This window comes from Sylvia atricapilla, chromosome 9 (genome assembly GCF_009819655.1).
Source record: "Sylvia atricapilla isolate bSylAtr1 chromosome 9, bSylAtr1.pri, whole genome shotgun sequence".
NCBI lineage: Eukaryota > Metazoa > Chordata > Aves > Passeriformes > Sylviidae > Sylvia > Sylvia atricapilla.
In genome coordinates, this window is record NC_089148.1 from 25,116,839 (window position 1) to 25,260,312 (window position 143,474).

General features: G+C 49.3%; 1 protein-coding gene and 1 long non-coding RNA gene across 2 annotated transcripts; both read right to left on the reverse strand.

The window, feature by feature from the left end:
• Positions 1-359: 359 nt before the first annotated feature.
• On the reverse strand, positions 360-89,453 carry PDE4B (phosphodiesterase 4B). Its single transcript, XM_066325332.1, is given in 16 exon segments — positions 360-2,451; positions 5,292-5,474; positions 6,988-7,110; positions 7,212-7,366; positions 8,023-8,122; positions 8,341-8,505; positions 9,301-9,399; positions 9,756-9,934; positions 13,447-13,540; positions 29,076-29,188; positions 57,305-57,354; positions 61,925-61,995; positions 62,085-62,121; positions 64,017-64,089; positions 64,092-64,210; positions 89,379-89,453. Coding segments are annotated over 16 exon segments (1,974 nt in total). The 5' UTR covers positions 89,426-89,453; the 3' UTR covers positions 360-2,085.
• Positions 26,919-28,981, reverse strand: LOC136365061 (uncharacterized). Its single transcript, XR_010744266.1, has 2 exons — positions 28,823-28,981; positions 26,919-28,727 (listed from the first exon to the last, which is right to left on the reverse strand). It is a non-coding gene; the product is annotated as an uncharacterized lncRNA (long non-coding RNA).
• Positions 89,454-143,474: the final 54,021 nt, after the last annotated feature.

A 143,474-nucleotide genomic window follows, 5' to 3' on the forward strand; every position in this document is an offset into this window, starting at 1 on the left:
GGCCACAGGAGTGTTCTGGGTTCTGGCTGTAGGAGGGTCCTGGGCTTTGGCCAAAGGAAGGTTCTGGATTTCAGCTGTGAGATGTTCTGGATTTCAGCTCTGAGAGGTCTTGGATTTTGGATGTGGGAGGTTTTGGATTTTGGCCAAAGGAAAGTTCTGGATTTCAGCCATCAGAGGGGTTTGTGTTTTGGCCACACCAGGGTTCTGGGGTTTGGCCTCAGGAGGGTTTTGGGATTGGGCCATGGGATGGTTTTGGGATTGGGCCGTGGGAGGGTTCTGGGTTTGGAGGGTCCCATTTTCTGTCTGTGGTGACACAGCCCACACCGCCTTGTTGACAAAATCCTCCCAAGAGCCACAGGCTGGGTCATGCTTTCATTTATTCACTTCATATAAAAATCTCTTAAGAATGCGTCTGAACACAATATAGAATACTATAACATACATAGTGTGAAACTTTGGGGAACAATAAAATAACCACCTGGAACAATGCAGTGTTCAACAGACAAACAAACCCATTGATCATGCACAACTGTGCTATTGTCATGAACTAATTAGTCACGAGTTGGACCAAAAAGCTTGAAACATATTTTACAAACTGAGATTGACACCGCTCACGATGCCAGACAAGCTTTGTGTCAGAGGAAGTTTCACAGCACAATTATTACATCAGTTCACTTGTCGTTGTTTTGTATTTTTTTTCCTGGTTTTCGTCATAGAAATTCACATTGGGTTGTTCAGAAATTGGAACATTGTGACATTGAAAAGCCGGCCCGGGAGTGGGGAGGTCTTTGTTCTGTTCCCCTCTCTCTGTGTTTCCTGGCAAATTCCCAAATTTGCTGCCCTGGGATGCGGTGTCCCCTCCCCACGGGCGGCTGCCACCCGAATGCCCTTCCTGGGTTGTGTCTGTCTCTTCAGCTATGTTCAGGTTCTTGGACTTTTATGCAATACAAAAGGTTACAAGAAAAAAAAAGGCAACTCTTATTCCGAGTTTTCTACCCCATTAACATCGCCGCCGACAGGCGATGCTAATTCATATAAATTAATAACTTACAAAAACATTACAGTATGTACAGTAGGTAATAAATACACTGTTATAAACAGTAATGGAGGTGGTAGAGCTCGAGGCAGTGCAGGAGGAGGATGGTGGACCTAAACCTAGGGAACGTGGACGAGAGGCCAGAGAAACACAAATATCCGAGCGTGCAAATTCCAGGGAGCTGCCGAGGGGGAAGGCGTGTCACACGCTGCCTTGCCACGCTTACTCAGGGATGGACTGAGCTGTGCCAGGGGAAAGAAAAATAAAAACAAACCAAAAAAACCCCTGCCCTCTGTCCTGCTCACCACAAACCCAAGCCCCAGGGAGGAAAAAAATCCCGCTGTTCCCAGCGAGGGAACGGTGCGCGGCGGCACCGAGTGACTCCCGACGGGGATTAAGAACACATTGAAGGTGCAGTAATGCAAAGCAGAGGGTTTCCCCTTCTGTTGAGTCTGTCAAAGTGATTAACTGCAATAAAGTGACAGGTATTGCCCCATGAAAACAAAAAAAATAAAAAACAAAAAAGGAAGACTGCTTCTGGTAACAGGAAGAATCCGAAAAAGCCGCCGTCAATTCCGAAACACCTCGTGTGGCTTTTGGACTGCCAAGCTCCGTGTGTTAAGAGACTCTCAGAAAGACATGGAAGTGTTTACAAAGAAGGCACACAGGTCTGCAGACAGGTGGTCGGGTGGACAGGTCGGATATGAGTTATTGATCAGTAGTTTCTATCGGTCTAACTGGTATAAACTCCAAAACTAACGGTATAAAATCTCTCAGTTGTGTGTCAGCGCCGCCGCGGGCCCGACCCCAGCCAGCTCCGGGACCAGGCGGTGCTCTGGGCTGACCAGGCTCAAACCACAACGCAAAATCACCCGTGCATTTCCTGAGCAATCGTTCCCTACCCCATCTGTAACCCTGACTCCAATCTCAAGCAGCTGGAGGATCCGTCCCCCCGTGGCAGAGGCCTCAGCCCCGGCTGCAGAGGCTGTCGGAGGCCGCTCCAAAGCTCCGCAAAAGTGTTTAAAAGCCACTCCCGCGGGGCCGGGCCATTATGTGTCCACAGGGGATGTGTCTTCTGTCACAATCTCGATGGTGGCCTCCCTCTGGGGCTCCTGGTCGCCCTGCTGGGCCACGCAGAGCGTCTCTGTATTGCTGAAGTAGCCGAGGCTCTCGGCGTCCTTCTCGGGCCCGTCCGAGTCCTCCTCCTCCAGCGTCAGTTCGAACTGGAATTTCTCCATCAGGCCCTGGCAGTCCTGGCCCCGCTCCTCCAGAGGAGGGGATGGGCTCTGAGGTATCATGCTCTGGTACCAGTTCCTGTTGTCCTCCAGAGTGTCCAGGATGTCCTGGGCATCGGGCTGCACCAGGTCAGCCCACGTCTCCCAGAGCGGATGGACGATGTAGTCAATGAATCCCACCTGGAAAACAAAGGGACAAACACGCTCAGGGCCAAGGCAATAACCAGGGAGAGGTGGAGGTCTGAAAAGTTTGTGTTAAATCCATTTTACAAGCAAAGAAAATCAAACCAGCACAGCCCAATGCAGACACAATTATCTGATACTGTTGGGTTGGGCTGATGTCCTGTCCAAAATCAAACCCTGCAGGAAGTTTCACTAAAAGCCAGCAGGGAATTCAGGGGACAGAGCCCTGGGCTGATCCCCCGGTGTGGGCAGCAGGAAAGGGGAATTCTTCCCCTCTGCCCCGCTCAGGTGAGGCCCCACCTGCAGAGCTGCCCCAGCCCTGGGTCCAACAGCAGCAGGACCTGGAGCTGCTGGAGAGATCCCAGAGGGATCCCCGGAGCTGCTGCAGGGCTGGAGCCCCTCTGGAGCCAGGCTGGGAGAGCTGGGGGTGCTCACCTGGAGAGGAGCAGCTCCAGGGAGAGCTCCGAGCGCCTGGCAGGGCCTGAAGGGGCTCCAGGAGAGCTGCAGAGGGACTGGGGACAAGGGATGGAGGGACTGGGGACAAGGGATGGAGGGACAGGACACAGGGAATGGCTAGATGGATATGGGGATGGAATTGTCCCCTGTGAGGGTGCAGAACAGAATTCCCAGGTTTGCTGTGGCTGCCCCTGGATCCCTGGCAGTGTCCCAGGCCAGGCTGGATGGTTTTGAGCACCCTGGGATAGTGGAAGGTGTCCCTGCCATGGAGCTGGGCTGGATGGGACTCTCAGCACCGAGAGTCTGCTCTTCTCAGACAGAATTCCCAGGTGCCTGGGCATAAGGCTGCTGCATTCATGGCCTTATCCCAGAGTTCCCACATGACTGACAGCTGGGAATACCCCAGTGCTCCCAAGGGGAACAGCCTTTATGGCCTGAACCTCAAACTCTGGCTTCATTTCCCCGTGGGCTGCAGCTCGTGCCTGTTCCAAACCCTTCCACCATTCCCCTGTGCCAAAGCCACCTCAGATGAGCTTTTCCTCGGGAAGAAATCATCCCGGGAATGCTGCCGGGAGTGACGTGCCAGCCGTGGAAAGAGTGAGGGCTGAGCTGCCCCGTCAGCCCTTCCGCTGAGCTCAGCCCTGCCGCCGTGACTCAGGGAGGAACCGCGTCCAGGATGGAGCCCGTGGAGAGCACTGGGATTGCAATTCTTCCTTCTTGGCAGAGCCCCTGCCTGCTCCGCGGCTGTGTGTGTGCGGCAGGGAAATGGCTCTCCCAGGAGCTGGGCTGGAGCTGGGCTCAAGATGTTTGCTTTGGAAATGGCTCCCGGCTCGCTCAGACACAACAGGATGTCAATAGCACCGGGAAAAGCCCATTGGAAAGGGGTGAGGAGGCAAAAAGGCTCTGAGCTCCCAGCAAAAAAAGAGGTGGTGAAGAGTTCCTGCTGCACGAGGGGGAAAAAAAGAGCTTGGGATGGTTGGAAGCCAAAATGCCCCAGGGGCTCCACCAGTGGGTAAAAATCAGCACCCGTTAATCACTGTTGCTTTAAAACCATTGTTTCAGGTCATTGTTGCTTTAAAACCATTGTTTCAGGTCATCGTTCCTTTAAAACCATCCCAAATACTGGAATAATTTGCCACATGGATCACCACTGATCCTAAACTATTGAGAGGGCATCTCAAGCTTTGAAATATTTGCATTTGATTTTCCAATCCGCTCTTTGTTTCCCTCCAGCATGGACACACCACTTCCCTTTCTCCTTTGCCATTCCATGCTGGACATTTTGTGCAATTCCTGTCTTTTCTGCACACCAAAAAATGCCATTTGGAAAGCTCCAGCATGGACACACCACTTCCCTTTCTCCTTTGCCATTCCATGCTGGACATTTTGTGCAATGCCTGTGTTTTTTGCATGGCAGAGATGCCATTTGGAAGCTTCTGAGGAGAGCAGATGTGAAGCAAGGGATGAATTGGAGCTCACACGTGGAGCACATGGGCCAGCCTGGCTGAAGGATTCATTTCTTATTAGGTTAAGAAATCCGACAGATTTTTCCAAGCAAATCACCACGCGGTTGAGTGAATAATTTTGAAAGCACTTGGCTGAGCCCAAGAGGACATTTGGAAATAATTATCATCAATTTTGTTACTTATTCAAGCTGAAAAACCTCAGTGATGACTTGCTGGAGTCATTCAAAAACAACAACCAAGACAGCATTATATAAAAGGCTGGAATCTGTTTGGACAAACATGAATTCTGGTTTCATTCCAGATTATCCAGGCGAAATTTTATGGCCTGTGCTACACAGGTCAGAACAAAATCTGACCTTGAAACCATTTTATGATTCAGAACTAGGGATGAGCGAGTTCATCCTAAAAAACAAAGGAGGTAAATCCATCTCCTTTGGAGTTCTGCAGGGGCAGAAACGAACGTTTCTGGGATTCACCCTGCACGGGGCAGCTCCAAAAGCCCCGTATTCAGCTGGACACGTGCACTGCAGGGCTGCCCCGGATAACCAGAGCCAGGCAGGGCTTTGCAGGGTGCTGAGGAGGATCCCAGTCCTGCAGATCAGTGGGGCTGGCACTGGGGTACAACACCAGTGGGGTCAGGAGAGGGTGAGGGGCAGAACTGCCCTTCCCAGCCTGGGCAACAAAAGGACCCAACTGCCTCTGGAAACTGGGACACGAGCAGGGAGTGAGGAGATGCCCAGGGGGATGGAGAGGAGCTGGAGGAGCCTCTGCAGCCTGAGAGAGCCCCAGGCACAGCTGGATGTCAGGCTGGATCAGAACACACGCTCTGAAGCCTCTCCTGACTGCAGAAGCAGCTGAATTCCCTCTCTGCTGTGAAAGGCCAGGCTCGGAAAGGAGAAGCTGCAGCTCAGTTACCTGGGATTTCTCCACGGAGGCCGTGTGTTTGTCACACATGGGGCTGATCTCCATGCCTCTCTCCCTCTCCTTGTCTCCCTGCTGGAAGAACTCCTCCATGATCCTGTCCGTCCACTGCCGGTACAGCTCCAGAGACTTGGTGGGGTTGCTCAGGTCTGCACAATGCACCATGTTCCGGAGAACCTGCAATCACACCCGGCAGGAAACTCAGAAAACCAGCTGGGAAATAGAGGAGGGCTCTGAGCTGGGTCTGCAGAGCGTTGCACCACGAGATTCTCTGATTATGAAACGGACCGGAAAAAAACATCAGAAAGGTTGTGCTGGAGCAGGTTAAAGCAGTGGAGCTGCTGGAGAGATCCCAGAGGGATCCCCGGAGCTGCTGCAGGGCTGGAGCCCCTCTGGAGCCAGGCTGGGAGAGCTGGGGGTGCTCACCTGGAGAGGAGCAGCTCCAGGGAGAGCTCAGAGCCCCTGGCAGGGCCTGAAGGGCTCCAGGAGAGCTGCAGAGGGACTGGGGACAAGGGATGGAGGGACAGGACACAGGGAATGGCTTTAAGCTGAAAGTGGGGAGATTTAGATGGGATTTTGGGAAGGAATTCCTGGCTGGGAGGGTGGGGAGGCCCTGGAATAGAATTCCCAGAGCAGCTGTGGCCACCCCTGGATCCCTGGAAGTCTCCAAGGCCAGGCTGGACATTGAGACTTGGAGCACCCTGGGACAGTGGGAGGTGTTTGGGTGGGATGGGGTGAATTTAAAGTCCCTCCCAACCCAAACCAAGTCTGGAATTCTGTGATTCCATCCCCGTGGATGGGCTCAGCTGCCCCAAAGCCAGACGTGCTCTCTGGTGCTCACACAGCTCCAGCCTCACACCTGGGGCAGCTGTGGAAGTGTCAGTGACATCACACAGGTTTGTCTGGGGATCCAGCTGCTTCCCACCATTCAAAATCCACTTCCAAGCTCTCAGGGAAAGAGGTGAAATGCTCCCACTTTATGGAATGAGTAATATCCCTTCCACACACGCACAAAACCAGCCTGACTAAGTGGCCACAAGGATTTAGGCAGCGCCAGAGCGTTGGAAATAAAAATTTATAGAGTTTTCCCAGGAGCCTGTTCTTAAGGAGTTGGTCATCAAAGTGGAGAGCAGAGCAGAATGTATCCTGTCCTGCTCACTGAGCAGCCCTGTTCCAGCCTTTCCTGGTCACTTCTGGAAATCAAGGATTGAATTATTGAGGGAACAGACTGTTCAGCAGTAAGTAATTCCAGCTCACTCTGAGCCGTTTTAGATACAAAGTTCCAAATGAAATTTTTGTTCCAGTTTTGAATTTTTTGAAAGTGTTGCAACAGGAGAAACAAATGGGGGAAAGCAGCAAGGAAACTTAGGAGCCCTCAAAAATCAACCTCAGAATGCACCACATTTGCAGTTCCATGTGTTAGGGAAAAAACCCACAAACAATCTAATTCTGGTCACCTAAAAACTATGGGACCACCTTGAGTTTCCTTTTAGTGCAGGAGAAAATGACTGCTGAGAATTCAGCTTCTCTAGATATCAATTTCAAAGCCACGGTAAAAACAGGAGGGTGGCTTCTTCATCCTGACCAAAACACCCCCAAATCAATCCAGGGAATTTAGGGGAGTGTGGCTTCTTCACCCCGACCAAAATCCAGGGAATCCACCCCAAATCCAGGGAGTTTGGTGCCTCACCTGTATTCTGTCCGTGTAGTTGTCCAGAAGGAGAACTCCTGAACTGGTCACCTTCTTCGTTTCCACCATAGTCTTCAGATCAGCCAACAGACTCATGTGCTTGGACATATCAGTGGCCAACACCTTCCCAGAAAGCGGGAAAAAACACCAGGATTTTAGGAGGGGAAGCCACAAAAAACCCCCACCCATTTTTGGTGAAGAAGAGGAGGAGGGAGTGGCCATACCATGTCAATCACCATCTTCCTGAGGGTCTGGCGCTGCTTCTTGGTCAGGTTCTGGAAGATGTCACAGTGCTCCTCCTGGAGCAGTTTGAAGCCCACGGCCAGGTGGTGGTTCTCCAGCACGGACTCGTCGTTGTACATCAGGGCCAGCTCGGAATCTGAGCAAGGAACACCAAATGTGAGGTTTCCAACAGCCAACAGCAGCTTGTCCTGGGCACTGAGATGTTTTAATGGGGGAAAGTTTCCTTTCCTCATCCCTGGGTGGGGTTTGGAGCAGTCTGGTCTGGGGGAAGGTTTCCCTGTCCCATGGATTTTAGGATTTCTGGGGTTCTTTTGAGCTCCACGAGTGCCAGCCCCAAGACTCAACCAGATTTGCTCAGTCCCAGTGACAAAATAATGCTCAGCTGACTCAGTTACAAATCACTGGCAACAGAATCCTGAAAAACCCTCCCCAAAACACAACAACCTCTGGATTCTGGAACCCAGATCTGTGCTTGGCCTGTGGCAGAACACAACACAAAGCCCAATATTAGATTTTCAATAGCAATAGGATTATTTATCTGATCTTAATGATAAAGTTTGCACTCAGGGCTGGCAGAATTATTGTGTGTTAGCAAGTAGTAAATATTGACTTCACAAATTGTGCCACAATGGTCCCCTTTGTCAGGGATTGCATTTTAATTCCTGATGGATTCCAAAACGTCTCACTCCTTTACTGCACCAGACTTTGAGAAGGCAGCACAGCCTGCGAATTGTGGCATGCAAAAAGCATTCCCACTGGAGGAAATGCTGAGAGATTCAGAACAAAACTCACTTGTGTTAATGAGGAACTGGTTGGAGACCCCGGGGTGATCCACGTCGTGGATTGCAGCGGCAAAAATGGCAGCGAGGATTTCCAGATCCGTGAACACAGCCTAGGATGGAGCAACAGGAACCTGTCAGCAGAGGTTTTACCTCCCAACAGATGGCTGAGGGGAACAAATTCTGCTTTTCTGGGACGGGGCACTGCCTCAGCAGAAAGGTGAAGGTGAAGCAGAGATCCCACATGCTGAGATTTCCTAAGGAAGGGAGCGCCGGGAAGAGCCACCAGTGCCCAGCCCAGGTCCAAAGCCAAGCCAAGCAAGACACTCACATCCAGGGCAGGCGTGGAGAGCAGCACATGGGTGGACTGGGCCACGTCAGCAGCGTGCAGGCTGTTGTGGTAGGCCACGTCTGAGTGGTAGTGGTCCTCCAGGGTCATCATGTACGTCACGAACGTGTCCGACGAGATCTTGAAGGTTTTCAGCAGATCCCGCTCCTGAGGGGATCAGAGCACAGACAACCAGGCTGAGTGTGGCATCAGGCTGGGCCCAGGCAGCAGAGCAGAGGAGTCAGACATTGTAGGTGAATCCACGGATGGCTGGGACAAGGAATTCTGCCCACCTGGGTATTCTAGAACATGTGGGGTTATTGCAGGGCCGTGGGTAAAAGGGCCTTGCCTTCAGCCACCAGCCTGGGCTGGAGGGAATCCCAAAGAGAGAGGGAGAGAGAACAGCAGGGGAGAGCTGAGAGAGAAGGGAGAGAGAGAGCAAAGGGCAGGGGGAGAGAGCAGGAGAGAGCGAGAGCAGGGGGAAGAGGAAGGGTGAGAGAGTGAGGTCCTTGTTACAACACATTATATCTCCTTTTGTGATGAATATTCTAATTTACAGTGACCAACCAACACAAGACACAAAATCCTATAGAATCTACATACAGCCTATAAGAACTACTACATCACCATACTGTGTTATATTTTAAACTCTAAAAACTACTCTTTAGACTTCTGTGTTGCTGCATTGACCTTTGGGTCCCTCAGCCAGCAGAAAGGGATTGTTCAATCCAAAGGGATTCTCCTTCAGCTAGACCATTGTTTTCAGGTTCTATAGGAACTGAGACTCAGTATCCTACAACTCAAAGTCAGCTCTCATTTCTATTTCCGTTATAGGTTTCATATTTTCAGAATCTTTGCTAAGCAATCATATTGATAAGGTTTCCCTGGTTCATCTTCCCCAACAAGACATGAAACCAGGAGTCAGGAATTAAATGAGGAATTCTGCAGCCCAGGAATACACACCTGGAATATGGCGTACATGATGCAGGTCAGTGGGCGGTTGTGGGAGTACCTGGCCACGTTGAAGATGTTCAGGCCCCACTTGTTGAGGTCTTCCAGTTCCTTTTGGAGAGCACAAAAAAAAAAGGAGAAGGGGTTGAAGGGTTTTTCCAGGCAATTCTGCATTTCCCAAAAGCTCACAAATATGCAAATTTAATGGTTATTGTAATCAGGTAATGAACAGAGAGTAACTGTGAAGGGCAGATTTTGTGTTTCATAATTGCTCTCCTCAGCTTTCCTCACCCTTTTTTCTTTTCATTTTAGGCTTATTTTCACATATTTTTAAATATAAAATATGCTCTTAAGGCTACCATTAATTACAGCATGCCTAATGGCCCTATCATTTCAGGGACACTAATTCCAAGGGGGAAAAAAAATCCACTTCCAGATTCTCCCAGGAGTGCAGGAATCCCTCCCACCTTGGCCAGGTGATCCTCCTTTTCTGTCTTCACCCCGAACCGTGAGATGCTGGTGTTGTTTAAGCTGGAGCTGTGCATTAATTTCTTCACCCCGCTGATCTGTGTCATGAGCTGCTGTTTTTTCTTCTTCTCCCTGTCCTTCTGGGTGGGAGAAGGGATCTCCACGTCGTTCTGCTTGTCTGGAACAGAGCAGGGGAAAATGAGTCAGCACAACCTGAGCTCCCAGAATATCTCCCCCAAAATCAGTCCTTGAGCTGCTGCCCACACCAAACCCAGGGGTCTTCTCATTTTGGGATCCAAAAATATTTAAAAAAATCCAGTTATAAAAGCTCTGGTTGCTCCCTTTGCAGCCACTGTGTGGTTTGGGGGCACTGGGCATGTCCAGGAATGTTTCTTTGTGCATGGATGTGGCACTTGGGGACATGGATTGGTGTTGGACCCCATGATCTCCAACCTAAGTGATTCTGTGATTTTTCCGTGCCTGAAAGGTTCTCCTCAGGGATAAATCCCAATTAATTTTATTCCCTATTTTCAGGAAAATGTTCAAACCATCCATTTTTTTTTCTGAATAAGGCAAAACCACATCTATTTTCCCTGTTTTCACATTCTAGGGTCAACATCCCCTGCTCTTAAAACCAGTAACTAATGGGTGTCACTGATTTATAAAAGATTTTAGTTTTTACAAATATGTATGGAATAACATCCAAAGCACAGGCTAAATTCCCATTGCCACTCTCAGGGTCAATCACAGTTTTACTGCACACGAAGAGGGCCCAAGCTTGGCTGTGGGGATGTGTTAGTAAATCAATAAATCTTAACTCCCTGTGTTATTTATTGCCCTACAGCTGATTTATTAAAGCACAGATCCAGTGGCTCGTTACTCCCACCCAAAACATTTTTCACGGATTTTCCTCCAGCCTCTGCACACCTTGAGCACCCCCAGAGGAGTTACTTTTGCCTGGGCTTAATGAAACCCCTCTGAAATCCCAATTAGGAGAGGAGTCATTATTCACAGCACAGCCCGGCTGACATCAGCGGGTGTTCCCTGGATTTTGCTCAACCACTGAAGGACTTCCCTCCTCCATAATCTCCTTAGCAGTGACTAAGGCAGCATCAAATGGCCATTCTGGAGCAGAAATCCCTTTGGATTGTTGGCTCAGTGTCCCCACGGGGGGTGGCAGTGGCAGGGCCCAGCCCTGGGGGCACGCGTGTGACCGTCCCTGTGACGTGGGGTGAAGCCACTGCTGCTCATGTCCCACCCTCCCATGCTGGGAATGCAGGGCAGGACCCTCTGCTCCTCCTTGGAGCCTTCCCAGCTCGTTTAGGCACGGAGTTACAGGAGAAGTTGGGATGGAGGGAGTTTAAAGGTGGTCTGGTTCCATCCCCTGCCTTCCACCACCCCAGGGTGCTCCAAGCTGGCCTGGGACACTGCCAGGGGTGTTGGGCACCCTGGGCCAGGGCCTCCCCACTCTCCCAGGGAACAATTCCTGCCCAATCTCCCATCCATCCCTGCCCTCTGGCACTGGGATCCATTCCCTGTGTCCTGTCCCTCCTTGCCCTGATGAAATCAAAAGGCTGAATGAGGTCCCATGATCTGGGTTTAAAATCTCTGAGTTATCCCCAGCCTGGGAGATAAAGGAGTGTCCCACCCACACATTTCTTTTTGTTTGTTTGTCCAAACGCCTCACCTGCACACTCCTGTTATTTTGGGTGCTCATTTAATTTAATTAACTTTTAGGGGAGGAAAGAACTAATTCATAAACCAGCACATAAACCATTCGTACCAGCAGGACTTCCTGAAACAACTGATGACCTTTTTAAAAGCTTCCCTCTTTTTTTTTTTTTTTATTTATTTTTTTTTATTTTAAGATGAGCAATCAGGCTGCAGTCTGGCCCAATCTGGAGAGCCTGGCCCTCCTCAGCAGTGCCAGGCCCTGAGTGGCCTCACACAGAGATGTCACTGTCACTGTCACCAGACATGAGAGAAGCAGCAGGATGGGAATGAACATTGTCCAGCCCTGCCCAGGGAAATGGAGCTGCCTGAGACTGGGGAACAGCAGGAATTCAGCCATGGAGCTGCTGGAATGAGTCCATGGAGCTGCTGCAGGGCTGGAGCCCCTCTGGAGCCAGGCTGGGAGAGCTGGGGGTGCTCACCTGGAGAGGAGCAGCTCCAGGGAGAGCTCCGAGCGCCTGGCAGGGCCTGAAGGGGCTCCAGGAGAGCTGCAGAGGGACTGGGGACAAGGGATGGAGGGACAGGACACAGGGAATGGCTTTAAGTTGGAATTGGGTAGATTTAGATGGGATTTTGGGCAGGAATTCCTGGCTGGGATGGTGGGGAGGGGCTGAGATGGAATTCCCAGGTTTGCTGTGGCTGCCCCTGGATCCCTGGCAGTGCCCAAGGCCAGGCTGGAGCAGCCTGGGACAGTGGAAGTGTCCCTGCCATGGCAGGGGTGGCACTGGATGACCCTTATGGTCCCTCCCAACCCAAACCAGTCTGGAATTCTGTGAATAAAACACCCCAGCAGCACCAGCAGCAGCTCTGGCTCATCAGCCCCTGCTGGGATTCAGCTCCATGAACCTGAGCGTTTGTGGGGTTTATTTTTGGTGGCAACCTTGGCAATTCCTGCTCCACGCTCCCGTGGCTGCTGGGAAGAGCTGACCACCAACCAGCCAAATCCCTGGATTTGCCCCTTTATACATCCCTATCCCAATTCCCTGCCTGAATTCACGCTCTGGATTCAGCTGAGCAATAAAATCAATACATTCCCACACAGCAGCTCCAAACTTCCATGGATTATTATTCATGCTGTCGAGTGTCCTAAATGCAGTTGCAGCTGGACATTGGAATCACTTTAAAATCCTTGATGGGAATAATTATGTGTCAGACAGGGAACAAATTCCAGGCTGTTCCAACCTCAGGGCATGAATCCCCAGCATCCACAGACACGCAGCCTCTGGAGCTCTTGGATTCAGGGATGTCTCTGAATATGAGACTCCTCATTTTAGAGGCAAATAGTCACAAACCCTGAAGCTGCTTCCGGAGAAAATCCTGTTTCTCCTCAACAAACGTTGACACAGAGGATTCATTCACGCCCGTGGAGCTGTGAGCTCCTACAGAATGAATGAAATGCAAAATATTCCCTTCATTCTCTGGCCTCTGGTGCAAAAGGAGCAAATCTGCACAGAGCAACGAGTAAAATTTTGGGGATGGTTTAGCGTGAGCCTCAAAGGGAGGGTGCAGCTGGACGAGGCAGCGGCTGCAGCCAGCTCTGTGTGACTTTGTCCTTTCCATAAGGTCACCACAAAAACCCCAGCATTGCATAAGGCAGCCACTAGCAGCCCCAAGGAATCCTCCCAAAAAACATCCCAGCGCTGGGGAAGGAATTCCTCAGTGGGTACACTCACCCCAACCCCATTCTCCTCCTGCCCGCAGCCCTTTGAAAGTGAAAACCCAAAGAGGGAAGCTGTGAATGAGGGTGATCAGGCTGTCCTTAACCCTTCCCTGATTCCCCCAAAAAAACCCCAAAAACCCAAAGCTGGGGCTGCATTCCTTACCCAGGAAAGTGTTGGGAATGTGCTCGGAGAAAACCCAAAGAGGGAAGCTGTGAATGGGAGCGATCAGGCTGTCCTTAACCCTTCCTTGATCCCAAAAAAAGAGAGAAAAACCCAAAGCTGGGGCTGCATTCCTTACCCAGGAAAGTGTTGGAAATGTACTCGGACACTTGGTTGCCGGATCGGCTCATCTCGGACAGATGTGTGAGCTCCCGGTTCAGCATCCTCTTGAACTGCCAGGGGGAGAGCACAGCAAAATGGCATTTTTTCAATGGAATCCTTTCCCAAATCCCACACAGCCTTAGCACAGGAGGATCCCGGGGATGTCGGGGATGGAGCCGGCGACAGATGGTTTCATTTCCATCCTGCTCGGCATCACCGTGACTGGATATTTCTTTTCAGCCCACGGAATTAATTTCCCCTAAAGATGCTCATTAATTGTTCCCGTCACAAACGAGCAGAGAACGAGTCAGATAAATTTCTCTGAGAGCTCAGGTTTTTATCTCACGTTGAGATTCCCCATCCCTAAACCTTCTTTTGTTCTGCATTTTCTATGATTTGCTCCATTTGTATCAAACAAACGCATAATTAAACTGCTTATGTAAAGGAGAGATACGCCCTAAATCTTAAGATCATACAGCAAAATGTGAGATTCAGGCATTATTCCCTTAGATATTCACGCTGGGATCCTTCAGATCTGAAGGATCTGCTGATTTTATAATCCAACATTTTCACTGCTGCATCATTTCATCCTGCAACTCCGAAGTCCCCCCCTTCCAAAAATGACATCCACGGGCTCTGCATGCACACTACACACACGATTAGCCCAAACACACAGAAATCAGCATTTTTAAAGCATATTTTCCTCACAGTGGCTTTTTCCCAGCAACACAGCACCAAAATTTAAAAAAAAAAAAAAAAATCATCCCTTAATAATCCGGCAATTAATAATCCTTCAGCAATTAAACCCACCTTGATGTAACCCCAAGACACAGATAACAAATAGTTGGCTTCAGGCATTTTGGAAAGCTCCGCACAAAAATCCTCCGGGAGAAATCGCCGCTCCGAAGGCAGAGGAACCTTTTTCTCAATCTCTCCCCCCACCAAAAAAAAAAAAAAAAATATCCGGCGTTCATCCGAGGCAGAGATCCCGCAAAAGACGGGCGGGTGTTAATCCCAGCCTAAAGGCAGGCTGGCAGCGCATCCTCCCTAAAGCCAGGCTGGATGCGGGTGGATGAGGGCTGAGATCCGGGGATGCACAAAGGGATGCGGATGGAGCCTCCGGATCCGGCTGTGAGCGCCGGGGATTCGGGCTCGTGCTGCTGGCTCAGCTCCTGAAGGGGCTCCCCGCTCCACGGGAGTCAGCTGAGCCGGGAAATGAGGCTGCTTTGGTCGGCTCCGCCAACACAGCCATGTTTGATGGGGAAATTAAAATGGAGGAAGCTCCTGGAATATTTAAATCAGGGGGAAAGGAGGTAGCAGGCTCCTCTCCGTTCACTGCTTTGCTTTAATCTGAGTCCTTACAGAGATTTTTTTTTTTTTCAAAATATTCCCAGCTGGATTTTTTTTTTTTTTAAATAGTTTTCACATTTTTGGTGTGATCGGGTTTTTTTTCCTCCTCCGTGGTAAAGGGCAAATGCAGCAACGCAGCAAAATGTCCTTTACAAGCTGAAATATCTTCAGATGAGAGGTTTAAAAAACAATCCCCTTCAATCTGTAACTGCAATTCATAAATTCATGTATTCATTCTTAAAAGAACGCATCTGTAATGTCCCTGCCCAAGGCAGGGGGTGGAACTGAGCTTTAAGGTCCTTCCCAACCCCAGCCATTCTGTGATTCACATCCCAAATCTCAATATTTAATCAGTTCTGCAGTTCTGGTTTCAAACAAGCGATCCCTGCATGAGGAAGCTGGAGCTGTCCTTGACATGGAATCCAAAGAAAATCCCCTGGTGCCGTGCTCCCAGCACGGGATCACTGGGATGTGCAGCTCTCCCACTGCTCAGGACGTCCTTGGTGATTGTGCTGGGAACACAGCACGTGCCAGAGGCCAGAATTCCCAAAATAAAAGGGCCATCTTTGCTGTGAATGCCTCTGGTGTCTCCAGCTGCCTTCCCAGCCTCTCCCGGGATGATGGCACGAGGCTGTCCCACGTGCTGGGGGACACGTGAGGGGTGGGCACAGCCCAAAATCCCTGTCCCTGCTCCCTTCTGACAGCCCAGGCTGCACAGGGAACAGCTCCAGATGGGATTCCAGCCCAACCTTTGGCCACGTGGAGCAAAGGGAGTTGTGACCCATCTTCTCCTTGAACTCAAGGTTGCAGAGGTGGGAGCTGATGGCAGCTCCCTCTCACCTGTGCAGCCCAAAGGTGACCCGCTGGGACAATGCCACCTCTGTCCCTGCTGTCCCCTCCCACAGCAGCCTGCCAGTGTCACACAAACAGGGAATGCTGGAATGGTTTGGGTTGGAGAGAACTTTAAAGCCCATCCCATTCCACCCCTGCCATGGCAGGGACACCTCCCACTGTCCCAGGCTGCTCCAAACCCTGTCCAACCTGCATCCCTGGCACTTCCAGGGATCCAGGGGCAGCCACAGCTGCTCTGGGAATTCCATCCCAGCCAGGAATTCCTTCCCAACATCCCATCCAATCCTACTCTCACCATCACCCAGTGAGACCTCACATTCCAGCTAAGTCAAGCAGCTTAAATCCTGTCTCATGGGATACAGGAAGGATTGGGATGTGAAGGTTGGGATCCCAGGGGACACAGGAAGGATTGGGATGTGAAGGTTGGGATCCCAAGGGATACAGGAAGGATTGGGATGTGAAGGTTGGGATCCCAAGGGATACAGGAAGGATTGGGATGTGAAGGTTGGGATCCCAAGGGATACAGGAAGGATTGGGATGTGAAGGTTGGCGTCCCAAGGGACACAGGAAGGATTGGGATGTGAAGGTGGGATCCCAGGGGACACAGGAAGGATTGGGATGTGAAGGATTCTGGCTGCCTGGGAACACATCTCACATCTCTGGGCCATGGATTTTGCCCCCCAGGTTCTCCACTCCACCTCCTGCCAACCACGAGGGACAAAACCCCTTTTGGAACCGCCAAGACAGCGCTCCGGGAAGGAGCAGGAGGGGCGGAACCCGGGGCAGAGCCGGCAGCGAGCGCAGCCCTGACCCCACGTCCCTCCCGGTGATGTCCCACGGCGGTCACCAGCAGCAGCCGGGACACCTGAGCCCTCTGACGTGTGCCGCAACATTTCCCCGCATGCCGGCCTTTATCCTCCGGCAGCAGTGATCACAACCCACCGCCTTCCATCGGGGTTTCCTCACAACGGCCCTTTCACATCGCTGCTCGCCGAGTGCCCGTGGACAAACAGCCCATGAAAACCTCTTTACCTCACAGGGCACCAGGGCCGGCCGCTGCCTTGCCACACAGGCACTGAGCAATTAAGTGGCCGCCACAAGGTCACCCGAGGCATCTGCAGCGGAGGGGAAAAAAAAAAAAAAATCCTCGGGATTCTCGTGTCCCATCTGGAAGCAGGAATCTGCCCCCACGGCTTTAAGCTCCCTCGTTTTTCCAGCCCTTTAATCAGCAGCCTTTTATAAACGCGGGCAGCAGAATATCCTAGCGCTGCTAAAAGGACTGAGCTTCCCGGAGCCGTGGGAATTCCCGCAGGATTTGCAAAGTTTATTGGGATTTGTCATCCCAAGGATGCTGGCACCTAAGCAGGATTTACTTTATCACGCATCCCCCGTTTCCAAACCACCGAGGCATCCCGGATGTTCCACCGGCTCCTGGCAGGCTTTTTGGGATTTTTTTTCCCTTGCTGTCAGGATGCTCTGGAGCGCCGCTGCTTCCCGGGAATTGCTCTGCAGGGAGCGAGCAGGCTGCTGCCTCCGCAGGGATAGATGGCTCATGTCATGTGCAATCCTCCCCTTCCCCTTGTAGCGATCCTGACCTTAAATCCATGCGACAGCGACGGGGGAAAACAAACAGATTGCGGGGAGAGAGGAGAAAATTCCGACTGGAGCAAATCCAGGGACTGGGGATTTGGAGAGCGCCGCGTGCAATTACGGTAAGGGCCGGCAGCCACGCGGGTAATTACGGTAATGCCCATCTGCAGCACGGGCCCCCCGCGCTGTTCTTTTCATTAATTTTCGTAATTAATGATCATCCCGCGCCTTTTCTAAAGGAAATTAGCACCGATAAGCTCACCAAGAGATGGGAATTAGGAGAGTGTGGATGAGGAGGGGATGCTGACCCCGAATCCAGGGGGAGTTTCCCTTAAAAGAGGGAAATCAGGGAATGGGCTCAGCGCTCCCTTCCCTTTACCCCAAATTCCGAGCACGGGACCGTGCGAGGAACCCCTTTAACTGATGGGAGGGGTGCAGATGACACTAAGGAGATGAAGGCCAGGTGCCATTTTCCATTTCCAAAGGCACAGGAAGGTTCCCAGCGAGTCTGGAGGCATCTGGAGCCTCGTGTGAGGAGCAGCCCCGGCACCGTGCAGAGCTTTTCTGCTCTGAAGGGAGGGCAACACTCATCTGCACCGAATTAAGCCTCCCAGAACTGAACCATTCCTGGATTACCAGCAGTGACCCTACTCCATCCATCCTCTGCTCCAGGGAATCACATTCCAGCTCCTCTCTGGGTGGGAATTTCCTTGATTAGCGGTGGAAAAGTTCTCTCCCAGCTCTCCTCCTGCCCACACCGAACCCTCGCTGCTCAGGCCATCTCCTCACCTTTACTCCTTGCTGAGCTCTGGTTTCAAACAGGGAAATCCTTGGAGAGGGGCCCTGGGAGGGTGGGGACGTTGGCACCAAGGGCATGGCTGCCCTGTCACCCCATCCCAACCAAACTGCTTCGTGTCCATGCAGAGGAGGAAAATTCGGCCTCATTTATGATATAAATGGACAGATTTAGGAGCCCAACCATGTTGGGGTGGTCCAGAGTGACCTCACCACAACCTTCCAGGGCCTGAGGGGGCTCCAGGAGAGCTGGAGAGGGGCTGGGGACAAGGGATGGAGGGACAGGACACGGAATGGTATTAAACCGATAAAAGCCCAGGGATAGATGGGATTTGGGCAGGAATCTATCCCAGTGAGGGTGAGGAGCGGCTGGGATGGAATTCCAGAACCTGGATCCCTGGCAGTGCCCAAGGACAGGCTGGACCTCGGGACTTGGAGCAGCCTGGGATGGTTGGGATGAGATGAGCTTTGAGATCCAACCAAACCGATCCGGGATTCCATGACATGATTGGAAAAAGCCCCTCTGATGATTTAGTGTGGAAATTCCCACTTTTCTGGCTCTTTATGGAAAGAACAACTCCATTCCTCTCCCAAGGAGGAGCAGCCACAGCCCCTCGGCCTTTCCAGTCTCCCACTGACTCCAGTGAGGAATCCTGCTGTTATTCCTGTTCCCTCTGGAGTTTGGAGAGCTGCTCCTGGCGCATCACAGGGAGAAGAAAGACGGGAGCAGGGATCTGGAAACCTTTGAAGTCGCTGTAGCCCAGCTGGGGTCCCCGAGGCCAGGAGCCTTCATGCAAAGAGGCAGCTCCGAGTCATCAGCAGGAGCTGAGGGCGATTTGGAGATAAAGAGCTCTGGAGCAGAGAGGAAGAAGGCTCCTACCCCGCGCTTTGATGGAGGAATCTCGCTGCACATCTCCCGTGTTTATAAACTCTGTTCCCGACCCACCCTTCTGACGCAGAGCTCCCATCCCATCCCCGGCTCTCCTAGAAATCCCCAGAACAAAACAAAACAAGAAAAAAAGGATTTGTGTGCCCAGAGTTACTTTCGCTGAGGCCGGCCGCGCTGAATCCTTCTCGCTTAATTACCCCGGTAATTAACGCAGGTCCAGAGGGGCAATTAAAGCCTCGGTGGGATTGCATGGAGCAGTTCTTTTCCTGGGATTTGAGGCTCCGGGGAGAGGCGCCCCTCACCTGCCCGAGGTCGGAAATGAGTTACACACAGGAGGGAAATTGCTCATCCGAGCAGACAGGAGTGTGGAATGGTTGTTTGGGATGGGGATGGATGTCACACTCTACTCCAGCTTCAAAACAAAACAAACAAAAGAAAAGTAAAAAATGGATTCGTGCCGCCCCACTGAAGGAATATTTGTGATGCCCAACCCTCTCTTCCTGACGTCTCATCCGAACCAAACTCCTGGATTTTGGAATTGGGGAGCGTTTCTTGGAAAGTCTGGGAGTGAAGAGTTAAAATCCCTGCTTTTGGAGCAGCAGTAACCCCGCTTATCTCCGTGCTCCTGCTCTACATCACTGACAGAAAGGACCGCGGCAAACAAATTCGCAGCTGTCCTTGTTACTTCTTAATTTCCATCGATTTTCCTCCCGAGGTACTCCACGGGAGGATGACGGGAGGTGCATTTAATGCTTAAATAAAAAAACAACAAAAAAACCCAAGAACCACGAGCCTGTTTCACACTGAGCAGCACTAAAGGAGAAAGTTTTCAGCCATATTTCAGTGCCTGGAGAAAAGTGGGATAGTTGCAGTCAACTATCAGCCATTAAAAAAAAAAATCAAATTTCTTTTGCAGCTCTTTCTAGTTCTTATTTCCTAAAACAATATCGCGTTTAATGCGCTAGAAACTCTTTTTAATGAGATACAAAGTACTATTGTTTTTTAGGTTTTTTTTTTTTTTCTTTTTGTTTTCCCTTCAGCTGATTTTGGAAAGCCAAAAGTAAACACGGGCTTATGAAATCTCCAATTTCACATCAAAGCAGCCTTGATTTATAGAGATGTTCAAAGGAAGACTTTAAAGGAGCAACATCATGACCAACTTGTTGGCCTGATGTTATTAGAATAATTTAGAAATCCACAATGTAAATGTTGATAAATAAATAGCAGGTTGCCGTAAATCAGCATGTGGCTGCTCATGAAAGCGAGAGAACATCTATCTGATGTAGACAGAACAATATTCAGATTTTCCTCCCCCCTCCCCGTGAAGTTTAGCATTTCTGAGAGCAGCAGAACCTCCCTTGGGTGGGACGGGTTTTTACGCAACACGGGGCTTTAAAAAGTGATGAATTGGAAGCTGGAGCTGAGTGTTCGCAGCACTGGGGCATTTCCAGCTCATTTCCAGCCAAATGAACTCGAAATATGCAAATTGCTCCGAATGCCGGAAAGGAAGAACTCCCTGCAGGAGCCTGCCCAAGGAAGCGCCGGGGATTCGTGCAGCTCCGCGGCGAGACGGGATTGCTCATTCCCGAGAATTCCGGGTGTTACTCAGCGCCGAGGGAGGAAAATCCCCCTGGGCCGCCGCGGGGAAGGGCTCCGGGTCTATGGGGAAAGCAGCGCCGTGATTCCCTGAAAATCCGTGTGTCATGCGTGGGCAAGGCGTGCCCGGCGGCCCGGGATGGGGCTGGACCTGGAGAAATCCCCGAGTGCCCCGCGGGGCTGGATCTGCTCCTGCCTGCTCCTCTGGGGGCTGGAGTGCAGTCCTGGGGTGTGCAACAGCCCTGCTCCTGATCCCGTATCCAACAGCCTGATCCTGGTATCCACAGCCTGATCCCGGTATCCAACAACCCTGATCCCAGTATCCAACACCCTGATCCCGGTATCCAACAACCCTGATCCCGGTATCCAACAACCCTGATCTCAGTATCCAACAGCCTGATCCCGGTATCCAACACCCTGATCTCAGTATCCAACAACCCTGATCCCGGTATCCAACACCCTGATCCCAGTATCCAACAGCCTGATCCCGGTATCCAACACCCTGATCCCAGTATCCAACACCCTGATCTCAGTATCCAACAACCCTGATCCCGGTATCCAACACCCTGATCCCAGTATCCAACAGCCTGATCCCGGTATCCAACAACCCTGATCCCGGTATCCAACACCCTGATCCCAGTATCCAACAGCCTGATCCCGGTATCCAACACCCTGATCCCAGTATCCAACACCCTGATCACAGTATCCAACAGCCTGATCCCGGTATCCAACAACCCTGATCCCAGTATCCAACACCCTGATCCCGGTATCCAACAACCCTGACCCCAGCATCCAACAGCCAGATCCCGGTATCCAACACCCTGATCCCAGTATCCAACACCCTGATCACAGTATCCAACAGCCTTGATCCCGGTATCCAACAACCCTGACCCCAGCATCCAACAGCCAGATCCCGGTATCCAACACCCTGATCCCAGTATCCAACACCCTGATCACAGTATCCAACAGCCTGATCCCGGTATCCAACAACCCTGATCCCAGTATCCAACACCCTGATCACAGTATCCAACAGCCTGATCCCGGTATCCAACAACCCTGACCCCAGCATCAACAGCCAGATCCGGTATCCAACAGCCAGATCCCGGTATCCAATATCCTGATCCCAGTATCCAACACCCCTGCCCCTGGACCCCTGTCTCAATATTCCAACATCACTGCCCATGGATCCCTGTCTCCAACACCAAACCCTTGGGCTGGGTTTCCATTTGTCTGGATGGGTGTCAAACACCAGGAGTGGCAGAGTTCAAGATTTCAGAGAAGCCCACACTGGTTTGGGGTGGAAGGCACCTCGAAAACCATCTCATTCCACCCTTCCACCATCCAGGCTGCTCCAAGCCCTGCCCAGCCTGGCCTTGGACAGTTATTTCTGGCTGTGTGATGGGACAAAGGACAGATTTTTGGTCTCCTTGGGTGGAAAAAGCCCAGCAGGGAGGTTTGGCCCCCTCTGAAGCTTTGGGATCCTTTGGAGGAAGCTCTGGTTGGTTTCTGCTCCATCCAAATGCTTTTTCCAATATCCAGAACAGATCTCTCCTACTCAGTTCCTCTTGGCAGCAACATCTGGAGTCTACAGCTCATCTGGTTGGGTTTTGTATGGATTTCCTCTCTCCCCCCACTGAAAGGTGCATTCTATAACACAAATTGCACTGTGGGAGGAAGAAGCACACAAAGGCACATCCCAGGCCAGGGATAACTCCCCAGATCAGCTCCCAGAGCACCATGGTCGGTGTCCACACCGATTCTCATCCCAGAGCTGCTGTTATTCTGCCCTCTGAGGAGAGGCGAGCAAACAAAAGCACAAACAGGCCAGAACATTCGTCCTGCAATGTCATTTTTAGAATTTTTACCCGCTGGATGAATGCTGGATGTGCTGAGAGCAAAAAGGACACTGAGGCAGGGGAGCTGCTGAGAGGCAGCAGCACGAAATGCAAACCTCCAGCAGCTCGTTTTGTTGACACGAAGCCGATTAAAAGAAAGCCCTGACAACATCTGTGGCCCCGAGAGCAGAGAGTGCTGCAGGAGCTGCAGATCTCAGCCCCAAATCTTGTGCCAGTCACACCCTTGCAAACCACAGCCTCGGTGCCAGAGGAAGCCGAGCCACTGCGTCAGGAGAGCCCACAAACCCCAGAGCCTCCCTTGTGCTCACACAGCCTCTGGGGAGCCAGGAGATGCCGGGAATTTGGGCTGGAATAACCTGGATTAGATCCTCGATCAGAAAAAAAAAACAAAAAAAAAACCAACCCAAAATAACAACTAAACGGAGCATTTGTCATTTAACAAGAGAGCAATGCAATTAAACACGGGGTTTTGTTAATCGTATGAAGCAGCAATTTAAATCTAATTTAAATTAGAATCAAGCTCTGCAGTCATCATTTAGGCAAATCCAGCTGGGGTTTACCTGAGTAGGAGAACAGGCTTCAGAAAATTCAAATAACTTTGTGCCCTGAGAAGACTTTTCCAAGATGCCCGTGTCGGAAAAAAAATTTTAAAAAATCTGGCAACTTTGAATCAACAGAAGTTTGTTTTCTTCAGAAAACACGGGATAAAGAGGGAATCCTGGGAAGAGGGCAGTGAAAATCCAGGGAAGAAGTTGGCGTGGCCCAGCATCCCCCCAAAAACACGGCAGCTGGTGGTGCCAAAATGAAAATGAGCCTAATGCAAGCATCAAACCCATAGAGAAGGCACTAATTAATGGAGATAAAATTAAATGAAAACTCCTTCTCACACAGAGATAGGCAAATGCTCCTCAGAATCCTCCTGCTGCCGTTGGCCCAGCTGTGCTTAAACCAGCAGCAAGGTGAGAGGCACTTCTGGTTTGTTTGCTTTAAGCCGGGCTTTAATCGGGGGAATCTCTCCCTCTCACAGCTCCGAGGGTGAATCTCCAGCCCAAACCATCTCCACAACCTTCCCTGCCTTTGATAACTCAACATCTTTTCAATTCATTTCGCTCCATGCAAATATTTGGCTCAGCCCCGCGGAACACAAGCGGGGGACAAACGAGGAGTTTGGAGTCAGGCTGTCCCCAAAATCACTCCTTCAAACCAGGAGGAGGATCAGGATTGCCCTGAAATCCTCCTCAGCTCCTTCATCCCAGGTGATGCTGCTCCTCTGGGATGTCACCAGTTTTCCCTCACTCCAGAGAGGTCCCTGCTGCCCACGTTTAGTCACTCTCCAGTGCTGCCCTCAGCTCATGATTCATTTTGAACCTGCCTTTGAGCTATTATTTATTTAAGCCCCACCCTGACGTGTTATAACGTAAAAGTCTGAGAATGCAGAACTTTTAAAACCCATCACATCCCAGGAAAACCAGAATTGGTTAAAGGACACGCTGGAAGGTCCTGGGCAGCGTTGTGGCCTGGAGGATGGGTGACAGCTCCTGGGGAGAAGGACTTGAACCAAAATTCCACCACCAAAGCCTTGATCTCTGCACCAGAAATGGCCAGGGGATCCTCTTTGGATGGGTTTTTCCTACACACTTTCCACAACATCCCAGAAGACAGGAGAGCATCCAGCACCCCAAATCCCTTTGCTCCAGGAGGGTATTCCCAGATGGTGACACCGCCTCCTAATCCTGTCCCCGCACATCCCACAGCCAATGCTTGCAGCTTTCCAGCATTTCAATTTTTAAAACATCTGAGGCACTTTAACCAAGATATCGGACCTGACGGCCCAGAGGGCTCTCAAGGACAAACATTACATTATTAAATACGCCTGGCCCAATATTCCACCCCGCTTTTAGGGCATATTTGACATCCACCAGAATGACTGACTCGAGAGGGGAACAAGCACGGGAGACGGACACAGAGACAGCCACCCTAAAGTCCGTTTAGATGGTGATCAGACTGATCAGACGCCGGAGCTGAACGGGACCCGAGCTCCCCAAATCCCGAGGGGTTTGCACCCGGAGCTGTTCCCTCCTGACCCAGCGGCTTTCTCGGGGAGCTCCTGCTCACCCCTCCGGGCGCCTCTGGTGCAAACCCCGCTCCGCAGCGCCGGAGGAACGCAGTGCCCTGTCCTTTTAGCACAAGGACATCCCCGACACGGCACATCCCAACCCGCCTGCGGGGAATATCCCCCAAAACCGAGGCAGAAAACACCTCCTACCTCCTGCAGCATGCCGACGGCGCGGGGTCCTGCTCGGCAGCGGCGGCCTGCGCGGCCAGGGAATGGTTAAAGATCGACGTCAAAGCGGCTCCGATGTGCCGCGATGTGCTGCGGGGAGCGGCGCTGCGGGAGCGCCCGGAGCTGCCCCGAGCCTCTCCCGGCCCTGCCGGGGGCTCTCCGAGCGCCGCTTTTCCCCCTCCCCAAGGCAAATCCTCGGGAATACCCGGCCCCGTGCGCGGAGCTCAGTGATTCATCCCGCCTTGGAAAAAACAGGAGACGTGGAAGTGTCTTTGTTCCGCCGGCTGCCGCAGCGAACAAACCTCTTCTTTGTGCGGCGATTAAACAAAGGAAGTGCCAGCGCAAAGGCAGGGGAAGACTAAACAGGCTCGGCACCACTTAAGGGAAACATCACGTAGGAGAGGGGACAGGGCCGGGGGCTGCCGGGCTGGCCCCAGGGACGGACGGGACCTTGTGCCGCCCGGCACATCCACGGCTGGCACTTGGCCGCGACCTCCAGCGCGGCCCCGGCAGTTTACATTTGGTGGCCAGATGTTTATTGAACCACCCTCTCCCCCCAAAGCGAGGTGCGGCCTCGCTCCGCCTCTTCTGACCGAAATGCCCTTTGAATCCGAGCAAAAATGAAATCGGGTGTGTTTATCTTTGCGGCTCGCAAGAGAGAGAGAGGAACACGGAGAGGTTTGTGCTGCTGTCCCGGGCCGCTGGCTGGGCAAGGCTTGAGTTATCCAGCACTTGGGAATGACAGAAACGTCTTTAAGAGTTGTCATAAGAGAGTTTACGGATTTTGCAAGGAAGAGTCCTCCAAGGGACAGGTTGGGTAGAGATAAGAGAGTTTGCAAAGTCGTGAGAGGACACCACTCACACCCCTTGTCTATTTAAACTTTGAATATCCCCAGAGACCACAAATTCTGTTCTCTGCCACTCCACGGGCTGCAGAAAGCTCTGAATTAGCCTGCTCTCAGCTAAGGAGAGGCCAAGGTGCTGCTGCAGGTGCAGGCAGCTCTGCAGGAAACAATGCATCTTTCTCCATCCCTCCATTTTATCATGTGATGGCCCCATAACAAACCTGGAGCTTGCAATTTCCCAGCATTTCAGCTGGGAAAAGACCTGCTCCTTCTTCTGATACAGGGGATGCGCTGAGCACATCCTGCCCCAGATCCCAAATTAGGGACTAGAGCAGGTCCCATCTGCAGCGAAGTGAGGCTAAGGACAGCTGCCTAATGCCAAGACAGAAATTCCCCCCTCCTTTATCATCACTGACTCACAGAGCCTTCTGACACAGCAGCTGCCTGAGCTGGAAGCTGGACAGGGTGATAAATGCAGGAAAAATAAGATTATATATATACGTGAGTACAATAATGTAATAAGTGTGGTTTGCTCCCTCAGGCAGCACCCAGTGCCTGCAGAGCTCCTTCCAGGTTATTTGTTGCGTGCAAAGCCGCAGGGCCCTGTCAGCTCCCAGCAGAAGTGTTAAAGAAATTCAGGGTTAGGAAACCAACTCCCTGCACGGCAGCTGCAAACAGGTATTTTCGCAGGTTTTGAGTTTTTACTCTAAATCAGGACAGGATAAGGGCGCTGTGCACGGTTAGTTCTGCAGACAGCCTTGCGCAGGGAATGATTTCAGGACGGCTGCCAGCATCAGGGGGAGCACATCCCCTCTCGGGGGTGGCACTGCGGGCTCCCCGGGTGGCCGAGGGCAGCACAGCCCCGCAGGCTCCCTTCCCTGGCTCTCCTGCCCTCAGCTCCCGCCCTTAACGAGAAATACGCACATGTTTTTAAGCGCTGCCTTCCGAACCCCCATCAGCTCAAAGCCCGGCTGCGTCCCGCAATGGCTCTTCTCCCCTCCTTTGCCTCCTTTTATTTTTGGGGTTTTTTTTTATAGGTGTTTTTTTTTTTTTGTTTTTTTTTTTTTGCTGCAGCGCTCTGAGAATCCCGCAGCGCTCAGGGATGCCGAGAGCCTCCCTCTCTCTCTCTGCCTCTCTCCGCGCTGTTGTTGCAACTCTGGGTTTTCTAAACTACGTCTGTCAGGAAGGAGACAGGAAATTCGAGTCACACTTGCAACAGCTGTGCCATGCCTACTATCAGGCTCAAATGACGTAGTTTGGCTTGGGTGGCGCGGGGCCAGGAACTGGCGAGAGCCGAGGTCAGGAAGATAGGTCAGTGTTTATTCTGCTGCTGCGCTTGGGAGCATGCCGAGCCGATTTGCTTTCTTCCTATCTAGACTGTTTCTCTTTCCGTTTTTCTTTTTTTTTGGTCTTTAATAACGCGCAGCCCCGAGCATCCTGTTTTCAAAACATCTGCCGGCTTTGCTGTTTGGCCGGTGACAAATGGAGCAGCCTCGGAGCGGAGCTGGAGCTTGGGATGGGGATGCTCGGAGCGGCTGCAGCCTCCTCCTGAAGGCACAGGAGAGACCCAGCGCTGCCGGACCCGCTCTCTGAAAATCATCCGCCACCAAAACACCCCCCCAAAAAAATCCCCCGTATCGTCAGGCATGGCAGGTGAACTTTCCGACCCAAACCGTGCCGTGATTTGTGGCAATAGTTACAGCCCAGGGCAAAGGCGAGCGAGGTGTGAGGCCATTTCACGCTTCTCTTTCGCAGCTGAAAACTGTGAAACTGGAAGTTGACCAAAAAAAGCGCAGACGTTTCAGAAAGGGGTTATGAAAGAACAAAGTTTCAGGAAGTTTTTGCTCGAGCCAGCTGCAAGCCATCTGCACCCCCGAGTAATCGCAGCTTTAAAGTGCTACAAAAGCAATTTAGTTTCACCTTCACGAGGCCGGATTTGTCATTCAGAAGGGAAAAAAAAAAAAAAAAAAAAAAAAAAAAGAAGGAAAAAAGTTAACCTCAAACTGAAGGCGTCGTGCTCACGCTGGAGGTGCAGCCTGAATCCTTCTCAACTTTCATCCAGGGTTCTCTCAAAGCAAACTCAAACGAAAAAAATATTATTTCTTTCTGTAAAGCTCGGTCTATAAAACTTTTACTGCTTCCTTTGCCCCTGCACACCGTGGTAATGGCTACCAGAAGAGGAAGCTGAAACAACACGGGATTGCTTTGCTCAACTCCTTTCCCATAAATTCAGTTTCTGATTCAGCATCTCTTGACTGCAGTCATTTCCAATTAGGGGGAAAAAAATCCCGAAACAACCAAAAACCAAGTAACAACAACATCGGGGTGGTGCAGAACTGGGTTTTAAACCATCACAACTGGGCAAGGACGTGGATGCGACGGGCACCGTGTTGGGAATCGGTGACAATTCTAGAGGGCACGGCGGGGCTGGAAGCGCTGTCTGCGGGCCCTGGAAGGTGCAGGGGCGGGTTGGGAGCTGCCAGGCTGTGCCCGGGGCTGTGCCCGGAGCTGTGCCAGGGCTGTGCCGAGCTCAGCACCTGGAGCAGCACCTCAACTCCCAAAAGTTGCACCCAAGCGCTCAGAACTCGAGTTCTGCTCTCTGCTGCCTGTCAGGATACCTGGCACCCTGCTTTCCTCCTGCCCCTGACTTTAAACGCCACGGACTTTTCCTGCTTTATTTCAGCGCTGCTTTTTTTTTTTTTTTTCCTGTGCAGAGAAACTCAGAAGTCCCCTTTCGCTGCCAGGGAAAGCTCGGCAGAGCAGCAGCCCCGGAGCTGATTCCTGTCACCATCCCTGCCTGCCCACACCACGTGCTGCCGGCCCAGCGCCTTCAACCCAAACGCAAACGTCACCGAAAAGCCAAAACAGCCGTAAAATACCGGCCTCACGGTGTTTACACTTCGCCGTTATTATTATTAAGCAATGAAGTTAATTGACTTCTGGCGTGATGATTTGCTACACGCGGGCGTTTGCACAGTGTTCCTGCTCAAATCGGCTCGAAGGGACCAGCGCTAATTGAAGCCTCTTTAATTCTCGGGAAATGAGCCTGTGGCAGCGACCGGGGGCTCCACGACACTCCCTGATGGTGCTACCCAAACTATCCCGGATCACTCCCCGCTCCATCCCGGATCATCCCCGCTCCATCCTGGATCACTCCCCGATCCATCCCGGATCACTCTCCCCGATCCATCCCGGATCGCTCTCCCCGCTCCATCCCGGATCGCTCTCCCCGCTCCATCCCGGATCGCGCTCCCCGCTCCATCCCGGATCGCGCTCCCCGCTCCATCCCGGATCACTCCCGATCCATCCCGGATCACTCTCCCCACATCACCCGCCGCGAGTTCTCCCTGGACGCGTCTCCGCGGGAAAAGCCGCCGCGCCTTCGCCGAACTAACTTGGAGCTGCTGTCGTGGAGAGCCGCGGGGACGGGTCGGGATCAGGCTCCGAGCCCCGCGCCTCCCGTCCCGTCCGCATCCCGGTCCCGCATCCCGGTCCCGCATCCCGGTCCCGCATCCCCGTCCCGCATCCCGGTGCCGCACGTGGGCTCACCTTGTTGGATGCCATCTCGCTGACGGAGCGGTAGGTTTGGATGGTCTCCAGCTGATCCAGGCACCAGTCGAGCTCCTCCAGCGTCTCCATGGCCAGTTTCTGGTAGGGCTCCTCTGCGAAGAGGCACACGGACATGTAGTCGGGCTGGCGCTGCGGCCGCCTCTCCATGGCGGGGCCGCCGCCAGCGCTGCCGGAGGTGCCGCTCCGCTCCCTCATCACGCGGCCGCCGCTGCGCTGCCCCGGCCGCCGCCAGCGAGTCCCCGCCCGCCGCCGGCCCCGGCCCGGCCCCGCTGCCGCCCCCGCCCCGGCCCGCCCCGGCCCTGCCCCCGCCGCTCGGGGCGAACCGAGCGCCCCCGGCCAGGGCAGGGCAGGGCTGCGGCTCGGGGAGCGTCATCGCGGCCCCCCGCCCCATCGGCCTCCCCCGCCGCCCGCGGGATGCTGCTCCTGCTCCTGTGCCAGCCCCGCTCCCTGCAGCAGCCAGAGACTGCTCCCCAACTGCCCTGAACCCCAACAGCCCTGAACCCCAATGCCCTGAACCCCAACAGCCCTGAACCCCAACAGCCCTGAACCCCAACAGCCCTGAACCCCCAATGCCCTGAACCCCAACTGCCTGAACCCCAACTGCCCTGCTCCCAACAGCCTGAATCCCAACTGCCCTGAACACAAACAGCCCTGAACCCCAATGCCCTGAACCCCAACTGCCCTGAACCCCAACTGCCCTGAACCCCAACAGCCCTAAACCCCAACTGCCCTGAACCCCAACAGCCTGAACCCCAATGCCCTTAACCCCAACAGCCCTGAACCCCAACAGTCCTAAACCAAACAGCCCTGAACCTCAATGCCCTGAACCCCCACTGCCCTGAACCCCAACAGCCCTAAACCCCAACTGCCCTGAACCCCAACAGCCCTGAACCCCAATGCCCTTAACCCCAACAGCCCTGAACCCAAACAGCCCTGAACACAAACTGTCCTGAACCCCAATGCTCTGAACCCAAATAGTCCTAAACCAAAACAGCCCTGAACCCCAACAGCCCTGAACCCAAATGCCCTGAGCCCAAACAGCCCTGAACCCCAATAGTCCTAAACCCAAACTGCCCTGAACCCCAACAGCCCTGAACCTCAGTCCGCTCCCCAACAGCCCTGAAGCCAAAAACTCTTCCCCTTACCAGCCCTGCAGCCCAGCAGCCCTGTTCCCCAAGAGCTGCTCCCCAACAACCCTGCTCCCAACATCCTGCTCCCCAACCCTGCCTGCTTCTGCTCCCCAACACTTCTGCTCTCCACATCCACCAGCTCAGCTCCCCAGCCCTGCCTGCTCCCATTCCCCACTCCAACAGCTCTGCTCCCCACTCCTGGCCCTGCTCCCCACTCCAACAGCTCTGCTCCCCACTCCTGGCCCTGCTCCCCACTCCAACAGCTCTGCTCCCCAATCCTGACCCTGCTCCCCACTCCTGGCCCTGCTCCCCACTCCTGACCCTGCTCCCCACTCCAACAGTTCTGCTCCCCACTCCTGGCCCTTCTCCCCAGTCCTGGCCCTGCTCCCCAATCCTGACCCTGCTCCCCACTCCAACAGCTCTGCTCCCCACTCCTGACCCTTCTCCCCACTCCTGACCCTTCTCCCCTGTCCTGGCCTCCTCCCCAATCCCATCTCTGCTCCCCACTCCTGACCCTTCTCCCTGTCACTCCTGACCCTTCTCCCTGTCACTCCAGGCTCCCCAGCTCTCCTGGCTTTGTCCCCCCAGCCCCACACCCAGTGCCCCCCAGCAGGCCCTACACCCCAACCCACCATCCTGCTCCCACCGAGCTCAGCTCCCCAGCAGGACACGGCGCTCACTCCCCAGCAGCTCCGGTGACAAAGTTAAGGTTTCCACAAGCGGATACAGTGAATCAAAATCCCCATGAATGTAACTGCTTCTCATAATCCCGGTGACATATGCTCATCCCATAAATCTGTCAGAGCTAATGGATTCAGCATTTCTAGTGGCAGGTAAGCAGTGACATCACCAGGGCAGGATTGCTCAGACACTCAGGAGCTCCAGACGTGTCCCCCTGCCCTCCCCACCTCGTGTCCCTCGTGTCCCCAGGGGAAGGAGCTGCACCCTGTGCTGGTGCCTCTTTCCTCTCTGTCATTCACCACATCAATAAAGCAGCACTGGATAGGGGCCTTCCACTAAATGATGGAGAGTAAACAGAAATAAACCCTGCCAAAGGTAATTCAAGCAATCAATCCCTGGCATAGCTGTGTTTGAAAGATTTGGTGAGTCCCAATCTTTGTGGCACTGGAAGTTAATGGGGTGGTTTTTTTTTTCTGTGCTCACAGAGCCTCCCAAACATTGAAAGTTCTCTCACTCCAAACATTGAAAGTTCTCTCATTCCTGCATACTCAAAAAGCAGGCTGAAATAGCCCAAACACACCAGTACTCAGTGTATTTTCCCTTCTACCATGAAGTATTCCCTCTCAACCACTTCATCATGTAAATTAGGTTGGAACCAGAAGCCCTCAATCCACTTCTTGCAGAAAATGTTTGGATTGATAAACCAGCACAGGTAAAATAAATATAACTGAGAACAGGTAAAACTCATCTCAGTCAGACTAAACCCCATCTGTTTGAAATCAAACCCTGTTCTTGTCCTGTGTTCTCCAGCTCTGAGAGTCCCTCAGGAAGCACAGCCACGGCATGTGTGCATTCCTGGAGGAGGAGAAGGAACAGGTCACAGGGACTCTGACACCAGACCCTAATTTTAGCCTTTTGGGGGATTTCCAGCCTTGCCCAGGTCTGCAGGACCCGCTGCCACTGTCACTTCACTTCCAATCTTCACCTCGCAAAGAGCCATCAGGGAATGCAGGACCAAGAACAGAAATCTGCTCCTTGATTCGAAGGGCTCACGTTCCCCACAGCTGATATGCACGATATTCCTTGGCTCTGTAATCTGAGTTTTATGTAATAAAAGGAGATAAAAAAAGCCCAAACAAGCAAAGCTCTCACATATTAAGGATATGGAGGTGAATTAGGAAACTCGAGGGTTTAGAGGGTTTGGCTGTAAGTATTTGATATTTATTTTGGGGTTTCAGAAGATGAGCTAAATAAAGAGTGAATATTTTACACATTCGCAGTGTTCTCAGGAATTTTTAGCAGGGTGCATCAGGACCCTCCTTCCCTCTGTTTCTGCCTCGCTGCTTCATTCCGGGAGGTTTCCTGAGGGAATCCTGAGGAGCGAGGGATCCCTCCATGATTTTACTCATGTAAAACTCGAGCATTGTCACTGCCTAAACCTTCACACCAAAACCACTGAGGCGCCAAGGGATTCACGATCTAAACTCGGGTATTTGAAAACGGCCACTGAGGACAACTCAAATCATTTCATGGCAAAAAACACAATAAAGTGAGAGCAAACAGCTCATGCTAAGGATCATTTTAAGGGGAAAACGGTGAGTTCTGCTGTTGTCCCAGTGCAGAAGTGGATTTTCAAAAGCACCGTTCACATTTTCTTTAAGATTTTGCTTTTCTCCTGACTCTGGCCAGCCTGCCCACAGCTCCCTCTGGTCTTGGCACCCAGCGAGATGCAGCACCTGCATCCCTGTGCAGCTCTTCTTGGTGCTTTGGGGTTTGACTCATCTAAACCTTGTTTTATCACTCATTTTCTCAAGCCTGGTGAAACGATGCCTGATGGGCGTGTGCCTTGCAGCTCCTCCTGCCTGCCCTGCGTGGTCACCGGGCAGTCATTTCTGAACGTGCTGCTGAGCTGGGCTCCCTTTTCTCGGCCACCAGGGATGTCACAGACGCCACATTCCCGCTCATTTCACAGAATCACACACAAGAGTCACTGGCCTTGCCCACAGCAGGAAGAGAGCCCAGTTCAACCCCTTCTTAGAAACTCAAAACTGTCCCTGAGTGACGCAGTCTGAGCCCATCATCCCGGAAACCCCAACCCTTATCAAACCAGCCTCCCGGGCTCTGTGCAGCTGCACCAGCTCTCTCTGATCAGCTTGGGGCTATTGACAAATAAATTGGGAAAGCAGAGGCTACAGTCCCACTCCTAAAGCTAAATTTTTTTAAAGCCAGCATGTGGAATTAAAATACACGCTCCAAGTCCCCCGTGAAATATTTTCAGATCTGCAGCCACCCCAAAATAACAGCCAGATATAGAATCCATTAGGAGTTGCTCTTCTACCAATCTAAAAGCTTCGTGTGTGGGAATGATCTTAAAATAACAAATATTTTCTGGCTTTCTTCATATTTAATATTCTTGGATACCAAAGAATGGTTTGGGTTGGAAGAGACCTTAAATGCCATCCAGTTCCACCCATGGACAGGGATATCTCCCACTGTCCCAGGCTGCTCCAAACCCATCCCACCTGGCCTTGGACACTTCCAGGGATCCAGGGCAGCCACAGCTCCTCTGGGAATTCCATCCCAGGGCCTCCCCACCTCACAGGGAACAATTCCTTCCCAATCTCCCACCTAATTCCATTCTCTGGCAGTGGGAAGCCATTCCCTGTGCCCTTGTCCCAAATCCCTCTCCAGCTCCCTCAGAGCCACTTCAGGCATTGGAAGAGGCTCTCAAGAGGCTTATCTAATCCAGGCTGGCCACCCCCAGCTCTCCAGCCTGGCTCCAGAGCAGAGGACAGGGATGAAGTGCCCTGGGATTCTCTCCCTGAGTGCTATCTGCTGTTGCTACAGCGACTCCCACAAACAGTAAACACAAGTTTAGATGCTCCATGGGTTGTTCTTTCCCTGAACCCAACGTGAGCGTCCCACTGACATCAGCAGAGCAACTCCCCCTGCCAGAAACTCTCCTAAAGCCAGGCCATGGCTGACTTCCATCACCTTCCTGGTACAGCCCAGGCACATGGACACTTACAGAAACACTCCCGCAATTTCGGGAGCTGGGCTCCTGGAACACTTCAAGGAGGGATCTTCAACCATCTCACATTTCAGTTTATATTTGGGGGTTGCATAAGCCAAACCCGTAAGTTGCAGCGGTGCTTTGGTGCTGTTTGCAGGGCTGAAGTCATTGCTGACACAGAATAGGGAAGTGAGGAACAAGAGGAGTTTCAGTTTTTCAATCCCAGTGTTTGTGCAGGAGGGTTGGTGCTGGTGGCACTCCAGCAGGAGCTGAGGTGACATTTCCTCAGGGAGCTGCTGCCAGTCGCTCCTGAAGCCTTGGGAAGGCTGAGCAGGTACTGAGACTGCACAGAGCTGGAGAATAAAGTAATATTTATTAAAAGGCCTCCAGGATTCACCTTGGGCAGGACAAGAGCCTGGCCAGGTGCCACCCAAGGTGGACACAAAATGACCCAAAATGGGCTCAAAAATGGACCCAAAATGGGCACAAAATGGGCACAAAAAAGGCTGACCAGTCACGAGGTCTCACACTTTTATAAGTTTTGGTCCATTTGTCCATTGGGGTTGAATTGTCCCATTCCAGCCCCAGGCTGTGAGGTCCATCCTTCTTGTCCCTCCCTCCAGCTCACCCTTGTTTGTGCTTTGGGGCTGAAAGTTGTCCTTGGTGTGCAGCAGGAGAAGGATTTGTTTTGTGTCCCTGCTGTGTGCAGAGCTGAGTGACACTGACTGTGAGCTCAGAGCTGAGCCCTGGGCACCACAGAACCTGGGATACAGGAGAGATAAAACTTAAAGCATCACCGAGGACAGAGCCCTTGTCTCGTGTTTCTCTACAGCAATGCCCTGAAATGCAGCCCCTTTCCAGTGCTGGGATTTGCAACAACTGCATTTTTGGTAAGTTTTGCCATCTGCTCCTTTTCCAGCTCTGTATGGTGATGGAACACATGGACTCTCACTGCAGAGGTGACTTAACAGCCCCCTTTTTAGAGGCTTTTTCCCACTTACTGACATTCTGTGCTCTCATTTTCTCACACAATTGTTTAGGTTGGAAAATCTCTCTCAGACCATCCAGCCCAACCACTCCCAGCACTGCCAATGCCAAGGCCACCACTACCCAAAGTCCCCAAGTGCTACATACACTTTTAAATCCTGCCAAGAAGGGGACTCAGCACTGCCCTGGGCAGCTGTGCCAGGCCTGGACAACCCTTCCAGGAAGAAATTTTCCAAAAATATCCAATCTAAACCTCCCTGGCCCAGCCTGAGGCCATTCCCTCTCCTCTGTCCCTGTTCCCTGGGAGCAGATCCCAAATCCCCCCGGCTGTCCCCTCCTGGCAGGGAGTTGTGCAGAGCCACAGGGTCCCCCTGAGCTCATTTTCTCCTTCTGAGCCCCTTTCCAGCTCCCTCAGCCTTCCTGGGGCTCCAGACCCTTCCCAGCTCATTCCCTGCCCTGGACATCCTCCAGCCCCTCCATGTCCTTTGTCATGAGGGGCCCAAAAGTGACCCCAGGATTTGAGGTGTGGCCTCACCAGTGCTGGGTACAGGGGGAAAGTGAGAGCTGCTCATCAGTATGGACTTGAGGCCTTTTTCACTCTTGAATGCTTGGAAAGTGGACGGTTTGGGGAACATCCTCTTTTCTGGGAGTAGGTCCATGTAAGGACGAGCTCACACTTCATCAGGAGAAGATGTCAAGATGGGAAGGGAACAGGAGTAACTCTCACCCTTGGCTCCCCCCAAATCCCATCTGTGCCATCCTTCCCCCTTCAGGGATCTGAGCACCAGGCCAGCGTTATCTGCAGCTGCAGAGTTCCCCTCTTAACCCACAAACTGTCCCCATCACGTCCCCAAGGGCCACAGCAAGGCAGGAGGGTGGCAGAGTGTCCCCAGCCTGCAGGACGGATTGGTGGCCTTGCCCTGCACTGACACAGGAGATGAACCGAGTTAGGAAACGTTTGGAAATGAGATCCAAATGCCAAAATTTCAAGTGGGGTTTATCTTCTCCCTCTTGATTCCCTCATGATTCTCTCTTGTCACCCCTGGTCCTGATAAATAAAAACATTAGAGGACTTCTTCTGGAGGAAGTGGCCATAAGGCCACAAGAGTTTTAAGGCCAGAACACCACATCCCAACCAGGTGAATTAAAGACCTTGGGGAGCAGTTGAAGTTCCCTTTCCAGCTGCCAAGAAACTCAGCTGTCCATAATGTAGGAGGAATACTCCCAGGGGGATTGAGTTGTGAACAGATTGTCCAATCTGGTGGACAAGAAATGTTGAAGACAAATATTTGCCAACATCTTTTCCAGTTCAGATCTCCTTAATTGTCAGAGATCAAATTTTGGGCTCACTGTACTGGTAAAAGTCTTCATTTCTGCTTCTGCAAGGAAAAAGAAGAATTTTCTATTGGATCACAGCTTTCCTTGTAAATCTTGGGCATGTAGAGCTTAAGACTTAAAAAACAAACCCTGAGAGACTCTGCCAAAAATTCCAAGAGAAACTTTCACATGGAAGGTTCAAACCAGCTTCAAAAGTTTTCCTGACTTTACTCAGTCAACCCATCCTATTCCACATGTTTACAGTGCCATAAGACATCTTCTGAGTTATTTACTCTTCGTTGCATCCTGGCTGCAAGAAATTGGGACTATTTATAAAGTTCTTCAGTGTTTGGGGCTGTCCTTCCCAGCCCAAGCTCCAGCTGCCTTTGAAGTAACAACAGCTGAAACTCGAGGTCACCAAAGTAATTTTCCAGTGATTCCAGCTGATTTCATAAAATATTATCACTCTATCTAAACCTTGCCTCAACAATTTAGACCCAGGATAAAATCTGCTCCTCTAAAGGAAAATGAACAAGAGCAGTTGCTCCCTTTTGCCTCAGAAAGGTTTTGATGCTGGATTTATTCCCAAATCCAGCATGTACAGTGTGGCACTGAAATATTCCCTCAGTATTGGACAAGCTGATAAAATTCAACAAAACTTAAAGGAGACAAACACTCACAAACCCCCAAAGATTAAAATCCAAGTGGATTTTGTTTTTACAGAGAAAATGGTTCCTTGCCTCCGGGAGTGACGGGGAATTGGGTGAAGAGGGAGCAGATTTGGGAACCTGAGCTGCACCACAGCTCTTGGTGAGATGAGGATTTTGGAGTCCTCGTGTACATGTGTTGGAAAGTGGAAATGTTTATCCAGGTGCATGAAAACTCTGCTTTAGGAAATGTCTTAGGACAGCACAGCCCCGACTCCCAACTGGAAAATCCATTAAGGACACAAATGTAGAATGTCCCTAATTCCCAGGTGAAGCCACAGGACACAGCCCAGAGTTTGCATTCATCAGAGGACCTTAAACCAGCCCACTTTTAATGATTCTCTATTTATTACAGATTACCCCAATTGTTGTCATTATTGCAGATGACACAGAAGATTCAGAAGAGCAGATGCTGGAGCAGATCACATGAATGGCAGATGATTATTTGGGAGCTGATAGAGCTCATTAATGCCACTGCAGGCTCATTTGCATTCCTCACTCCTTGGCTGCTCATGACTAAGAGCTCCTGTGGGGGGAAGGTGGGAGAGTCCACCCCAAGTGACCCAGCAGCTGATCCCACCTGGGCTTGGCTTAACTCCTGGGGCAGGAGAGAGGACAGGGAAAGGGAGAGAGAAAAGGGGAAGAGAAAGGGAAGGAGAAAGAAAAAAGAAAGAGAAAAAAAGAGGAAGGAGGAGGAGATGAAGAATAGATGGGGGAAGGGGAAAGAAGGAGGAGGAGGAGGAGAGGAGGAGAAGGAGAAGGAGAAGGAGAAGGAGAGAAGGAGAAGGAGAAGGAGAAGGAGAAGGAGAAGGAGAAGGAGAGGAGAAGGAGAAGGAGAAGGAGAAGGAGAAGGAGAAGGAGAAGGAGAAGGAGAAGGAGAAGAAGGAGAAGGAGGGTGCTCAGAGTGGTTTACCAAGGCACCAAGGCCATGGCTCAGATAAAAGTCCCACAGATCCAGATGACCAAAGGCCCTCCCATTCCCCAAAAGAAAATGGCTCTTTCACCTCCCCAACACGAGGTTCATTAGCAGGAATATCACCCCACATTAATTACTAACCAGTGTCAGAAAATGGCTATTTCACCTCCATAACACCAGGTTCATCAGCAGGAATATTGCCCCATGTCAGTTAATTACTACCAGTGCCTAGCATCACTCTAAAACCCCGGAGCACGTTGAGTAAAACAGGTTTATCAACAAAGGACGTGCCAGAACTTGATGGAAAAGGGCCTTGTGCAGGCTGGGAGCCATTCACCCTTTGCCTGCCCTAATGGAGCTGTGGTTGCTCACGGATCGTGTGGACATGTTTACATATTTATCCCTCACAATGCCGAGGGAATAACTGACACCCGGTGTTTATTTGTTTAATGTATCCTGTTTGGTGCGTTCTGAGAGCTATTTCCTTGAATTAAAGCATTGTTCTACCAGATCCACAGAATATTCCTGTGGAAATCCTTCCGTCGGACAGATTTGGAAATTCGCACGGAAAACAATCAAAGGCACAGAGCACAAGCCCCAGGAATCGCTTCAAACCTGCAATGAAATGCCCAAATCTCACAGCACCACCTCCCAAACTGCAAGCACTGAAAAAACCCTGCCATTACAAGTTCTTTCCAATATCCAGGGAATCTATGGAGCAGACTCCCAACCTTTTCTTTTTTTTTTGTCCTGAGCACAAAATCCACAGGAGCACAGGACAAAGGTGTGATTGAACAGCAGCACCAGCAGCACCACCCAGCCCCACATCCCAACGTGTTCCCCCGGGACACTCGCCATCCGCCGCACCGGGAACCAGGAGACACCAAACACCATGGGAACCACCACGGAGCCTTCAGCCGCACTTCCCCCTCCTCCTCCTCATCCCACCGTGTGCCACGCAGCCTAATTATATCTTTGGCAGAGATAAGTGCAGATGTGCTCAGGAAGGCGCAGAGCCCCAGCGCCCGCGGAACAGGTGGAGCCGCCGCGCTCTTGAGCAACTCCCCAACAAATGGACGAGCCTGCCCTTCTCCCCTCGTCGTATTTTTGGGACTCCAGTCGACCAGTCACTCGAGCTGTCCCCCCGTCTCGGGTTTCTCACACCTGCAGCCTCGCTCTGGCGTGCAGGGGAGGTGGCAGGCACAGGAAGGGCTCTTTGTGGAGCTGGGAATGCCGCAGCCAGAGCGGGCACGGGCGCTGCATGCGAATCACAGCAGAGTTGTCTCCCAGTTATTCTTTCAACAACAACAAAAAAAGGACTTTGGAAATGTAGATTTTGCTCTGTTAATAGATGAGATGTGGCAGGAAAGGCCTGGGAAGTGAAATCCCTGCGGAGAGAGGAAGGGATGAACTGGCAGAGCTGTTGGCAGGGGGTCACTGAGGAGGTGGCACTGGAGGACATCCAGCTGTGGGGGAACGAGGGTGAAATCCTAACAGGAGCTCCAAAGCCAAAGGAACAATGGGGCCTGTATTCAGGCTGGGCTCAGAGATGTGAGGAGAAGATAGAGACAAAAAAAAAAAAATGAAGTGAAAGCTTTCTAGTGCTAATTGCGAAAAATGCCAGGAAATGAGCGAGCTGGAGCTGCCAGGAATAATGTGGAGACTGAAATTGGGGATGAGAGTTTGACATCAGCTACAGTCTCTGGCAGAATACAGCCAAGGTTTTCGGGGGCATTTTTATTTTCTTTTCTCTTTTCCAAACAACAGGGAGCAGCAAAAATGAATTATTTTTTGTTGTGTTGTTGGATTGTGGAGGAGCCTGGCATTCTAAGCTCCCTAATTAAAGACAGGTCCTTTCTGGGACACACCATTCCAGCTGCTGGGAAAAGTCAGCCCCAAGAAAAACGGCTCCAGAGCTGCTGAAGACGTCACGGCAGTGATTAAACAGCACTCGCCAAGAACATCCAGGACACAACCAGGTTCAAACTGGAAGATTCTGGGAAGCAGGAGGAGATGCCTCACCAAGAGAAGGCACAAGGAACGAAAAGGAGAAGGAAAAACCTCCTGGATACAGAGAATGCAGCAAAAATGGTTACAAGAAGGAAGAAGCCCCAGCTTCTGTCACCACAGGGAATGAAAAGGAGAATCTGTCAGTGGGGAATGCCACAAAACCCAAGGGCTGCAGCATCCCAAGAAGGAAGAAGGCCCAGCTGGGAAGCAGAGGCTCCCAGCGAGGGGAGGAATTCCTGCAGTGTGACTCGGCTGGGCCAGCAGAGCCCGGGAAGTCCCTCAGTGCCATAGTAGCAGTGATGTTTCTGAGTCAACAGCCACCCTGAGCCCTGAGCTCTGAGCCCCGGGCCAGCTGCGGGGTAATCCGAGCAGGAATCTCAGCCTGCAGAAATGTCACTGCCCTGGGGGGCCCAGCTGGGCTATCTTTAGCCAGCCCAAAGTTAATCACCTAAGCTCCCCGCACAGCAGTGGAAAGTGGCTGGGAGCTCCAAGGGGTGATCCTGGTCTATTCTCAGTCCTCTGGGATGGGCTGAATCACCCTCCGGAGGTGCTGTCACTCCGCTCTCTCTGCCCCAGCCACAGGAAGGGACCCCCAGAGGTCACCTGCTCCAGCCTCCCACCCACAGCGGGACCAGCCAGCTGAGCACTGATCCCTTCAGTTTTATCTGTGCTGTATTTCACATTCTGTGGTGCCCAGGGGACAGCTCTGAGCTCACAGTCAGTGTCACTCAGCTCTGCACACAGCAGGGACACAAAACAAATCCTTCTCCTGCTGCACACCAAGGACAACTTTCAGCCCCAAAGCACAACAAGGGTGGGCTGGAGGGAGGAATAAGGATGGGACCTCACAGCCTGGAGCTGGAATGGGACAATTCAACCCCAAGTGCAAATGGACCGAAACTTATAAAAAGTGCGAGACCTCGTGACCGTTTGTCTATTTTGGGTCCATTTGTGCCATTTTGTGCCCACCTTAGGTGTAGCCCTGGCCAGGCTCTTGTCCTGCCCAAGGTTTATCCTTAAATGCCTTTTAATAACTATCCACTTTAGCTCTGTCCAGTCTCTGTTCCAGCTCAGCCTCCCAAGGCATCATCAGCAGCCTGATGCTCCAGCAGCTGCAGGGCACCCCACAGCTCCCTGTCATCAGCCACCCACTGGACACGCAGAATTCACCCCAGCCTGGTGGCCAGCCCTGTCAGCAGCTGCCATGTGGGAATGCTGTGGGAAATGGTGCCAAAGTGCTCCTTGCACAGCCACCCACGGCCCTCCACGTCCCCAGGGCCACCCTCCAGCCCTTCCCAACACAGTTTGCTTTGCCAAGTCTGCATCCACCACTCGCAGTTTTTTCTTGTCTGTCACGGGTTTGGAAATAGACTCCAGAGGACACCCTCAGTGACCTCTGGGTGATGAGAAGAGTCTGACCAGTCCACAGTTCCCCTAAGCTGCTCCACCCTTCTCAAAGGTGCATTTTTCCTGTTGGCACCTTTTTCCTGTTGTCACCTTTTTCCTGCTGTCACCTTCCTAAGCACCACAATTTTTCATGAGTGACTCACGTTGACCTCACACCTTTTCCAGGCTGACCCTTGTCCAATGATGTGGACCTGGACACCTCCACCTCCTCTAGGTTGTCCCCAGCCTGCTGCTCCCTCACTGTCCTCCATCCCTTATCTTCCCAAGCAGGCTGGGGGATGAAGACTGAGACAAAAAAACCCACTGACTATTTTGGTCTTTCCTACACCGTTATCATGAGGTTGTTTCACCCATGGATCAACCCTTTTTTCTGTATTTTCTTTCCCTACTCCATACCCCCACTGGAGTCCCCTCACCTCATCAGCTTTTGGTCAGCTCAACACCCCCCACATTCCCAAAGTTTTCCATGCCTCCCTTGTTCCAATTTTCTCACTCTTTGCCTGCTCTTTTGTTGCATTTTCACTCTCCTTGCTTCACCGAGTTGGCTTCCACTGGAATTCCTGATCTTCCTGCACAACAGGACGGTTTGCTCCCGAGCTTTTCTTCAAAAAGCAGCCACCACTTAAGACTGGTCTATAATTTTTAGGGGCTGAAGTGGGGTGAAATGAATCCCATGACAATGACAGAGTCTTGAGAGCAAGCAGGAGTGCAAGGCCTGGGCAGCAACCAGAGGAGCTCTTGCAGAGCCCTGGTGCTGGCCAGCCCCAGTTTGATCCCAGCTCCTGTAAGCCAGCCCAGGGTGAGCAGCAGGACATCGGGCTGCTGCTTGGGAGCAGAGAGATGAAGCATTTCCAGGGAGCTCATCCCAAGAGGTCAGCCTGCAGCAGGAGCCAAGCCTGAGGGAGCCGGTTAGGGCAGAACTGGCCAAACCTGCAGAGTCCTGCCAGGACCCACCAGTCCTGGCTGGGGTGGAGAATCACCACCCAGGTCATGAGAATCAGGTCACCGAGGCCACCAGCACGGGCTGGCAGCTCCCTGACAGCCCAGTGACTGTTAGAGGAACCAGAATTGCCCAGCAATTAGTGCACAGGGCGCTGATTGCGGTTCATTATCTCCGGGGCTGCAGAAGCCGCTCGGTTTGGCCAGGCTTGGTGGGGATGGAGCTTCCCACTGCGGCCACTCCTCAGTGGCATCAGCCAGGATCGGAACTCTGGGCACTGGGAATTCCATCCTTTCTGTGCTCACAGGCACTGACCCCCAGCAAACACTGCACTGACCTGAGGCCGTGGAAAAGGCTCCAAAATTGAGTGACAGCCCTGGGACTGTGGGTGTGGGGTTAAATAGAAGTGTGTGACAGCACAGGGTGGGAAACTCAGAGTTTAAGGGTTTGGAATATAGTAATATTGATATAAAGTAAGATGGAGGTTTTAGGTGAGGCTGAGTCCTTCTGGTTGGGTTTTGTAATTGCATAAAAATCCACATTGTGGGCCAGGGGTGGTTGGTTATTGGGTTAAAAAATCAAAATTAGGTGTCATTTTGTAATTGGACAGTTAGTCCTTAAAAGGCCTTGTAGAGAGAGAGAGATGGGGCTCCATTTTCACTCCGTTAGCTCCAAGTGCTGTAGAACTCACGGTGTGTGAGACTGTAATGTAGATAAGGATTAATAAACTTCTGAGTCCGAACAAGAAATTCCATCCTGAGCATTTAATCCCGACTTTGGCAGAAAAGAAGATAAAATGCAACAGCCAGGGTGCCCAGGGTGGGCAGCAGGGCACACAGAGTGCCAACAGCATCAGCCCTTGCAGGAGAGGATGGGGATGAGGCAACCAGGAGCTGGGACACCACCTTGGATAAGCCTGGCTTGGATAGTGCCTGGCTGAGCAGCAGAAAATGAAGCTCTGAACTGACACGGGAGTCCATCGGGGCTCCAGCTGTAGTTTTTCAGGAAGACCTCGGGATATCCCCCACAGACACCTTAAAACCAGACTGAGAAATGCAGAGATGGGGCTACTCAAGTATTGTCTTTCCAAGACCCCAAATGTTACTGGAGTGAAGGACCTGAGCTTCAACGGGCATTGCAGAAGATGTTTCACCAGGAACCTTCGTTCCCACACAACAAACAACACCACACATCTCCAACAGAACACTGGGAACACTTGGAAAGGGCAGCAAATAAAAAGCCTTGCTCCTGAATGAGACTCAAAAAGCACTATTGTATCAATTTTGCGCGTTTTGATGTGTCTGACTGTACATCAGCTGTGTAAAGCTCAGCTTTGAAGACGCTACAGGAAGAGATGAAAGCTCCAGATTCCCAAAGCCAAGCTCCACTGCAGCTTTCGCATGACAATGAGGTGCAAAAAACGAGGCGTGAACACCAAGAACACCTAAAGGTGGCTGATAGAAGCTGCTGAAAGCTTCCCAGAGAGGTAATTTCTGATGTGGAGATAAGCCTAAAGGTTTAATCTGAAATGCTAACGAGGAAGGAAAACTGGAGACTTTCTGAGGACGGATTTCGACGGCAGATAGCATCTCCCGTAGGGTGGGATGGTTTTGCCACAAGGCAATCCCGTTTCCCACTGTCCTTCCCCCTGCAGGGAACAATGCGGCCGAGGTGCCACAAATCAAGGGGGGTAAGTGACAGTGCTTTTATGGTGCCAAATGGAAGTCACAAAATGCAGGAAGCATGTCAGATGTCACTTAGCAGCGCTATCACTGGGGAATCTGGGAACGGGATTTGCCTGCATAGTAGGAATTCCTCGGTCCACCCAGAGGGAGAAGCCGAAATGGCAAGAGAGGCGGAATCTAATCTTGGCCTGTGGAACGAACAGGGAAAAGATTCCTCAGTTCCAACTTGATCTCGGGGTTTGGCACATTATCCTTTCACTGACCACGCTGATTCCTCCTTGCCCCGGAGGATTCTTGCCTTAATCACAAGACAGGAGGAAAAATAGGAAGCAAGAGAGGAATTCTCCTGCTCAGGGTCTATCGAAGAGTGCAGAAGGTGGACAGTGCACACAAGAGGGGAGCTGCAAGGAGAACGCTGGGAACGGTTTTGTAGGGAATTTAACACACTTTGAGCACATTGCTGAAGACAGAATTTCCGAGGTCATGATGGATTTTTAAATGAAGTGAAGCCCTTTCACAGCTGCACTCCTCACAGCCCCCAGAGCAGTGAAAAGAGCCCAGAGAGCTGCAGGCTCGAATGGAGATGGGTTTGGATGGGATGGGAGCCTCCAGCCCAGCCCAGAGCTGAGCCTGAGGATTTCAAACCCGGATCGCAACTTCCTGCAAATAACAGCGTGTCCACACTGTGTTTTTGTTTCTCTAACTAAACGAGGCCAGGCTGGGTCACAGCAAGAACATTTTACTGTGCGAGCAGAAGTGTTTTCTTGCCGAGCACACGTGAGTGCAGGAGTGTGAGAAAGGCCTGGAAAACTCAGGATATGATGATGCAATGACCTGGGTACCCACCTAGGATTTACCTGGGCACTGCATTATCTCATGTGCTCCATGTGGGAGAGCGCTGGGGAGCTCACACGTGCTGGAAAACCAACTTGGATCCTGGAAGCAACATCCTTGTGCTAACGAGGTGCTCCACCTAAACTAATTAGCCCTGCCTTTCAACAGCCTTAATTAGGTGGGGCACCATCCTGGGCTGTTGTGGCTGGACGGTTTCCGGTTCTGGAGCTGGCTCAGCCACAGCCTGGCCGAGGATTCTCACCAGGAGCTGGGCGTGCTGGAGAGGGGCTCTGCTTGTGCCAGCCCCCGGGGGCTCTCCCTGTCCCAAACTCCTCCAGCCCGAGCTCCCTCCATCCTCACCTCTGTGCAAAAACACCTCCTGCCCCCTGCAGGAGCCCCAAAACCTCCTCCTCCTTTGAAAGCTCGAGATGACTTTCACAAGAGGCCCATGGCACGGAAGGAACTCCTCACAGACCACACAGCAACGATCTGAGCCCAACCAGAGGAAAAAACAACCCCGAAGTCTGAGAGAGGCAGAGGATTAACTGTGCTCTGTGTCACCCTTTCACAAGAGTTTGGCAAACCACGAGCAGAAAGGTCCTCGCTTGGATCTGCCTCCAAATCCAGGTGTTGCTTTCATCCCCAGACCCATCTGGAGCCATTAAATCAGGTTTTAACATGGAGATAATAAAACTGCTGGTCTAAAGAGTCTGTCAAGAGTGAAAGTCCTTTGTGGTGAAATAAATGCTGGAGTAGGAAATGGAGGAGGAACCTCGGGGATGAATCCTGGAAGTTCAAAGCACAATCCTGGATCTACCTGAAAAGCTCCACTTGGCCACCGGCACTGGATGCAAAGACAAAGTTATTAATAATCCTTAGCTCTTATGAGGAAAATTATTCCGAATGTTAAACAAGGAGCAGCAAAGCTGCTCACGCCGCCTGAGCCACGTAGAACAGGCCACTGGTAAAATGTTAGACCTGTTTAAATCAGGTTCCTTGGCTCCTGGGAAGGTGAAAAGGTCACAATTTAACACTAAATTTGCCTCTACTTCCTCTCACTTTAATTTCCTGAAGTTTCTCAATATGAAAATCGAGAATGTGGCTTCGGGAAGCATCTCAGTTATAATCCACAGGAATTCTTTAAGACACATAGCACCCTTTGTGTCCCCATGCCTTGCTCGAGCCATGGCAAGGACACAAAGTCACCCCTTACATTCTGAATAATCATTTCAATGATAATTACTATAACAAAATGGTGTTGTTTTTTTTTTTTTAATGGCTAAATGTACTTCAAAGCATTATTTTTAGGATGGCAGCTTAAGAACCTGCTTTAGTTTGGAATTTCAATCTGTTTTTCCTCCAATAGGTATTTTACGTACCCAAGGGGGAAATGTCGAGCTCGCTGATTCACCTCAGCTGAACTTTGTGCCCTCGGTTTGCCTCTCCCCGAAATGCCAGGGACTGTCATCCAGCTGAAATCCAGGGGATATCTGCAGGCAGCAGGTCACCCAAGAATGCAGAATGTTGCAAAAATGGCCTGTTTGGACCGCTGGGGCCGTGAAACGAGCCGTGAGTCAGCGCTATCGGCGGATCTGGGATTGCAGCGCGGGACACGGCGCCAGCTCGGGGAGCAGAACCAGCACTGAGCAGACAATCTCATTCCCTAACCCACAATCCTCCAGCTCTTAAAAATGCAGATTATTGTGCATGCGAGCTGGGTGGTGGCTCCTCAAACACACAGTCCACTCCCACAGCGTAACTCTGATTTCGGGGTGAGCCTCAAGCCCCGAACTCAAACTCCTCAGTGGTGACAGCAGAGCTCAAACATCCCCGTGCTAATCCTGGGTATTCATCTCCCTCAGTGCACAGCTTGTGACTCACTGGCCTTTTGTTTCCCCAGTGCAGTAGAGCTTCGGAATAATCTGCTGAAATCACGGAGTGAGTCCCACGGGGAACGGGGTGGGGAGGAAGAGGGAGATGGCAGGAGCCTGCAAAGCAGCAGCATCTTTGTTTTGACAGCTTTTAATGTTCCATATTAAACCCTGCACGTGCTGATCTCCACCTGTGAGCTGAGGCCAGCACACCCTGGCTGTTTAAAAGGTGTGTTGGGACATGGCACCAGATCTGCCCTGAAATTACCAGCGAAACAACTCGACTCATTCCCTGCTGATGGTTATCCCTAATCTGCATTTGATATTATAGAACACCAGATACTAATTTATCTGTAGGTTTTTTTGGTTTTGTTTTTTTTTTTTTTTTCCTAGATCTGGATACTTTAGCCAAATGTGAGGATTCTGAGTCCTGTATGACACATTCCTCAAAACCGGGGTCAGTCCCGACCCAAATCAGGATTTTGCACCAGAGATGCCTGGAAGGGGCAGATGGGGACAAACGTGGCCAGTAATGACAGGCAGGCTCGAAGTGTAACCACTCCCCAAATGGCTGCAGCCAGCAGGGCTGAGAACAGCCTTTTACTCTCAAAACCCATTGATTAAAGCCCTCAAATACATTTATTTAAGCACCTCAATCTAGTTCAAGGAAATCAAAATGTCAGCATTAAAAGCACCTCTTATTAACAATTCCAGTTCAAATATCAGATTGAACGGACATGGAAATGGAAATGTTCCCTCTGAAGGTCAGCTGTGGCTCAGCCTGCGGGGATTGTTCCAGGGGTTACTTTTCCAGCTCCAAGTTTTATACTCTGGGGCATTTTCCAGAACTTCTTCCATTTAGCAGCAGACGAGGCCCTGGTGTCAGCCTTGGCCAGGTCTCTGCGCTGTCACTCACACTGTCACGAATTCTGTGCAGGAAGTTCAGCACAATTCCACAATTTGGGTGGTTTTCAGGCTGATTTCAGCACATGACTCCCCACTGCAGGCAATGTGCACCAGGAGCTGTTCTAGCAGCGCTCGGAGCCACATTTGGAAGTGTTACAAAAGAGAGGAGCAGCTGCTGCTGGAAAATGTGTGTGAGCAGCATCTCAGCTGGGGTCCCTCCTCCTGACCTAGAGAGGGAGAGGAGCAGCTTCTTGGCTTTTACCTGGTGGGATTTGAAAAGTTCTGTGCAATAGAGTTGAAACTCAGGAAGCTGCCAGGAATTGTGGGGAATTGGGGGAAATTGGGGAAATCCCTGCCTGAAGAGCTGGAATTCGATGGAGGCCCAGCAGGGTTTGAGGAGGGCTGGATGGGGATCCTGCCCCATAGTCTAACCAGGAACACTCCAGTTCAACTGGAACTCCTCCCTGGAGCTCTCTCTTCTTCAAGAGGATCTTGGGGAAGAAAAGGGAGGAAAAGATTTCACAGCTTCACGCCAGCAAAGTCCTTTCCAATAAAACCCTGCACTTGTGTGTGTTTATTCTTTTTTTCTTGGAATTTTCTGAGCAGGGACTGGCCCACGCTGTGCTCAGTGACAATCCCCACGGCACAGACGTTACCCCACATCCTTTGGGCTGTCCCAGACCAGCACAAATGCTCCCAGCATGGATCTTAACGTCCTGTTCTCGAGTCTGCAACAGCAGGGACACGATTTTGGGTCATTTTTTGTGAAATTTATACAGGGAATGAGGCAGGCAGGGCGGGAAGAGGCCAGGAAAACTAGGCTGCCTTTCCACTTTCCAGAATTCTCCCCTGGTTTTTCAGAGAACACAAAGATGCTCTGACCAAGTCCTGCTTTTGTCAGCCTAATATCTGGTATTTAAAGGGGAAAAAAAAAAAAAAAAAAAAAAAAAAAAAAAAAAAAAAAAAAAAAAAAAAAACATTGCTTGTAAAATGTGACATTCAGAAGCACTTGCTATGAAGTGCTAGCCTGACAAACCTCCCAACACACGCTTGAGGCACCAAAGGTCTGACTGGAGTGGACCCATTGGAATGGAAAATTCGGGGTGTCTGGAATCTGCTCCAAGGGAGGGCAAACTGCAGCCAAAAGCCTCTCTCCAAATGCTGGGAACCTGGAGGCTTTGAGGTCCAGGGAAAAAGTCTGTTTCAGAAAGCTTTTGAAGAGTGTGAGGTGTGGTGGGGGGAGTTTAGCAATGCACGATGATTAATTTGCTCCTGGAAAAGGGAGATTTCTGACGCAGGGTATTTATACTGCAATATCTACATTAAAATGCACAGATCCTTTAAAATTCAATTTAACCATGGAGTTCCTGAGCACTGAATAATGGGTCTTGGATCCCAGCTAACCTTGGGTCCCAGCTCCTGGCTGATGTTTGCCACTTCCAGAGGCAGAGCCCTGATTACAAAATCAAAAGATATTAATTGTCAAATCAACACCCTGAAGGATTTTGGAAGGATTCTTTTTTTAATTTTTTTTTTTTTTTATTCTGAGTTCTTAAAATGATTCTGTGCTTGAATGCACAGCAAAGCCAATCGATGCTACCTTTACATGTGAGAATATATCCCACAGAGAGAGGTGTATTTAAATAGCTTCTAAAGGCTACTTCTTAAAACATTTAAACGTTGGTAATCATACATATTTACAGTGAGCTGAATGAATTTAGAATGAACTGACAGGTTTGATTAATAACCACCAATAATTAGCAGCTGTTTCCTTTCTGTCAGAAAAAGGTATGGTGATTATAGCATCCTTAAGGCTGTCATTTACACAGGCACTTCTTGGAGCAAATATTACAGTGAAATGTTTCATTAACTCTCAGGGTAACATTCCTCCCCGCTTGCACAATGACGGTTACATTAATCAGCACACCTTGCTGGGCTGCAGAAATCATTTTTAGTTCATCGGGAGATGAAACTGGTGATAAAAGCAGAACATTTCTGGGTGATTGGAACATCGAAACGATCAATATGTTCATTGTTCAGTGCCTGTGTTTGGCAACTGCTGAGCGTGAATCAGAATGGATGCAATTCCACAGGGAATAGAGGGAAAAGTTCCAGAGCAGCCCTTTGCTTCCTCTTTCAATTCTACCTTGATTTTTAAAGCTCTGAAAGTTTTAATCTTCGCAACTGTTATTTTGTAATCGCAGAGTTTAGTTTGGTGAGCGGAATGTCCCTGCCGAGGACAGCAAATTCCAATTCTGTCCTTCAGGAGCAGCACTTTCCCCTCTCTATATTCCCCTCCAACCTGGAACCAACCCCTGCTCCCACCAAGACAAAATATATATAAAAAAATATTTGGGAATTCCTGCCCAACTACGAACCAAACGATTTGGTTGCTGAGTATCAAACCACAAGGTTAGAACCCCTTTTTAAAACAGCAGAAGAAAGCGGCTCCCACTGGGAATCAGATCCTGCAGATGGACAAAGGGCTGGCCTTTGGGGCTGCCCGTGGGATTTGGGCACCGCGTTTCCCTGGGAATGTCTCCACAGGTTGGATTTTGGATGCAGCCTCTGCAGAGCTGTGGGGCCGAGCTGCTGCTGAGGGCTTTGAGGATTCACTGCAATTCCCGGGGCCTGGAAATGCTGTGACATGGAAGCTGAAAGGACTCAACCAGCGGGACAACGTTCACCCCTAAGGCACACACACGCTGTGCCCTGCGTCCTAAAAAATAAAAATAAAATAAAAATAACCCGGCCTGCCAGAGGTTTGGTTCGGGTGGTTTGGGTTGTTTTTATCCCCCTCTGATCCAGGACACATCTCCGGTTCTCATCTGGAAGTGATTCAGGCCGGCGCTGTGCAAATCTCCCCGCAGCAGCTCGGGTGGCAGTGCGCAGCGAACAAAAGGAGACACAGATTTTATCAGCGCTGATATCAGCCCAATTGTCTCCGCAGGGCCCTTGCGAAACGCAGCGCGATGGGAACGGAGCCGCCAGCGCCTGACCCGGCCCCAAGGAGCACAGCGGAGTCGGGGACTCCCACATCTGAATTAGGAGGCAGCCAAAGGATTGGTATTTCTCTTATTCTGCACCGGTCGGGTTGTGAGAACTAGATCTGTGGTATGAGATCTTAGTGTATTCCACGCACAAGCTTTCAAATTGGCTTTGGTGTATAAATGTCCCCAAAAAGGTCATGCTGTGTTCTGTACATTATGAGGCTGAAATTGTGAATGTGTGACTGAAATCAGCCGAAAAGAAATAAAAATTCTGCACTGAATTTCAGTAGGATTTGTATATAACTTTGGGTGTTTTTTTTGTTTGGTTGGTTTGTTTTTTTTTTTTTTTTTTTTTTTTTTAATCAAAGTAAAAATGAAAAAGGCAAAATCCAATAAGCCCTCAGTCAATGGATAGGGGATTTTTAAAAGCATTGTAATAAATACAATACAATCTACAAATGCATTTTAGAAGCCTTTCAGAGGCCTTGGTGATGATAATACACATCACAAATACACAAACAACGGGACCGTGCCACTCCCAAGGTCCCTTCACCACCACTGCGGGCTGCAGCCGCCTGGGTCACTCCCAAAGAAGTGATTTCTAACGTTATTTAAGTGATAATTACTTAATAACAAGGTAATACTTCTATTATTTACACTTTTGACTTAATTACTTAAGGCTGCAATGAGACTTCTTTACTTAATTACAAAAACTACTTAAACTTCTGAAAGAAAAGAAAGTAAAAAAAAAAAAGATTTAGACAACACCTAAAACTCTTTATCTCACGTGGATTACTATACACTGAAATCTTAAATCTGAGTTTTTTCGACCTATAAAATCACACAATGCTATTTAAACTACACATTACAACCCCTATACTATTAGTTAATCTTAATATCCTAATCTAAAGTCTTAAATCAGAGCTAATACTTAAAAGTTAGCACTTTTTAACACAAAAAGCTTAAAATTTTTGACCTCTAGAGTTCCAGCAAAGAAGCCACCCATTAGATAAAGCCTTTCAGTAACCCAGGCTGGATTGATGGTTTATCAGTGAAATGAGAGGGTTTTTTCAGGAAAAAAAGGGTCTGTGACCTCTCCAAAACTCATCTCTGCTGATGTAACAACAGCCCTGCTCCTCCTGGCAGGGCAGAGCTGCTCCCTCACCTGCCTGAGGATGCCACCTGCGTGTCCTCAGCTCCCAGCAATGCCTCAGGAGTAGCTTTTGTGTTTTCCAGATCCTGCTGAAAAATATACACTGCTTTTTTTATACACGGCTTTTTTACACTGCTTTTTCATACACTGCTTTAGCTGCTTTAGTGTGTAGCTTTAAAACTCCATGGCCTGTCTGCTGCTGTTCTCCCATTTTATTCAGACAAAACAATTCCTCTCTAGGCCTGAAACTCAAGGACACCTCACTGTTACAGGCCCTGAGAGATGTGAAAAACAGCGAATTGGAGGGGGAGCAAACTGAGAGTAAATGATTTCATCACCTGAAGCTGTAACTGGAGGATTAACCCCTGATACGTAAATGGATCAAATTTATAACTGTAATAAAAACTGGTGACCATCATCCATTTCGGTGTAGCCCCTCGGAGGCTTTTGACTGCCCAAGGTGTATTTATTGAAAGCTTTAAATAATCCTGAAGGCAAATAACACCTTAATTTTCCTAGCCTGTTTTAGGTAGGCACTCCAAGGCACCAGCAGCCCCTGTCCAGAGCCATTCCCAGCCGGGAAAAGGGAGCCCGGGTATCTCCCAGGGCAGATGAGCCTCGGGAATGCAGCAGGACACAGGGAATGCTCAGGGACTCCCGCACACCCACGGCTGCAGGAGGCAGCTGGCCCCGGGGAGTGACAAGCTCCTGATGGCAGCAGCACGTGGAGCATCTTCATGTGACATCCACAGGTGGGGAGGAGGGGAAAAAAGTTTTTATCCGTTGCTATGGAGTCGTGATTAGCTTGTGTGTCTTCAGAGCCTGCCGAGGAGAAATGAAGGCTATTTTCTTATATAGATGTCATGAAATCAATCCTGGCAGAATTTCGAGAGTCAAAGGCTAAGCAGGTTTGCCTGAATGCCTCCTGTCACTCGATACACAAATAAATCTAGCCAGGGGACCTGAAACAAGTGTCACTTGTCAGCCAGAGCCGGTCCCCAAAATGACTTTTTAGTCTCGTTCGGAGCTGTTTATGCACACAGCAACGGCAACAAACGCGTGTTCAATAAAACACAGCGATTACCTGCACCGAAAATGAGCCTTAGAAAACGAAGCAAAAAAACCCACCCTTATTGCAAAGGGTGACTTCAGAAGAAACTTTTTCCCTCATTCTCTCCAAATGCTAAAAGCAAACCTGATGTTCTTCTTTTAAAATGTGTCTGCCTCTAGCTCTTTTGGCACAGGTTGGCTGCTGGGAGGGCCGGCAATCTATTTAATGACTGCATTGACGTCAATAGCATAACTGAAATACTTACTAAGATGCATGAGTCCAACTTTCGGGGGGTGTGTTCGAGGCAGGCGGGCGCAACACGCGGAACGGATTCCCCGCAGGAATGAACTCCCCCCGGAGAGCCGGGAAAGAGCCTCGGGATGGCCCGGTGCTGCCCTGGAGCTGCCTCAGCCCCGCTCGGAAATTCGCTTTGAAACGCTCTTTTTATTCTGACCAGAGGCGAGAGTCGCTCCCGCGCTCAGCAGCCCTCGTTCAGGCGCGTCATTAAGCTCATTATCTACCTGATTTCTTACACGGGTTTGGTTAGTTCCTGAATAATCTGCATCGTGTCTGCGCTGCATCCCTTAAAAATAATATCTGTAGGTGCTACGAGGCTCCATTTGTGCAGCAGTGACTCTGCGGCTCAGCTGCTCAGGAACTCGTGGTTCCTGCGCACTCCTGTAAAAGCCCAAGCACCCACAACCATTTGACTTTTACAGTCGCTATCCAAATCAAAAGGTCAAATCTTCAGCCGAACTCCCGGCTAAAAAACCCAGAATTTCAAAATGAATCCTCTGTGTGTGTGTGCCCAGAGCCGTCCTGCACGTGCCAGGCAGAGGAGGATGGAGCAAGAGCAGCAGCTCCGTGCTAATTACTCGGGATTCAGAGAGATTGTAACCCAGAGCTCGCTTTGGGTGCACAAGGCTCCTGAGCTCCTGCAAAAACTCGGGGCTCTCAGCAGCACGAGAGTTCCCCAGTCTTTGTTTATGCTCTCCACAAAGGTGCGTGCACGAGTCTGTGTACGTCCTACACCCACAGCAAAAATGAAAGAGTACGAGTTCGGAGGTCGTGTAAAGGCATGTGAGAAGTGCAGGCAAACGTGCCGAGGTACAGGAAAGCAGAGCTGAGGCACAAAAGCAAGAAAAACACCGACCCTTCCCTCCCATCCCCAGAGAGGAATCTGAACAAAGCTTTAATGCCCTGAGCCCTGAAATGCTGTGGGTGACATCTCCTAAAGGGCTGCACGCCCCGAGCCTGGGGCTGCGGCACATCAGCGACATTGTGTCACTAATGGTGAGAACTGTCATTAGCGAGCGCTGAGAGCATCCAAGGGGATCTTGAGAAGAGTCCCTGCAAACCCCGCAGGTTTTTTTCGGGGAAAAACTCGGTGCTGTTTGATCCATAACCGTGTGCTTTGCTCCTGTCACCGCTGGTGACATTAAATGTGGCAGTGGATCAAACAGAATGAGAAAACACTGTCCAGCCCAGGATTGATGGTGTGGGAACAAAACAGTTGGGAAAAGTTCACACCAAATTTGTGGCTTTGACTGACGGTGGCAACTAGTGAAATGTGATTTAATTCAGAGGGAATAAGGGTCACCGAGGGAATAAATATGGAAGAAGGGACAAAACCAAGCAGGAACAGCCAGGCTTGTTGCTGGTTGAAGGTGTTATTGGTTGAATCATTGGGTAGGAACTGCAGACCTTCCACTGGGGCCAGGGGACGGGAGAGCTGGATGGAGAAGGGAAGGCACCGATGGATTCCTGAGCCCAAGGTGGCACAGAGGTCACCGAGAGTAACTGTGGCAGAGGCCACACTCAGCAGACAAAGGGGGACAGGAGAAAGAACCGAGGAGAAAGAGCCCTCAGGGACACCGTGTGACAATGTGTCTGTCATTGTTGCTGTAACCCAGAGGTGGCTGAGCAGCACCGTCCTGCCCTGGCCCTGCACAGCTGCTGGGGATGTCCCACACCACGCAGGAACCCCACAGCATTCCCACCATCCTGCCCAGCTAATTAAGGACTGATGGACTTTTTTTTTTTTTGCTACGGCTTTGTATTTCCATGTTATGGTTTCTCGGTTAATTCATAAAAGCGATTTTGTGCGTTCCTGTGAGCTGCAGTTATAACAAAATAACAGGAAAAATCTGCCAGATTTACTTCAGCTGATACCAAGGACAAAACACAGGATGTTCAATCCATATTCCCCTTCCTTCTCTGGCTGTGTTTGCAAGGTTAAGAAAGCTCTGAAACTCACAGTGACACCAGCAGTGCCTTTTAAAGCCCTTTGTCCCAGGAAAAACCCGGCCAAAAGTTTTCCTACTTAGAAGAAAATGAAAGCAAAAAAAAAGAGTTTCCTCATTTCACCACAGCTCAGTTATTCCACCACGGGCCTGGGTCCTCAGTAATGCAACACAACCAGCAGATTTGGCCGTTGTTGCTTGGAAAATCCTGGAATATTCCAGCTGGAGTAAACAGCTGGCGTGTATTCCTCGCACTGCAAATGCTGGATGTAATTTGCCTCCCTCCGGGGTAATTTTATTAATGCAGCCTCGTTTGCTTTAAACCCAGAGTTCTGTATTTCTCAGAACAGGATATAAATCACCCCATTAATGACAAATCAAAGGAGACATCCACAAGCTGCTCACAGTGATGTCAGCGGGTTGTGGTAAAGCCATGAATCAATGACTTTGGAGGGTTAAAATCAAACTCCAAGCTTCAACAAATCTCATGAATCTAAACCCAGTTCTTCCAAATACTCTCTTTTATCTAGAGAGATGTGAAGCAGCCTGGTCCCAATCAAAACACGACTGCTTCCTTCTGCAAAACCTTCAGGAAAAACACTCTGCATCCTTGCACCGCTGGCACAGAACTGGAAGGGTTCTGATAGGAAAATCTCTCCTTCTGTTCATAATTTCCAAGCAGAAGCCGACAAAGAGGGGAAAAAAAGGTGCAAAACATTGAAAAAAATTTCCTTAAAAGTCCTGCCCTTGCTGAATTGGACGGAAACTTCCTTAGAAAGTCAAGGGTCGGGATTGTTTTCTGCTGCCTGGAGAGGAATTCAGTTGTGACAGTGGCTGTGAAGAGGCAGAGGAAGGCAACGACCTGAATTTAACCAAGAACCCCAGGATGTTCTACCAATATTGGCTGCTTTTATATAGGAAATCACACAATTTCCCACTAATCTCAAAAATGCATCTCCATGTTACCTACAGAGTGCCACAATTTACTGAAGCTTTAACGATCCAGCTCACTTATTAAAATTTTATTTGAAGATTTCACCTAAATGCAGTTAAGATTCGTAGTTAAAAACCTATTTACTTGAGGGGCCACAAATCCAACCTTTACAAGGTAACCAAAACTTGCTCCACAGTTCTGTGTGTCAAACACTTCATTCCTAAAGGAATTTTCACGTATTCCCAGCATGAGAAGCTTGGATCAGCTAAAAAGTACCAAGTATCCTACAGCTCTCATTGGAAATAATGTAGAAAAGAAATCCCCAAAGTGTTAAAAAGTTGAGAGCAATTTTTTCCACGGAAAGTGTTAAGAAAACGAACCTAAAAAATTCCTGGAAGGGCATTCTCTCCTCATTATTAGATTGTCTAACTTACATAAACAGGTCTATGGAAAGCCTAGGAAATTTTCCATGATTTTTTTTTTTTCACACAGGCATAAATTCAAACCTCATTAAGACCCAACTTTAAATCAGGTGATGAGTTGCATTCCTGCTGGCTGTGACAGAAAGAGAAGGAGTTTAAGATTGTGCTGTCCAGTTTTATTTTTGCATCAGAGGTTTCCATCTCCCATTAACAAGTTTGGAGGAACCTAATCTGGAAGTGTGCAGGACTCTGCGTGTCCCTGAGAATAAATAACACACAGCAGGAGAGGAAATGATAGTTATCCAGGCTTCACACGCTGTGAAAATTAAGCTTTATTAAGTCCCTCCGCATGTAATTATTGGAAAGGCTGAGATTAAACCTTACAAATGGGCACTGCTCCAAATCTTATCTCCTTCTCTCTGGAGTAACCTTTGAATCAGTGCAAGTAGGGCCAGCTCTGATCCTGAGTGGGGTTCTGCAGACCCTCAGCTTGGCTAAACCCAAGTGTCAAAGCAAATAAAGCTGTCCTAAGCGATCAGGTTCTGCTGCTCAGCCTCGTCCTTCCCCTGCCCTGCCCAGCAGTCCCCACGGTGCTGCCCCCCACCTTGCCCTGGCACCCCCTTCCCAGGAAGTCTCACCCAGGAAGGGTTTGAGTACACAGATCACGTGGAAACAAACTGACATAAACAGAATAATAATAATAATAAAAAAAAAAAGACCCAGCTGTGCCTGAGCCTGCTCAAGGCTCGTAGGCTGGGGCTTGTCCAGGCCTGTGCTCACAGGGACTCACAAGAACAGCAGCCACTGTGGCCATGACTATCAAACCAAAATCATGTTCATCTCCTGTGCTAATGCACCAGCAGAAACCCCAAACCAAACGATTAAAATAACAATATTTGGAGCCTGATAGTTCTCCCCTATGGGCTTTGCAGGAGGGGGCAGAGAAGCAGCTGTGAGCAGAGCTGGGCAATAGTGTTGTGTGTTCAGCCCATCCCCAAAGCCCACACGTACCTTGCAGGTTCACTCTGGAGACAGGTGGCTGACTCGTGGCTGGAGATCTCCTAAGAGGAATAAAGAATTCTCTGTCAGGAGGTGGGATTTTATCTTTCCAAACCCCGCCAGCTCCCTCAGTTAAAAATCCTTGTCTGTTCTCCCCCCAAAAACCCGAATACTTCACAAAGATTTGTTTATCTGTTAGGAAAAGCCAGAGATGGCTGGTCCTGCCTGTTCCACGAGCTGGAAATGAGGAGAAATGTGCCACAATGCCATTGGTGCTGCCTTTGGCACAACTTTGTGCTCAAAATAAGCCTGAAGGCAGCAAGGGCCAGGCTCTGGTGGCTCCCCCACAGTCAAGGTCTTTCCCCATAGAGCTTTTCCCTACAGAGTCTGGAATGGAACCTGAAATGGTCAAAATGCTGCAAGGCAATGCCACAGATGAGGTCAAAAATGTGTCTTTAAACCCTGCAATTAACACTGGAATGGCTCCTGAAGCAAGGAAGAGGATGCTGCAGTCACTATTGTTTAGCTCTGAAAAAGCTGAAGGACACTTTTTTGCACTCTGAGCAACAATTTCAGTAGCAATGAAATTGAAATTGGAATTTCAGTCCAATTCCTGGATTTTGGAGGGGCCAAAAGCTACTTGAAAAAAATTGGTTCAAGTCAAGCCAACAGGGTCTGACTGGAAAAAGTTGCAGATTCTCTCCCAATGTCAACACAGCTCCCTGTGAGACTTGCCAAACAAAACTGTTAATTTTTCAAGCTGAAACCATCATCAGAGACCTGTTTTTTAAAGGAGTTAAAAAGAGTTGACACCAAAATCAAGACACTTCAGTTTGGATTGACTGCAGTCCTTCGGGCTGACCAAAAATGAAACTTTGGGCTTCTGCTTCCCTAAGAAGTTTCGGATCCATTTTAACTGAAGCCAGCTTTCCCCACACTCTCCCTTCGCCAACCTCCTTCCTAACCCCAAATTTCGGAGTCAGCCACTGAACTGCACCATCCATTATTCGCCAGCTCTCCTTTGAAGCTCGAATCAAAGCAGGCAGAGCGGCTCAATTGTGCTGCAGTTGTAGCTCCGGGGGTTCTTCAGAAGTGCTCCGGGAAGACCTCGCTGCCCAGGTGAGGTCTGGAGCACAATTCCCCCTCCGACCCGCCGGGATCCGCAGAACCTCCCTGGCATGCAAGGCTCTTCTGGCAGCATGTGCAGGACCCAGGCTCTGTGAAGGGTTCAGCACAGGGCACACACGCTGGGTGCTCAATTCCCTGTAAATGTGTCCCGACCTGCCTCTGCTGAGCCTTTGAAAAAGCCAAATCTCGAAATCTCTAAAAAACAGAAACTCCCCGACAGGGACAACCACGCCACGGTGCAGCAGTGCCAGAACCGAGCGATGCGAGCTGCAGGGATCTCCAAAGCCTGAGCTGCACAGACATGCCTTTGGGGAGCTGCGGAGGGATGAGCCGCTGTTCCTCCATACGGTATTCCCCGCTCCAGAGCCTGCGCCTCAAACCCGCGTGCCCATCCTGTTTTCCGGGATTGGAGCGGTTTTGAGTTTTGCCAGCACTGTCCTTTCTGAGGCACGGCAGCGCTCCCGCTGCCCGCTCTCCTCCTCTCCTGCCGCGGGTGTGTTACACGGGGCAGGCTCCGGATGCTTCCCGACCTCGTCCTGGGCTGCAATTGCCAAACTCCGGCACTCCAAAGCCATTAATCATCCTCTCCTCTTTTCCAATCAGGAAACTGCCTCAAGAACCCTGACGCTGAAGTCCAAAAAATATGACTGCTGCCAGTTGTTTTTTTTTTCCCCTCCAGGCCTTAACATTCATATTTTCCAGCAAATATGTGGGACAGCATCCTCTTTTCCCTCGCTTGGGCTGGGAGGGGTGGAGGAGGAGGAAAAAAGAAGGAGAGAGGGGTTAAAGAAAAGCTGAGATTCTCATGATCCCCAGAGCAGATTAAGTAAAATATCACGTATCATGAGACGTATGAAAAAATCATGAGCTGGCAGCATGGCTGTAGCCCAGCAGAGCTCTTTGGAAACTGCAGGAAGCTCCATGGTACCTGAAAGCCCATTCTGCCGTGGGTTGGGATGTTTGGCCACGGGATGGTTTAAAAATTTAATGGCTTTACTTTGGCCAGGCAAACGACTTTATACCTCAATCAAATCTGGGAATGTTTTCTAAAGGACACTGTAAGATGCCTCTGTGTCCTACAGGTTACACCCTCACTTCCTTCCGGCCCTGTCCAATTTCAGATTCCTCATTAGGAACTGCCAAAATGCCTGAGCTTTCCAAAAAAGCCAAGCTTAAAAAAACCTCAGGAATATTTAAGCCATCTGGTTTTTTATTAACCTCCATCTTGGAATGCAGCGGTTCCTTCCCATCAAAACTTGCCAATGAATCAACAGGAGGAAAAACCTCACGGCCGGATAAAACGTGGGCTTTATGTAAAATAAAGATTGTGAGCTCCACCATCACCCTGGTGGATTGGGCACCAGGTGATGCCAACTCATGCTAGGAGTGGAGTGAGCCCCTGGTGTCCCACTGGGGACATCCCTGCCCCTCATCCTTCCCTTCTGGAGCCACTGGGAGCAGGGTGGGATCAGTGGGATGGGTGGGTGCGCACCAGACCTCGCCAGGAATGAATGATGTTGGTTTGAGGCTGAACAGCTCTCCTGGGGCCAAGCAGGCCAGGGATGAGGATGACTGGCTCAGTATAAATAGCCAGGGGGAAACGGTGGTTCCGGGCAAAGGCGTAAAAAGGAGTTGTTTGGTTTCTCCTGTTCAGCAGGTAGAAAAAAACAACATCCTCCTCCTGAGTGCATCACCTTCCTCATTCAGAGCCATCAGTGTCAAAGGAAGTGATGTGGGATTCAGCTCTCTGCGCAGCCTTCTCGCAGCTGAGCTCCGGGATGCTGTTTCTGGGAAATCCTGTTGTTCCCAGAGCCCCGAGTCTGGGGTGCCCCCCTTTGTCATCTGCCCTTTGGCCATGAACACTCATGTGAGATTGGCTCAGCTGGGTGGAGCCTGTGCTGATAACACCAACTTCGGGGGTTTGATCCCTCTATGGGCCAATTAAGAGTTGGACTTGATTCTGCTGGATCCCTTCCAGCTTGGATAATCCTGGCATTGTTATTGCTCTGTGAAGGAGTGGTGGAAATGCAGGGCATGACCATGGCCTGACTGAACAGAGGTGATGCCTCTGCTCTGAGCTGGGCACGTGTGGAATGTTTGGGATAGCCAAGGTGGCAATGTGATAAAGATCTCGGAATTGTTTAGGTGGACAGAGACCTCTGGGATCACCAAGTCCAACCCAGCACTGCCAAGGCCACCACTGCCCCATGTCCCCAAGTGCCAAATCCTGCCAGGGATGGGGACTCAGCACTGCCCCGGGCAGCTGTGCCAGGGCTGGACAACCCTTTCCAGGAAGGAACTCTTCCTGATATTCAAATAAACCACCTCTGGCCCAGCCTGAGGCTGTTCCCTCTCCTCCTGTCCCTGTTCCCTGGGAGCAGATCCCAAATACCCCCAGCTGTCCCCTCCTGGCAGGGATTGTGCAGAGCCACAAGGTCCCCCTGAGCTCCTTTTCTCCAGGCTCAGCCCCTTTTTCCATCTCCCTCAGCCCCTCCTGGGGCTTCCTTCTCACTCTCCAACCCTTCAATGAGGTTTTTTTTGTGGTGTCCCAAACTGCCCCCGTGATTCATGGTGGACATCAGACAAGATGAAACACATCACTAGGCTTCTAAAGGAGGAACTGAGGGAATGAGGGATGAGGAGAGAGATGAGGGCATGAGGGGGTGAGGGGATGAGAGGATGAGGATGAGGGGATGAGGGGATGAGGGGAGAGCATGAGGGGATGGAGGGGATGAGAGGATGAAGGGATTAGGGAATGAGATGAGGGTATGAGGGAATGAGGGACGAGGGGACCAGAGGATGAGAGATTAACAGCATGAAGAGATGACAGAACGAGGGAATGGGATGACGGAATGAGGGATGAGCGGACCAGAGGACGAGGGGATGACGGAATGAGGGATGACAGAATGAGGGAATAATGGGATGAGGGATGACGGGATGAGGGAATAACGGGATGAGTGATGATGGGATGAGGGAGTGAGGGATGAGGAATAACGGGATGAGCGATGACGGGATGAGCGATGAGGGGACCAGAGGACGAGGGAATAACGGAATGAGGGAGTGAGGGATGACGGAATGAGGAATAACGGGATGAGGGATGACGGAATGAGGGAATAACGGGATGAGGGATGACGGGATGAGCGATGAGGGGCCGGAGGCCGTGAGGGAGGGGAGAGGGCGCCCCCTGGCGTGGCGCGCAAACCGCGCCGGAGCCGTGAGGCGATGGCGGAGCCGTGAGGGCACCGCGGCCGCCGCTCCCCGGCCCCTACGCCTCTCCCCGGTCCCCGCCGCCCCTGCCCGGTCCTCGCCGCTCCCCGGCCCCCTATGCCTCTCTCCGGTCCCCGCCGCTCCCCGGTCCCCGCCGCCCCTGCCCGGTCCCTGCCGCTCCCCGGCCCCCTATGCCGCTCCCCGGCCCCCTATGCCTCTCCCCGGTCCCCGCCGCCCCTGCCCGGTCCCCGCCGCCTCCTCTTGCGGACGAAAGCAACTTTAAAAAGCCAGGCTTACTTGTTGGAGGTGCCGTGTAAATTGGTGAGAAGCGTGAAGTTGTTCCTGACGCTCCGTAAGCTGGCCAACACCTGAGGGAGACAAAACCCGCAAGTGTCACCTTCTCTGCTTTAATGCTTCAGAAAAAATTATTTTAGAGGCCAACATGCCACCAACTCACCTGGGCGAAAGGTGTGACGATCAGGTCGTCGCCATGCCTAAGGAAAAAGGGAGAAAAACGTATAAATTTCTGTGCAGATTTACCTTCCAACAGTGCGGAATTCACCTCAGGGAACGAGCGTTTTCCCAGGGGCGTTTCCTCACCAACAAACCCATGCAGCATTTAGTTAACACACAAATAAAAACCTGTTCCTGATGGAAAGGGCACCGTGTACATCCAAAAACACCGCCTGGAGCGAGCGTTCGACTGGGAACGCCAGGCAATAAAAGGCAGGAATTCAAAGTTAAGGCTCGCGCTTGCACCGCGGTGGAAAAAAACCCAACCGTAGCGGTGCGGGGAAAGGTCACCTTTGAATTTCCTGGCTTTTGTTGATCTCTGTCGCAGTCTTTAACCTTGCCTCAGACGCCGGGTTTTGTCTGGCTGTTTCATCATGGAAGATTCGAGCAGCAGTTGAGAGCAAAATACAAAAATACCCATTGCCAGCAATAGAAGGAGGAGGTTGGGGGGAGGTTTTCTTGTTTGTTTTTGGGGTTTTAGTGGGGGTTTTTTTGGGGTTGTTTTGTTTTTTGTGGTTTTAGTTTACAATACTTGTGCCTGCATGGAACATTCTGTATGATTTAGCTAACTGAGAGATGGCAGGGTATAGAATAATTGAAAGGTTTGGATTGGGAGGGAGCTTAAAGCTCATCCCATTCCACCTCTGCCATGGCAGGGATATCTTCCACTACTCCAAGTGGATCCAAATTCCATCCAGCCTGGCCTTGGACACTTCCAGGGATCCAGAGGCAGCCCCAGCTTCTCTTGGAATTCTATTCCAGGGCCTCTCCACTCTCCCAGCAAGCAATTCCTTCCTAATATCCATCTGAATCTACCCACTTCCAGCTTAAATCCATTCCCCCTTGTCCTGTCCCTCCATCCCTTGTCCCAAGCACCTCTCCTGCCCTTTTGGAGCCCCTTTAGGCACTCTTAGGAGCAACGCTGTGGCCAATTCTATTCTTAATCCCATCATTAAAAAACGGGATGCACTAAGCAAGGGCAGCAGGACCAGCTCCAGGGTGTCACAGGAGAGTTGTCCACTGTCCACCAATGCTGGACTCCTCCAAAGAGGAATTCTCCCCACTGCACTGCCACAGAGGTCACCTCCTGGTCCTCACTCAGATATCAGTGCTATTAAGTCTAAATTTAATTAAAATTGTCTCCATACTGACAGGGACTCTCTCCCAAGTGCAAACAGAGCCTCGATGCCCACGGTGGATGGACACTTCAGCTGCAGACAGCCACGAATTGGGGGAAATTACGGGATTCCCCCACCCCAGCACACTGCTGGAATTGCTACAACCCACCGTTTACCGCCAAACACTATCTGCACAATTTGGAGTGTTTCCGTCAATAAATATTTACTCAGTTTTAACTCGCAGCAGGGATATTTTCTTGCAGAATTCTCGTGGATCTGGCTAATATTCAGATTTCCATTCCGTGGCAAAACTTTCGCAACAGTTCAACTTTGTTTAACGAGCACTTTTTTCATAGCTTAATGGCCACTTTGAAACTTTAAAATGCTCCTTTCAAAATAAAGGGCTGGGAATCCAGGGACCCTCTCTGGGTATTGATCCTCTCGAGCTCAGCCATCTGTCTGGGCTCATTTTTCCATTCAGCTCTAGGGAACAGACCCCAAAACGGATGAGGAGCAGCAGTACTGTAAATAAATGCACAGCACAATTTCTCTGTCATTCCAGGATATGGCTTTGAAAGCTCTTCTGCTAAATTCTGGAGAAAATTTGAATATTTGAAGGATGGGATGGGAGAGGAAGTTGGATCAGGACATGTTTTGTGCGTTCCAGCTATGAAATTCTCCAGTTAAGCTCCTCTTACCAGAGCTCTGAGGATGAGAGCAGCACAGACAGTGGAAATAGGAGCTGAATGGATGCTTACTGTTCAATCGGCAGGGAGGAGTTCCTGGACATGGTCTTTGGTGAGAGGTCATAGTCGCTGTCGGATCTGTACGGAAGGACTCCCGGCGCTGGCTGTGGCCCGGGAATGTCGTGTGCAGGACCAGTCCCGACGAGGAGCCGGCCTGCGGGTCCAGCGGGCTGCGCCCCGGGGACGGGCCATTCTCCACATCGAAGCTGCCAACGAAACACAGAGCGCCTGTCACACTGTGCCACGAGAGGGCCCGCAGGGCGTGTGTCACCTCAGCGCGGCTCAGTGTCACCGGGGCCTGCGGCCACCGCAGCCGCTCGCCGACACGTTTCTCTTTGTGTGCGAGGAGGACCATAAACATTTACCCCGCAGGCTCCTGTCCTGACTGCCCCTGCTCATGCTTCCTTCAGCTCAGCACAGCTCTCAGCACCAGCACACAGCAGCTGAAGTGGGCAGGGATGGAGCAGAGATGATGAAGAATCCATCCTGGCAGGGTGGGCAGGCCCTGGCACAGGGTGCCCAGAGCAGCTCTGGCTGCCCCTGGATCCCTGGAAGTGTCCAAGGCCGGGGCTTGGAGCAGCCTGGGATAGTGGAAGGCGTCCCTGCCCATGGCATGGGATGGAATGGGATGGGTTTTAAGGACCCTCCCAACCCAAGCCATTCCAGGATTCCATGATTCTAAACACTCCACCCTCAAGGCCTTTTGCACAAGCCCCGAAGTTTGCCGAACTTCGCTCCTTGTGGGCACAACAGGGACTAAAGACACCACAACGTGACAATGCCCTCCAGCCCAGCCCTGTCCCCATCTGCTCTGGAGCCAAACTTTTGAAATCCTGCAAGATTTCTGAGCACTTGGCAGCTGTGGGAGCTGGATGCCCAAACCATGTTTAGCCATTCAAGGCATCAGTTCAGTGAATTTTAAACAGCTGTGCTGAAAAAAAAAAAAAAAAAAAAAAAAAGAGACTGTTTAAAAACGAAAAAAAAAAAAAAGGCATTAAAACTTTTGTCACAATTTCCATTTTACACCCACTTTCTTGTGGGTTTCATAACTTGGCTGCTGCAACCCGTCACCCTGGCCACTCTAGGAAGTGACACCCCTCGTAAAGGCTGATAATGAGAGTTGGCCTCCTGTGCCTGGGCATTTGGGCCTGATAGAAACACCAGCTGTGTGTCCACGGCCCAGAAAGCCAAGGGAGGCACAGCCACGCTCAGGAGGAATTTCCTTGCCTGTGGAAGTCGAGGTTTGTCCCCTGGCAGTAGGAGCTGAGTGCTTGCTCCAGCGCCTCATCCCATGCTGGACGGTGTCCCACCAGGACAGCAGGCTGTTGTCCCTGCCATGCCTTTCTCCATCCCTCCACTCCTCAATCCAGCAGATTCCCTGAGCACAGTGGCAGGGAAGACCCCAGCTCTCCCTCCTCTCTGCACAGAGAGCTTTAAGTGCGGCAGGGATAACACATAAAATATTAATGCCTGAACCTGCCTGAATTCTACAAGTTTCCAGATTTCTACATCCCTGGGACGAGCTGGACACATTCAGGCTGCCTTGGTGAGAAGCTGGCACAGCCAAAGCCCAGCTGGGAACGCTGTGGCTGCTCCAGCTCCTGCTGCCCAATTCCCTGTTCCAGCACTTGGAATGCTGCTGTATGGATCACGTGGTTCATCCAACTGAAAAGTGCTTTTATTTCTTTCCTCAAGTTCAACGTGCAGCCACACCACAGTTTCTCAGGCTCTTTTTCCTTGGCCTCGATCCAGCACTCAGCCACCCACGTGCTCAGCCAGAAGTTAACAGAAAATTCCCCAAAAAGTGACCGATCCCAGAGTTTGGAGTTACCTCTGCCAGGAGTGAACTGGCACCCCCAGAGGTACAGCCTGTGAGCAAGATCCTCCAAACGCAGGAATAACTCTGCTGTTGCTGCTTTTTAATAGTTACAAGAACTGGAATACAGGAAAATATTCCCCTTGGATGATCCAACGTTAGGAAAATGCGACCTGAGATACACAGAGCAAGAGTTTAACCTTGTGATTGTCACCAGTTGCTCCTGGTTTGCACAACACCCAACTGGAACTGTGTCCTGATGCCAAAAATAGCCCCCAAACAAACCTTTGCTGGAATTGGTAATAACACAATGGGATTGTAAAGTTGCCCTCTCAGAGCTGCATTTCCCACTAGTTTTTTCTACTGGAAGTTAACTGCTGAGCTCTGCTGGAAAAATTTCATCACCATGTTCAGAACAATACAGAGACTGTCGGGGTCCTCTCCAAAGTTTGTACACCCCCACAAGCTTTGTCCAAGTGGAAAAAAAGCTGCATTTCCCTACTTAAAAATAAGGATGGTGGAGTACAAAGCACAAAAAAACCCCAAAATTTTCTTTCCAGTTTATCCTCAAGTAACAGCATTCACAGTGAGACACCCCAGTGGTGATATAAATGTGTTATCTAAACATAAGGGCCAGAAATTTGATATCTAAGGTTCCTATAAATCCTTCCACAGTCCATATGAGATCTCTCTAGGAGCTGCCAGCATTCCCTGCCTGCCTCCAACTTGTGTTATCAGATCTATTTACCAACATTTCCCAGCGCTGGGCACTCTCAGGGGGGACTGTGTGTCCACCAAGGGATTCCAGGGAATTGAGCCCTGCCAGAGTCAAACAGTCTCCAGAGGAGGAAAGGTGACAGCAGCACCAGCAGAGCTGCCCAGGGCAGTGGTGGAGTCTCCACTCCTGGAGGGATTTCCAGCCGTGTCAATGTGGCACTCGGGGACACGGTCAGTGCTGGGAATGGATGGATCCGATAATCCCGGAGATCTTTTCCAAGTGGATGGAAATGGGATGGGCCTTTCCCAGGCAGTGCTGTCCCTCAGCAGGGCAGAGCTGGGAAGGAAGGAAGCCTTTCCCTGGCTTTCTCTGCAGACTCCACACGCTCTGCCGGCTCCCGGGGTGGCCGGTGGGATGGAGGAGCGCGGGAGGCGCAGTAGGGGAGCAGCGGCTGCACAAGGCTCAGCACGGCCCGCTCCATTCCTTTATCCCTCCGCATCCCCAAATCCAGGATCTTAGGGAAGCCAGAAGGAAGGAGACAGCAGGTGGCAGGAGTTAGCTGCGCGCAGGCACCGGCCCTGGACCTGTGCAAAGCCGTGCCTGAGCCTCGGTAATGAGCAGACAACGGCGAGCCAGGAGAAATCATTGTAAAACACAGCGAGGCTCCGTGAGTCACTCTGCAAACAAAGAGAATTCGTAACAGCAACCCCCAGCTGCTCAAATGCTGCAGCGTTACTGTAACAGCCACACGATCAGAGAACCTCCTGAGCTGGAAGCGACTCACAGGGATCATCGATCCAGCCCCTGGCCCTGCAGACACCCGACATTCCCACCCTGTACATCCCTGGCAGCGTTGACCAAACTCTCCCGGAGCTGCTCTGGCAGCCTCGGGGCTGTGCCCATTCCCTGGGGAGCCTGGGCAGTGCCCTGTGGGGGAAAAACCTTTCCCAAAATCCAACCCAAACCTCCCCTGGCACAGCTGCAGCCCTTCCCTGCCTCCTTTCTCTGGTCACAGCCAGAATAAATTGGTGCCTTCCCCTGCAGTGCCCCTCAGGAGGAGCTACAGACCCTGGTGAGTCTCCCCTCAGTCTCCTCCAGGAGGAACAAGCCAAGTGGCTGCAGCCATTCCTCAGATTTCCACTCCAGACCCTCCACCAGCCTCAGGAAGCGATGTCCCTGGATTAGCATTGCCCACCAGTAGTCTTGGAACGTGGCAAAATTTGGCAGAAGGATTGATTAAAAGGAATGTGCCCTGATTTGGATGTAGTTCAGAGTCATTCGAGTAGTCATTGCCACTCAAGTGGTTTCCATGAGAGCCACACCAGCCCCACAGCACAAAACACAAACACATTTCAGCCCAGCAGGCCAGGCAGGCTCAGGGAGTTTTGGTTCTGTTGGGAATTTACACTTCTCCTGAGGATGACAGCACTGACTCTCCAAGAAGGTTCACCATCTGCTTTGCCTTCCCAGAGTCATTCCTGAGGACATTACCCCCCATCTAACTACAGGACCACCTTTATCATATCAAATCTTTCCAAAATATTTCCAGAGGTTTGGGCAGACTTTGTTAACTATAAAGCTCCTTTCTGTGATCTGGGAACCCCACCAAGCCATCCCTCAGCTTTCTTAAAACCATAAACAAGGAAAATGCAGTTCCTTCCACTGCCTGGCTGCTCTCTAAAGCTGTGCACCTGTTCCCCATTATCCGAACAGCTTGCTGCTTTTCCTAAAGCATCTTCCATGTGGAAAGGGCTGTGCTTGAAACCATCAGCACTTAATGGCCCAGGATGGGACACACGGAGCAGAGCACAGCCCTGGCAGAGGCACAGGGCTCCCTGGGGTGACAGCTCCCAGCTCCACAGCCATTACTGACCTTCCCCTCTCGACCTTCTGCTACTTAGGGAAAACATTGTTATTCTCAGGGATCTCTGAAAAGTTCACATCCCTCTGCTGGGTTTGTCCCTCATGTGGTTCCTGACTTCTTTATCCAGGTGAGGCCCCACCTGCAGAGCTGCCCCAGCCCTGGGTCCAACAGCAGCAGGACCTGGAGCTGCTGGAGAGATCCCAGAGGGATCCCCGGAGCTGCTGCAGGGCTGGAGCCCCTCTGGAGCCAGGCTGGGAGAGCTGGGGGTGCTCACCTGGAGAGGAGCAGCTCCAGGGAGAGCTCCGAGCCCCTGGCAGGGCCTGAAGGGGCTCCAGGAGAGCTGCAGAGGGACTGGGGAAAGGGATGGAGGGACAGGACACAGGGAATGGCTTCCAGAGGGCAGGGCTGGATGGGAGATTGGGCAGGAATTGTTCCCTGGGAGGGTGGGGACGGGCTGGGATGGAATTCCCAGATCTGCTGTGGCTGCCCCTGGATCCCTGGCGGTGCCCAAGGCCAGGCTGGACACTGGGGCTTGGAGCAGCCTGGGACAGAGGAATTGTCCCTGCCATGGCAGGGCTGGAGTGGGATGATTTGTAAGGTCCCTTGGAAGCCAAGGTGGCCTGTGGTTCCATGATCCCACAGTCTCCAGAGCTCCGTGTCCCCACACCAAGGCAGCAGCCCTGCAGCCCCTCCGAGCGCTGTCACAGCTGCCTGGCACAGGAACCCGGCAGCATTGACTGAAGTGTTTGTAACAGAAGCTGTCAGCTGCTGCTAAACACATCATTAAGCCTCTGCATGTATCTAAAAGCAAAAATAAGTGTTTACTTGACTTTGTCTTCTCTGAATAAAGAAGTTCAAGGCCAGGTCGGACAGGGCTTGGAGCAAACTGGGCTGCTGGGAGGTGTCCCTGCCCTTGGCTGAGGGTGGCACTGGGTGATCATTAAGGTCCCTTTCAATCCAAACCATTCTGTGATTTTAATTCCCTCTCTGTTTCTGTTTTCCCACTCAGTAGGTACAACTGAGACAGAATAACCAGAGCCTCTGCCCCGCTCACACCCGGAGCCCAAAACAGACCTGAGAGCTGCAGCTGCTCCCTCTGCAACCCAAATCCACCTTCAGCAGAGCCCCGAGATAAAGATGTCTCCAGAGCCTCAGCCCTCAGAACTCATCCAGCAGCACCCTGGGGAGGCTCCTGGTTCGCACAGCAAATGTCAGGGATTGGACCCAGCACCGTGCCAGGTTGGAGCAGCCACCAGGAGATGGTTGGAAGAGTACAGCAGGAGGTAAAAATGAGTTTGGATTCTCTCTTAGCATGAAGGGTTCCAAAAATCTTAATCCTTTTCATGTTTACTACAGATAAGCAGCTTGACATTATCCTGTAACAAGTGAACATCATGGGATTGTTTAAGTCCCCCAGAGAAGGAATCCTGAGCGCTAAAATCCAGTTATTTTTCCAAATGTACATCCTGGGCCATTTTATCCTCTTCCAATGGTTCTCTGCCATTAATCTTTGGAACATGCAAGGCACAGTCAAACACAGCAGACACCCCACCTCTATTTTTACTTCCAGTGCTTGGAAAGACATATGGATGTGAGCGTGATCATTCCCAACATGAGCAGCAATGCCATTTCCTAAGGGCTTTTTCCTGCTGAAAATATTCCAGCTAACAACTGATGGTGCAGTTGCTTCCCTTCCTACCCAGCTAAGGTAGAACAAGGCACGACTGGCACGGGCTGCCCACAGAAGCTGTGGCTGCCCCTGGATATCTGGAAATGTCCAAGGCCAGGCTTGGGGCAGCCTGGGATAATGGAAGGTGTCCCTGCCCATGCCCAAAATGATCCTGAAGGTCCCTCCCAACCCAGAAAATCCCAGGATATTGACAGCTGACAGCTCAGCTCACCCTCCAGGTGTTTCTGCCCAGCTCACCACCCACAGCTCACCAGGACCAAAGCTCCAGCACGAGCTGAGCTTTTGCCACATGGAAGAGCCCAGCTGAGTCTCCCCAGGGGGAAAACTGCCACTTTTCCCTGCTGGGAAGGGCTGGAATGGCTGGCAGCCAGGGGGACAGGTGGCACAGGGACAGCACGGTGCTCCAGACACGGGGTTTTGGCAACACCTGCTCTGTCACACGCTGCTGCCCCACGGCACAGATGTTTCCACTGGAGCCACAGGGCACTGCTCATCCCAGCCTGGCCTGCCTGCTCTGTCTGTTCAGTGTCACTGCAGCTTTTCCAGCTTTCCCAGCTCCAGCCAAGCCCTGCAGCGTTTCTCAGACTGTCTGTCCCAATCCACAGCACACGGATGTTGCCTCCCGTGGAGGAGCTGCCTGCGGTGGCCAGGCTCATGTGACAGGGACACTGGTGTCTCCTGGTGGCGCTCCAGAACACCTTCCAGCCCTTCTGCCTCCGGACAAGCCTCAATCCCTGCCCAGAACCAGCGAGGGGGAGATAATTCCACACAGCCAGTGGGAACACGGGCTCCAGCCCTGCCTTTTCCCCCCGGGGATGTTCCCGGCAACAGAAGGGGAATTCAGTCCTATATGCCATCTTTTATTGATGCATCTTTTACTGATGTACCTCCTACCCCTCTTAAGTGCAATGTGCACTTAACTCCCTTCCCGAGCCTTCAGCAGGGGTCTCAAGGGTCCCATCCATAAATGACCTGTGCTTCCAGCACACAGGAAAGTATTCCTGGATCTGCACAGAGCCAGAGCATCAGGAGGCTGCTGGCTAGAGCCAGGCTTTATTCCATCCTGCCCTTAAACACAGATCCTGGCACGACTCCAGAGGCACTTTTGCCTTTTCAAGCAGGGGGGAAGATGGTCTGAGCTGCCTCATTCCGTCCAGCCCCACTTCACAGAGCTCCTCTCATCTGCTCTCAGCCACACTGGAGACAGGAACAAAGTGACAACCGTGGTGACAACTTACAGACACCACACAGTTTCCATTTCACCTGGGCTGAACAGGCAGCCTTTGAGGTGGAAGATTTACACATTTCCTGCACTAATGTTTGAAACTCCCCCCAGCCCTTCCACGGTATCCAAAAGTCCAGCACCGGGTGTGTGGAAAGCTGCTGTGCTCAGAAATGCATCCAGCCTTTCCACTTGATTCATGGAATAATTATTTGACCTGGTTTTTGGATTTATCTCCATAATTGGGATCCGTGGAGCCTGTCAGTAAAAAGACAGTGAAATGTCCTAAGATGGTATTCAGATCATTAAATCCTTTGGAGACTCAGCCTTTAACAATAATTAATCCGGTTGGGTACATTTCAGCAACATTTTCCTTGTTTCACATCTCTCAAATGCCTGCACTCCCCATTTTTCCTATCCATGGGAAAGGACACTGTGATAGCAAATGTCAGAGCTCATGGATGAGCTCCAAAGGCAATTTTTTTGAGCTCTCATTGATCATTTTGGGACCAGCAGAAGCTCAATGCAAAAGTTACCTCACCCATATCAATGAGCATCTGCCACCTGCTGCTGTCTGGGGGGAAGATATGAAAGATGGAAAATCCTGGCCCTTTGGCACAAAGTGTTTGCTCTGTCTGAGGGCCTGGGCCCGTGGGTCACAGGGATGGTTGGGAGTGGCACCTGCCGTCCCCTCACAGAGGGGAGTCACAAGTGCCACAGGCAAAGGCCACCAAAGGAAACGGGAGCTTTGTGCTGAAGGACAACGCTGGTGTAAAAACAAGAGGGGATAAAATGGACAGAAATCAACTGAGGCTGGAAATCAGAGGGAAATCTGTGCCTCGAGAGCAGGCAGAGCACTGAACAGCTTTCCCGTGGGAGTGATGGGGGTAAACACCAACTTGATGTTATTCCTGGTGGGATTAATAGTGTAACTCATGAAACATCACTCCAGGGAGACCCTAAATGTTCTTCCAGGGCCCAAACGAGCTCCAGGAGAGCTGGAGAGACACTTGGGATAAGGAATGACAGGATGAGGGGAACGACTTCCCAGTGACAAAGGTTAGATGGGAGATTGGGCAGGAATTGTTCCCTGGCAGGGTGGGCAGGCCCTGGCACAGGAATTCCCAGATTTGCTGTGGCTGCCCCTGGATCCCTGGCAGTGCCCAAGGCCAGGCTGGAGCAGCCTGGGACAGTGGGAGGTGTCCCTGCCCATGAGAGCTTTAAGACCCCCTCCAATGCCAACCATTCCATGATTCCACAGTTCTGTGAAATGCCCAGCCCGGCTCGGCACAGGCAGAGCCAGGGAACACAAAGCCTGCCAGCCCAGACAGGATTTCCATAAATTTGCATTTTTCCTGAGGCCAGTGAGGCGGAAGGGACAGCTCTGCCTGCCCACACTGCCTCGCCTCCTCCTCCGGCTGCAAAACAAAACGGGGGGAAAGAGGGACAAGTTAAACCCCAGATTTTCCTTTTCTGCCGTTAAATCACATGGCCTGCAATGAGCTTTAATCACTCAGGACAGAAAACTGGATTTAGCAGAAGGAAAAGCTTCTCCAACATGAAGTCAGAGGTGGTGAGCAGCAACAACAAAACCTTTTAAAGGAATGATTGTGAGGCCAGAAATCCAGGCAGGGCAGAAATCCTACAGCACATTTCATGTGGTTTGTGCCAAGTGGTGGGGTCAGGCAGCAAATCAAACTCTCTTGGGATGATTTCCCTGATGTGAAAACAGATAGAGCGCTGCTGGCACCCCAAATATCATTTAATAACACTGTTAATGTTCTCTAGACCTGCAAATCTTCTTCAGACCTGCTCCAGGGCTCATTTTGGTCTTCCTTAATTAATGATCCTTTAGAAGCTCTGTTTCATGTTGAAAAATCTCACATGCTGGAATCACTCTTTTGGAGCCACTTCCTCCAAACCATAAAGCTTTTCAAAAGAAAGAAGAGAAGCGGGGGCATGGAGCAAGATCAGCCCAAAACTAAAATCTGAAACAAGTCATCAACTCCAGGAGCATCAAACAACCCAACAAAGCAGCCACAGCCACTTGGAAATTTGGAACTAATACGAGCAGAGCCCTTGCTACGATTAATTACTGCTTAATTACATAGAAGGTGAAGTTTGCATTGTGAGTAAGCACAAATGTGTGGGCCTGGCACAAAATCATTGTATCTGATTGCAGTTAAAGCTTCGGTCCTGAGCTAATAGGAATTGAGCCATCCTGGGTGTTTTAGGGTATTGATAAAGGGTATTGATAAAGGGTTTGACCTGAGCTAATGAAGAATGAGTGGGCAGAGGTAATCGATGGCCAAAGTGGAGCCATTTAAAAATATTGACTCACTGTGTGGAAACATTTGGTGTGCTGAGACCTGTGGGGAGGAGGAAGAGATGTTTGAGTTCATTGACGGAACACAGGAGAGAAAATACCTGAAATTAATCAGGATTTAGTGAAAACACCTGAAATTAGTGAGGAAAAAACACCTGAAACTGGTGAGGAACTGCTGGAAATACCTGAAATTAGAGAGGATTTAGTGAAAACACCTGAAATTAGTGAGGAAAAAACACCTGAAACTGGTGAGGAACTGCTGGAAATACCTGAATTTAGTGAGGATTTAGTGAAAACACCTGAAACTGTTGAGGAACTGCTGAAAACACCTGAAACTGGTGAGGAGCCACTGGAAACACCTGAATTTAGTGAAAACACCTGAAACTGGTAAGGAGCTACTGGGAAACACCTGGAATTAGTAGGATTTAGTGAAAGCACCTGAAATTAGTGAGAAAAGCACCTGAAACTGGTGAGGAGCTGCTGGAACCTCTGGTGCCAAACCTTCAGTGCCACAGGACGAGGAGCAATAGCCATAAACTAAACCCCAAATTCCACCTGAACATGGGGAAGAATTTCTTCACACTGAGGGTGAGAGCACTGGAGCAGCTGCCCAGGAAGGTCTGGAGATATTCCAAACCCACCTGGATGTGTCCCTGTGTCCCAGCTGTAGGTGACCCTGCCTCCAGCAGGAACCTTTTGTCCTTCTGGGGCCAGCCCTGGGCTCTGAGGTCAGGAAATGTTCGTGTGGCTGTTCCTGGGGGTGGCTGCCAGCCCTGACAGCCTCTGGGAACCATCACCATCCAGGGCCAGGGTGAGAGGCAAACAACAGGATTCTCCTGATATCCCTCAGCCAGACCCCAACGTGACACTCTCTACTAATACCCCGGTGTCACCCAGCAGAACAGCTGACCCAGGGGACAGCAAATGCCACTCAGATAGCCAGGACCTGCTGGGGATCATGTGAGGAACAAACAAGATATGGAGAGGGCACCAAAAGCCTCGTGTCAAAGCCTCCTGTGCTGAGCACTCGGCCCAGGGTTGTTTTGCCTCGTGCCAAGGTGCTGCTGTGCTTGGCCAAGGGAGGCTGTGCAGGGTTCAGGGACACGAGTGATAGGGGCAGGACTCACCCAGCTCAGGGGAGGGATTTAGTGCTGCTCACAACACCTTCATGATGGCTTTTTACTGTGCTCTTGCAAGGAATGTTCTCTGGGATTGACTCTAAACATATCAGTGCTTCTCTGTGTGCTGTTAACTCGCCACTCACAACCCCAAATTCTGCCTAGATTTGTACCTGCAGTGAGGAAAAGGCACAATGAACCCCAATTCTTTTTCATGAGCCTCTGAGACAGCCTGAGAACACAACCATGGCCACCCTGGTGGCTCTTGTCCCCCTGTGACTGTCCTGAGGTGGCAGAGAGGCAGCAGTGCCACCTGGAGCACACGTGCTGAGGGCAGCTCCTCTCGGGCTGACGGAGCAAAACTCCCTCCAGGAGCAAGCCCTGGAACCTGAGTGCGTCCAGGACACCCAGAGCTGGCCTCACTCCCAAAGCACAGCAGGGCTGTGGACTGGAAAACACAACCCAGCTCCTGATTGAGTGCGATGGATGAGTTAATAAAGGCTGGTACTTCATCCCAGCAGAGCCTCCTGCAGTGCTCCTTCCTCACAGCAGCTCCACAATCATCTCAATGGATCCCTGCTACTTGAACCTCTTCCCGGCTCAATGGAGCCATTGAAGCCCAGAATAGCCGGGCTGCATCCTCACAAGAGGATGAGATTCTTGCTGCAGTCTAAGAAAGAAAAAATCACTTAGCACAAATCAGCTCTTTTAAAACCACTGATTAAATAGATATTCACAAGACAGAGCACAATGGTTTGGATGGAGCCATTGCAAGCCATTACACAGCTCCTCATTCATGCCCAGGAGAGCTTTTCCTTTGCTGCTCTAACAACAGGAGAGAAAATGAAGCCACGGAAAAAGATATTAAATTGCATAAAAATAGGTGACTGGCAAATTTACAAACTTGGAGAAACAGAGAGAGAGGCAGGATTTGGGCTGGCACTCCTGGATGCCACTGTCCTCAGCTGGGAGCCTGGAGCCCTGCAGCACATCTGAGAAATTCCACCTCTTCCAAAGAGAGGATGGGATTCCACAGTTTATTGAAGGGTTGCATGAGGGGCTGGCCAATACTCAGAAATTCCATCTCTTACGTTACAAAGGTCCCCGGAGCTGCTGCAGGGCTGGAGCCCCTCTGGAGCCGGGCTGGGAGAGCTGGGGGTGCTCACCTGGAGAGGAGCAGCTCCAGGGAGAGCTCCGAGCCCCTGGCAGGGCCTGAAGGGGCTCCAGGAGAGCTGCAGAGGGACTGGGGACAGGGGACGGAGGGACAGGACACAGGGAATGGCTGTAAGCTGGAAAAGAGTGGATTTAGATGGGATTTTGGGATGGAATTCCTGGCTGGGAGGGTGGGGAGGAGCTGGAATAGAATTGTCAGAGCAGCTGTGGTTGTCCCTGGATCCCTGACAGCGCCCAAGGCCAGGCTGGGTGGATTTGGAGCAGTCTGGGATGGTGGAAGTGTCCCTGCCATGGCACAGGGAGGGGACAGGACGATTCCATGAGAATCATGGTTCCATGAGAATCAGGAAATCAATTCCATGATTTCCTGCCTGTGGGTGCCTGCAGCCCCAGCCCCTCCCAGCCTGGATGGAGAACTGACCCTTGTCAGCCTCACACAATTCACCCTCCCCAGCTGCTGTGCTGCCAGGTCAGATCTCACCGAAGGTGACAATTTCTCAGAACTTTGACAATTTTCTGTGTTTCCTCAAGAAAACACATTTGGTTTTTTCCTTGCCAGAATCCACTTTTTAACACTTTTAATCTGAAATAAACCCATCATATTCCATCTGTCATCAGCTGGGCTTTCTTTCCTGGAGTCAAACTGGTCTGGTAAAGCAGGAGTGAGGGCAGAGTTTAATGGAATAATTCTTACACTGCACAATTTGGATGCAGCAAAGCAAAAGGGGGTCAGCTTGTTCTTCCAGCCTCCACTCCAAACAACTTAATGTCTTTATGGATGAAAAATGTCGGCAGCCTTTTGTGATCTGAGGGAAACTGGGACATTCAATACAGCCCCACTTCAAGCCTTCACTCACACACCTGAAAATTCCTGCAGCCAATATTTATTCTCTGCGTTTTCCAGAGAGTTCTTTGATGCACTTAAATGGAGAGACACAGACAGGGCACCTCCTTCAGTGCCACCCTGCCCCAGTGAATCTGTGTCCCCACGAGAGTCCCCAAGTGCCAACAGCTGGATCCAGTTCAGTGTCCCACGGGCTGCCGAGGGGCTCACGGGGGATTTATCCAGCACCAGCCCTGAGCTGGGATCACACAGACCCAGGGAATCGCCGCTGCTCCTCGCTCGGGGCCACCAGGAGAGGTTTGTTTAGAGCCTTTTGTTGCCCAGAGCAGTGCCAGCCCAGTCCTGGTGCGCTCAGCCTTTCCCTGCCCCGCTCTGCCAGGCTGGGCTCCGCCGCCCGGGGCCGGAATTCTCCCTGGCGTCAGCCTCGCCGGGAATTCATTCCCCGTCCCTGTGATGTCAGCCGGCTCCAACGCCCCCGGGCCTTTCGCCAGAGCCGGGAAGCGCTGACGTTTTTGGGAATTCTCCTTTTAGCTGACACAGGGATGAGTTATATGAAATTCCTGCCTGCGCTTTCCCCGGCTGCCTTCAGGATCTTTCCCCGGGGTTGGTTTTTATTTAGGGTGAAGTTTGTCCAGGGCTCAGCCTGCCCTGTTCCCATCCCCCTGATCCCACCCAGAGGCCAAGGAATGTTCCAGAGGGTTCTGGAGCTGGGACACAACTGAGCCACTGCTGATCCCATGGCTGGGAGAAGGGACTTGCAGAGGGAATGGTTCCCAAAAAACCAAGAGTGGGGGTCAGGGACTCTGAGACCATCAGGAATGTGAAGGCTCATTCCTTATCCACCTGGGATAGTGGGAAAATTCCTTCATGGAAAGGTTTTCCAGCTGCCCAGGGCAGTGCTGAGTCCCCATCCTTGCAAGGCTTTAAAGTCCATGTGGATGTGGCACTTGGGGACATGGGGCAAGGTTGGGCTCGATGTCTGAGAGAGCTTTTCCAACCTACACCTGATCCTACATGTTCTGGGGGAAAAAAAATAAAATCTAATTTGAAACAGCCAAGAGGAGCTCGAATGATGCACCTGAGACAGACCCTTTCCATCACCGCCTGCAGATTTGGAATTAATCTCTCCTTCCAAACTCATTGCTAAACCATCTTTAAACGTCTCTTCCTAAGGGAGTGATAAAAATTGACCAGCAAAGTCAAAACAGAGCATAGAATAAAGATTAAAGCCAAATTATCCACGATCAGTGTAAAAATAATAGCCTTCCCTAAGATAACTGGACACTAAAATGAGATTTAGAGCTTTCCAAAAGCTCTGCCAGCTCACCCTCTGTGTGACTTCAGGAATCCTCAGCCTGTGATGAGTTTATAGCACAGTTCTGAGATTAGAAATGGAAGGATGTGGCTTTTTCCTCTTTTACTGGGGATTAAAACGAAGAAATGTTTACCCAAGCCCTCAGCAAAGCACGAGTGGAGCCTGTCAGGAGCCAGCACTTCGGTGAGGTTCAGCACAGCCCCAATTCCCTGTTTTCAGCTTTCCTGAATGCCACGGGGCAGGATCCTGGTTCCACAGAGCATCAGGGAGGAGGAATGTGCTTCCTCCAGGGCTGGAAAGGGACCCAGCAGGTTGGGAATGCTGCTCCAGAGCTCCAGGGGCTGTGGGTGGCATCAGGAGCATCCCCAGCCCCAGAGATGCTCTCACACCCACTTCCCTCTCTTTTTCAGAAGGTTTTGCCAATAATCTTCCTCTCCCTTCTGGGAGTGGCTGGCATGATTCTCCTGGGATGAGCAGGCACGGGCTGTTGATGGAAACAAGGACAGCACCACCTCCCTCAAAACTCCTGGATCTCCTCATTCCTCTCTGGGAAGAGGCAGCATTTGGGAGGCATAAGGACAACTCCAGCAGCTCCAGAGCCAGCCCTTCTCCCACCCAACGAGCCGGGAACTCCCACATGGAATTCCCCTCCTGCCAGTTTCCAAGACCAGATGATTTCATCCCAAACATTTGTTTAGAAACTTCCAACTCAGTAAACGATGAGCGAAACAGTTTCACCAAAAAAAGAAAAAAAAAAAAAAAAAAAAAAAAAAAAAAAAAAAAAAAAAAAAAAAGAGGAAGTTTGTGCAAACCCATCCCTGCCAAAGCCAAACCAAACAAACACAAACAAGGGAAGATGGAATCTCTCCCTTCTCCTCACATTAAAGTCATTCCCAGGATTTCATTTGAAAAATCCAGGAGTGTGCTGCGAAGGTTTTTGTAATTACAAACCAATAAGAGAAATCATCCAGGAGGAATAATTACATAATTCCTGAGTGAACTGGCTGCTCAGAAGAATTCACAGCCTGGAAGAGCCGTAATAAATAGCTCCTCATCTCCTGGCTGCTGCTGCAGCTGATGAGTCACGGCTGTTCCCGGGATCCGATCCCAGAATATCCTGCTCCTGTGTGAGCTGCATGGCAAAGCAGCCGGCAGGGGCTCGCTGCTGCTGTGGCCACAAAAACAACACCCAGAAAGGTTTTATTGGAATGCAGGGAATGGGAATGTTTCACTGGGATGCAGGGAATGGGGCATTCCCAGCCTGGAGGGGTTGGCTGACAATCCGACGGGATTGGCAGGGTTTAAACTGACCCCGGGGGGGGTTTCAGGGAATGATTCCCCAGCCCACACTTTTGCTCCTGGAGAATCCTCCTGCACTAAAAGCATCCAGAGAGAGGAAAATAGTCATGGAATCAGGAAAATAGAAGGCAACAGGCCCAGGGATGGGATCCAGGGAATCCAAAAGGAAGAGATTGTCGGGGCTGGAAGAGCTGGGAATGCCCAGTCTGGAGAGGAGCAGCTCCAGGGAGAGCTCCGAGCCCCTGGCAGGGCCTGAAGGGCTCCAGGAGAGCTGCAGAGGGACTGGGGACAAGGGCTGGAGGGACAGGACACAGGGAATGGCTTCCCAGAGGGCAGGGCTGGATGGGAGATTGGGCAGGAATTGTTCCCTGGGAGGGTGGGCAGGCCCTGGCATAGAATTCCCAGATTTGCTGTGGCTGCCCCTGGATCCCTGGAAATATCCAAGGCCAGGCTGGATGGGCTTGGAGCAGCCTGGGACAGTAGAAGTGTCCCTGTCATGGCAGGGGTGGGAATGGGATGATTTTTAAGGTCCTTCCCAACCCCAAATCATTCTGGGATTCTATAATGCAATTAAAATTTCTCTACCTGTGCAATTGTCTGTTAGCTGCCTGTCAGTGTAATTAGCTATTAGTTCCCTGTCTGTGTTCTCTGGCCCTCTGTGTTTGCCACCCTCAGGGAACATCAGGATTGCTGCCAGGGGCTCGGAGCTCTCCCTGGAGCTGCTCCTCTCCAGGTGAGCACCCCCAGCTCTCCCAGCCTGGCTCCAGAGGGGCTCCAGCCCTGCAGCAGCTCCGGGGATCCCTCTGGGATCTCTCCAGCAGCTCCAGGTCCTGCTGCTGTTGGACCCAGGCCTGGGGCAGCTCTGCAGGTGGGGCCTCACCTGACAGGTCCCCCCAGGCCTCTCCTGCCTCCTTTGCTGCTTCCAGTCCGGAGCTCCTGAAAGCTGCTTTGCCTTCCCAGGAAAGACGTCAGTGCTGCCCTAGATACCGAGGCTGCTGCTCCAAAGGGTCCTTCCCAGACTTCCACTTCATTGCTCACGTTATTCCCAGCATTTGTGGGTTCATCCTCATTTCACCTTTCCCTCTACCCACGTCCAGCCCTTCCCAGCTTCCCCAGCACGCATCAAACCGAGTGTTTATTTCTCACTTCTCCAACCTTTGCCCACCAGGAGATCTCCTCATCCCCCTGCAGACCTGGAGCCCTCCTGGCTGGGTGATCCCAGGCTCCTGGAGCTGCCTTGTCCTTGTGGGATCCTCCCGGATCGCCCACTCTCATCCTCAGCTCCCCTGGTGGGAGCCTCTACTCCAGTACTCCGAGCTGTATTTTGTGCTCTCCTAAAAGCCAGAAATATCCTGTCTGTCCAAGGCAGCTCCTCTCACAATTCCCTGAGTCCCAGGAACGATCCCAGTGATCCCAGCTGCTGTGCCTGGCTCCTGCTGAGCCTTCCAAACCCCAAACCCTGAAATCCAAACCCTCCCCAGCCAGGGAGGCACCACAGAATCTGCTGCTTCCAGTGGGGCACTTCCCTTTTCTGGCAGCTGTCCATGGAAAAGCTTCATCCTCTGGGAGCCAGAACCCCCTCCATTACCTGGGCATCTTTTCCAACCATATTTGTTTCTCCCAGTCCTCTGGTTTTTCTGTACTCCTAGAATTGATTAATTTAATTCCTATAATTGATTGATATAATTAATGATTCTGTATAATCATCCAATAATGCAATAATTCCAGGAGTTTATATCATCAACTCACCATGTTTCCTTTATAAAAAAACTATTTCATTACGGAATCCAACCCTTTGGATTAATTCACTTCACTCTTATTTCACCAGCAAACCTACAGCTATGGAATAATCCAGGGATAAACATCAGCTTGGAATATCCTGGAGCATTTTTCCCTCCCAGTGAGTGGGAGCCCAGCCTGGGACAATTCCTGGAATTCCCCAATCCCTGGGATCCAGCAGATCCCTGGGAAGCAAAGGGACAGGGAAGGGAATTGCCCTGATCCCAAATTCCACATGTGCCATCTGTATCACAACCCTGAATTTCCTGCTGATCTCCAGTCCAGGCAAACCTAAACAGCCAGGAAAAGGAAATGCAGGGATTTTCCATCAGAAAAGTGGGAATTTTTATGATGTTTCAGTTGTGGAAACCACCACAGAATTAGGTTTAGTTTTGTTGTTGCTCTTGACTGGAATTGTTCAAGTTTAGTTGGCATTAACATGGAAATATGAACACCCGAGGAAGGCCCAGCAAAAATTCCTTAAAACTTCCCACTGCAGTGCCAGGGATGATGCCAGAGCTGGGCCAAACTCCCCCTGCTCAGGATGGATCTGCCTGGAAAGTTCCTGGAGAAACAGAGTTAATTCTGGGAATAAACCTGGGAGTTGATTTCAGGAATAAGCTCAGGAGCTGATTTTAGAATAAACCCAGGAGTTGATTTTAGAACAAACCCAGGAGTTGATTTCGGGAATAAACCCAGGAGCTGATTTTGGGAATAAACCCAAGAGCTGATTTTGGGAATAAACCCAAGAGCTGATTTCAGGAATAAACCCAGGAGCTGATTTAGGGACCAAAGCCGTGGCAAAGCTGCAGTGCCACAGCCCCATCTGCCCCTCCTGAGCTGCCTCCAGGCTTTGGTTTCTTGTTTTCTGTCCTGCAAAGTTCCATTTCCCAGCTGGCAGGAGAGCCCAGGGTCAGTGGGAACAGCCCCCTCCCCAGGGAAGCGCCGTGCCCGACTCAGGGCTGGTCCTTTATGGATTGGAGCCTCTCCAGCATCCCCAAGGGCCACTGAGGCAAAGCAGGAGCCCCCGGGCCGGGGGAGGGCTCCCTGCACGCAGGATGAGCTCTAAGGACATTCCCTAGGCACAGCATTCCAGGATTCTGGAATGCTGAGGGGAAGGCAGTGCCCTGATCCCAGCCAGGGACATCCAGGGGCTTTGCAGAGCTGTCCCAGTGCCCTTCCCTGCTCTCCAACCTCTGTATCCCAAGGGTTTTTCCCCTCATCATCAGAGTGAATAACCACGGCAGTTTCATTTTCCAGAGTGAAAGAGAATTTGATTTATCCCTCCACGATTTCCCTGCCGTGTCCCGAGACCTCATCCCGGCCACGTTTCCCCCACTAATTCCCATTTTCCCCAGCATTTTCACTGCCGTGCTCCCTGGGGGCTGAGGAGACGCTGCCCCGTGCTCAGATCCCACCAGACAGGTCGGATGGATTGGGACAAGCCCTGAAAATGCCCCAGATCTGTGGGATGAGGCTCCCGGCAGGAATCCATCAGCTCAGTGTCACGATTCCCGATTCCCGACCCAGCTCCTTTGCGGCATTCCCACATTGAGACAATTAACACGTTGGTGTTTTTTCCCCCCAGGCTTTTCCTTCCAACAACAACAACAACAAAAGCTAAAAAAAAAAAAAGAGAGAAACTGCTCTGCAAGGCTCGCAGGCATTTTCTGTCCTAGAATTTAGAGTTACATAAAAAAAAAAAAGAGTCTTATAAATAAGAGTTTGCATCAAAAAAAAAAAAAAAAAAAAAAGGAACAAAGGCACCCAAGTAACTGGGGCTGGGGAGAAGCAGACCTTGTAAAACGATGAATAAACCCTATAAAATGATGAATAAATCCTATAAAATTATTATCAAACCCTATAAAATTATTAGTACACCCTATAAAATTATTATCAAACCCTATAAAATTATTAGTAAACCCTATAAAACTATGAATAAACCCTATAAAATGATGAATAGATTCTATAAAACGATTATTAAACCCCTTTTTAAGCCAAGCAATAATTCGGTCACTTTGAAAGTTGCTTTTTTTTTTTTTTTTTTTCCCCTCTTCGGGAAAAAAAAAAAAAAAAAAAAAAAAAAAAAAAGGAAAAAAGAGGAAAAAAAAAAGAAAAAAACCCATATATATAAAAAAGAAGCCTCCATGATTTAACGAGCAGCGCTCACACTTTAACACATCCCTGAGGCGGCTCCTGTTAGCGGCGGTGGCCAGAGGCGACTCCCCGCCGCCGGGGAGGATTTTTGGGAGCGGGCCCAGCGCTGGGCTGTTGGATGCTGGATGCTCCGGTTCCGCCGCTCCATTGACGTCAGCCCGAGCTCCCAGCGCACGGCTGGAGAAGGGAGCGAGCAAAGGCGAACCCCGCCGCCTCCTCCCGCACCAGCCAAACCGGGGCTGCGCTGGGGATTTTTCCCCTCTCTCCTGAACCTGTCGCCGCCTTTCTTCACACCCTTCATCGGGTTTTGAAATCAGCCTGAAGGCGAGGAAAACAAGCAGCCGTGGTCAGCCCATGAGAGGGGTTTTCAGGCTCTTTCCAGCCCGCACCGGGCTGGGATCCTGTGATAGACTGAACCAAGACAGTGCAGATGCTGTGAAGGACACTTTGTGATGGAATGGTGCTTTTCACTGGAGTTCAAAGGTTTAGGGAATGATTTCCAACCCTCACTAAAAAAACAAAACAAAACCACAAAAGCCCACATTTCATAGTGCATGGAATGAAAGTGTTCTGTGATAAAAGCTGGGCTCGACCCTCTGGGTCACTTCCAGCTCAGGATATTCTGTGATTCCAGGATTCTATTATTCCCTAATTCCATGACTCTATGATTCTATTATTCCCTAATTCCACGATTCCAGGATTCTGTGATTCCATGACTCTACTACTCCGTAATTCCATGATCCCAGGCCTCTCTGATTCCACAGTTGTATTATTCTCTAATTCCACCTAATTCCATGATTCTATTATTCTGTTATTCCACAGTTCTATGATTCCATTATTCCCTAATTCCATGATTCTATCATTCCATGATTCCATGGTCCTATTATTCCATTATTCCATGATTCTATCATTCTATTATTCCATCATTCCATGATTCTATGATTCTACCATTCCATGATTTCATTATTCCCTAATTCCATGATTCCATGGTCCTATTATTCCATTATTCCATGATTCTATCATTCTATTATTCCATCATTCCGTGATTCTATGATTCTACTATTCCATGATTCCATTATTCCACGATTTTATCATTCCATGATTCCATTATTCCCTAATTCCACGGCTCTATCATTCCATTATCCCACGATTCCACAATTCCAAGCTCCAGGATCTTTCTGTTTTGTAGTGGCTGCCCTCAAAGTGAGCAGCAAAGACTTTCCCTGTCTGATCCCAGAGCTCTGCTCTGGGGCCATCTGAATCCCTCTGCCAGAAGGCAGAATTCCCAGGGCAGAGGGAACAGGAGAGGGATGATGATGATGATGATGACGACAGGTTTGGGATTGCAATTCGGAGGGAAAGGTTTTTAATCACACCTGGATTTCTTTGAGGAGGCTCCTGGGGAAGTCAGGACAGGGAAAAGCACCAGAAAATCCTTTGTTTAGTTTTTAGGATTAAATTTGGGCTGAGCTTTGGGCTTGGGGAGTGGAGGAAATTCCCAAATCCACCTGCCCTGCTCTCTGTTGGGAAGGGAACTCTGGGGGCACCTGGATTTCTCCTGTGCAGCAGAACTTGAGCACAGCTGGGAATGTTCCTCAGCCCCTGGAAAAGCCTTTCCATTCTTGCCACCTTCCAAGGGGATAAATTGCAGGGGCCTGGCTCAGCAGGAGTGGGGAGCTGCTCTCAGGATGGCAGAGCTGGAAATCACAGGCTGTGTTTAAACAGAACAATTCCCCGAACTTGTGGGATTCTTTGTGCGTGACAAACTCCAGGTCAGCAGGAAGCCCAAATTTCCCTTATTAAATTTCACTTCTTTCTGCTGGAAAGAAGAAAAGAAACCCCTTTTCCATCGTGGTGCTCGCTGAGTGCCTGAGATTGCCTAATCTGCCAGGGAATTGGAGCTAAAAGAAATCCAGATCCTAGTTATTAGCCCCTGCAGAAGAGGGTTAGGAAAGAAATCCTGATCAAGCTTTCAGAGCAGGAATCTGCATTCCTAAGCCTGCTAAGATGTGAGAGTGGAAAAAGGCCCAGGACTTCTTAGAAATGCTGAGAGCTGAGTTTGTGTTCACAGCATCCTGGAGAGGTTCAGGCTGGAAAACGCCTCCAGGGGCATCTGATTCCATCCCCTGCCATGGCAGGGACAATTCCTCTGTCCCAGGCTGCTCCAGCCTGGCCTTGGGCACTGCCAGGGATCCAGGGGCAGCCACAGCAAATCTGGGAATTCCATCCCAGCCCCTGCCCACCTTGCCAGGGAACAATTCCTGCCCCAAATCCCATCTAAATCTCCTCACTTTCAGCTTGAAGCCATTCCCTGTGTCCTGTCCCTCCAGCCCTTGTCCCCAGCCCCTCTGCAGCTCTCCTGGAGCCCCTTCAGGCCCTGCCAGGGGCTCGGAGCTCTCCCTGGAGCTGCTCCTCTCCAGGTGAGCACCCCCAGCTCTCCCAGCCTGGCTCCAGAGGGGCTCCTCTGGAGTTGTTCCAGCAGCCCCAAGTCCTCCTGGAGTCACAAAACCCAGGGAAAAGTCATCCTGGGGGTCCCTGCTGATCCCTGGCTGTCACCTCTCCCAGGAGATGCCCACTGGAGACACCAAAGCCAGGCTGGGGGGCAGCTGCTCCACCCAGGCCCATCCGAGGGGGCTCTGCAGCCAGGGAGGACTCAGACAGTGGCCCCAAGGAGCAGCAGCAGGAGGAGGAGGAGGAGGAATAGTCTGGAAAAAAACAGCTCTGTGTGCATGACAGGCAGAGATGTCCGTGAACTCAGCTGAGAAGTTTCCCAGCCCAGTGAAGCCACCCGGATTCCTTCCCTGGAAGTGAAGATAACAAATGGCAACACAGAAATGTAAATACGTCAGGAGCAGCCTCTGACTCTTTATCTTCTGCCTTTCAAAAGCAGCGGGAAAACACAGCCAGGAACGAGTTGAAAAGCCAGAGCCTGAGGAGAAGGGAAAGGTCACTAAATACCAGCCCTGTTCCTGCACAGGGATCCCTCCGTGGCCAGCTTCCCACCCAGCCCAACGCTGCCAATTAAATCCCATCGTTTTCTCCCCCAGGCCCCTCTCAGGCAGGCATTGTCTCTGCTGCAGACACAGCCAGCTCTTTGTGCTTCCTCCAGGCACTCGTCAGCGCAGGAGAAATATTTGGCCTCTCCTTTCTAAAATTGTGCCTACAGATTGCAGAGTTCTGTCTCTCAAATATACCTCCTGCATATAAATCATCGCTTTGTTGGAAATCCTGCCTATTTATAGGAGGCTGAGGAATTAATCCGTGAGGAAAAGCAAAATGGTTTAAGATCCAGCTGAAATCCAGGGAAATAAGGTTTAACCCACAGGTCTGGAGAGTGTTCAGTCCCAGAGCAAACCTTGAGTGTTTTGAAAGTCAACAGAAAAAATCAAAGTGAAATTTGTCCATGGAGTGAGGAGAGGATCGGGCTCTGCTCCCAGGGAACAGTGACAGGACAATAGGAGACAGCTTCAGGTTGTCCCAGAGGAGGTTTAGATTGGACATCGGGGAATATTTCTTCCTTTCCTGCCCAGGGCAGGGGGCAGTGCCCATCCCTGGAGGGTTTAAAAGCCCTGTGGATGTGGCATCTGGGGACACGGGTGGCTTTGGCAGTGCTGGGGGACTCAGTGGTCTCAGAGGGCTTTTCCAAGCCCAAGAATTCCATGATTCTGGCACCACCTTATGGAAAACCCCTCCAGCCTCACATCCAAGTGCCATATCTGAGCCTGCAGCAGGGGAGCTGAGGGAGTCAAGGTCAGGGTGACTCCTGGTCCCGTGGTTATCGCTGCACTGATAAATCTGTTTATATTCCAGCAGGACCTGTCACTCCATTGCTATCTGGGAGCTCTGGAGAACCTCTCCAAGATTCCTGAGCTGTCACAAACCCTGGGATTTGGTCCCCATCACCTCCTATCAGGACAGAGTTTCTGCTCCCCCTGCCAGAGTCTGCAGCCCCAGTGCAGGGGCCAGGCCTGACTTTGGAGCCATCCCCAGCAAACAACCCCCAATTCCCACATTTCTGCAGCAGGAACTGCTGTGCTGCTGCCATCCCAGCTTCCATTTCCCCAAAAGGTGTCCCAAGGCCCGTTCCCACCCCTCAGCACAGAGCACACCTCCCCTCTGCAGCCCCAAAGCAGCAGTGACCGAGGCCCCACACTGCCCACGAGGGGATGGAAGCCACCAGCTCCTCCCCTGCCCCTGGGGGAGAACGTGGAGGCTAAAGGACATCCATGGAATCATGGAATGGTTTGGAAGGGAACCTGAAAGTTCCTCTAATCCAACCCCTGCCATGGGCAGGACACCTTCCCCTAGGCCAGGGTGAAAATCCAATTAAAAATCGCCTTTGGGATGATGGGACAGAGCAGGGAGAAGCTCTGAAGAAGCCCAAAACATTCATTCCAGAGGAAAGAAATCCTTGGAGACATTTCAACCAGGAATTCATGTACAGCAACCAGGAGCTTACACAGGTCTGGCCTAGCAAGGCTCAGTTCTTTGGGATAACTTGATCCCTTCCTTCATAAATCCACACCCTGCCAAGGCTCCCTTTGAGCTGCACAGTTTGAACCACCCGAAACTTCCCTGAAACTCCCCAGACTGATCCCATGGCTCTGATCTGCCCCACACCCATCCCTGACAATCTCCTCCCGTGGGATTTTGGGGTCGCTCAGAGTTTGTTTCAGTTCCTAGAGCTAAAATTCTCTCTGTTCTCTTGCAGCCACAGAAATGGGGTTCTCCTTTCTCCAAAGGAAAAAAGACTTTTTCCAGAACTTCCTGGGCTCTTTGGGTCTTGATTTTGTCCACAATTAACTCTTCCCTTCATCTGTAGATTTGGCAAATCAATTAACACTTCCCAACTCCCATTCCTCTTTCTTGGCTTATCTGGGCTCTTCCTCAGGAGGAACTTTCCAAACCAAACCAACAACTGCCCCAGTGACACACCAAGGGGAAGCCAGGGGGAAAATTCCAAGGTAAATTGGGTTAGATTTGGCATGAGGAAGAAATGTTGGGAAGGAATTCCTCCCCGGACTGGATTTCCCAGGGAAATTGTGGCTGCCCTTGGATCCCTTGAACTGTCCATTGCCTGGGAGAGTGGAAAGTGTCCCTGGATGGAATGGAATGATCTCCAACCCAACACATCCCAGGATTCCAGGATCATTTTAATCCAGGCTCTGCGTTTTTCCTCTTCTCCAAGCATTTCCCTTCCCGTTCTCTTACCCCTGGAACTGCCCACAAGAGGAGCAGGACGTGCCCTGGAGAACCCAACCCCAGCCCCCAGCACCATTCCAAGCCTGGGTATTTTTATTCCTCTGTACAAATATTGACCTGCAGGTTGATCCCAGAGCCACGGCGACACGATTAAAAACCACAATGAGATTCCAGAGAACCAACTCTGTGTAAACCCACAATATTTGTGCGTAGGTGAGATCACAACAACCGGAATATAAATTATCTCTATATTCCCACAGATTCCATAGGTTATCCCCACTGGATGATCCCACCACCCAAAGAGTCCAGCCCTGAACTCCACCAGCGGATCTTTACCTCCAAAAGGAGGTTTTGGGGCTGTCTCCCAAGGCCAAGGTGGGGAAATGCCTCTGGAATGTCACTGTCCTCTCCCTGTGCCCCTGCCCCGGGCCGAGCAGAGGCAGCAGCAGCTGCTCCATCTGCTCATTAAAATGCAACAGGGAGCAGGAGCCAAGGTGGCACCATGGAATCGCTCCAGCAAAGGACGTTTTAGGGACTCATTAATTTTTAAAGGGAAACTGAGGTTCATAAAACACCTGGAAGGTAAACAGACCAGGACAAGAGGAGATTTCCCATCCTTTCCCCACCCCGTCCCCCCAGTCCCTGTTTGAAGGCGTCGCGAGGGTGCCTCGGATCAAAGTCTGGGCACAGGAGATCAGAGAAGGAAATATTCAGCAAACCCACAGCTCCAGGAAGCCCCTTAGCCATGTTCCCATCCAGCAGCTGCTTCTGAGGCAGGAAAAATCCTGATTTCCAAGCTTTTGTGGCCAGCAGAAGTGCTGTGATCCGGGACAAGCCCGTGGCATACTCACCAAATCCAGGAATGGCGGCGGTTGGGTAAAATATTAATATTTAACATCTTCCCAGCTGATCCTTCTCCTCTAGCATCCGAAAAGAGTCAGGGCATGTCCTGCTAATTCCAAACTTGGGTCTCTCTGGAGTTGGCAGGAGATGTTTCCAGGAGTTTTGGCTCTTTGGGATTTACTTGGCAACTCCCCTTGCAGGTGGATGTCACTTTTTCTAGAGGAATGCAAATGCCTTGGCAAGCAAAAAGTGGGGGGTGCCTATGGAACAGCCTCTATGGACTCCCAAATTTCTTCATCTTTTCTAGCAGGAGAAAGAAAAAAATGAATCTATTTCTGGCACCCCCCTTGACTGCAGCTTCCTGCTCTCATTCGTATAATCCCTTGCAGTGATCCTGAGACAAGGTAGAGGAGGGGAAAAAAAAAAGAGCTTTTCCAAGCTGCAGCAACATCCTCTTTTTCCTGTTCCTCCTTTCCAGGTCACATCCCTCCTTCCTCCGGGAGCCGAGGCAAAGTTTTGTGACGCTGCAGAAGCCCCGCGGGCGGGTCCCTGCCGGAGGAGCATCCACAGGGCTGCGACTGCCGGGGCGCAGCTGCAGGTGAGGGGCTGCAGGCAGCGGGCAGCCGGGGAAAAGCCCGGATCGTGCCTCCCACCCGAGCCCGGGGCGCAGGGAAGCTCCGGCAGCTCCCTGCCGGGGGTCAGAGCCCGCCGGGAGGACAGCGCCCGGCGCCGCCGGCGTCCCTGTGTGTCCGCTGGCAGCAGGGGCTGTGTCACCGCTCGGGTGCCCACCCTGGGCCATCCATCCCCGGGCAGGTGCTGCCGCCGCTCCTGCGGGATAAATCCCGCCAGCCGCAGCCTGGCCCCGCGCGGCGCCGCCGGCTTGGCTCTGTCTGTCTCTCTTCTCTGCATAAAATGGAATTTTACAAGATTTACAAGATCTAAATCCCGCCGCTGCACATCAAACCCGGCGCGGCTCTCTGGTGCATGGAGACGTCAGGGGTGGGTGGGAGATGGGGCCGCATCCGCTCGGGAGCGGCTCCCGAAATTCCGGCCCCTTCTTTGCCCTCCGAGACCCCGGGAGGGGACCCGGGGACAAAGGGAGGGCTGGCAGAGCCGAGCATGGATGGATGGATGGAGGGGAAGGACAGCGCTTCCAGCAGATGGATCGGGAATGCTGCCAGGCTCTGCCCCACCCGCACCTCGCGGGGGTGACAAAGGTGACAAAAAGGGACCCGATGGGGCCGGGCGGGAGCGGCGCCTCCTCCCCAGGGCAAGGACAAAGTTCGGCAGGCAGCGGAACTTTCACCGGGTTTGGTTTGTCGGGGGTTTTTCTTTCCCCCCTGCCCTGAAGTCTCCAGACGTTTCACCTTGACAACCAAAGGAAGGGATTTGATCCATCGGCTGGAATCAAGAGGGTCGGGAAAAGGGGAATAAAGAGGATTTTTATAGGTGATGGATTTGTAGAGGTAATGGAGAAATGGGATTTTAGAGGTGATGGAGAAATTCCATCAGCCATCGGTGATCCCTAAGATTCCCTATTCCCAGAGCAGCAGGAGGGGACAGCAGGGGACAGAGCAGGGCTCACCCCAGGGATCGCCGAGGATCCACAATCCCCTCCCTGCAGTGAACTCCCAGCTGGAAGGAGGAATGAGGAGCTGGTTCAGCAATTAAGATGCCAAAGCCAATTTAAAACTCCAGGGAAGGGGGAGAGTGGCAGTGTCATTCCATCCCCACTCAGACTCCCCAGCACACTCACAGCTGAGGAAAAGCTTTTCCAGACTGGAAAAACTGTGTGGTTCTCTCCTCCAACTGGGAGATGAGGCATAAATCCGTATTTTTGTTCTATTGACGTTACTGATAAAAATGTAAAGACAACTTTATAAAAATAGAGGCAAATGAAAGGTGTAAGGCAAAGATCAGGATGGAGCACAGATGATCAATATTCCCAAAGTTTGCACCTCTCCTTGGCTTTGCTCCATCTCCATTTGGGTTTGTCAGGAGCCAGTTTCACTCTCAGTGGTGAAGAATTTTGTGAAGACCATGGAATTCTGCCTCTTATCCATGGAAAAGGTGCCCAGTGTCCGTGCATGGGGGAAATACACAGACGCACAAATATGTCCATGGGTTGGGATGGAAGGGACCTTCAATCCCACCCCATTCCAAGGGCAGGGACCTTCAACTGTCCCAGGCTGCTCCAACCTGGCCTTGGGCATTGCCAGGGCTCCAGGGGCAGCCACAGCAAATCTGGGAATTCTATTCCAGCCCCTCCTCACCCTCCCAGCCAGGAATCCCTTCCCAATACCCATCTAATCCCATTCTCTGGCAGTGGGGAGCCATTCCCTGTGTCCTGTCCCTCCACATTCCACCCTGTGGAACAAACATCTGCCACGTTCTCCTCCTTGTTCTTGGGGGGAAAAAGCCCCGAATTAATTCTCTGCTCAAATTCTGGAGCGGCCACTTCCATGAGCTGTTGGTTTTTCCAACCCCACCACGCTGAGTTGGTGTGTTTCCCCTCCCCATTCCCATTTTTCTGGTGTCTCCCTCCACAATCCAGCCCTTCCCTGCATCCAGCATCCCCAGTTTGACGTGGAGAATTGCAGGGATTGTGGCAGTAATCACAGGGTGCCTGGGTGGGAAGGAGGATAATCATTCCCTGGGATTTTCCTCCAGGAGTTTCTTAGACAGTTCAATAATTATCCCGAGTGAAAACGGCAGGAATTGCAGGATCAACAGGACAGGAACGAACAAAACCCCAGGGCTGGGAGCAGAACCCACTGGGCCTCCCTCCCTTCCACTCCCACACGTTTCCCAAATGCCCAAATTGTTCATTTGGATCTCCAGATTCCGTCTGTTTATTAATTAGCCTTTGCTAACGAGGAGCCTCCTCCCACTGGGCCACCCTGGCAGCCCCAACACTGATGCTCCTCCAGGGAAACTTCAAACATTTCCTCAAAAATGGCACAGAAACCGGAAAACCAGCCTGGAATGGGATTTGGTTTTTTTGGGTTTTGTTTTTTTTTTCTCCACATCTTTGAGCAAAGTTACATAAGGCAGCCCTTGCTCTCCTGCTGCCTTGAAACTCTCCAGGCCTCCAGAGCTGGGGCACCTTTATTCCCTCCATCAGCAGCAGGCTCCTGGAGAGGCTCAGGAATGTTCCCTGTCCTCACAGCAGCCTGAAAAACAGCAGCGGATATTTTGGGAATTCTGAGACGAACCAGAAGCACGGATTATAAAAAAGGAGTTTGTTCCGTGCTCTGTCTGCCCAGATTCAAGACTTACCCTGAGGTAATATTGGGGTTTTCACTCCAGATAATGGGGTTTCACCCCAGCTAAAGAAACCCGAATTATGTTACCAAGGATATTTTTCTTCCCCCTCGTTGCTAATTATGGAATAATCAGGATAAGACACAACCACCCCAGCTGATCATCAAAAACCACCCCAAAAGGAGCTTCCCCCACGCTGCTCCTGACATTTTCTTGTCTGTTTTTCCCAGCAGCATCGACCCTTTTTCCCAAATACTGAAATTCCCGGGGGGTTTTGCCACATTCCAGTGTCCCTTCAGGGAGCACAAAGCCACTGATTGATTTGGGATGGCTGCGATTGCTGGGGCTCCTGAGCAGCTTTTCATTCATTCCTTCCTTGCTGGCCACGCTGATTGAGGATGATGAAATCTTCATTTGCAATTCTAATTCCCTTCTTTTTTTCCTCAACAGGCTGCCCAAGAGCTCCAGGAATATTATTCTGCCAACCCTTACAATAAACACCACCACTCTCCACGAAGTCCTGAAAAATACACTTATTTCAGGCCCTGAAACACAGATCCACTCACAGTAATCAGCTCATAAACCCTGATTTTTAGAAAATCTAGGGGTTTTCTTCAGAAATTCAGGAAATCTGTGTGGGGAATAACGAGCTGTACTAGCAGCAGGGTGGCTTGAAACCTGCAGGAGATTTGGTGTGCCAGGGGCTGCAGCATTAAATCCTGGAATGGTTTGGGTGGGAAAGGAACTTCAGTCCCATCCAGTGTCACCTTCCAGGGACATTTCCATCATCCCAGGCTGCTCCAAGCCCCAGTGTCCAGCCTGGCCTTGGGCACTGCCAGGGATCCAGGGGCAGCCACAGCAAATCTGGGAATTCTGTTCCAGGATTGTCACATTCTCCCAGCCAGGAATTCCTTCCCAATATCCCTCCCAAATCTCCACTTTTTCAGGTTGAAGCCATTCCCTGTGTCCTGTCCCTCCATCCCTTGTCCCCAGTCCCTCTGCAGCTCTCCTGGAGCCCCTTCAGGCCCTGCCAGGGGCTCGGAGCTCTCCCTGGAGCTGCTCCTCTCCAGGTGAGCACCCCCAGCTCTCCCAGCCTGGCTCCAGAGGGGCTCCAGCCCTGCAGCAGCTCCGGGGATCCCTCTGGACTCATTCCAGAATGTTCCTCTCAGTTTTCAGAGCTCTGGATAAAAACTCTCAGGAGATGGCACAAGCACTTGGCATTTTCCAAAAATGGGATCCCTAAAAGTCATTTCTCAGCAGGAATTTGCCATTTCTGGAGCTCTGCTCTCAACCCACCCCGACCTGAGCTCCACAAATCCAACCCCAAAGCGGCCCCAGGACCATTCACCTTCCCCAGGCAGACACATCACCTCCATCCTTCCCACCAACACCTCTCTTCCCTTCTTCCCATCAATAAAATCCCATTTTCCAGCAGGTAATGCTCTATCCCAGGAATTCAGCGTGGGAGAGGAGTAGTTTCCAAGCAAACCCTTCACCCAGAGGGGCCAAACTGAGAGCCAGAGCCACCAGACTGGGGTGGGGGGAGTGAGACAGAGGCAGGAAAAGCTGTACCAGGAGCACAGGGAATAAAAACATGGAAAAAAAGAAGGAAAATCATCTCATCCCCCAAAGTTCCTGAAGAGTTTCCAAGCAAATGACTCAACGGCGGCAGCTGCTTCGTGCAAAGGGGTCTGGGGCTGGCTGAGCTGGCAATTAATGAATGTTTGGATCTATTTTCCATCAACACCAGCTCTGCTGACATCCTTCCAGCACTCCCTGATGGAGCACAGCGAGTCCTGGGAGCTGGGAATGAGCAGCTCCTGCTCCCAGCACATCCAGAGCTTCCCACCTGGATTAAACCTGGATTAAACCCTGACCTCCCCCTTTTATTGCGCCTTCTGGGGGCTGGAATTTCACGTTCCACTTTGGCTCCTTCCAGCCTCTGGAGCTTTCACAGTTTGTGGAGAAGCTGCTGCAGGGATGTGGGTTCCTGTGAAGGTTTTGGCTTCTTTTCCTCTGCCAAGGTCGGGATTTGTACCTGGGAAATGCTGGTTTCCTGTTTGGACCTGGATGTTTATTAATCCTTATCCATTTACAGACTCATGAGCTGTGAGTTCTGACCAGCAAGTTAGAAACTGAGGGAAAAATGAGCCTCTCTAATTCTTTCCAAGGTTATTTAAGGGGCAATTACCCAATAACGAGGTGACACCTCTATTATTTATATTATTTATTATAGGTGACACCTCTATTATTTATATTTCTGACCCAATAATGACCCCCCAAGGCCTGCAATGGGGACCTTTTTCACCCAGTTACAGAAAACCACCCAAACCCATGAAGAAGAAGAAGGTGAAGAAGAAGGACCCAGACAATGCCCAAAGTCCTCCATTTTGACTCACAAGTATTACTGTATGTCAAAACCTTAAATCTAAGTTTGTCACCCTGTGAGATCACACAATACCATTCAAACCACAGCCCCAGGGCCGTCACTCAATTTTGGGAGCCTGTTCCACGGCCTCAGGTCAAATCTGGTGTTGGCTTGAGGGTCAGCACCTTTTAACACAGAAATGCTGACATTTTCAGCCTCCAGGGTTCCAACAGGTTCCCAGCATGGAGGTGATTCCAGGAGCAGAGACCACCACAAACTTTGGGCCCAAAATGGAATTTCTGCACATCTTTGGAATGCAGATATTCCTCCAGTCAGGGCAGCAGCAGTGCTGGCTGTTCCCTGAACGAAACTAAATGGAACAACAGGGGGAAAGAGCTGGAATTTATGGAATCAATGAGGCTGGAAAAGCCCTTCAAGGTCATCGAGTCGATCCCTGCCTTGTCCTCAGCCCAGAGCCCCGAGTGTCACCTCCAGCAATTCCTTGGGCACCTCTGGGATGGGGATTCCTGCCCTGCCCAACGCCTGACACCCTTTCCATGGAGAAATTCCTGCTGATGTCCAGGCTGACCCTTCCTTCAGGCTGTTCCCTGGGAGCAGAGCCTGATCCCACCTGGCTCCTCCTGCCAGGGACTTGTCCTGAGCCTCCTTTCCTCCAGTTCCCTGTGGCTCAGGCTCCCTGTGGGCTGATGATGTGGGATGAGCCATCTCTCCCATCCCTCATCCTGAGGCCTCCTGAGCTCTCCAAGCTCTGCCTCTGGCTCCCTCTCCACCAGGGAATCCCTCTGGAAAAGCAGAATTCCTGTCCAGCACTGGAATTCTCTCCCCCTTTCCAGGCGAGGAGGGAAGCTCAGCCTCTGGATGTTCCTGGATGAGTGAGAAACCCCCACGTGGAGTTTCCAGCCTGGACATCCAAGGCCGGATTTGGATTCAGATCCCAACACAAAGATCCTGATCTCCACAGGGAGCAGGGTGGGGGTGGGAAAGGCCCTGAGCATCCCCAAACCTTCCTGGTTTCCCTGCACCTCCTCCACAGCGCTGATTTATCTGGGAATAAAATCACTGCCTCTGGAATAGGTCACAATATTATGACTTATAACCCCCAACAGGGTTTTTTTTCCCTGTCTCCAAGCCCTGAAGCTGCAGCTCTCCGGAGCTTTCCCATCTCCTGGAGAGAAGCAGGGCTGGATTTTTACACATTTGGTGTTAAAACAAGCAGCTGACAATTCGGGAGCGCCACTTAAGGAGCGATTTCCTGCCAGGAGCCAGGGAAAGCAGCACTTTCCTCGGATTGCTCCTTTCTCCTCTCCCCTTTAATGTTCCTTCCCATCATCCCCTCAAGTTCCTTGGAGCACAAACCCATCTGCATGGAAATGTTTGACAATATTTCCCATTCTGTCGGATTCTGTGGCAGGGAGGAAGGCCCAGGGCAGCCGGAGAAGTTTTTTTTAATTTTTCTAAAATTAAACTTTTCCAAAAGTTTCCTCCCTTGAAGCTCCACACCCACCCCGACCGTGGTGATTTCAGAAGATTCCCAGGAGGAGAAGATTCCCGAAGCTTTGCAGATGGCACCAGCACATCCTGAAGCTGCCTGGGGTCAGCACTATCCCATCTGCAGGACTCACACCCCTACAGCATCCAAAGAAAAGCTGGGAATATGAGGAGCCTTGGAGCAGGGCAGAGGGAAGGACAAAGCTCCTCATCCCCCTTTAACAAACCCCTCCAGCCCTGATTTTCACTCTCAACCAGGTCCTGAACCCTGAAAAGTTGGGAATCTGCAGCTTCCCAAACCCTTCCTGACCACTAAAGGAGCAAAAACATTGGAAACACACCAAACCTTGGGATTCAGTTCCAAAGATCCTTCAGATGACGAGGCTGGAGCAACCTGGCCTTGTGGAAGGTGTCCCTGCCCATGGAATGACACCAACTTTGAGGTCCCTCCCAATCCAAACCTGTCAGGAATTCTGGGATCATTTCCTTAACACACTGAAGCTCCCCTCTCGATTACACACTAAATTTCTGCCACAAAAATCAACTCCTCTTGACAGCAGTTCTTTTTTTCCATGGAAAACAACTCCCATTCCAAGCCCCAGCAGCACATTAATATTCTCTTCTCCCTGCACTCAGCCAAGCCAGGAGATTTTGGCACACTGGGAACCGTGAACATTCACAGCAGCACTAATTTTTAAATAATTTGGGAAGAGTGGATGTGCCAGAACATTTCCCAGCGTTAACTGCACACAGTTAAGCTGAGCTTTGTTATGCAGAGCCTGGTAGGGAAAAAAAAAACAACAACAACAACAACAAAACAGAGCCTTGAAGTTGCTCTGTTGAGAATAAAAGCGGATATTCCTTCAGATTCCACCTGGGTGCACCTTGTTCTCCAAGGAGGCAATGAACAATGAAGTTGAAAAATAGCAAATAATGGCTTTGGGAAGTGCCTCTGCAGCTCTGCAGGAGCCCCTCTGGATCTGGTGGGGAAATGCTGCTCCCAGAGCAGCTCTCAGGGAGAGCTTCAAGGCCTTTGAGGGATTTAATCCCAATTCCCAGAATATTCCACGTCACACATCCACACAGGGTAGGGAATGTACAAATTGAACTGTAATTCCCTACCCTGTAAATATCTTTATGTCACAACAGGGAGAAGAGAGGTTCTTCCCAAGGTTTTCCCCAAAAAAAACCCCTCCACTCACACAAAAATGTTTGGATTCTGGCATCTGGACTCTTTCCAAGTTGTTTGCCCATTCTTATGATTTTCAGGTTGTTTTTATTGCTCCCATTTCCCTGATTTTCAGGGGAATGGGGATGGATTTGGGAATTCTCTCCCCTTGGCGCTGCTCCGCCCTTTCCCATATTGCACCTGCAACATATAAAAATAGCTTTTCCCAAACTAGTCCCAAAATCCTGGAATCCTGGAATGGTTTGGGTTGGAGGGATCTTAAAGATGATCCCAGGGACATCTTCTACTATCCCAAACTGCTCCAAGCCCCGTCCAGGACAATTCCATGGATCCAAGAGTAGCCACAGCTTCTCTGGGAAATCCATTCCAGGGCCTCCCCACCCTCCCAGGGAGGAATTCCTTCCCCAAAATCCCACCTCTGGCAGTGGGAAGCCATTCCCTGTGTCCTGTCACCCTGTAAAAGTGTAAAACCCCTCTGACTTCCTCGTTTAGGATGGAATTCAATATTCCACGAGGAAGCAGAGCTGGAATTCAGCCCAGGGCTGTCATTCCTGGTTGCTCCTGCAGCCCCACATCTTCCAAGAGCGCTTGGAGTGAGCTGAGATGCCAGGATCAGGATGGAGCCACCACCCATCCCATGAAATTCCAACAGCACCTGGAGTTGGTGGGATTGGCCCTGAGCCTCCCAATCCCAGGAAAAAGGGGGATTTTTCAGGTGCTGTCCCCTCCCAATCCCCCCTGTCCTCCGGGAATGGCGATGGCATTTTCCTGCAGGAGCCACGGGATGAGCGCCGAGCGTTTGTTTCCTTGGAAACAAAACCCTTCCAACCTCCGGCGCACACAATCCTCGGGAAAAGAAAAAAAGAAAAACTGGGTAATTAAAGCCAAGGCCCGGCTATTTTTAGCCCCTCTCCGAGATGTGAAAGCCCAAGTGTTTTATTAGGGGTAGAACCCAAGGAGAAGACGTTTATCTCCGTTATCGGAGGAGGAAATCTCTGTGTCCACCCAAACAATAAACCCACGGAGTTGTGAGGAGGAAAAGAACTGCTCTGGCCTTTGGAAAAGAAAAATCAATCGGAATATTTGGATTTTTTTTTTTTTTTTTTTTTTTTTTAATTTTATTTTCGGGATGCTCTGAGGCGGGGTTAAAAGCAAAACTTGAGGTGACAAAGCTGAGAGAATCAAAGGAAACCTTCAGGTGACAAACCTGAAAAAACGGGGGGGGAAAATTTGATTTATTGCCTGGAGGTTGGGCTTGATCCTGGAGCTCTTTTCCAACCCAAATGATTCTGGGATAAAGGAATTAGATCAAGGAATTGGAGAGTTTAATTGAGAATATATTGGCCAATGCCATTGTGCTGATGAGACCTCAGTGGTTTTCCTGGAGAAAAATCTCTGAACTGCAATCAAAGAGATGCCAATGGAATTCTACTTAAAAATCACCTGAAAAGATCAATTTGGAAGAATCCATCCTGAAATTTAAAAGAATCCACTCTGAAATTTAAAAGAATCCACTCTGAAATTTAAATAATTCAACTTGAAATTTTAAAGAATTAGCCCTGAAATTTAAAAGAATTGACCCTGAAATTTAGAAGAATTTACTCTGAAATTTAAAAGAATTGACCCTGAAATCTAAAAGAATCAACCCTGAAATCTAAAAGAATCAACCCTAAAATTTAAAATAATTCAACTTGAAATTTTAAAAGAATTGTCATTGAAATTTAAAAGCATTCACTCTGAAATGTAAAAGATTTCACTCTCAAATTCAGCTGTGAAGTTGCTGTTTTCTCCACACAAGAAACACCAAAAATCATGGAATTATTTCTTCTCTAAATCTGTAATTTTGAGTCATTCTCCAGCTCCACTGTTGGGTTTGATCCTTGGATACTTCTCTGAATTCCAGGGTATTTTTTTGCTGTGCACTGAGCAGATCATCAAACACTTCTGTTAAATCTGACTGTTGGGCTGCTCAGGGAAATAAAACATTAAAAACAAATTTATCAAATTAAAAACCAGAGGAAAAACAAGAGCGATGAAATCAGAACTTGGTGTTTCACAGAGCAAAAGAAGAACCAGGGAGGGAAATTCTTCCACAGCCCTGAAGTTTTATTTGTTCTCTGGAGATTCTTCCCTTGGATCTGGATGGATTTTCCTTTTCCTTGTATAAATGTTTGGAAATGAGGAAGATTTACCCTCTGCCCTTCACGTTTTTTGGATTAAACATTGCATTTTAGAGGTTTGTTGTTTTTTTTTTTTTTTTTTTTCCTACCATAAATAGAGGAATTTTCAATCAAAGGAAACATCCTGACACTTTTGAGCTGAAGCAGCTGAGGTGAAGCACAGGGCAGGGAATTTTCAGGCTTTTATGGATAAAGATTATTGCGCCTGATGTTGAAAATGAGCTTAAATTTCTTGGTGAAACACAGTTTTAATCTCTCCAGCACCAAAAAAGTGCCTTGGGAACCATCCCAGCTACTGAGAGGAGTCAAATCTGCAATGACCATTTGAAAATAGAAAACTCTACTGAATTCTGATTTTTTTTTTTTTTTTTTTTTGGTGAAGGATGGGATGCTGCTGGAATGTCAGGAATTCCCAGGGGTTTCAGGGGCTGGATGACAAGGAAGGCTGGAAGTCAGATCACGCCTTGGGGATGCAGGGAAGGGAAATGTGGGTCATGGAAGAACAAAACCAGCATCAGTTTGTCTCACTTCAGCCACTGGAGTTGATTCCCTTGAAAACAGCAGGGGAAATTCCTCCCCCAGAGGGTGGCAGGCACTGGAATGGGAATGGGCACGTTCCCAAAGCTCCAGGAGCTCCAGGAGCGGCTGGAAAACGCTCTCAGGGTGGGATTTTGGGATTGTCCTGTAAGGCAGGAGTTGGAGCAATGATCCCTGGGTGTCCTTCAGCTCAGGATATTCCACAATTCTCACATATATTCCACAGCCAAATTTTCCAACAGCTCCCCCAACATCTCCAAGGGGAAGCTCTGAAACCTCCAAGGCTTTGCCACTCCAAGGAGCAATTCCAGGGGGGAGCAAACTCGGCTGCAAAATTATTCCTGAATTTAAGAGAACAAAAACTTGGCCTGAGCCTGACTTTTTTCCCCAAGTTTTCCACATGAGGAGCCCAACTGGAAACCCCCAGGCACCAACATTGGTGTGTTTAGACATAAAAAATGGGAAAATCCAGCTTTTAGGCCAGGAAATGTTTGGTTTTTTGGGATTTGGAGAGCAACTGGAAACTGTTCTGTCTGGAACTGGGACCAAATTCTTAAAATCAGAATCAAAGGAGTCCCAATCAGATCCCAATTAACGAAATCAGATCCCAATGAATAAAACCAGAACCAAACAAACGGGATGGGATCCCTCCTCAAGGAGAAAGTCGCCTCTGGATTAATGAGCTGCTAATTGGACACGACAGGAATCCCACCCAGGGGGCTTCCAGCGGCCCTAATGAGGCTGAGGGGGGCAATTAATTAATTAATCTCCCTGCAGCCCCTCCCTGCCATTGCAGCTGCCAGGAATAATTCAGTTTGCTGGACAAAATCCACCTTAAGATGGATTTTAGTCCCAGTTTTCCTGAGGAATTTTGTCCTCCCCGTGTGGAAAACTGAAATGAGGAATTTGTTGTGTTTTCAGCTGGTTGGTTCCTGGTTTTAACTCTTTCTATCTGAGGGAAGCTAATTAATCAAATCACCTTGGACTCCCAATTAAAGCCTGTGGGAATATCATGGAATCTTGGAACGGTTTGGATTGGAAGGACCTTAAAGCTCCATTCCCACCCCTTCCAGGATCCCAAATTGCTCCAGCCTGGCCTTGGGCACTGCCAGGGATATCCAGGGGCAGCCACAGCTCCTCTGGGAATTCCAGCCCAGCCTCTCCCCACCCTCCCAGCCAGGAATTCCTTCCCCAAATCCCATTTAACCCTCCAGGTTAAACCCTATCCCTGGAAATCCGCCTCAGGAAGGCGGAAAATTCGGGATTGATCACTCAGGGATGGTTGGAGATGTGGCCAAAGGCTAACTGCTGGAATTATGTTTAGGAAAATGCCCGTTTTCCTAAAAAAAAAAAAAATCCCACAGGATCAGATCCATGGCTCCCAGTCAGCACTGAAACACTGGTCAATAAATTCAGCTTTTCCACGTTTAATTCCAAGCCAAGTTTCCCCACCCACATCCCTGAAATCCAGCTCTGCTCTCATCCTTTAAAGCCCAGCCTCTGCTAATTGCCCTGGCAGCTCGTTAGGGAGTTAATTAGGAATTTCACCCAGCTAAACGCTGTAATTTACAATTACAATGTCCATAACATCCATCCATAACACGCTGTTCTTAGGACATAAAATGTGCCGTGAATATTAAAGATATTCCCGGGAACAGCTCCTAAAATGGGTGGAATTCCAAGAAACTCAATTCCAGGAATCTCAATCCCAAGGAACTGCTCTGCAGAAATCCGCAGCTTCTCTTTCCCAGGAATGTTGTTCATGTTCTAGTTTTGCATCCATCCAAAACCTCTGGATGTAATTCCCACCCCAATTTTTTGGGATCCACGAGTTTGGCTTCTCCAGCCTGGCAGTCACTCCCAGGATCCTGTGGAATCTGTCAATCCCCAATGTTTGGGATGAGCTGCTGCACTTGGAATGGGAATTCTCAGTTAAATCTAAATAAAACCCTCAGTCAAACACAAGGATAAACCATAACCTCTTCTGCTTTTTGTCGGTGACAATTTCATGGCATGAAATGAATATTTTATATTAATTCCATTATTCCAACTGACGAAATTCCAGATAAAATGATGGAAACCACACACAAGGAAAGCATAAAACAATTCCCCAAACCCTGCTCTGTTATCACGAAGTTTTTTTCCAAAGTAATTTAGAACCAAATAATTTGATGTGAGCTGGGAAGTGGGAGGTAAATCCTGGATTAAACAACACCTCCACACTTTTAATAAATTTCATCTTTTATGGGAAAGCACAGATACTCAATTCCAAACCCAACCTCTAAAATGAATTTAGTCTTTTCAATCCCATCCCAAAATCCAAACACATCCTGATCTCCTCTCTGGTGATTCAGTCAACAGCACGAAAACAAAATTCCTCTTTTTTTTTTTTTTTTTTCTTTTTGGGAATCCAGGAGGATTTGCTCCCAGCTCCACAGGAACCTGCTGCATTTGGGAGGCACCAGCTCCGTGTGGGAGGCAGCAAATGGAATTGTGAAGCCTCCGTGCAAACAGAACACAAAGGAATGAAAATAACAGCAGGGACGAAGAGCAGGAGCTTTTTTATTCCCAGTGTTTTTCCAAGAGGAGATCAGTTCCCACAGGAATAAAGGGCTCCTGGATGGCAGCTTGAATTTGGGAAGATCCTTGAAATGATTGCAGCTTCTCCCAGTGATTGGAATGTTTGGATGGGTTATTTGGGGATTTGGGGATTTGAGGGAGGTTTTGGAGTCCCCGTCCCTGGAAGTGTCCAAGGCCAGACTGGACAGGGCTTGGAGCAGCCTGGGAATGGTGGAAGGTGGGGAATGGGATGGGAATAAATTCCCTTCCAACCCCAACCATTCAGGAATTCTGTGAAGAGACTCGATGGTCTCTTTTCCAGCCACAGTGATTCTGGAATTTCACAGACAGAAAACATCCCAATTTTTTCCAAACAATCCTCCCAAACAAACACAAAAATAAGCCCTCAACTTCCAGGGGCACCTGGAGATTAAAGGGTTTGCTTGGAATTGAAAAGAATAAAATTTCCAGATGGGCTTCCCGTGGCACAGGGCAGTGGGAAAGGGCTGGAATTCCAGCTGATGGAATGATGTGGAAGCAAGTCAGAGGTTTGCTGTGCACTTTGCAGGGATATTCAATCATTTCTTCTCCATAAAAGATGAAAGAGTTGCAGCACGAGATTAAAGACATCACCAAAGGCCTCAATAAATAATCATTATCATAATAAAAAAGTTTCTTTTCCACCTGACATCTCCAATCCTGGAGCTCTGCTGAGCCTGATAAGGGACACGTTCCCTTTTCCAAGAGAAAAAAGAGTTGTTCCTCTGGATCTCTCAATATTCACCTCAGAGTTTTCAGAACCAACAGGAAAGGTTTGACTTTATAAAAACAGGATTTGCTGGAGCTGTGGTGACTGAGCAGCTGCTGCCCCTGGTTTGACTCAGGTCACACCAAAACGGGATTGGGAACTCACAGAGATCCCTGGAATGGCAACTCAGCTCCAAACCTCCACTTGTTCCATGGTTCCACAGATCCTGAGGGAAGAGCAGCTGGAAAATATTCCCCTCCATCAGGAGCAATGGTCCCCTGGGTACTGCTCCAGGAATTCCAGATTTCTGGAGCTTCCCAGAGCCTCCAGGAGAGCTGGAGAGGGACTGGGGACAAGGCCTGGAGGGACAGGACACAGGGAATGGCTTCAAGCTGGAAAAGGGGGGATTTAGATGGGATTTAGGGATGGAATTCTTGGCTGGGAGGGTGAAGGGGGCTGGGATGGAATGCCCAGAGAAGCTGTGGCTGCTCCTGGATCCCTGGAATTCTCCAAGGCCAGGCTGGAGCCACCTGCTCTCTGGAAGGTGTCCCTGCCCATGGATGGGATGAGCTTTAAGGTCCTTCCCAATCCAAACCAGTCTGGGATGGAAAAATCTCCAACTGCACCAAATGCCAGAGGGGAAGCTGAGGAAAAAAAAAACCTTCCAAGGCAAAAACATAAAAAATGGGAAACATTGGGCAGAAAACTCGGCTTAAATTAGGGAGCAATGAATGGCCCTGAGCAGGCTCCTTCCCCAGCAGCTCCTGCTGCCACAGGGCAACAAATCAGGGATTCCCAGCTGGAGATTTCCCAGAGCTCCTCCTCTTTGTGGGTCCAGATCTCCCCGCCCCTGTTTTGGGAGCAGAAGGAAATCAACTCATCCACGTGGGTTCAGCATCAGGAGCTGCAGGAACATCCCGAATTCCAGGGCTGATCCCTTCCCTGACCCCATCAGCCCAAAGCCACCTCTTACCCCAGCACAAAATCTTCTGTGCCCTCCCCATAATCCACTTGTTTGTGTTTTCCCAGGAAAAAGGACGGGAAATGGGAATGTTGACTCGTTAGGATTATCCCTGACATCTCCAAGTCCTTCACTCCAGGTCTCCTCCAGCAGAAACTCTGATTTTCCCTGCGGATCTCCAGGGAAAACTTCACATCCAGCCACATGTCACCAGCTGAGACTAAACCAGGACTAAACCAGGAATTTGGGAAGCAAATCCCAGTTCCAGTGGCAAGTTTGAGTTTCAAATCCCTGCCGTGTCATCCCTCCACCCCTGCTGACATCCCAGACTGCTCCGTCTCCCGCTGATCCACATTTTCTGCCAGCCCACACACTCGTGGATCTTCCAGCTCCTGGTTTTCCTCTGCTCCGTCATCCTCAGCTTTTCCTGGATCCTATCACTTCCCCCTTCCTCTTGCTGTGTAGTAATTCCCTGTTTTCCCTCATTTCCAAAATTAAACCCGGAGTATTCTTGGTTGTCTTTGAGGTTGGATGGGGCTTGGAGCAGTCTGGGGTAGTGGGAAGGTGTCACTGCCCATGGGATCCTCCTCAAGGTCCTTCCCAACCCAAAACACCCCAGGATTCCGTGATTCCAACCAGGGATTAACTCCACAAACACAAGTACAACTAGAAACAATCAGAATCCCAGTAACAAAAACCAGGCACTCCTGATGTCACTAAAAAAATATCACAAAATATTGATATTTTTTTATATTTTTGGGAAAAAAATATTCTGGAATGGAAAAAAATATATATATACATATAAAACATCTTTGTTTTGTCTCCACAGCCTGATTGTTTCCTGCTGAAAAGGAGGAGTTTGCACATCCTCCTTTATGCAATTCCCAAATCCCCAGCAAGGTCTCACCCTCAATTTGCATGGAAAAAAAGCTTAAAAAAGAGTAGAAAATAATGATACAGAGTCTGAAAAAGCTGCAATTGTTTCGTAGCTGCCAAAACAATCCCATTCCTTCTTCAATGCCATTTTTTCTTGCCTTAATGGACTCATTTTCCATCAGACTGACAAGTTTTGCCTTCAATTAGCAGGAATTTTAATTGATGGAATGTTTAATGTGGTATCGAGGTGCTTATTTATATCACACTAAATATTTATCAGCTCTGACGCTGATGAAGGGAACCAGAGCACAGAGACAGGGCACAGAAAGGAAAGGTTTGTGGGATAAAACAGGGAAAAATAGTGGATTTGCTGGAAATAATTAAGATCTAAACATAAGGAATGATGCAGAGCAGGATTTGGAAGCGAGGCCAGCTCTGAACCTTTGATTTGAGAAAGGGAATGATGAAAAACTCGCTGGAATCTGGCACAGAAACATGGATAGAAAGGCAGAAAAGCAAAAAACTCAGCTTTTAGGAGCATTTAGCTAGAAACAGAAAAAATCCATTCCCATGGCAGGGGTGGGACTGGATGGGCCTGAAGGTCCCTTCCACCCAAATCATTCCATGATGATTCCATGTTGGAAGGGACCTTCCAGCCCAACTCATTCCAAACCCAGACCCCTCCATGGGGATTCGGATGTTCCAAGGGTTTTCCTCTGGGAAAACATTTATTCCACCAGATTTCTAAATCCACTGAAAGGCTCCTCGAAAGTCTTCACTGGTACCAACCTATCCAGGGAAAAGCTTGGAATGATTTCCAGGCTGTTTGTGAGTTTGGGGATTTCCCCAGCCCTGGAAATGTCCAAGGCCAGGCTGGAGCAGCCTGGGATGGTGGGAGGTGGCCAGGTAGGAACAGGATGGGCTTGAAGGTCCTTCCAACCCAACCCAGTCTGGGATTCTGGGATTTGAGGTTGGAGCATCCAAACCATTCCTGAAACAACAAAGGATCTGTTCTCCCATCATTTCCCTGCAGGAATTTCTGAAGCACCCAAAACCTCCCCAGCAACGAAACCTTGAAAGAAGTTCTAAGAAAAGGAATAAAAGATCTGAAATGAAAAGAATTCGAGTCCAACCTCAGCTCTTCCTGAACCAAATCCAACCCGAGGAGCTGAACTCCCTGTGCCACCCACAGCTGTCCCAGGCCGGGGATGCCTTTATCAATCCAATAAAATCCCAGAAAACAGTAAAATCTGACCATAAAAACTCTCTAAATTCCAGAAAGAAAAGGCCAATTTTTGACCTGTTTTTCACAGACAATTAATGATGTGGCTCAGCTACTTTTCAATGTGAAAAATGCAAATATTTTAATTTTTTTAGGAAAATGCTATTCCAGACTTTTCCTTGCAATGAAGTAACGCTGTTAAAACAGATTCTTGATTACACCAACAATTTTAATTACAACCACCCAATTATTTTCAACTTGGCCAGAAACTTGTTTAAAGGAGAGCCACAAGAATTCTTTTCTTCAGGAATAAAAAGCTCGAGATGTCCGTGTTTCCATGGAGACAACCTCTCTCCTTTCCTGCTTCCCAATCTATCCTGGGCGATCAATACTTTATGGTAATTGTTTCCATGGAAATTGCAAGCAGAATAATCCTCTTTTTTTTTTTTTTTTCCCATAGAAAAGCAACAGGAAAACAACTTGGGGAAGGCAAAGTGGGTCTGGAGCAGCCACAGCAGAAGGAGGGCCTGGGTCTGGAGGAAAAGAATTCCAAATTTGGGGTTAATCAGCCCAGTTCAACAGGTTTTGGGAAGTTTCACAGGGAATGTGAGGATGAGGATGGGAAGTTGGGTTTGCCCAGCACTGGGATTAATCCAAGTTCAGGGAGAACCAAGCAGGAGTGGAGAGGGACAGGAATGAGGTGGTGCCAGAGCAGAACATTGGGTTTGGACACAATGATCTTGAAGGTCTCTTCCAACCTAATAATTCTGTGACGTCACAAAGGAATGCCACAGTGATAAAATCATGGAATGTCCTGAGCTGGAAAAGATCCCCAGGGATCACTGATCCAGCTCCTGGCCCTGCACAGACACCCCAACAATCCCATCCTGTGCCTTTTCCAAAAGCTCCTGGAGCTCTGGCAGCCTTGGGAATGTGACCATTCCCATGGGATCTGTTCAGTGCCCCCCATCCCCTTTTCCCAAGAGCCAACCCAAACCTCCCCTGGCACAGCTGCAGCCATTCCCTGGATCCTGTCCCTGGAGAGGGACGATTGGCACCTGCCCCTCCACTGCTCCTCCAGCAACCCGAGCTGGGGAATGCAATTCCCAGCCTGGAGCTGCCTCCAACCTGCTCATCCCCAGGATGTGCAGGAATCTGGAGATCCCCCATGGAGCACCACAGGGAACAGCCCCGAGCCCATTATCTCAGTCATTAACTTTCAGAAATGATAATTAAAGGCTCATCAGCATTCAACTAAAATCATAAAATCAGATGAGAACACCAAGTTCAGCCTTCACACGAAATTCCAGCCCCAGTCGATTGTGGAAAAGTTCCAACACAACCATGAAAAGTTCCGTATTCAGGAAAAACCTTTCCTGGGTTTAAATCTATGCCAAGAGAACTCCCTGCCAAAGCTTTTCCCAAGTTTGGGAAAAGGCAGTTCCAGGTAAAACAAATGTCATCAAAATTAGGGATTAACACCTGGATCAAAAGAGAATTACTTGGGACGCTTCAGGAAGACCCTGAATTAGGAGTGCTTGAGCAATTTGGGATGGTTTTCCATGGAGAGGAGCAGGATGGGAATTGATGATGTTGATGATGGATTTGATTACAGCAGATTAAAAAGCATTCCAGGAGCACTGATCCCATGGCAGCTCCCAGCAAACCTCTGCCAGGAAAAGTCAGCGGCTCAGAACTCCAGGATCCATCCCCACCTGTGGTAAATGCTCACGTTTGGTTTCCAGGTTAAAAAAATCCAGGAAAAAAAATGGAATGTGAAATCCAGAAATGGAATGGGAATCCAGAAAAAAAAAAAAAGAAAAAAAAAAAAAAAAAGAGGCATGTGGCATTCCCTGGTTGAGCTGTGCAGAGGGAATCTGGGAATGGTTTGGGTTGGGTGGGACCTGAAATCCCATCCCATCCCCGCCATGGCAGGGACATCTCCCACTGTCCCAGGCTGCTTCAGCCTGGCCTTGGGCACTGCCAGGGATCCAGGGGCAGCCACAGCAAATCTGGGAATTCTGTTCCAGCCCTTCCTCATCCTCATGATCAGGAATTCCTGCCCAATATCTCATCTAAGCATTGTCACTGGGATCCATTCCCTGTGTCCTGTCCCTCCATCCCTTGTCCCCAGTCCCTCTGCAGCTCTCCTGGAGCCCCTCCAGGCCCTGCCAGGGGCTCGGAGCTCTCCCTGGAGCTGCTCCTCTCCAGCCCAGAGGTTTAATCCCTGTGGAATCTCTGGTGACAGCAGCTCTCAGTGACATTCCCATTCCCTCAGCACCAGCAGCTGTGACAATTCCCAGCCTGGCTCTCTCTGGTGGAATCCCACGGGAACAAACCCAGTCCATGTCTGGATGAGCCAAAGGAGCCCAGGTGCCACCCCCAGGTGCTGGAGGAAGCCAAGGACACCTCTGACCCCGTGTCCCACGGGAACAGCTGCTCTGCCTTTTCCGTGGATGTCTCAAATCACCAACTAATCCATAAAAACACACCAAAAAAAACGGGGAAACTTCCAGGGGAAAACTGCAGGAGGGACACAAAAGGCTGATTCCTCCTTTCCAGCAGCTCACCTGCCTTCCAAGGAAGCTGCTGAGGAACCCCTGAGGCCATGGAGCTGCCAAGTCCAATCCATCAGAGCTGGCTGGGAGTGCTGACCCTCCTGAACCCTGCCTGGATGTGCAGAACACCACATTCCAGAGAAAACACAATTATTCCAGTGAAAACACGGGCACAGGGAGAGCTGGGAGCTCTTCTGGGATGGAGTTCATGCAGATTTGATGAGCCCTTCTCTGGAGACGGCCTAAAAAGGGCACAGGATTTGTTTTCCCAGTTGTTCCTGTGATTGAGGGATGGTTTTTTTTTTCCCCTCGAACAGCTGCATCCTGGCTAGGGATGTGTTTGTCATTCCAGGATTTTAGATCCCTGTTTCTATATTTATATGTATTTTTTATGTATCTCTATATAAGAAAACAGCACCTAATTATTGTCCTGCATTTTCACAGATTTCTTGGGGAAGAAACTCAAGGAAACCACCAAATCCCACAGCTGGCAATTAGGAACCTTGCCATAAACATAAGAAATTGGGGGAAAATGCTGAATACATCAAGTCAATATAAACGTGGATTTCACACTGACCGCGGTAAGAGAAAATCTGTATTTTGTGGAGTGATTTGGGATGGAAAGGAGCTAAAATCCCATCCCATTCCACCTCCTGCCATGGACAGGGATATCTCCTGTCCAAGTTTTCCATCCACTACCCCAGGTTTCTCCAAGTCCCACCCAACCTTGAGAATGCTCCCCAAATATATTTATTACATGAATAATTTATGGCAAAGCTCTTTTCCAAAGTTGTTTAAATCCTCTGAGAGAACAAACCATCAAATTTTAGCTCTTTCAGTGCCCATGGGTCAGAATCCTTAGAAATACAGGTCTGGAAGAGGATAAAGAGATAAAAAGCACCATTGGAGTTCTGTGGCAACACCACCGCTGCATTCCCTAAGTTTTGGAACGGATACTGCCTGAATTTTTAAAATCAAAATTCAAATAAACTCTGCTTTATTTGCATTTAATTAAAATTTTGGTTGAAAGGCTTTAAAGAAGCTCAGAAATTTCTGGGGGAAAGCCAGGAAAGGGAAGGAAAAGCCTGGGAAATGTGAGGTGGGAAGCAGAGGAATGGGGAGGTGGGAATGCAGCTTTGCTGGGTGTGACCTCCCATCCAAAGGGAATTTTTTTAGGAAAGGTGGAAGCCGGGGGAAAACTACAAGTGGCAAATGAATCTTTCCAATTTCCAAACTCCCCGCCTGTAACTCCACCTCACTGCACTTGGATATGGAATACAAACAGCTCAGTGAGAGTTTTGTAACCACGCTGGAAGCCCCCGGCTGCTCCATTCCCCCACATTCCTACCATCCTGTTACACTTCAAAGTCCAGCTGAGCAATTCCTGGGGGTTTATCCTAAACTGTTGATTTAGGAGGGAAGAAGAGCAAAACTCCACTGCCCTGATGGAGAATCTACCACGGGAAGCTCTTTCAGTGCTCCCAGTTTTCCCTTCACATCACCTTGTGCAGGTCCAATTAAGGAGCTGTTCCCCGTGCCTTTTTTTCCTGGGAATCGTGATGATTTCAGCTCCACTTGGAGAGCTCAGAACTATTAAAAAAGAATCCCTCCAATTCCCAAGTCCATATGTTTGTCTTCCCAAAGTTCTCCTCATTAAAGTGCGTTTCTCGCCCTCCTCCTCAGGTGGCAGATGGAGTAGTACAAATCCCACTTCCACAATCCCAGGGAAGGGATTTGAGTCAATCCAGCTCAGTTTTAAAGCTGCACACACCAGGAAAATGGGATCAGGAGGATCAGGGATATGGGATCAGGAGGATGGGGAGCTGCTGGAGAGATCCCAGAGGGATCCCCGGAGCTGCTGCAGGGCTGGAGCCCCTCTGGAGCCAGGCTGGGAGAGCTGGGGGTGCTCACCTGGAGAGGAGCAGCTCCAGGGAGAGCTCCGAGCCCCTGGCAGGGCCTAAAGGGGCTCCAGGAGAGCTGCAGAGGGACTGGGGACAAGGGATGGAGGGACAGGACACAGGGAATGGCTGTAAGCTGAAAGAAGGTAAATTTAGATGGATATTGGGCAGGAATTCCTGCCTAGGAGGGTGTGAAAATCCTGGAACAGAATTCCCAGATTTGCTGTGGGTGTCCCTGGATCCCTGGCAGTGCCCAAGGCCAGGCTGGACAGGGCTTGGAGCAGCCTGGGACAGAGGAAGGTGTCCCAGTGGAATGAGATGGGATTTCAGGTCCTTCCACCCAACCCACTCCACGATTCCGTGTTTGAGCTGCACTCAGGATGTTCCTCACCCCAACTCCTCTTCCAGGCTGGCACAGGGCTGGCAGGAATCCCTTTGGACAAATCCAGGGATTCATCCAGCCAATCCCCAGCAGGGAATCCCTGCAGCAGCCACTTCCTCTGCTCCCAAATCTCTGGCTGAGCTCATCCCACCCATCCTCTGTCCCTGCTCCTTCCTTTGGCTCACTCCAAACTCCACCCTCAGGGCTTTGCAGAGGAGCAGGGAATTCTGGAGACCTCAGCAAGGACTCCCAGCAGGGATAAATTATGGAGAGAGGAAGCTTTGATGCCTTTGATGCAGATGATCCATGATTTTGGCAAGGCTGGGGAGGGATTCACCTTTCTTCTCGTTCTGGAGACATGTTTTGCCAAAGAAAACTTGGAATCCTTTGATGTCACCTCTTCTGTGCTGGATTTATTGACTCGAGCCTTTGGTGTGGGGGTTGCCAGGAGTGAAAAGTTTCCCAAGATTTCCTTCCTTTGAAGGATGGTTCAATATTAGGGATGACTCAGCCGAGGATGAGTCAGACCCATCAATCCGTGAAGAGGAACTTTGATCTGTTGGGGATGATCTGGAAGCCCTCAATACACAGGGAAAAACTTCCCAAATGCTCCTTTCAGCCAGGAGAATCCCAACAGCAGCACTCTCATGGAATCCATATCCCATGGATATGGAATAGAACTATTTTAGGATTTACTGGAATTTTTTTTACGGGGAAAAAATGCACTTTTTACTTAAAGAAAGTCACCTGAGCACAGGAATACTCCTGACTGGGAAAGTGATGTCCAGTTTTTAGACTGGAAAAGCTCACAGGAATGAAGAGAACTCATTTCTCCAGGATTTCTGCTGAATTTATTCTCTGAAGTAAATTTTCCCTGGACTTTTCTGAGCAGCACAAAAAAATAAAAAAGCGGAAATTTATTCAAAACTTTGTTTTCCTCTTACATCAAGAGATTAAAATGTTCAATATCATTTTATTTCCTGACAATTTATTTTACGCATGAAAAAGCTCTGATAACAATATTTATCCACAAACACGGATAACTCTGTCTTTTTAAAAAGGTCAAATAATTCAAAATAATAATTAATCTTCCTACTGAATAATTTTTTTTTTATTACCAGTAAACTTTCAGTTTTCAAGGAAAAAGAATTAGGAATTATTGGTAAAATTTTAATTCTCAAGGAGGGGGAAAAAACCTGTTCCTTAGAGGTGGGTTTCAAATTTCCCTGTCAGCTTGGAAGGACACCTTGGAATTTCCTTGGAATGATTTTCAGCTTGGAAGGAAGGACACCTGGGAATTCCCTTGGAATGATTTCTCATTGCTCTGACCTCCTGCCAAACAACTCCTCTGCAAATGAGGAGGGATTTACATTTTGGGCATTTCCAATGGGATCGTTCCTGTTTAATTCCATTTTTTTTTTTTTTCATTCCCCTCCAAGGAAAACTGGGACAGAACTGGGAGGCCTTGGGATAAATACAAACCCCCGAAAATTCATTTGTAAGTGTTTTTATGATAAATCCTAAGGCACTAACACACGGGAGCCATCAGGTACAATCCCTGTACCTCTTCCAGGTGGGAAATATCGCAAGCACGGCCCGGGGAGCTGGGGAATGGAATTGTGATGGGGCAGGGGAGAGGAGCGAGGCCAGGTGTGGTGTCTGAGCTCTGCTGACCTCCTCTCCTCCAGCCTCCCTCCCCTTGGTCCTTCCTCTCCACTGGATTCCTTCATCCCTCTCTGTTTTCCATCCATCCCGTCCTTTCCCGTTTTTATTTACAGGTCCAGCAGAGAGCCGGAACAATGATTTAAAGAGCATTTCCAAGGCTGGGATGTTTTTCCATCCCAGCTCCCAGCAGGATTATTCCAGAGAGAACAGCACCAAAGCTGCTGAATCAGCAGAGCCAAAACCTCACCGGGAATGAACCCGTCCCCATCCCAACATCCCTGTGGAATCACCTTCCTGAACCCTGCCACGATTCCCGCGGCTCACTTTGCAGCTCCAATTTCCATTTTTTTCTTTTTTTCCCAGAGAGTTAATCTATATGCAAATGAGCGGCGTGCATATGGCAGAGGACCCTCAGCTTTGTTCCACAAATGTTCCCGGCGCTATTTTCCCGGGATGACGTCCGTGGAGTCATGGTTACAACAATGCCGCAGGAAGCATCCCTCGCCTCTCCCGCTCGGGAACAGCTGAGCCCTGCACACATCCCTGGAGCCCACATCCAGGGGGGCTGGAGGGAGGGAGGGGGCAGTCGGTGGTTTACTATCCTGGGAAGAATCCCAGGGAAATTTCCCTTCCCCACTCTGGATCCCACATCCAGGGGTTTGGGATATCCTGGTGTTTAATATCGGTGGTTTAATATCCTGGGAAGAATTCAAGGGAAAATTCCCTTCCCCATCCTGGATCCCACATCCAGGTGATTTTGGAGGGAGGGGGAAGTTGGTGTTTTAATATCCCAGGAAGAATCCAAGGGAAATTTCCTTTCCCCACTGTGGATCCCACATCCAGGGGGGTTGGGATATCCTGGTGTTTAATATTCGTGTTTTAATATCCTGGGAAGAATCCCAGGGAAATTTCCCTGTCCCACTCTAGATGTCACATCCAGGGGGTTTAATATCGGTATTTTAATATCCCAGGAAGAATCCCATGGAAATTTCCCTTCCCCACTGTGGATCCCACACCCAGGGGGGTTTTGGAGGGGGAATTTGATGTTTTAATATCCTGGGAAGAATCCAAGGGAAATCTGCCCCCATACAGCAGCAAACAGAGGGACGAGCCAGGACGAGCCCTTCCCTCTCCCCTCTCATTATATTTTAATGCCTTTGATCATTAAAAAAGTTACTCAGCACTTCCAAAGGCTCCTGAGCTGGCTCCGAGCTCTCCTGGTTAATCTGTGCCTTGTCACAGTCCCCATTCCACCCCACAAAAACCAACCAGCAACATTCCCGACGGGAGGGACACTCAGCAACCCCTGCCAGCTCCAAAACTGAAATCTTGAACCCTTTTTTCCTGCGAGGTGCAATTCCATCCTGCTCTCCATCCTGTTTTCCCTCGTTTCCAAACCCGCTCATTTTCCATCGTGCTAAAACATTCCTGGGATTAAGAGCCCCAGTAAGAGATCTGGAGTGGGGGAAAAATGCCCTTTTCCAGGCAGGAATCTCCACAGTTGGCCTTTCCAGTGGATTTTCCCTCACAATATTTGCTCATAATTTAAAATCTCCAGGGGAATTCCCAAATATTCCTTGAAATAATACCCCAATAACAGCTCTGGAAAGCAAAGAGACCCTTTTCCAGGCAGGAATTTCCATCCCTGGGCTCTGCAGTGGATTTTCCCTCATGGTATTTGCTCATAACTCAAAATCTCCATGGATTCCTTGGATTAAGACCCCAGTTACAGCTCTGGAGTACAGAAAAAAGAGCCTTTTCCAGGCAGGAATGTCCATCCCTGGGTTCTCAGTGGTTTTTTCCTTCACGGTATTTGCTCATAATTTGAAATCTCCATTGGAATTCCCAATCATTCTTGGGATTAAGACTCCAATAACAGCTCTGGAGTACAGATAAAATGCCCTTTTCCAGGCAGGAATCTCCACCCCTGGGTTCTGCACTGGTTTTCCCCTCATCGTATTTGCTCATAATTTGAAATCTTCATGGAATTCCCAAACATTCCTTGGATTAAACCTCAAAAACCAGCTCTGGAGTGCAGACAAAATGCCCTTTTCCAGGCAGGAATCTCCACTGTTAGCCCTTCCAGTGGTTTTCCCCTCACAATATTTGTTTTTATCCCAGGCTTTCTGTGCAATTCAAAATCTTCACCGGAATTTCCAAACATTCCCTTCTTTTCTGTTCCCTGTTGCTCCTTCCCGAGGAAAAAAAAAAAAAAAATTTTTTACTCCTGTCAATCTTCTCCTTATTATGCAATTTTCTCATTTTTCTCGTTACCCAATTCACCTGTAATTTGCCCATTATCTGTTTCCAGAGAGGCTGCTCTGGGGGGTGTTGTTTTTTTGGGGGGTTATTTTGGAGTTGGTGACTCCCACCCGTGCCTTTCACCGCAGCAGGCAATAATTAAAGTGCAGAATTTCAAGCGTTTTCTTGACACAACTGTTGCTTTTCCCATTATTTCCCTGGGTTTTTTTGTGGTGGTTTTATTTTTTTTTTCCCTCCACCACTGTTTTTAAAGTGATGAGCAAGTGACAGACATTAAATGTCACATGGAACTGGAAAAGACAGGGAAGGATTTGGGAGTGAACCTACTCCAGGGCCACTCCCTGCCGCAGCATCCACCGAGTTCAAACCAATTAAAACAAATCTGAGAAACCCAAACCTCAAATCTTTCTGGTTTTCAGTCAGTTTTTCTGCCCTTTCCACCTTTTATTTGGGTTTTAATCATCAGCTGGATGCCTGGGATGTGTCTGCAGTTCGGTCTTTGGCATGATCAAATTAAAAATCTCAATTCAATTCAATTAAAACTCCCCCAATTCCCGGTGAAATCTGCTTGAATTCCCAAGCCCTGACAGTGACAGAACCATAAATGAGGGAAAGCAAAGCTTCCACTGAAATAAAAGCAAGGAAAATTCCTGGGAAAAAACATCCCAGCAGCACCCTCAATTTACACACATCCCTCAATTTACATCTTTCAAGTTCCTCCAAAAACAGGTTTTAAGATTCCAGCAGAATTGTTTCGATTGGAAGAAACCCCTTAACGCAATTCCAACCAGGAGATCCTATGGAGAACCCCTGTCAGGAATGAATATTGTCAGATTTTCAGTAAAATCTCTGGATTCCTGATGATTAAAGAGGAGCAGCTCCTGCTTTTTTTCCAGGGTTGGAATAACATCCAGCATTTCACAAAGTCACCTCAAAGTCAAACTCAGACAACTGCAGGACAGAATGGAAATTTCCACCCATAAAAATGCTTTAGAAAAAGGAATTATTTTAGTGGTAGGCATTTATTTTCTTTATTAGGCTCTGCTGATTGCATTCCCCTAAAAAATAAGGATCTTTTTTCTGCTTTTTCTCTGGGGTAATTCAACCCCAAATTAGTATTTACTTCTTATTTATCTACAACTGAACAGGACCCGGGGGCTGGCACCTCTTTTAATGAATGTTATACCCAATGCAGAAAAGAAAAAAAATCCTGTTTGGTTTAAATAACAAAAAGGAAAAAAAAAAAAAAAAAAGGTGTATATCTAAAGGTCAACACTCCCAGTGCTCCCTGTTAAAAACAGCACTGAAAAATCCCATTTTGTGTGTCTGGTTTTAGGTGTCAGGAGCATTTTTCCCCAAGAATTATTGCTCGATGGAAAAGGGGAGCCTCAGAAATTGCTCTTAATAAAGGATCCACTTCAAATCCTCAATCAATCTCCAAAACTGCCCTGAATTAGTTCCCATTATTGCTGACCCGGGGAATTATCCAATCATTCCCGCATTTGTTGGCACTGAACTTGGCTCCAACGGGGTCCTGCCAATCTGGGGATGAGGGAATTTGGTTCCAAACAAGGAGCTGCAGCCACAGCAGTGAACAGGGAAAGGTAAATTCCAGCAGGAAGGATTTAAGAAGAGAAACCGACAGCAAAAAGAAATCAGATCTCTGTTTGAATCCCCTGAAAATGGGCAGTAAATTGCAGGGCAGAAAAAAAAAATTAGATTTCTGGGGTTTTTTTAAAGTGAGAATTTCATGGCTTCACCTCGCTGAATGAACTCCTGGGTGAAGGGACAAAGTGTCCCAGGAAGCCAAGGAGCTTTAACTTTTACCCTAAGAGTAAAGACAAAGTAATGCCCTAATAAATTAAAAGTGAAACAATCAAAGGATACACTCCTGAGGTGATACCTGACTGAGAACATTCATCCACCGCCACTAAAATGCTTTATAAACAATATAAAACCTTATTAAGGATGTGATGTTCAAATTCTGGGAAGGTCTATCCAATTGTGTCCAGAACAGAGTGAGGGATTATCCATAAAATTCGAATTAACCTTGGATCCAGGTCCTGCCTAACATAAAGGGCTGCTTTTATCCTATTCAGAGACCAAGAATTGGATTAACAACAGCAAGATTTATACTTTAGTAAGGAAGAAAGACCAAATTAAATCCTGCCCGGAAAATCCTGCTGGGTTTTGGCATCACAGAGTTGGATATACAGAATTTGGGGGTACAGGAAGTAACTGGAACCATTTTCCAGCACTGAAACCAGGTGAGAATTTCTCAGGGAGAGCTGCACCATGTGCCAGTTCCTCAATCCAATCCAAAAAATGGAATTAAATGAGAATTTCCTGTATTTCACAGACCACTCATTTCAATAATTGGAATGAAGCAAACCCAATCTCACTCCAGTGCTGGACAAGACACAATTCTGATGGATTTTTTTTTTTTTAATTCCATTCCTGTTCCATATAACCATTGATATAATTTAGGGGGATAAGACTTTTGAGGAGAATTTCCTCTTTGGAGGGATGTCTGGAGAAAATGTTTTGGTCTCCTGGGGAGAGGGGATGCCCAAAATAAAAGGAATTAATGGAATCCAGCTTTTTCCACCAATCCAGATATCAATATTTGGAGAAGGGAGGAAGGGGACACACAGCTGCTGCTCCAGGAAAAACAAGGAAAGAGTCCTGTAAATAAAATTATTTCCTGAGGAGACCTGAAGGATTTGAATCTTCACGGGAGTCAAGAAATCTGCTGGGCACAATCACAGTGAGGATGGGAATGTTGTAGGACCAAAAGATCCTGGAATGGTTTGGGTTGGAAGGGATCTTAAGGTTATGCCACCCCACCATGGCAGGGACACCCCCCACTGTCCCAGGCTGCTCCAACCCCAGTGTCCAACCTGGCCTTGGACACTGCCAGGGATCCAGGGGCAGCCACAGCTGCTCTGGGAATTCTATTCCAGCCCCTCATCACACTCACAGCCAGGAATTCCTCCCCGAAATCCCACCCAAATCTCCACTTTTCCAGTTCGAAGCCATTCCCTGTGTCTCCTGTCCTGTTGGAACCCTGGAGGCTGAAAGTCTGAGGCTTTCTGTGCTGACAGGCACTGACCCTCAGTCCAGCACCAGATTTGATCTGACGCCTTGGAACAGGCTCCCAAAATGGACTGACAGCACTGGAGTTGTGGTTTGAATGGTATTGTGTGATCTCACAGGGTGAAAAATTAGTATATAGTAATAAATAAAGGGCAGGATGGAGGATTTTGGGCATTGTCTGGGTCCTTCTTCACTTGATTCTTCTTCATGGGTTTGGGTGGTTTTCTGTAATTGGGTGAAAAAGGTCCCCATTGCAGGCCTTGGGTGGTCATTATTGGGTCAGAAATATAAATAATAGAGGTGTCACCTATAATAAATAATATAAATAATAGAGGTGTCACCTCGTTATTGGTAATTGCCCCTTAAATAACCTTGGAAAGAATTAGAGGGACTCATTTTACTCCATTTCTCTAACTTGCCAGTTAGAGCTCACAGCTCATGAGGCTGTAACAAAGATGAGAAATAATAAACACCAAATCTGAACACGAAAATGTGACTCCTGTGTGTTAATCCTGGCTCTAACACAAACAAGAAAAGAAGATAAAAACCTCCCATTGTCCCTCCGTCCCTTGTCCCCAGTCCCTCTGCAGCTCTCCTGGAGCCCCTTCAGGCCCTGCCAGGGGCTCGGAGCTCTCCCTGGAGCTGCTCCTCTCCAGGTGAGCACCCCCAGCTCTCCCAGCCTGGCTCCAGAGGGGCTCCAGCCCTGCAGCAGCTCCGGGGATCCCTCTGGGATCTCTCCAGCAGCTCCAGGTCCTGCTGCTGTTGGACCCAGGCCTGGGGCAGCTCTGCAGGTGGGGCCTCACCTGAGCGGGGCAGAGGGGCAGAACTCCCCTTTCCTCTCCTGCTGCCCACTGACATTCCTGCCACGTTTCACATCCCCCAGCGGGAGAGCAGCAAGGAGCAGAGCGGGATCCGTGACTCCTGGAACTGCAGCCATCAATCTGGCAGCAATTATCTCCCTCCCTGACCCGCGGTTCAGGCGACACACACAGAAATCAGGGGACTTTTGCCTTCCCAGGGAGGCTCAACCGCCTTAATTGCAGTGACTAATCAGCATGTGCAGGGTATCTCTGACAACAAACTCACCAAAACCACGGATTTTTACAGGAAAAAAAAAACAACCTCCAGGCAAAGCTCCAACCCTCCCTTCCCACTGCACTCTAACCTCTCCAGCTTGGGTTTTTTTCTTTTTTTTTTTAGAGCAGATCCAGCTTTTATTCCTTTCGAGTCGTGTGGGCCAACAAAGCCCAGAGAGGCAGAGGTGGGAGGTGGAGAGCACCTGACAGAAAACACCCTGGCACTGCTGCCAGAGCCTCCTTTTCCCTGGATTTATGGAGTACAATGAGATTTGTACTCACCTGCATTTAACAAAAAAAAAAAAAAAAAAGGTCTTTAAATAGATAAATGAGTAATGGTTTTTAAGAGAAATGTTCCTTTATGTTCAGAGCTGTTGTTTTACTATTTGTACTACGGTGTAAAGGGGCGGCTTTGCCAGGGCCTGAAGGGGCTCCAAAAAAAGCTGGAGAGAGATTTGGGATAAGGGATGGAGGGACAGGACACAGGGAATGGGTTTAAACTGGAAAAGGGTGGATTTAGATGGGATTTTGGGATGGAATTCCTGGCTGGGAGGGTGGGGAAGCCCTGGAATAGAATTCCCAGATTTGCTGTGGCTGCCCCTGGATCCCTGGCAGTGCCCAAGGCCAGGTTGGACATTGGGTTTGAAGCAGTCTGGGACAATATGAGGTGTCCCTGCCCTGGTGGACAATCCCTGAGATCTCCCCCAACCCCTTCTGCCCCATTAATTCCTTCAGTTCCCCACAGAAATTCCCTGGCTTTCCTGTGGAATTCTCCTGTGAGCAGAGAACCAGCCCTGTGAGGAACATTTCTGGAATATTCTGATCTCTTCCCACCATCCAAAGGTGGTCCTGATGAACCCAGAACTTCTCAGCTTCCCTCTACAAAAGGATTCAGGCTCCAGGACCTCCCAGCCTGCCCAGGGAAGGGAGCTCAGGTCCTCTCCATCCTCCTCCAAAGCTTTTCCAAGTGCCCAAATCCTGATTTTGTCCCTTGCTGCAGGTTTTGTAATTATTCCTTGCCCTAAATGGGAAAAAGTTTCCTTCTCCTGCAATTTCCATGGAACTAAGAGAAAGCAACTGCCTGGAGAGTAAATAATAGCAATTTTTAAGTCTCCCCTGATGTTTTGCTATTTCTGCCTTTTTCTTTTCCGATGGAGATCTTGCTTTGCTTCTTCCTGTCTGCCACGCTTTTTTTTTTTTTTTTTTTTTTCACAGCAAAATTCTGTAAGCTTTTCCTAAAATTAACCTGTGAAAATGCAAATTATTTGCTCTGAGGGTGTTTCCTCAGGCTGCTCTGATGTTCCACTTTCCATTCTGGACACAGAGGTTACAAATGAAAATATTGCTCAGCCAGCCAAATAAAAAGATGTATCGCAAGAAGAAGCAAATTGTTGTTCTAACAGATTACAAAGCACAAAACAATTCTTTTTTAGTGCTGGAGGCAAAAATACCAATCCTCTGTGCTGGCCTAAAATCAAGATTTCAGTATGAAGGCAGCTCAGCTCTCAGCACAAGGCCAGCCGTGAAGTGTGATGTGCACACCGGGATCATCCCCACGAAATTGGCTCAAAACTTCCCGAAAATGAATTTCACAATTATAACTGGGAAGATGCAGGCAGATTAATGAATCCCAGTTTGTGCTGGGGACGTTTGGTGCGGTAAACACGCGGCGAGGGGAGCGCTGTGATTGTGAGTCCTCGCTGGAACAAAGCAGCCGTGAATCATCGCAACAGTCATGTCCCTCAGAGGGAAAAATCAGCCCTGAACGTGCTGAGATAACAGGGGAGATCAATCCCTCATGATTCCTGGCCTCCAGAATGCCCCACTGGATGGCTGGGACAAGGAATTCTGCCCACCTGGGTATTCTAGAACATGTGGGGTTATTGCAGGGCCGTGGGTAAAAGGGCCTTGCCTTCAGCCACCAGCCTGGGCTGGAGGGAATCCCAAAGAGAGAGGGAGAGAGAACAGCAGGGGAGAGCTGAGAGAGAAGGGAGAGAGAGAGCAAAGGGCAGGGGGAGAGAGCAGGAGAGAGCGAGAGCAGGGGGAAGAGGAAGGGTGAGAGTTAAGAGGAGAGTTAAGAGTTAAGAGGTAAGAGTAAGAGTTAAGAGGGCTAAGAGTAGCAGTAAGGAGAGGAGGAAGAGTGAAGAGAGTGAGGTCCTTGTTACAATACATTATATCTCCTTTTGTGATGAATATTCTAATTCACAGTGACCAACCAACACAAGACACAAAATCCTACAGAATCTACATACAGCCTGTAAGAACTACTACATCACCATACTGTGTTATATTTTAAACTCTAAAAGCTACTCTTTAGACTTCTGTGTTGCTACATTGACCTTTGGATCCCTCAGCCAGCAGAAAGGTGTTGTTCAATCCAAAGGGATTCTCCTTCAGCTAGACCATTGTTTTCAGGTTCTATAGGAACTAAGACTCAGTATCCTACAACACAAAGTCAGCTCTCATTTCTATTTCCATTACAGGTTTCATATTTTCAGAATCTTTGCTAAGCAATCATATTGATAAGGTTTCCCTGATTCATCTTCCCCAACACCTCACAGCTTCCAGGTGGTCGCTGGGATCTGACACAGAGGGAGCTTCACTTGACAGGTGTCTGCAAAGATCCCATGGGAAGTCCCAAAATCCCATGGAAAACAACACTGGGATGGTCATTCCTCCAGGAAGGGGGAATTCTCCACTCTGGGTATGAGCAGCCAAGAGGAGGCAAAAATCTCTAAATCCCATGGAGATTCTCCAAACTCCAAATTCCCAAACTCCAATTTCCACCAAAATCTCCAAATTCTCCACTCTCCGAACTCCATTTTCCACCAAATTTCCACCAAAATCTCCAAATTCTCTGATCTCAAAACTCAAATTTCCACCAAAATCTCCAAACTCTCCAATCTCCAGTTTCCACCAGAGCCTGGCAGTTGTGGTTAGGTCAAAGAGAGCTTCCACAAACCCTTTTTTCCATGGTTTGGACCAAAAAACAACAAACCAGATACACTCAGTGCCCATAAATCCTCACCACAGCATTCACTAAAGTCCCAGAGATACAAATAATTTCTATCTGCAAAATTATGAATTCCATTAGGGAAAAACTACTGAAAACCCAAAAACAATTAACGGGATGACTGTGAACATCCATAATAAAGGAACTTAAAAATGAAACTGCATGTTCCCCTCGTGCTGCGCCGAGTTCAAAATTCAGGGAGAAGAATCCTTGGCCAATGTGTACTGGAAGCAAAACAAAGGATTGCGATTTATGTTGGAAATTCCTGGGTTTCAACCTTGTTTTTATCAGAGATCAGCTGCCCTCAACCACACAACGACTCAGAGTTTGGAGTGGCTGAATTTCCAATTCTTATTTCAACAACAAAACGGAACAAGTTGCACTTGTACCCCGTCAGGACACTCTATGGATATTTTCAGCCATTAAAATTTAATGCATGAACTGAAGGAAATTGGAAATCGTTTTCCCAAACTCATCAAATCCAGCTCTCCAAAATCCAAAATACTGTCAGGAATCACAGGTTTAGCTGTGGTGGTTCCATGAAAAGACATTTTGAGAACGAAGAAATAAAGTGATCACACTGCACTTTTCTACAGAATTATCCACAGGGGGCTTATTAAGGGACCAAAACCCAATTAAAAACAGGAGATGAACCTAAACATTCTTGGGTGTAATTACTGGGTTGGGTCTGCTCCTGCCTCAAACACAGCGTGGTGCCTTGGAATATTGGTTTGCCAGGAAAAGAAAACCCCAAAAAGCCCCACAAACACAACCTGGGATAAATTAGGAGCTAAAATCCCATCCAGTGCCACCCCTGCCATGGGCAGGGACATCTCCCACCATCCCAGGCTGCTCCAGCCTGGCTTTGGACACTTCCAGGGATCCAGGGACAGCCACAGCTCCTCTGGTGAACTCATTCCAGGGTCTCCCCATCCTCCAAGAAGACAATTCCTCCCCAATAGCCCATCTAATCCTGCCCTCTGGCAGTTTGAAATTGTTTCTCCTTAATTTAAATCATATTTAACGTGTGGTTCCTTCCCTCTGCCATCAGCCTCCCTTTCCTGCTCCTTCTCCTCTCCTGTTGTCCCTCTGGACACAAACTCCTCTGGGGGATGCCCCAAATCCAGAGTGACCACAGCTCTTGCTCCTGGTCCTCCTGGATCATCCCAAACCCCCAGGTATCAAATCCTGGAGCTGAGGGATCACCCACTGATGACTTTTGGGGCTACCTAAATACAGAGGCCAGGCAGAGTTAAGGGAATAAAAAATTCTTCTGTTTCTTGCAGGGCCTTCAGGTACATTTAGGGCAGACAAAGCCTCCCTAAGGGGCTACCCAAAAATGGACAATGGGTCACGAGTTTTCACACTTTTATAAATTTGGGCCATTTGTAGGTTGGGGTTAATCTCCCAATTACAGGTAATGAAGTAATTAATTGGTTAATCTCCCAATGACAGGTACTGAAGTCATTGACCCCAAATTTGCTCCCCAAACTCACTTTTGTTCCCATCTCTCAGGCCTGAGGCAGTGAGGTGTCCTTGATCCCCAGGCCTGGAGAGGAATTGTATTTGGCCAAAATGGGAAAGCAGCAGCTCACACTCTATATGGGGTTCAGAGCTCTACACTAAAGAATTACAGGACCACAAAGAGATGGGAAATAGAAAAGCTACAATCCTGAGGCACCACTAGGACAGCGCTGTCCCTTCCTCTGGACACTGTCACCCCACTGGGACTCCAAAGGGACCAGGCACCACCTGGGAGCTGCTGGAGCCCCTGAAATTCAGAAAAGCTCCAGCCCAGAAAATTCCTGCTGCTCTGTCCTCAGGAGACTCCAACCTGATGACCTGGAGATTAATCTTGTGCAGGGAACACAAATCCAAGGATGGCAGCGGGAGCCCCACACGTGTCACACCAATCAAAACCAGTTCAGCCAAGGATTACAGCAGTGCAGCCAGGGAAAATGCTTTAAAAGATCAAGCCAGGGCCTTAAAAATATATATATAATGAAAAAAATATTTATATATATATGTGTGTATTTATATATTGAAAAATATAAAGATGGACCTTGTAATTCTAAAAATTAAACTCCAGATTAAAAATGTGACATTTTTTCACCTCAGCTTGAGTGCAAATTCATGCACTCCCTATGAGGCCCAGCCTGGTAAAAGCAAGATCAAAAATAGATGTTCCAGCTGATTAAATCCTCAGCTAAACAAATTGTCTACAGGAAAATGCATTAGAGAGATGCAAGAGCAGCAGGACACTGGGATGAAATCGGATTCTTTGGCTCATGTGTCTGAAGCATTCCAAATTCCCTCGTTTATCAGGAGAAATTAGCACAATAGGGATACTCCAGGCATGGAAATTCAACACTCCCACCTGAAATGTGGGTGGGAAAACAGATGGGTTTGAAAGGAAATTAAAAAAACAGCAGAAAAACCCCCCATGGGATTAGAATATAGAAGGATTAATATAAGAAAACAGCTCTCTTTTAGCTAAAATAGTTACGCTGATTGTCAACATTTGTTTGCAAGTATTAATACAAAAATAAAATCATCTTAGAGTGGTGAAAGATAAAAGTATTACCAGGAATAATGGAATGAAATGCAGAACACAAATGTGGATTATTAAAAAAAACCAAAAAACCTTCTAGACTTCTGTATTTACTAAATATGAACAGTCCTGATCATTTGGTGTATTAAAAGTACACTTAAACACAGGGCAGATAATAGAAAATACAATAAATGAATATTGTGATGATAAATCCTTCAGTACTTAGCCAGAAATCCCAGATTTTGGGGTGAGGGGAAGGGAAACAAGAACAAGGAACTCTGAATTCCTTCAAAAACTGATCAGTTTTCTATTTGTATTATACCCATCCATCCTATTTACCATGAACGCCGAGCCATCTATGTGATGGCTCGTTTCCAAAGATCACTCAGTGGTGCTGAAAGGATGACTAAAAGTGCTGATAAATAAAGCAGCCTGAGAATGAAAACAGGATCTCGTTCCTCTGAGACCTGGGACAGTTTTTCCATCCCCAAATGATCTCTTGGAAAATACATTTGTGACAATTCCAGATCAGGAAGGGCAGCATCAGGTACCTGGTGCTCCTTCTTCTCATCAATCTCCTATTTTTTAATTGTGGAATCAAGCCCAAAACCCTAAAACCAAGTAACACCCCTCAAAAAAAAGGTATTTTTCAGCTCGATAATTGAACCTTTGTCACAAAAACATGAACTGATCAAGATCACAGTTATTAAGCACTAAGAAGCTTTTAATCTTGGTTCTTCCTTTCAGTTGAGTCATTACTCGAGTATTTTCTTGCCTTCCTGAAATGATTAACGGTGGTGACCTTTTCAAACTCGGGCAGGCTCTTCCCTGAATGCAAAATAAACCCACAAAAAGCTTAATTTAAAGTACAGCCCCAACCCAATCTACTAAAAAAAAAAAATCTCTGTCAACAATTAATTGAACATTCAGGAAGTCAAATAAAAAATGTGTGGTTGGTGGTGGTTTTGTTTTGAATTCATTTGTCCTCTTTAATATCCTGCTCGAGGCAGGAATTACTGGTGACAAAACCAGCCACAGTTCTCACATTGATTTAATTCAGAGCATGGAGCTGCACACATCGATTTTGCAACCACAAAACTCTCCCATTCCAGCTCCCAGATCCACAGGAAAGCCCCATGGAAGAGCAGATCCTTGGGAAAAAAAACCTCAACCCCACATAAATAAACGGATCAATAAAATTATACCCCAAAGCCACTGATGGAGCAGCAAAAATCAAGGAAAAAGGGATTAGAAGGAGATGTCTGTCCCAAAAGAAGGCCACTGAAGGGACAGCTCTGAAATCCTGAGTAATCACTGGGTTTTTTGCTTTATTTTTGTCTCAGGTAAAATTATTGGGATTTTGGGAGCAGCCCTCCCTTGGAGCAGGAACATCCACTCAGCTCCTACAAGCTGCAGGATTCCCAACCCAGGGGATGGCAAATGGGAATATCAGGAAATTCCCTACCCTGGGATCAGACTGGAACAAAGGAAAATAAAGGGTTATTTGTCAATGGAAACACCAGGTAATGGGAACACCATCAGGAAATTCCCTGCTGGGATCACACCACAATGGGAAATAAAGTTATTTGTCCAATAGGAATATCAAGAAATTCCCTACCCTGGGATCAGACTGGAACAAAGGGAAATAAAGAGTTATTTGTCAATGGGAACATCAGGTAATGGGAACATCAGGAAATTCCCTGCTGGGATCACAACAGAATGGGAAATAAAGTTATTTGTCAACAGGAATATCAGGTAGTTCCCTACTGGGATCCCACTGGAATGAGAAATTAAGGGTTATTTGTCAATAGGAATATCAGGTAATTCCCGACTGGGATCCCACTGGAATGGGAACTAAAGGGTTATTTTCAAGCACAACAAACATTTTCTGGAGATTTCTGCATTCCTGTAAATCCCAAATGCCTCAGAACTGTGGCTGCCCGGAAAGGTGACACGTGTCACAATCCTCTGCTCTCCAGGCCTCAGGAATTCTCCCTCTGCCTTTGAAATGCAGCGTTTCGATTCCTGCAAAGGCAGACCAAGAGATCCAGGATGAAAATGGGACACCTGGAGCTGGGAAAAGCATCGGGATCCGTGGCTGTTGTTCCCAGGATTGAACATTAACATCCCTGCTGTCATTCTTGTCCCTCTTGGAGATCTGCTGTTATCTCTCCTGTCTCGTTTTAACCTTCCTCTGTGGTAATTGTATTTGTTAATTGTGTTAATTAAGGCTGCGAGCTCAGCAGGGAACATTCTCGCCCTTGTTTTGGAGCTGTCTGGCAGAGGGACAGCATCAGAAATGCCTCAGGTATTGGGACCAACAAAACCATTCCACGGAATTACGGGCTGAAGGCGGAGCTCCTGAAATTCCCCTTCTTGGATCCCAACTTTCCTCCCCATAAACCCTGGTGCTTTAGGAATATAATCTTACAGAATTAGAATTACAGCTGCTGAGGAGAGATTTTAATATTGACTCATTAAAAAAAAAAATCCATGCTAATTAAATTGTCCCTCTCTCAGCCAAGAGCTGGTGCCCTTCAAAGATCCACAGGCTTCAAGCCTTGAATTTGTTGTTTAGTTAAATGCTGGCTGTTTATTCTCTTTGTTTACAGCCAAAACCACTGGATTTTAATCTATATGACAGAGTTCCTAAATTAGCAACCCTGAATTATTCATTAGCTATTTAGCCAAATGTTCTCCCCAAGCCCCCAGTCGTTTTCAGCTGAACAAAACCACATTAAATATTCTGGTTTTCTCTCTAAACACCACTTTTATTTTATTTTTTATTCACAGAGATTCCTTAAGGCATCCCGACTTTTGCCTGGAGTGATCCCGGGCTAAAAAGCACATTTTAATAATCTGCTTCAGTTTTTCTTCTCTTCCCTTTCCCTGAGCCATGAATGGAAGTGAAAGCAAAATTGGAGCTGAGCTTGTTCTCTGTGCAAAATCACATCGGGCCACGGGGGCTGAGCTGCCTCGGGCAATGCCATTCCCAGTTTGTGTCACCGTTCCCGGCCCCATTCCCGTCCCAAAGGAGAGAACTGGGATGTGCCAGTGCTGTCACTCATTCCCAAATTGCTGCTTCCCCAAGGAATCGTTTCCCACTGCAGGACAGCTGAATGAACCCATCCAAGGTGATGATTGCACAGGGAATGTTTGGTTTGAAGCACTGAAACCATTCGAATTTCTTTCTCTTCGCCTTCACTAAGAGAAATCTGAAATAATCATAATAATGATCAGAAAAACCAAGATCTGGTTTAGGAGAGTCAACTCAAAAAATGGATTTTTAGCAATAAAATACGGCGGGAAGCACTAAATAAATACAACTAAATAAAATAAATACATACAAAACCCAACCAAGAGACAGCGAAATGCCTGAGATTTAAATCACCAGCTTGACCTCTCCAGTTCACACCAGTTTTGACTCTCCAGTCACTGGTTGTGTAAATTTTAACTCATAAATTCCGCCTCTTCCAGATTTTGTGAATATTTCCCTCACATTGCCAGGCACGAAACTCTAAATGAGTATTGAAAACACCAACCCTAAATATTTCTGAGCTTGCTGCCAACCTCATTATTTACGTCGTTAATAAAGCAACTCTAATTATTGTGCTTGATTATTTCGTGCTCCTTAAAATCCCAGAACCAGAAATGTTGGGAAATACTTCTAAGATTAAGTCCCACCATTGATGTTTCTCTCCCGCCTTCCAGCACTGAAGTAAATCCTGGTTTTCCATTTAACTGAACATTTGAGATTCAAATAATAAGCAAAAATGAGTTAATGAACAGCAAAATTAAGAAAAAGATGGGTCTGAAATGTGAGTGGGAATGGTATTTGAGTGGGAATGATGTCCAGGGACAGAAGTGATGGGGATGAGGGATCGACAGGAATTCTCTGGCAAATCCAACTGTCAGCCCAGTCCACGAGGAGAATTCCTCATTTTCCCACCTGTTCTTACACAACAGATCCATGAGCTTTACTCACAATATTTCTCAAGTTGTGCTTTGTGATTAACATCGACGGAAGCCCTTTTAATGAATTTTAGCTGATCTGAGCCCACCTGGAGCCTGGCGGGGGGCGATTCCGAGCGCTCCCTCAGTGGGGAAATGTCAATTCCCAACAACACAAAGAAACACCACAGAACCTCTCAGGAGGGATTTCCAGCCCACAGAGCCCTGACGGTTTTTTCCTCAACCTTCCTTGGAGACCTGGTTCTTGTTGCCAAGGAATTCCAGCAGCGTGGATTCCTCGTGGAATGGTTCAAGGATAGGCTGGATGAGCATCCTGGGATACTGGAGGGTGTCCTTGCCCATGGAATGAGCTTTTTCCCAACTCAAACCATTCCAGGATTCTGCAATTTACAGGATTCAAACCCACAAAATCCCAATCCAAAGTTTCAAGGCTGTTCCCCAAAGCTCCTGAAGCATTCCAAGCATGGCTGAAGGTTATTCCCATTCCTGATGATTATTCCTATTCCTGAGGATTATTCCTATTCCTGAGGGTTATTCCCATTCCTGAGGGTTATTCCTGTTCCTGAGGGTTATTCCTGTTCCTGAGGGTTATTCCCGTTCCTGAGGATTATTCCTATCCCATTCCCCCCGGGCTGACCAACATTTACATTTAAAGGGAAGAAAAAGCTGGAAAAAAGCCAGCAACAGCTGAGTCTGGATCCCAGACTGGAGCTGGCCAAGACACTGGACTCCAGGGAAGCCCTTCCAGATCAGGTTTGTAGAGAGTGGGTGCCATTTATCACCCCAGTCCTCATCCCATTGCACCTTCTCCATCCTGTCCCACCTCCTCCCTCTTGCTCCCTCTGTGCCATTATCCCAGTGGGACCACCTGGATGCCAGCACCAACAGGAATCTCCTGAGGCAGCAGGATTGTTCCTCATGGATTCCTCTCCAGATTTATGGCTCTTTGTCTGCCAAATCCCACTTACAAGACAATGCAGTTGTCTGAGGGCTCTGTGCGGTTTTTTTTGTGGTGAGGACATAATTCCTCCTTTGCTCCCAGCTGTCTTTGAGAGGAAAACCAAATCCATAAATGCTGTCCTTGGCTCTGCCTCAGAAATCCATTTGCTGCTTTTATCCATCTCCCGTGGAGCTGAAGGAGGCTCCAGATGAAATTGCCATCCAGCGGCACCAAACCCAAAGCCATCATTTATGACCACCCTGTGACGTCTCCGTGGGTTTGCTTACAAATGGATCCAGGGGTTTCATCCAAAAGAAAACTCCTGGAAAAGGGGAACACTGAGCCCAGCACCAGCTGGAAGGAGCTCAGTCCATGGGGGAGATGACACCAGGGCCGTTTGTCCTCCTGCCCCAGCCCTGACCTCCAGCAGCTCCAGAGAACAGTCTGTGAAGAGGAGCCAGCCTGGCAAGCCAGATTTAAAAGGACACATTCCCTAAGGACCAGAGAAAGCTTTGGAAAACAGCCGGATACTCAGCTACTGCCATCATTAATTTATAGTGATCCCAGCTCTATAATTACCATTTGCTCTCAAAAGTTTCCTCCTTCAGTCAGCCACGAAGGAAAAACTCAAATATAAAATGCTGTCCAGCACTCCAATACCTGCCAGCAACCCCAGGATAAATTCCCAGGTTTTGGAGATAAGGCAGGATGAGGAACACTGAGTTTTTCGTGCTGTGAATTTTCCTTCTTTTCCCAGAATTTTAGGATGTATGAACAGCACCAGAGCTGGATTTTCTTGCCCTTCTCCCTTTCTCTCTTTGCTTTGTCCCGGGCTCCTTGTAAATCCCTTCCTGAAATTCCGCATTTCATGTTTGGTGCTTTTCCATTCTTTCTCCACCTTCCTCAGAAATAAAACAGAATAAAAGAATCCCTAGATAAGCAAGAGGACAGTTTATCCAGGCAGGATAAAATCATAGGACACCCTGAGAGGGAAAGGACCCACAGGGATCATCCAGTCCAAGTCCTGGCCCTGCAGAGACACCCCAGAATTCCAGCCCGGAGCCTTGTCCATGTTCCCAAGGTTTGCTGCATTAACAGCTTTAATTAATACCACATAATTTGACTTCTTATGATGTTTTAAAGGGCAGCAATCTGAAAATACCTTTGAACCAAAGGCCTGGATGCCTTTGAACATTGCTGAGCCCCCTTAAACCTCATTTTTGTGGAATGAGCTCTGAAATACACCGGGCTCAGCTGCACCAATTAGCTCAGGAATAACGGCTCCAATAACATGGAAAAGCTAATTTTCCCTCATTGTTAGGGAAGGCAACTTTCACCTAATGAGGTTGTCCATCATTCTGCAGTATTTTTTTACCTGCAGGGTTGGTTCATTAAAGCTTTTGGAAACGGAGGCTGCAGCACAAAACATTTTAAAAATATACAAAAAATCCTAGGGAAAAAAACCAACAGGAGAAAAGGAGGTTCAGGGGGATCTTCTGGCTCTGCACAACACCCTGACAGGAGGGGACAGTGAAGGGGGATGGATGCTGCTCCCAGGGAACAGGGACAGGAGGAGAGGGAACGACCTCAAGGTGATGTTTAGGCTGGATATCCAGGTAATTTTTTCATGGAAAGGCCCGTGATCCAGCGGAAAAGGTTTCCACAGGGCAGTGGAGGAGATGGCCTGGAGCAACCTGGGATGGTGGGAGGTGTCCCTGCCCATGGCAGGGAGTGGGTGGGATGATTTTTAAGGTCCCTCTCACCCCAAAACCATCCTGGTTTTATGATTTCACGATCCCCTGATCCCTGTGGAACCCGTTGGACAATCCAAGTAAAACACTGGGATTATTCAGAACCAAAAAAGCTAAAAAAACAACAAAAACAACCCCCAAAACACCCCAAAAAGGATGGGGTGAGAAGGAATGCCGAGGTCTGCAGTGATGCCAACCCCCAGTGCCTAAAGGATGATAAACCAGGAATGTGTCTGCCACAGTCTGTCATGGCAAGCCCAGGAGGAGCCAAGAGTAATCCCAAAACCACGGAGCCCAAACGTGGGGAAGTTCCACACAGCAACACTTCCAACAGAGCCAAACCCAGCAGGAAAAGCTCCTGGAGAAACCCTTTTGCCACAGAAAATGTCACTTCAGTTAAGCCCAAGTGTGAGGGTTGGAGGCCAGGGAGTCTCCAGGCACCACTGGGAATGTTTATTCCTCAGAGATTTGGACACTGCAAACTTACTCAAAGGGATTCAAACTTACTTAAAGGCATTAAAAGCTATTTAAAGGTCGTAAAACTCCAGAAATAATTTCTCTGAGAAGGAATCTGCTCCTTTCCTCTCTTCCCATTCCCAGGGAATGGCTGAATCGATCCAATTTCAATTATTAACCCAAGGATCTGTTGTATTTTGCTGGGATTTTGAACAGCTGGGCACTATTTTATCACCATCTTTTCCCACATATGTGGCTGGGGGATGAAGGAAGTTGCTCCTTTCTGTTTTCCATGGATTCAGCCAGGGCTGGGAGCCAATTTCCCTGGAGAGAGCAGATGCAGGGATGGCACAGCTGGTTCTGTGGTTGTCGTGTGGGCTTGTTTCTGTCTCCTCCTCACCTCCATGTCCTTCACAATCCCTCCTCCAAGTGCTGAGGAATTCTCCTCGGAGATGGAGACAGATGGGAGAACACACTCAGCTGAGAAAAAAGTGAGGAACCCTCTGGTTTTCCCCCCATCCTTTTCCCTACTCCCTTCAGTTTGTTTCTCCTGGAACTTTCCGTGGAGAAATGAGAAACACAACGTGTCCAACCCCAGCCCCAGCCTGGAAGCAGCAGAATCATCCTGCTTTTTTTCCAAACTGGGAAAAGAAGCTGGAAATCACATCAACAGAGGGTGAGAAACACAAGCAGAAGAGCAGCACATCAAAGCACAGCCAAGGGTGTTCCCAACACTGGGATACGGGAATGAATCCTGCTAAATATGGAGGAGTGGAAACGGCTCCAGCAGCTCATCCTGAGAAATCCTGGAATCACTGAGGCTGGAAAACAGCTCTGAGACCACCCAGCCCGAGTGACAGACACTGGGGTTGTGTCAAAAGCAGGAATCAGCTCCTCCAGCCCAAAGCCTGGGAGAAGGCGGCCAGGAGAGGTTGGGTTTGGGATCCTGGAATGGCAGCGCTGGGCAGGGTCACCTCAGCAGAGGGGGACACACAGAGGGTGGCACAGGGGGACACCAGGAGCACCTGAGCTCCTCCACAACCACCAGGGAAATTCATGGGTCACATCAGTTCCAGGGAGCCACAGGGAGAACCTGAGCTCCTCCTGCAGCACCACCAAACCTCTCGAGAAATTCATGGATCTCATCAATTCCACCAGCACCAAACCACCAGAGAAATTCATGGCTCTCAGGAATTCCAGGGACCCACCAGGATCACCTGAGTTCCTCCTCCACCACCAAACCTCCAGAGAAATTCATGGATCTCATCAATTCCACCAGTACCAAACCACCAGAGAAATTCATGGGTCTTATCAATTCCAGGAACCCACCAGCAGCACCTGAGCTCCACCACCACCATCAACTACCAAAAAAATATTCATGGATTTTATCCACTCCATGGAGCCACCAGGAGCACCTGAGCTCCTCCAACCAGCAGAGAAATTCATGGATCTCATCAATTCCTGGGACCCACCAGGAGCACCTGAGCTCCTCCACAACCACAGGAGAAAGTCATGGATCTTATCAACTCCACCACCATGAAACCACCAGAGAAATTCATGGCCCTCATCAGTTCCTGCTCTCCTCAGCAATTCCAGCTAAATACTCTCCAAAATTCCACCTTTCTCAAGCACCATTCCACTGAATTCTTTCATATCTGGCTCCATGATCACAGAACAAAACCCAACACCATAATTTGATCATTTCCATTCGCCTCCATGGAATTTTGCAGCTTCCAGGAATTCAAGAGCTCCGTTGTTACTCATCAGGTTTGGAAAAATCTCAACTGGATTGTGCCATCTGATTTAACTCCCAGAATTCTTCCAACGGGAGGTCGATGTGCCATGGAAACAGAGCAGGTTTGTCCCCTCAAAAAATAATGGATATAAAATAAAATTATTTCTATTTGATATTATAGTTTGAAAAGCAAATGTCTGGCTGTGCTTTAGCTGCACTGAGGGACAGCCGAGAGAAAAACCAGAGCAAAATTTCCTAAAATTTAATTTCTGCTCTGTCCTGTATTTTCTTCACCCATGAGATAACAGGTAATTATTAAATTGATGAATCTAAATGTCGATTAATTTGGGAAAAAAAATCCACAAAAATCTTAATTAAGAAAAGCCAATCAACACCATATTGTAGAAATCCCTTCTTTAATTTATCCAGAGCCTGGATTAATAAAAACTAAATAAATTATTTAGGCTGGAGAAACGTTCACAGAATTCCAGGATGATTTGGGCTCAAAAGGATTTTAAATCTCATCCCATTCCCATGGGCAGGAATCCCTCCCGCTATCCCAGATTGCTCCAAGCCTGTCCAATAATTCCTTGAGGAACTATTTGTAATTTTGAGGCTAAATCCAACAAAACAAAGGAACCTGTGTTATAAATTGCAGAGTGCATCTGGAAAACATGGAATTTTGGGATCTTCCAAGACATTGCTGGGAAGGACCTCGTTATGTGGGTAAAATGGATGATTAAAAGATTTTGCTTGGCAAAAATAAGATGGAAGAGGTGCAAAAATCAGAGATGTTTTTAAAATGATTCCTTTGGAACACTCCAGGTGTGGATGGGGTGAGGGAGAGCAGATTGTGGGATGTGGAATGGGAACGTGCTGGGACTTGGCTGGCAGGAGAAAGAGCTGAGGACCACCTCCAGGAGATGCTGTTCCCTCTCCAGTCACTCCAAAGGAAACTCACCATGTCCAAAATTTCCATTTTTGGTTTCTGCCTGCCTTTTCCCCCCACAAAATCCCCCCAAATCCCCCCAAAATGCACCAAGACATACGAAGGGAATTATCGAAGAAGAAGGAGCTCATGGAATCCCGGGATCTCCAGGGCAAAACTGCCAGATGCAAGACAGGAACGAGCCTGGTGGATTCTGGTGGAGGAAAATCCCAAATTTACAGAGGTTTTGTGCTGTTCTTTTATGGGAATGAGGCATTTGGAGATGGGAGCCAGGGTCTGGGGCAGGCAGGGATGGAGGAGGTCACTGTGGTGACATGTGGATCGTGGCCAGTGGGAACGGCCTTTCCCTGAGGAAAAGAATCATTTGGATCATGGAAACACTTGAATCATGGCCTCATTCTTAAAAAAAAAAAAAATAAACCTCAACATTTGCTTTTCTACATTTTTTTTTTCTGGGGAAGATCTGACTGATACGAGAGCAGCCTGTGGTGACACAGATTCCACCAGCACCAGCAGGAGAAGGAAATTGCCAGGTATTGTCAGAAAAGCAGGAAAACACCTGGAAAAGGCCATTATTTCAAAGGGAAAGGGGAGTGAGGGAAGGCAGAATACTGAAAACAACAAAAAGCAGCAGAAGATTACTCAAACAACGGCATCAACGGGGTGAAAACACTGATTTAGCACCCCCAGAGTGAGGAAGTTCCCTGGTTATGAGGCTGGAAAAGTTACAGATCCCATAAAATCCAAGGTGGATTAATTCCCTGGCTTGGCACTGCTGTGTGCCTGGTATTTCCTTTTATTCCTATTTATTCCTGAGGCAATTCCTTCCCTTCCCAGCTCCCACAAAGGGCACCTTACGTAAGTGACATTTGCCTGGGCACAGGTGAGGCTGCTCCATGTCCTGCATCCCAACCCCAAAATTCCCAACCCCAAAATCCCCCAGCACATCCAAGGGCTCAGCTGGACCCCCCAGCACACAGGGAACACCCTCCAGACACTCCAAGGAAAGGCTGGAGCACAGGGAAACATTGAAAATTGGAATATTTTAAATTAAACTGAAGCTGGCTTTGCTGTGTGATTTGTGTTCAGGGTGTGCTCACACTCAAACACTCTCGGAACCTTTGAAAAGATTTTAAAAATCACTTTTAACGGTGTTTTTTTCTTAATTTCTACATTTATTTCTTTCTTATCTAACCTTAAAACACTTCCAAATCACCTGATATTAAAAATCCCTATAAACTTGAGTTGAAAGCCTTCCCTTTTTTTCCATTCAGAGGGATCTCGTCACCTCCTTTCAAAGTCAATCCAAGTTCCATCCATAAATGAAATATTTGAATGCTTTTTTCACCGAGTCTGGGCCCACTGTGCTCCCCTAATTCCCAGCTGGACCATCTTTCCCTCGTTTCTCTGGCCAGGCTGCTGGGATCAGATGAGCTCCACGACAGATGTTCCAGGGAATTAATGTGAATAACCCCAAACACCGGTGACTCCAAGCAATTAAAATCCCTCTGGAGCTGCTACAGCTCATAACAAGCTTGAGGTTGTTATTACTGCTTGGATTGAAATTAAAAACAAACAATAACAACAAAAACCCCACCTCAAAACAAACAAACAAATTAAAAAAATTCAGGAAATCTTCAGGATTTCAGAATTCTAAAGGAATGGGAAAATAATGGATATATGGCTGTGTGAGGAGGGATTTAAAAATTCACATTACTCAAAGTTTTCTGGTTCAATTCCCACGCTCAACTGGTGTGTATTTTTGGGATTTAAAAGGTGGATCCTGCAAAGCACATCTAGAGGAAATTTAGGAAATGAACCTCATGGGAGATCCTTATGGATTTTCCTGTATTTTATTTGACTTTTTGATGGCTGTTTATGGTTTCAGCAGGATAAGTGACCCTCAGAGGCAGCCCCAATCAGCTGTAATGGCACCCAAATCGACTGTTTGGGGTTAGAGATTTGTGGGGATGGGAAAGAAACCTCCCAGCCAGGATTCCCTTGGAAAAAAAGGTGGAAAAGAGGAAGATTTGTAGCCAGAAAAACTGTCTCAAAGCCTTTTCTAGAATTTAACTCTGAGAGTGCCCAGCTGGAATCACCCTGAGCTGGGAGAGTGAAGGAAAAAATGTGTCCTGAAGGCTCTGAGATGAACTGATGGGCTCAGAAATGTGTTCTGAGATGAATTCATGGGTCCTGAGGTGAATTGATGGGCTGTGAAATGAATTCCTGGGTTCTGAAATTAATTCATAGGTCCTGAAATGAATTCACAGGTTCTGAAAGGAAATGATGGGCTCTGAAATGAACTCGTGGGCTCTGAAATGAATTCCTGGGCTCTGAAATGAATTTATAGGCTCTGAGATGAACTCCTGGGCTCCGAGATGAATTCATGGGCTCTGAAATGAATTTATAGGCTCTGAGATGAATTCACGGGCTCTGAGATGAACTCATGGGCTCTGAAATGAATTCATGGGCTCTGAGATGAACTCATGGGCTCTGAGATGAATTCACGGGCTCTAATTCCCGGGCTCTGAAATGAATTCATAGGCTCTGAGATGAATTCCTGGGCTCTGTCACGAATTCTGAAATGACACCATCGGCTCTGAAATGAACTAAGGGGCTAGGAAACAAATTCCCAGGTGGCGAACTGAATTCCTGGGCTCTGCAGTGAAAGCCCTGGCTCTCCCACACCCGCACAGGGCAAGCTGCGGGCTGCTGCCTTTGTTCCCGGCAATAAAGGGCTGCATTCCTCCCGGAGAAAGGCAGCGATGGAGGCGCCGTATGAACCATCCCCCGGCTGCTTTTTCTGCTCGGTTCACCCGGGAACGAGCCGCGCTCCTTCTCTCCCCGCTCCGCTCCTTTAAACCCCAGTTTAACCCCAGTTTAATCCCAGTTTAACCCCAGCTGGGCTTACCATGTGTGTGCCACCGTGAAACGCCGGCGCTGGCGGATGCTTTTATTCACCAGCAACTTTCTGAAAAAGCACGGCGAGTTCCTGGGCGAGCTGCGAGGAGAAATCTTTGGCGACGTGGGTCTGTTCCCGGGCAGCTTGGGCAGCTCCAGCTCCAGGTGCATTTGTTCCTTGAAAGTCCTGATGTAAACCTCGGCCTCGGCGATTTCTCGGGCTGGTTCTTTGGCCGTCATCGCGGCGAGAGGCTCAGGGATAAGCAGGGCGGAGCATCCCCCGAGCCCCGGCGCTGAGAACGCGGAGCTGCCGCCGCTCATTCACCGAAACTCCGCGGCGGCAGCGCTGCCGCAGAGCCGCGGCTCGGAGCGCTCGGGGAGGATGCTGCTCCCGCTGTTATTGTGGGCGCTCATGGAAAATTCATCCCGCTCCTCTTCAGCATCCCGGCCTCGCCGAGAGGGTGGTTTGTAGGGATGAGCCCGCTGGGCTCGGCGCTTTTTTCAGGAGAGGTTTTCATTGAGAATTACTCCGGTCCGCACGGCCGTGGCTCCACCCAAGGCGCGCTCATTGGCTCCGGGGGATTGTGACAAGCGCATTCTGTCCTGCCCTCTTGGTATTCCCAGGAAATTTTAAGGATCTGTCCAACATCTCCCGGCTCTTAGAGGGCTAAGAGTGGAGCTAAAGGCTAAAAGGGCATAAAAAAACAAAAGCAAGGGATTCTATCCCGCAGGAACAAAGGCTGCAGGAATTCCTGCTCCGTGGAAAGGCTTCACAGTCCTGGGATGCTGAGCCAAGAAAACCCTGGCTTGGCGGCTGCCCCCGAAGTTCACTCCGATGATTTTTCAAACAGAAAATGTATCTCAAACAGGAAAAACAAAACAAAACAAAAAACCCCAAAAACCACCCAAAACCCCAAACCAAACCAAGAAACCCCAAAACCCACAAAAAAAAACAACCAGCCCAGGAATTTTATCTCTGGATATAAACACCATGAAAGCAATTTCTACTTTCCCAAGGATAAAAAACAACGTTGAGGTAAGGGAGTTAAAGACAAGGAGCTGAGTGTAAGAGCACAACAAATCCCCGAGGGAGGAGCATTTTTAATATGGTCAAAACTGACCAAAAATGCAAATGGAATAAATGTTTATCAAGGAGGAGGAGTCAGGAAGAGGAAAGAGCTCTGGTTGCTCGGTGCAGGCATCAATCACACAGCAAATCCCTGCCCATTCCAGTGGGTTTTCCATCAAATATCCCAAAACACTTGACAGGAACACCAACGTCCTCAGCTTCCAGCAAAGCCTTTTCCCAGAGAACTTCCCTTCAGAGGAGTTCCCACCCAACCTGCCCTCAGCCCTATTCCCAGATATTAAAAACCAAAATAAACCGAAGTATCTGCCCAAGCCTCTCTTAAGGGCACTGGAGCTGCGGTGGGATTTAATCCTGAGAGGTTCAGGCAGCAGCAGAACGGGATATTGGATGATTTAGGAATTTTGATGTGGTAGGCTGGGATTGGCACCAACAGGCAGGGAGAGATAAACATGACCCTGGGAGCTGAAGGAGGAATCACATCCACACAAATGCTTTGGAGCTGGAATTCCCAACAGAAACAAAAAATGGAATTCCCAATAGAAATAAAATATGGAATTCCCAATAGAAATAAAAAATGGAACTCTTAACAGAAATAAAAAAAAAAAAAAAAGGAATTCCTAACAGAAATGAAATCTGGAATTCCCAATAGAAATGAAATCTGGAATTCCCAACAGAAATGAAAAATAGAATTCCAAGCAGAAATTAAAATGAACTTTCCAACTCTAACGGGATATGGGAGAGGGTTTGTGAGAATACATCTGGTACTGGAGAAATTTCCATGCCTTTTCCTAAAGCTTTTCAACAGGCAGGGAGAACAGAGGGAAATCACCCTTGAAAAGCAACAAAACCACTTTCCAGTGTGTCCATTAAGGAAACGTTTGCCATCATTTGGCCATCCATAGATCAGTAATGACCTGGCAGCCCCAGAGCCTGGACGAGATGGGAGAGCAATCCCAGAGGATGGAGCTGATGAGGAGGGAGAGGAGCCTGGGGGGGGAGAAAAGCTCCATTCCCTTGGGAAAGCAGGACGAGAGGGAATACCAAGGGCCACCCATGCAGGGAGCTGGAGTGCAGGAGCTTCTCCAAGCTGAGGTTCTTTGGAGCACTGCAGATTTTTCCAACACTTTCCAGCTCCTAGTGGCAATGGATCCACACTTTCCTGATGAAATTCCCTGGGAAAAGTCTCCTGGAGTTCCAGCTCCCATCCCTCATGATTCTGGCGTTACACACACACACAGGACCCTGCAGCCAACATCTCCCAATTCTCCAGGGATTTACAGTTTGGAATTCTGGCCAGACACGCTGCTTCACTCCAGCATAAGCCAAGAGGAGGTGAGAACCAGACACTGGAGCAGGTGAGAACCAGACACTGGAGCTGGAAATCTGGCAGGAAAGGTTGGATCTGAAAATCCTGGCACGAATTCCCTGTGTTTGCAGGGAATAGAGAGCACCCAGAGCTTCTGGGGGATTCATGGAATCCTGGAACTGTTTGGGTGGGAAGGGAAGTTAAATCTTATTCTGTGCCACCCCTGCCATGGCAGGGACAATTCCACTGTCCCAGACTGCTCCAAGCTGGCCTTGGGCACTGCCAGGGATCCAGGGGCAGCCACAGCAAATCTGGGAATTCTACTCCAGGGTCTGCTCACCCTCCCAGGGAACAATTCCTGCCCAATCTCCCATCCAGCCCTGCCCTCTGGGAAGCCATTCCCTGTGTCCTGTCCCTCCATCCCTTGTCCCCAGTCCCTCTGCAGCTCTCCTGGAGCCCCTTCAGGCCCTGCCAGGGGCTCGGAGCTCTCCCTGGAGCTGCTCCTCTCCAGGTGAGCACCCCCAGCTCTCCCAGCCTGGCTCCAGAGGGGCTCCAGCCCTGCAGCAGCTCCGGGGATCCCTCTGGGATCTCTCCAGCAGCTCCAGGTCCTGCTGCTGTTGGACCCAGGCCTGGGGCAGCTCTGCAGGTGGGGCCTCACCTGAGAGGTCTCATCACTCAGCCCAGTCTCACCCAGCATCACTCCCAATCCTCCCAGGGCTGTTTTCCATCTGTTCCTCCCAAGCCTGGATTGACCCTGGCAGTGCAGGGCCAGGTTTACAAATGAAAACAATTCCCAGGCAAATCCCTGTCCCCTGAAAAGCCCAGGAACACCCCAGGACTGCACTGATCTGTCCAGCACCACAGATTATTGTCTGCAGCCCAGGATAACAACTGCATTGGAAAAGGGATCAGAAAAATGAAGGAATTGTTGAGGAGGCGGAAAAGATGATTGAAGGAAAGCTCCTGGCAGGAAAATGAGACCACTTGGAAGAAAAAGGAAACAATTAAGGAAACTTTCAGAAGTTTTAAGTGCATTTGGGTGAGATTCCATCCTCGCTTCCCGACTCACTGAAGAGTCTGGGAGTGCTGGAAGTTTTAATACATTCCATTAAAATAACTGATAGGGTGGGAAACAACATTTCCAAGCCTGCAACTCCTCATCAAAAGCTACTCCTGAGCGTGCTGAGAGCAATTGCTAAGCAACAAGAACATCTTTTTTTTTCTTTAGCAGCACCATTATTTACCTGTTCCCAAGTCCCACCAGGCAGGATGGACTAAAACACCAGGGAAAAGGGAATTGTGCAGTGTCCTGCAGGCTCCAGGAGCAAAGGAAAAGCTTTTAGTTGACTTTTCACTGCACTCTCAGCCAGAGGAATTGGAAAATTCTTCCTCAGAGCACATTTAGATAAAAACAGTGGGGAATTCCCCTCTCTTACTGCACTCACTGCTCCGTCCATCCCAAGGGCATCCCAAAAAGATTCCATCAACCCCACAGCAAATTAATTAGAGAAATTATTTCAAGGGATTTTGCTTTGCTGGTGCTGCTTGGGCTTCGTTTTCCAAGCAAGGAAACCCAGGGGAAAACGTATTTTTAATCAAGTACAGTCTCCTTTCCCGAAATCCTGGCTGACAGAATTCCCTCCTTCACAGCAAAAATAAAATCTTGATTAAACTCCCAAACGATCTGAAAATGAAGATTATGCTTTATAAAACATAAAGCACAGATCCTCTCTGTGTGTTTTAATTTCTGTTCAGTGATTTGTTATCTAATCCATGGAATATCCATGTGCTCCTGGAGCAACAGGGGCTAGTTCTGGAATTACTTGGAAGGTCCCTCACACACAGCAGAGTTTCCTTGCCTTAAACCAAGCCCAGGATTGGGAATGTCAGGAGAGATGGACAATTCCAGAACATTTATTAAAGCTGAGGATGCACAAGGGAAGGATTCAAACCCTTAAAACCCCTTTTAGACTAAAATTAGACCACATTTGATGGAGGAAAAAACCCATTATTGGGTCGGGACATGATGGAATTTCACAGCACTGTCCCTACTTAAGGTGGATTTCTGCCAAATGGGTTGGGAAAGGATCCAGGATGGATTTCCAGGAGAGAAATTCCAGGAGCCTACTGGCTCCATTAGCTCTGGGAGAGATGAACATGAGCCTGGAGAGGAGGCAGGGAAAATCAGCCACAGCACATTCCCAGTAGGAAACAAAAGGAAAAGAGGAATGTCTGGCTTTGGAAAAGGGTTGGAAAACGAGATTTTGCAGAAAAGCAAAGCAAGCTAAGGCAGGGAAAAAAAACTCCATAAAACAACAACTTTTTCTTGGACTAAAGCAACACAGTGACTGGAGAGAAAAAAAACAAGAGGGAATGAGAAAGAATGAGAGAGTGGAAAATAGGGGAAATTGTCCCTTGTACTGGAAAATAACTGGGTTACAGAGGCAGCAGCGGAGCAGGGAATAAATCTGCAGTGGAAATGTCAGAGGACTGACAGGGATGTGATCCTCAGCTCAGCCCCTGAGGCAGCAGCTGCAGCTGCCAGGATGAGGCAGCAGCGGGGACAAATCAGAGCAAACCCCGGGCACGGGAGACAGGCAGAGATGAGGGGGGAGAATCAAAGAGAGAAATGTCAGGAGCGAGGCAAGGAAAAACATCAAGGAACTGGAAAGGAGAGAAGGGAAGCAGCCAGGAAAATGAGATGCCAGGGAATGGGGCCTGGATGTGGATTCAAACGCCGGGATGAGGAATGACAGGCAAGGCTGGGAGGGGGAGCAGTGACGGCGAGGAAGGAGAGGAGAAGGTGGAGGGGATGTGGAAAGGAGAGCTGGGAGCAGAAAAGCTGCAAAAGATTCCCAGGAAATCCAAAGCTGCAGGGAAGGATGTGTTGGTGGCACAGAGCTGGAACCTTTGCAGGGATGGAGCAGCTCTGGAGACACAACAGGAGCGGAGGAAATGGGAAAAGAAAGGAGAGGAGCAGGGAAGGGACCAATACAAGAGGAAATTACACAAAATAGAATTAATTTTCCTTCTTATTTCCCTTCCATCACATCCAAGAGATGCCCTGTGTCCATCCCATTGGTGACTGCC